At 39.0% G+C, this 143211-nt stretch overlaps 11 protein-coding genes and 1 long non-coding RNA gene across 12 annotated transcripts in view; 4 read left to right on the top strand and 8 right to left on the bottom strand.

The window, feature by feature from the left end:
- Nucleotides 1-3148, bottom strand: part of stra6 (signaling receptor and transporter of retinol STRA6) — an 11993-nt gene extending 8845 nt beyond the window's left edge. The window contains exons 1-3 of the mRNA XM_053319897.1: nt 3078-3148; nt 1608-1674; nt 638-720 (exon numbers count right to left, since the gene is read on the bottom strand). Of these exons, the coding sequence (XP_053175872.1) occupies nt 638-720; nt 1608-1674; nt 3078-3148 (221 nt within the window). The remainder of the gene's footprint in view (nt 1-637; nt 721-1607; nt 1675-3077) is intronic.
- A 31632-nt stretch (nt 3149-34780) lies between these two features.
- ccdc33 (coiled-coil domain containing 33) lies at nt 34781-49526 on the top strand. The gene is made up of 11 exons (XM_053319895.1): nt 34781-34891; nt 44244-44449; nt 44567-44630; nt 46675-46870; nt 47600-47688; nt 47776-47907; nt 48028-48121; nt 48272-48396; nt 48607-48696; nt 48790-48906; nt 49476-49526. The coding sequence occupies exons 1-11, from the start codon at nt 34781-34783 to the stop codon at nt 49524-49526; spliced, it is 1275 nt and encodes a 424-aa protein (XP_053175870.1).
- Nucleotides 49527-49545: 19 nt separating this feature from the next.
- LOC128359291 (cholesterol side-chain cleavage enzyme, mitochondrial) lies at nt 49546-52440 on the bottom strand. Its single transcript, XM_053319753.1, has 9 exons — nt 52169-52440; nt 51839-51994; nt 51502-51701; nt 51184-51387; nt 50886-51046; nt 50552-50718; nt 50072-50150; nt 49768-49959; nt 49546-49668 (listed from the first exon to the last, which is right to left on the bottom strand). The coding sequence occupies exons 1-9, from the start codon at nt 52438-52440 to the stop codon at nt 49546-49548; spliced, it is 1554 nt and encodes a 517-aa protein (XP_053175728.1).
- Nucleotides 52441-52772: 332 nt separating this feature from the next.
- Nucleotides 52773-57785, bottom strand: stoml1 (stomatin (EPB72)-like 1). Its single transcript, XM_053319759.1, has 7 exons — nt 57478-57785; nt 56282-56388; nt 56040-56189; nt 53782-53985; nt 53498-53702; nt 53207-53407; nt 52773-53067 (listed from the first exon to the last, which is right to left on the bottom strand). The coding sequence occupies exons 1-7, from the start codon at nt 57632-57634 to the stop codon at nt 52871-52873; spliced, it is 1221 nt and encodes a 406-aa protein (XP_053175734.1). The 5' UTR covers nt 57635-57785; the 3' UTR covers nt 52773-52870.
- An 878-nt stretch (nt 57786-58663) lies between these two features.
- Nucleotides 58664-61007, bottom strand: nr2e3 (nuclear receptor subfamily 2, group E, member 3). The gene is made up of 8 exons (XM_053319894.1): nt 60938-61007; nt 60487-60637; nt 60258-60361; nt 59882-60145; nt 59467-59654; nt 59140-59380; nt 58952-59057; nt 58664-58796 (listed from the first exon to the last, which is right to left on the bottom strand). The coding sequence occupies exons 1-8, from the start codon at nt 61005-61007 to the stop codon at nt 58664-58666; spliced, it is 1257 nt and encodes a 418-aa protein (XP_053175869.1).
- A 7571-nt stretch (nt 61008-68578) lies between these two features.
- On the bottom strand, nt 68579-75051 carry hexa (hexosaminidase A (alpha polypeptide)). The gene is made up of 14 exons (XM_053319893.1): nt 74769-75051; nt 74117-74221; nt 73941-74006; nt 73714-73760; nt 73439-73549; nt 73254-73355; nt 72889-73021; nt 72390-72570; nt 71911-71994; nt 71741-71813; nt 70964-71138; nt 68986-69076; nt 68778-68885; nt 68579-68642 (listed from the first exon to the last, which is right to left on the bottom strand). Exons 1-14 carry the CDS (start codon nt 75049-75051, stop codon nt 68579-68581), a joined length of 1623 nt encoding a protein of 540 aa, XP_053175868.1.
- A 650-nt stretch (nt 75052-75701) lies between these two features.
- On the top strand, nt 75702-92985 carry arih1 (ariadne ubiquitin-conjugating enzyme E2 binding protein homolog 1 (Drosophila)). The gene is made up of 14 exons (XM_053319752.1): nt 75702-76137; nt 81022-81089; nt 81223-81370; nt 83086-83178; nt 83270-83325; nt 84113-84179; nt 84346-84452; nt 85439-85481; nt 86025-86096; nt 87671-87801; nt 88181-88238; nt 88744-89004; nt 90917-91029; nt 91116-92985. Exons 1-14 carry the CDS (start codon nt 75850-75852, stop codon nt 91198-91200), a joined length of 1590 nt encoding a protein of 529 aa, XP_053175727.1. The 5' UTR covers nt 75702-75849; the 3' UTR covers nt 91201-92985.
- A 1305-nt stretch (nt 92986-94290) lies between these two features.
- c5h15orf39 (chromosome 5 C15orf39 homolog) lies at nt 94291-107623 on the bottom strand. Its single transcript, XM_053319146.1, has 3 exons — nt 107459-107623; nt 100569-103833; nt 94291-96308 (listed from the first exon to the last, which is right to left on the bottom strand). The coding sequence occupies exons 2-3, from the start codon at nt 103789-103791 to the stop codon at nt 95197-95199; spliced, it is 4335 nt and encodes a 1444-aa protein (XP_053175121.1). The 5' UTR covers nt 103792-103833; nt 107459-107623; the 3' UTR covers nt 94291-95196.
- Nucleotides 107624-114726: 7103 nt separating this feature from the next.
- Nucleotides 114727-120334, bottom strand: ppcdc (phosphopantothenoylcysteine decarboxylase). Its single transcript, XM_053319235.1, has 5 exons — nt 120131-120334; nt 118103-118198; nt 117554-117682; nt 117267-117435; nt 114727-114843 (listed from the first exon to the last, which is right to left on the bottom strand). Exons 1-5 carry the CDS (start codon nt 120272-120274, stop codon nt 114755-114757), a joined length of 627 nt encoding a protein of 208 aa, XP_053175210.1. The 5' UTR covers nt 120275-120334; the 3' UTR covers nt 114727-114754.
- Nucleotides 120335-120464: 130 nt separating this feature from the next.
- On the top strand, nt 120465-125183 carry hacd3 (3-hydroxyacyl-CoA dehydratase 3). The gene is made up of 11 exons (XM_053319259.1): nt 120465-120650; nt 121343-121385; nt 121493-121566; nt 121950-122114; nt 122257-122302; nt 122530-122640; nt 122766-122893; nt 123010-123122; nt 123966-124072; nt 124155-124286; nt 124374-125183. The coding sequence occupies exons 1-11, from the start codon at nt 120573-120575 to the stop codon at nt 124448-124450; spliced, it is 1074 nt and encodes a 357-aa protein (XP_053175234.1). The 5' UTR covers nt 120465-120572; the 3' UTR covers nt 124451-125183.
- A 145-nt stretch (nt 125184-125328) lies between these two features.
- ints14 (integrator complex subunit 14) lies at nt 125329-130943 on the bottom strand. The gene is made up of 12 exons (XM_053319257.1): nt 130880-130943; nt 129967-130255; nt 129294-129401; nt 128980-129135; nt 128392-128510; nt 128161-128303; nt 127977-128069; nt 127721-127865; nt 127458-127591; nt 126959-127077; nt 125767-125832; nt 125329-125659 (listed from the first exon to the last, which is right to left on the bottom strand). Exons 2-12 carry the CDS (start codon nt 130186-130188, stop codon nt 125426-125428), a joined length of 1539 nt encoding a protein of 512 aa, XP_053175232.1. The 5' UTR covers nt 130189-130255; nt 130880-130943; the 3' UTR covers nt 125329-125425.
- Nucleotides 130944-135382: 4439 nt separating this feature from the next.
- LOC128358892 (uncharacterized) lies at nt 135383-137436 on the top strand. Its single transcript, XR_008321420.1, has 5 exons — nt 135383-135463; nt 135665-135804; nt 136360-136459; nt 136684-136748; nt 136909-137436. It is a non-coding gene; the product is annotated as an uncharacterized LOC128358892 (long non-coding RNA).
- The last annotated feature ends 5775 nt before the right edge of the window (nt 137437-143211 follow it).

Below are 143211 nucleotides of genomic sequence, written 5' to 3'. Positions count from 1 at the left end.
TATTTTTATATCAATTTTAACTTTCTAGCAGTCTCCCTCTACCCTGCCTTGTCATGGGGCATTCATGTTTTTTTGTTTTTGTTTTTTTGTACAGAAATAAATTAAACAGGAACCGACTTGCTCTGCATAGTGCTACTAGTCATGGAAAACTCCACGTTAATGTGGCGTCATAATTCAGTTACTAGTAGGCACTGGTTTATTTTACTTACTGGTATGTTCCTGTGCTTTTTATGAAACTGTGACTTTGAGTTGAGGAATCATTCACCAAAAAGTTGCTATTTTAAAATGAAAAACTACCAAATTGACCTTGTCCTCTCGCAAAGATCCATGTGATCTTATTGTTAATGTGCTGACAATTTAGCATGTAAATGAAATGTCCAGCTGCCTCCCATGCCGCCTGTTCATTGTAATGGATTTTCCTATCTCAGCCACAGTTTTGCATGTTGATCTTCATTCCATGCTCAAATAAATGGAAACTAATGACTGCCTGGTTGACAGGAAATCAAGAAATACATCTTTGGAGAATGGCTAATAGTAATGTAAAATATATACCTAGAAGACTTGCAAAACAACCCATACGATCATTTAAGCATGGTGTATAAGACATTCAAGAAAAGATCAAATAAAATAGTCTCACCTGAGTAAACCTGGGAGCCCTTTCGGTCTGTTACCCATCTTTGTGCGTCTGGCTAAGATTGCTAGGATCAGCATGACAACAAGCTAGAGGAGGAGATACATCAGTTAGCATTATTTACAGAGAAGTGTGCACTGTGCAGCTGTGGATCCCCCCGGGTTCAGGCCTCACTGATGCCACCAAAGGCCAAAACACTGTCTCATTAGTGCTCCCCGTGGATGTGATCTGAATGAATTGTCATCAGTCAGGATCACTGACCAGTGAGAGTTCAGTGACCTGTCATGACCTGTAACACATTTAGGAAACACAAGGCTGGGAAGAATGCCTTGCTCTGAATTGGGCCAGTATGGACAGATTATCAAAAGGCATCCACACCCAGTAATCACTATGTAACATGGCAACATGTCCAAACTCAAATTTTATTTGAAACAGTGAGCAGATTGATAAATATGAACATTACTGGAGCACATATTGGCTGTACCCTAAGTGATTTGACAATTGAGCCTGAGGGTTTGTTTGTACAGTGAGTGATACATTTTCTGTACTCAATTAAACATTCATTTTGCATTTGTATTACTTGACTTGTATCTACAAACAAGTCAGAGTGCAGACAACCCCATTGTCTAAATTTTTATTGATAATTCATAATCATAATTACTCATAATCTTCCATCCAGAAGACATAATAATAGGCAATTCTGGAGTTCATGTGACACCTGGATCTACACTTTATAACTTGTTCCTTAGACCAGGACTTAACTTGAAGTCCATCAAAACATTTTCTCAAGTGAGATATTGTGCCATCAAAACATACAGTAACATCCTTGGTGTGAAATTAGATAGAGCTGCCTTTGACGTGATATAACCTTATCAAGGCAAAGTAAACCATGAAAACTCCAATGTTGCACATCATATAATGTTCTTCATGTGATATCATACACCAAAAGCATGACTGATAATGTAATGGGACTCACAGATATTGCAGTGATGCATATATGGTAGAGCCTGTCATCAGCAGTGGGGTCACATGGAGGAATTATTCTAAAAAAAGAAAAAGAAAAAAAAGAACAAAACATTCACACATGAGCAAAACAATCAATGTGAGTCTTACAACATAAGGCTTTGAGTGGGTGAGCAGTCCTGTACCTCACTAAACCCTTCACACGTCACTGTCAGGACCATTTGTGGCTGGAAACTTTGTAGCTGAAATCCCGTAACAGAGATTTGCATTTAAACGGATTGGTATCAGCGTGACTCAGGAAAAACAACAAATGCCTATGTTCACGTTCCTGCCTGTACACTGGAAGAGCAGGAATGCCTGGTCATGGGGTAGTAATTACAACTCTGATATTTAAAGAAGGGCTCATACATGAACTATTTTTAACTTCTTAAAAAAATGAAATGAAATAAAGAGCATATGGAGGTGGCAGCTTCCAGGATGAATGTCTCTTAGCTGTCCAAACAATGTGTGAATTTGTAACTCAGAGAGACTGACCATTTGTGAATTTAAGGCAATGTCAAAATTCACACTTCTACAGTAAGGGCTGGCTGAGGAGAAGTCACAGCAGGACATTTGACTGTTTACAAAAGCAGCAAAAAAGCAGTAAACTAGCAAATTAAAACTGCTATTGAGCAACATTAGTGGTCAGAGAAAAGCTTTTTTGGACCACAACTCACCACAGTCCATTAATCTACCTGACAGCAAGAATGTTTATTAGCTAAATATGTTGGCTGGGGATAAACAATATTTGTTCTATAATATTACTGTCATGTTGTTCATTTAAAGGCATTATTAAGTATAAATAATTGTTTGTATTAGTCATGCTGTGGTTAATGGAAACAGAGAAGTGAACTGGACATAAGAAAATATCCCAAAATGCACTCACTTGAAATACAACAAGCACCCTGTTGCATTGTGGGATGGGCCAGGGGCAAAGAGTATTATTACAAGACTGTAAAATATTCTGGAAATGGTTCACTACCTGCCCAACAGCCAATCTTGCATGACTAAAAATGTTATTTTGGGTTGTGCGCTTTCTTTTTGTTCATTATTTGTTCTCATACTGTGGGTTCAACAGACAAAATACACCAGATCCCCGAGCAACTTCCATTCTTGAAAGATGAAAATGATACAATCTCTATTATAATATGACACGTGAACTGTATGAAAAAGGACACACACTGACAGTGGCTCTGAAGAAGTGGGCCAAGTGTCACTTAATATCTCTGCAAGAGCTGTATCTCACTGCAAAGTTGTTGAGACTTACAAAAGTTTGAACATTTACTAATACACATTGAATAGATATAATAAATACATGTTTTTATGTTGGTGATTTTTAGACAAACTATAAAATCATACAACATTAATTTAAGTGGATGACATTCAGGACAAGAAGTAGAACCTAAAAATGTAAAATGTAAAATAACGATAATTAAGTACTTACTCAGCTTCGATTTTAGATGGTAGGGGGTCCAGGTCTGGGTATTCATAGTCCAGTAGAACATCCTTATCCATTGTGCTGTCTCTTTTTCAAACAGATCCAAAGTCTGAGCTTGAGAAGATGGAGTACTTTTAAGCCCAAACTACTTTTACTCAAGAGGAATAAAGTTTCTGAAGTTGTAGTTTTAGTAAGATGGACCCTGTTGCTGCTGCAGAGGCGTCTTCGTTTCCTTGTGTCTGGTCTTCTCTAACTCTGTTACCCTCCTTCACAGCTTCTATTCAGGTGCCCCGATCCCACTATGGAGCTCAGAGTAATGTGACAGATCCTGGCTGCAGCGTGCTGCCTCCACCCTGCAAAGGCCCTATTTCAACTGAGGGTTGCCACCACACTGGGAGCCTGGAGAGAGAGCAAGAGGGGGGCAGTGTGTGAAAGGAGGGAAAAATGTGGGAGATCTGGGCAGCCAATGTGGAAGGCCACCTGCGGCTTACTGGGATTACATCTACTTTTGGAGTTGTGTTATTGGACCTGCAGTCAGTGTTTGAAGGGGTCAGGTGTGCAGTTTTATAAAACTCCAGCTAGGATTGTGTGGGTAGCTGGGAGCAATGAGGCATACCTATCAGAGCGGAGTTCCATGTTGATAACAGGGAAATTCTCCAGTTGTTCCCTTCAGTCATGGTTCAGTTATACTTATGAAAGGTTACCAACTAAATGAGTCTTTGTTAATAACATCCTGTAATCACATAAAACAGGATGACACAAACTACACCATACTTTACTACATAACTCTGCACCTACAGCTTGATAATGATCAAGGAAGGGTTCATTCAACCCAGTACTTTGTCTTCAGCAGATAAATTAAGATAAAGGTTTCCAAGGGCATGTTCATGTGAAAACTGTTTTATAAACCAGATAACTGTATCTTTACTCTGCCACACTGGTGTAAAGTTAACACGTTGAACTTATAAAAAAAAACATTTATTAGAAATATGACAACAGGTAATTTCCAAACAGTAATAAAAGTCATCCTGTAAACTTGATCAGACAACTATAATGAGAAAGGGAATATTACACATTTAATATGATATTTGAAATGAAATGGAATGGGTACAGTCATACTGCCAGGAGGGAAGTAATTTAATCTAAGCTTTTAGAGGATTTTCTTCTTCTTTTATCTTCTTTGTCAAGTACAAATACTGTACAATAATAAACTTCATGTACTAAATATTTTATGAGTCTCAGTTGTATTTATTGATGGACAGAAAATTAATATCAGACTATTTTGACAATTAGATATATGGATAGCTGCAACCCTAAATTTCATAATATAAGTTTATTTATGAGACTTATATGATGGCCCATCTCGCAACAAACAAAATACTTGATTTTGAGGTTTATTATCTCTGTCCCATAGGTTTAACTATCAAATATTTTAGCATCCTGCTTTTCCTGTTCTCTTTATCTCAGTTTGCTGGAGATGTAAGCAGCAGACTTTTCTTGTTCCTTTGCGTAATACAAAAAACTGAACTGAAGTCAGTTAATGTCTGCAACAGCAGTATTAAGAAAGGAAAAATGATCAAAAAGAGCTTGAGACTCAAGAAAAATGTAAGCTTGTGAGTGCGACAAGGACAAGCTGAGGTCAAAGGTCATGGCAACACCTTAGCTCCAATTATTTTCTTTCTGCAACAAGTGGAATAAAGTCACAGTAAATACACTTGTCCACATTTAACTGCACAACTACATACACATAAGGTTGATATCTTGCGCAATACGTCAGTAGAAATCTGTCCCTGCATTCAGCTGCAGCTGGCTGAGACTAAATCAGTTTTGCAACACTGCCTCCATGTCAGCATATGCTCATTATGCCGGGATTACAGTCACAAAACTTTAAAAAGCAACAAAACTTCCCTTCTAACACTCCTGAGAAAACACGGTTTCTCAAGCATAGTAAGCCACCAAATCAAATGTGCTCCAAAGAAAAGGCAGCCCAGAAAATAAAGGGGTCACTGAACAAAGAATGCTTTGAACAGTTATAATTACATCACAGAGAAGCACTTTGATTGAACCAGACAGTTCACTTGTATCAGGTTTAAGAGGTCGGTCCAAAAGGTATTTTTTTGTAGGAAATATATCAAATATAAGCCTCACAAAAACAAACAGAATTTAATTACTGATGGACCTCTTACACCAATTTAATCTTTAACCATCCCAACAGCAACCATCCCCACAGGGAACAAGTCAAGTATCCACAACTAATTAGATGTGAAACAGACTTGGTAAATAAATACCTCCAAAAATCAAAGATAATGCATGAATTAAACTTTTTTTAATATCCACTTTATAATCTGCTACACTATCTTGAGAAGCTGATGGCTGGCAATAATTCCAAACCAGATCAATCACTGTCCATTTAAGGAGGGTGCTTTTCATAACTCCTAATGATTTTGATATCAATAATAACACCAGTCAGGGACTCGGAGGAGCCCAAGGTTTTTCCAAGCTGCTTCAACAGTTCAGAGGAAGTCAATCTTTTGTGTTACACTGTTACACTCTTCTGTGTATTTATTCTCTACATGACCAATCACGCTTTATTTCATATTTTACACAGTTTACAGGCTGCAGCAGTGAAGCCAGCATATTCTGTTTGTCCTGCTTCCCACAGCTGAGCATGCTGGTCTCATTTCATGTGGACAGCAGCAGGCAGCCCAGCCTCTCTGGATTCAGTTTCACACAGACATTAGGTACAAATTTCATGCCTTTGAAGCTGAGCTTGATCTTCTGACTAACAAAGAGACTCTCAGCCTGGGAGCTACAACAGGTAACTTTGTAAGTTAGTCACCTGTGCTGGACCGTCTGCAGCATGAGGATTTTTTAATGTTGTAAGCTATTTCATGAGAGTATATTGTTCAACCATACGTCTCTCAAGGGCAACATTAATCATGAACAGGCACGTTTCGCAACAGAAGTTTGCTTTGTTATGATTGCACTCTAAATCAGCTACATTGGCTAATAGGTTTTATAAACATTGAGATGCTAAGCTACTTACCGACCGCCTGCAGGTGTGCTGCAGCGCCAGGTAGGCGTGGAAAATCAATTAATGTCAAAGCAGGACTACTGACACCAACTGCAAATTTGATCAACATGTACTTTTAATAAGACACATGCGTTACTTGATATTATTTGGCACCTTAACCTTGCCAATAATAAACCTCCTAGCCTACAAAATGCGCAGTAGCTAATTCAGTTTGACATCATGATCTTACCTCAGTGACGTCTCGTGCTGTCTTCCTCTTGGTTCAGGGAACTTTAAATCGTTGCAACTCCCCTCCACATAGACCCACTTTGAAGCGGTTCAATAATTGCACAAACATAAAAACAATCTCAAGAGCAACTTTCTGGACACTTCATGTACGCTCTAGTGGGGACTTTGACCTGTCTCTATCTTTATGTGACAGGACCATCATAAAAATGTTGCTGTAGGCCTATACAAACTGACAAAAATGTGTTGTGAAACATATAGAGGTCAAATATAGTCATGTTCAAGTGAAGACTCTGATATTGTATTCATGAAATTAAACTCAAACTAATTCTATAGCCCTTACTCTGTGGTTTCTTAAAGCTTTCTTAACTTTCTGAAAGCTTTTACCCAATATTTGATGTATTTTAGTGATATCAGGAAACTAGTCGTATAGTATACTCAATGACCTTAGTCCCTGACCTTGGTTTTTTTTTTTTTTTTGCCCTGTTGACATTTCCTGCTATAGCTGAATCAACCTGATAGTTGCTCTATATTGTGACACATTTCATTTATCAGATTTGCAACAGATGTGTCAGAATGTGGAGGAGCTCCATCAAGATTGATGAGAAGGGTGGATGACATTAAGTTTGAGGAAGTAAATGTGAAGTTCATCCGACTGGGACATCCATTTCTGATAATCACTGTAAGGATCAGGAGAAGAGATACCTGGTGAGAGAAACAACAGTAATGATGTCATCAGTAAGGATGGACCAGCATGGGTATGGTTTGCACCTTTACAAAAAACAAACAAAACAACAACAAAAAAACAGATATACCCTCACTTTAACCTTATGCAGCCTATAGTGTGCATCAGTCATAAATGCTGAACATTGGTTAGAGCAGTAGACTAAATGACTGAAAGACTGATCATGTGTTACTTTCTTTTGTAGTGAGGTTTTTGAACACCAGGAACGCCTTGAGGGTGAGCCACTGCTTTTGAGAGACTCAGATTAAGAGGATGGTGCCAAAACTGACTAGAGACTTAATGAATTAAATTTAGTAGCATTATAGTCTTGCTGTTATGGTAAGACTTTTTGATGCATCTCAATATCACTAACTCCCTTTTTGTTGAGGAGAGTGCATGGTAACTCCTAAGGGAAATGAGTCAGGCTCTCTCCAAGTACTTACTGACAACAGCCATACTATCTAACTCACTCAGGAGTTACAAATTATGGAGAACTATAGTGACCCAAATGCCATCCACTCAAAGCTAGCCCTACATAAAACTGGAACTTTCACCAAAGTTACTCTTGTATGGTTTTGATGTCAATAAATCAGAATTATGTGCACAAAGAAGTGCACAACTGTCTTTACTCACTGTGCTATCATTGACTCATCAGTGATAGTAGATCAGCTCCAAGGAGAAAGTCCCCAAATCTAATTTCTGAGGTCAGAAATTAGATTGTGGCCATTATAGAGGCTTGATCATGTTCATGGGAATACCATGCATTGTGTTTTAGGGTGTTTTTTACTTTTAGGGCCTGTGCAGTTTATTAATGCATGTTTGAATTGAAGAGCTGTTTTTTCTCCTGTCTAGCTTCTTGCAACTGTCACTGAAGGGGGAGGGGATCTAAAGTGCAAGCTTTTAATGCACCCCAAAGAGTCCAGACATGCGCCTCCACACACCAGGCAAGGATGACCTTCTTATGACCTTAAAAGAAAGTAAGTGTGTTGTCCTCTTTCCCAGTTTCCAAGTAGCTCAGTCTATTTTTTAAAAATTGAACAAACTGAATCCACATAATACTTGAAGCAAAGTCATGCCCAACATCATAATTATTAACTAGCTGACTCTAGTTGTTCTTTTTAAAAACATGTGACTGAATTGGTGTCCTCATCTCACAGCCATCCTCTTTAGAAAAATACAAGTCTGACAATTTCGACCTGTCAGCATTAGCATTAAATTATATTATGTTTAATTGAATTTTTGTTAGTGATTGTATTGAAGTTAATATGAAACTCACCAGACTAGTTTTGATTTAAGATGCCAAGTTATTCTTTTTCTCTTATTTTGTGCTCCATGAATATTACTGTAATATCCTGGCAACGTCAATTCAGATCGAGTTATATTGAGAAATATTGCCTCGATTTTAAATCATGCCACCTGAAGGGCTCCTGGGTGCTGGGGCTAATTACCGGGGATATTTTTCTTCAGCTCAGTCTGCTGCACTGAGCTCTGTCATAATCAATGAGCCCTGTAACACTCAATTAGAACATAATTGGATTTGTGTGTGTTCGCTGTGGAAAAACATGTACATTTGAGCAGACATGAAAGAACAGCTTATCTCTGTTGACAGCTGTAATGAAGCTGAATTGGGTCGGGCAATTGTAAATTTCAGAAAAATTCAGTCAGTATAAGCATAATATCCCCCCTCCCCTCTTTCTCTACCCCCCAGATGCCTCCCTCACATTTGGCTTCAGAAATGTCCAGTTAATAATTTACTCTTGGGTACATAGCCTTAACTAAATAATAATGAGTTATTATAAAGAGTTGGTTGACACTGTTGGCAAATCATGCTGTTGTTTGAAAGTCTGACATTTAAATTCTCTTCAATTTGTGTGTAAGGAAATATAATGTTGTGCAGTTATATTATGCAGAATACAGGATAGAACAGTTTTCTGGCGTATTTGTAGAAACAGCATCAAGCCTAGGTGTTTTCCATGGTGAGCTGGCATACAAGACATTATTTCCCCCTTTTTTTTCTTACAAGCTTCCATAGCATATTTGGAGTTCCTGTCATGCTATTAAGTTGTATTGGCTAGCTACTGTGAGTCCTGACTCACATTCAGTGTTTTTCATTCACATTGTTTCTACACCTGCTGAGTCATTGGCAGTCCCACATTAGAGATAGGGAAATGGAAAATGATCTAGCACTTTCATGGGTCCAGTTATGATGATGGTTAATAACCCCACTGTGCAAACTTATGGCAGCAGGCAGTCCTGTAAGCACTCTGTAAGTTAACTTATGATTCAAATCACAACAAGGAGCAGTTAACATACAGACAGCTACTGTAGGAAATGCTCAAATAATAGAGGGGACTAAGCAATGTCTACTTAATTGTGTCTATTGCAACTAAAGATATATATTGGACTATTGTTAGCCTATACTGTGGATAAATTAATCCAATAGACCAATGCATGAGGTATAGACGAGATTATATTGTCAGTTGAAATAAAAAAAATCACGCTTGCACTGGCAGATTATTTTTGGAAATTAATTTGACAAAGTAAGTACACAAATAAAAAACAACAATGATATGTATACTAATTTCTTAGCAAAAATAAATTTTGATTTCAGCTGGATTTTAACGAAGGTCATTAGTAAGATTTAATATTGCCTGAAAAGCTGATTTTGAACACTTTCCGGCCCTGAAATGGATTTTAATAATCTGCTTTTGTGGTAGCTGAGCTTTGCTGCTGTATTTTGACATCTAAGGTTGATTGGCCCTAAATGGCCTCTAGGAAAAAATAGGGGGGAAAAAATCAATTTCCATCCTACAGATCGTTTCTGTTCTGATATATCACTGTTTTTGTAGTAGGCCTAGCGTGAGAGATTTATTTCCCCGTTTATGAGAACTGAGAATGAGATGTTATATCTAAGGAGCCTGTGACAAGTACAAATCTTCCTGATAGTTATTAAAATGGTCATGATCACTTTGCTGCCGACATGCCGGTGTGCAGCGCCCCGTCTGTCACGTTCCTGCTGCGTTTGCCTGACAGACGCTTTGAATTTATGGCGACGAGACAGGGTCGTGTCTGAGCCACTGTGTAATAATCCTCTTTATATAACCGTTTGGAGAACACCTTGGCAAACACATGGCACATACTCAAGAATTTGATTTGATTTTCCAGTCTGTTTATCTTAAATGACAGTTTACACTCAATGTTTTACTGAAGGAACACTTTCCAGACATCATATAGCACTCATCCTTGCCAGTTTATTAGGTATGCCTGCTTTATGTGCCTGCTATGAGTTTAAGCGAGGATGGACAAAATAATAGAAACATATTTTAGTATAATGCACTGCAAGTAAATTATCAATCAGTCAACACCTCTGTGAACTGGACATTTTAAGCTTCACAAAGGTTGGATTTATTGCAGGGCTGTTGTTTTGGATTACACTAGATTGTGCAGGGTAAATTGTGTTGGAGGGAACTAACAGTTTTGGTAATGCAAACAGAGAAAAGATTAGCAGTTATTGATATCGGATGTTTATGGCTTTCTGAGATAGTAGATTGTGTGTGTGTGTGTGTGTTTTGTGTTATACGTGTCAGTGTGATAGATGATGTCCTTGCCATGGCCTCTATTCGGTCATTCTGTGTATGGGTTTTTGTCATCTGTGCAAGCATACATTTAAAGGCATGCCTGTGTATCTGTATCCATGTGCTGATGTAGCCCATGTTGTACTCCTGATTATTGGTTTGTTGTTGAGTTTGGGATGTTACAGTCTTATCTCATGACCTATAAAACTGGAGGATAGCAAGTGCAATTATATTGATATGTTTTCATGACCTTTCATTGTTTTCCTAGAATCAAGAGCATGCTTTGCTTTGGTTTACTGTGTACTTAAGAATGATATTTCATTACATACTGTACGTGTAAGGACAAGGCCAGTCCAGCTTATATACTTGATTTTTATATCAGGAAAACACAACAAACACCTCTTATCAGAAGAAGACAATGAATTGTTCTGTCATCAGTTTGCTCCAAAATGATGCACACACTCACAAAATTTATCCCAGAAGACGTGCTATGAATATGGATTTCCTCGTCAAAGTAACATGTCCCTTCTGAGTCTGGTGGGGGATTTGCATTTCTCACATCTTAGAGTTTTTAATCATGAAATGAATTTTCAACCCAGCATGCATCACATAATTGCTATCAAAATTAGATTATTTTTCCAAAACGTCCCAAAAGTGCTAATTGAGGGCAGCAAATACCGATTACCTTTGTTTGTTTGATAATATGAACACATAGCATTTTGTGATTTAGAGTGTGTGTGTGTGTGTGTGTGTGTGTGTGTGTGTGTGTGTGTGTGTGTGTGTGTGTGTGTGTGGTATTTGATGATATATATTACATTTTTTGTTTGTTGTTTTTGTTAAATGATTATACCTCAGCCTAAATACAATACAGCTTCTGTCAGGGTCTAACTTACTGACCTACAATTTATACTGTGTGCAGTATAGATAATAACAGATATTTCAGTTTGTTTCCTTTGGTTAGGACTGTGAGCCAAAGCTAAAATGACATTCAGTGTTTGTAAATGTTGCATCTGACTTTCAGCAGAGCATCATTCGTGTGACAGGGCAGAGGGAGAGTTTGACCAGCTTTCATTGAGAGAAGACGTCTCCCAGTCCGTAAGCGTTAGATTTTTCTGATGAATAATGTATTCATAGTCTGAAACTGCAGACGTGTCTCACTGTGTGTTCAGAGATGCTTGACTTTCACACATCTCTGCTGGAATGAGGCTGAATCAAGAGCTTGTCTCAGTTATTAACAGCTGTGGGGAATATCCTGCATGGCACAAAAGGAAGAGAAAGAAAATCCCTGTTGTGTTAGGATATATCTCAGCCTTCATGCTTGCTCAAGAGGCTTTATAATTGAACATGAACATCCATTTAGTGGCTGTATAGGTGGAACTCTGGCTGATTGCTTGTTTTGGGTTTTTTAAGTGTGAACACTTTTTAAAAAATGTCACATCTATTATTGGTAGCATGCATATAAGTTGAGATGACTAGTAAATTGTAAATAGATACATTTAGCACCTTTCTAGTCTTCCGACCACTCAAAGTGCTTTACATTACAAGCCACATTAACTCTTTCATACACACATTCATACACTGATGACAGAGGCTGCCATACAAGGTGCCAACCTTCTCATCAGGAGGAGTTTCTTGTCATCCCGATGGCACAGCAATTTTGTGTTCAGTATCTTACCCAAGAACACTTCGACTGGGGGAGCTGGGAATCAAACTGTCAATCTTCTTACGGCCTGTTCAACCTCCTGAGCGACAGCCAACAAAAGTAGACCTAATTATAGTAGATTGTCAACTATCTTGTTAACTGATAAATTGTTGAGTCATTTTTGTAAGTAAACAATGTCCAAATTCCAGCCTCTCCTATGTGGATATTTTTCTGGTTTACTTAGTCTACTATGATAGGGATGCGGACTGTTGGTAGGGACAAAAGAAGACTTTTATGTGGATTTTGATACATTTCATAGACCAAACGATTCATTGATTACTTGAGAAGAGAAAATAATCGACAGATTAATGGATAATGGAAATAATAATTTGTTGCAGCCATAATAGTACATTAGTGTTGCAATATGTCGTGCGCTGCGATAGACAAATTTTGATTTATCTCTGTAGTGATTTTTAGGCCTTGATAATTAAGCCTGATTATACTGTAAGGTGCTAATTGAATTCAGTCCTTCACATGCACTGAATATGCATGAGTCTTAACAATAAGGACATAAACATCACAAGTATGATAGTGTTCTTCAGTCAGGCGATAAATGAACTTGGGGTGTTAATATATGTCTGCTCGTCATTGCACTTACAGTATGTGTGAAACTAAGGCAGAGAAAGAGTTTATCATTAAAGCAATTATTATGAAATCTGAGAATACTGTGCTATTGCTAAACTAGATCAATATTAAGTATCACATTGCTTCAATCGGGTACACAGGCAAACAGACCTGCTTTCCTTTCATAACCAAAGTAGCTAACGGAAGATGGCTTCTTATTAACAAACATTTCTACCTGGTCTCCATTCTGCTGAAGGATTTTGACCTGCAATCATAAAGCCATTTTGAGGTTGTCTGAAGATAGATAAACGTATGGTTAGTATAGGGAATGTAACACTGCTGATAAAAGTGCTTCACCTCCTTATATAAGTTGTAAACAGCTCCATAGTGCAGAAAGGTTTAGATTTTACAATGGTATGTGCTGTGTAGAGTTATGTTCTCATTTGGAGTTAATAGAATGTATGTAATCACTTGTGTCAGGGTAAATGGATTGCGTTGGTTGCTTTGAAGACAGGGAGGTGGTCAGTGGGATAATTTGTAAAAGTCAGTTGAGCACAAATGGCCAGACGACTGGGATTCTGGGTGTTCTCTGAAGCTCACGGTAAATCCCATTGAGACTGTAGTGCCATCACACCGCGTAGGTCCCCTGCAAAGATCACTCATGCCAGACTCCATTAGCAAAAGGCTGCTCTCCACATGTCATCGTGTGAACAAAGACTTGTGTATTCTTCCGACACTAAAGGAGGAATGCGAACAGCCATAAATAAGGTTTTGGTAAACGTAGTCTGACACAAGAGAAAGCTTTCGTAATTTATGAATTACAATGTTGAGTAAAGTGCAGCAGTTGCTGCATTTTCTGATTGAACTGCTAGACTTGAAACACATTTGTAAGGAAATTACTCTTATGATAATCTGAACTGATGTGTTTCAGAGTCATGATCCGATGATAAAAGAGAGCTGTGACTCTTAAAGACAGGAGTCGATTATGACATTTGAGGTACCTCCTGCTACTGTGTTTGTACTGTGTGTGCTGTTTGTTCAAAGAAACCTCTTCTGTGATTCATGTTATGGAGCACACTAGTGAATTCTCTGTATAAAAGAAAAGAATATTGCAATTATTAAGCAATTGTTATATATAATTTACACCTTTTCAGGGAACATCTGCCTTGTAGTATTCCACTGCCTTTGTGGCTGCCCAATGGATTCCCTGATGTATTATCAGTATTGGTTTTCATATCCACCTGCTGTCACAGTGACATCATGGCATTGATTCATCCAATGACTGAGTCATGTTTCCCGGAGAGGTTTCACGATAAGCCAGTAAAGGAAACCCCTGTGGGCATATGGGCAGGGCAGAATACACCATGTTGTGTCTGATTTTTCCTTTTTTTTTTTTTGTTCATCATTTCGAGGTTCTGAAACGCTGCTTCAAATTTGATTTCTGACACTCTTTTCAATAACATCACAGTCCTTACCTTTGTCAATAGGCTGCTCAGTCTGTGATTGGATCATTAAAGACATCTCTTTGAGCTCTTTCACGTGACCTCAACCTTAATTAGTATGGCAACAGATTTTCATTTGCATGTACGTGCTGCAGTGAGGAGATGGGAGGTGGCATACATATGGGGGAGGATAGTGGCACTTCAGGGCCAGTTTGCTTAACAGACCTCGAAGGTACAATCACTTCAGAAGTGTTGTTATTGTAGCTAATTATATATATATATATATATATATATATATATATGTACAATTATATATTTGTGTCTAATGTGCATTCAAAATGGGCTATGTGGAATACAAGTCCAGTAATACAATTTAATTTAATTTAATAAGACAATAATTTAATTGAACACCTGTTTTGAAGGTTAGAAATCTTTTAGTACAACATTATTATGTCAGATTGTCTTGTGAATTAATTCTAATTTGTATACTCCATTACCTAAATTTGCTTTATTCTTCAGGATGACTTTAAGAGATCATAATTTGTCTTAACAATATTCACCCTGTTCACATTCACAGTGCTACATGTGTAGCCATTTGATATGCAGCTAAAGACACTCTACAGAGTGTCATTATTTTGCGAAAGAGTGTACCCGGATCGTGACAAAAGATCTGCCTTTTACAGTACCTGCTGGGAATTTCTGTCTCTGGGGAACAGAGCTGCACAGCACTGCAAGACTCCTCCTTTTATTTAGCAGGCAGCACATTTAGATGTTACAAGCCTTTGGCTGTTTGCTTTAAAGTGAAAAAACCTTGTCTGCCATAGAGACAGTGCTTTGTTCTAACATTGATATAACATCTATTCAGTGGTATCACATTGTGATTTTATACATTATTGAACTGAGTCATGAAACGTGTCTTTGTGGTGGGTTTTGGCAAAGAATTTGACAGTGATATTAGTAAAGCTGCAAAGATTGATTAGTCAAGTGACAGAAAATTAATCAAGACATTTGAGGATGTCACTTTGGTCACTGGAAACAGTGATCAACATTTTCTGACATTTTATAGTACAAAAAAACAAGTAATTGATGAATCGGGAAAATAATCAACAGTTATTATATAATGAAAATAATTGTTAGTTGTAACCCTAGAAAATAAACCCTAGAAATACTGGATCAGTGTGACTGAAAACATCATTTACAGTAAGCAAGCTTTGAATTCAGTTGAAATGGCTGTTAAACGGTTAAATTAAATTATACAGTTCAGTTATTTATTAACCAGGCTTGGGTTGCTTCATCTTTAGCACACAGGATTGTTCTTCTTCTGCTGCTACTTTTCTATGAACAAGAACAAATTAAGATATGGGTCTTGAGCAACATTAATTTCCTGTGGTTTTAGCCCTCCACTTGGGGAAAAAAAGCGTTTTCTTGTCATGTGTATTGATTTAGTTCAGTAGTTAATTATATGTATCATTTGTCAAGGTGGTTGTCTTATGTACACACACTACTGGCCAGTTTAATATCACATATTCATCACTCATACTGTTATTAAGCTGCTGACTGTGACTCATGCAAATGTTCTCTGCAGTGATTTGCATCTACACTGCAGACACTGATGCTCCACTGCTCTATTGTCTCCACTAGTGTCTGCTGTTCATAACTGTAGCAAAAATATTCCTTCCAAATAAAATAGAGGAAAATGATTTTATTCCTGTACTCTATACTGACCGTTCCCCTGTGCTGAGCATACAATTGATTGACAGGTAGAATCCCTGAAAGCCTCGGCTGACATGTTATTGCTCTGGGTCAGAAGCTGGCAAACAGGAGTAAGCCTCCACACTCCCCCATATCTACTCTATGCTCTTCATTCCTCCTTTTTTTTTTTAACTGTCCACTATCTTTTTGCTTCCTTATAGAATTTCTTGCACTGCTCTGAATTATTGACTAGCCTTGAGTCCCGTGAGACTGAGCTAGTGGTGTGTTTTTGTCCATCAGCAGCAGCACACAGAGCTTTTCTGTTCAATCCCCAAACCAAAATGAAAACATGTGGGGGTTTATCATGGTCAGAGTCTAAGGGAATGGCAAAGATAGCGTTTCACTGCCCGCCATCTTATAGGAGCAACATATTGTAGTGTATGAATAACAGTGACAGTGTATGAATAACAGTGACAGAACACTATATGCTACATGCAGTATAATAATTGTTTCCGCAAAATGTTTTTACTCAAACAGTGTTATCAGTAGAGCCAGTCACAGGTGTAACTAATCACATTAATGATGGCTGCAAGTCACGGACAATACACCTTCATAAACTGGAGCCTTTATTAATGTAATTAGTTACACCTGTGTTTTTGCTCCGAAGTCAACATGTTTGTCATGAAAACAGCCTATACTGGGTCATTTCTATCTGTTTCTTGGTATGTATTGATTGGCCTGTTTACGTGTTAAAATTTACACTTTGTCAAGGTCAGTCTATTGGATTTTCAATATTATCAGTGAGTTCTGACAGATAAAATGAGAAATACAACAGCACAATGTCACTGTTTTTGAAGCTGAACAGTGGAGAAGCTAGTACAACCACTACACTATAATCCTTATTAGTATGGACGACATTTAAAGGATGAAGCTGGCTATATTTTATACTGTAAATTTTTTTAAAAATTCTCAACAAATACCATGAAAAACCCAAATCAACAATAAGTTTGTCCCTCCCTCAACATATATCTACTTTCCTACCCTGAGTGTGACAGTCAGGCCCAAGCCTGTAGCTTGTAAACCTTTAAAAATGGGCCACAGATGGGCCACAGGTATCTCTTTTCATATTTTATAAGGGCTCAGTAATTTCCTGTAACAGCTGAGCATTGTAGCTTTCAGTAAATGCTACTCATACAGTGGGATATTGTGTATTATTGGAGACTTATTGGCACTCTAGTAGGTTTAATGGTAACGGGACTATTGCGTTCCAGACAACTCAAAACTTAAAAAAATTTCAGATCTCCTAATTGAAAAAGTAAGATGGACCAGTTGTCATATTCAGAGTTTTTCATGCTAATTTCATGCACCGCCACTTCATAGAGAAGCAGATGCTCTGACTTTTTTTTTTTTGACTTGCAACTTGAAAGGAACGATATATGTGTATATTGGACTGACTCTAAATAAATGCCTATGTCCATTGTACAGAAGTGGAATAAGATAATGATAACATAATAACATTAACAAAATAATAACATTTCAGTGTTGGTGTTGGTCTTTTCATTGGACTTGTTGACAAGAAATGTATAGAATACCAACAGCGTAGTTATGGATATCTCATGCATTGTATCACATGCAGCAAATGGAATAGTAACTTAAACCTGAGAATGTACCTTGAAACCCTTTACAGTTACTTTAATAATTCTAAAAACTGATGGGAGGGTTTTTGGAAGCTGCCTTTTGATTAGTTGGTTTTCATCATAAACGCTTAAGCTTAGCAACCTGAGCTCATGCCTGGAAACTGCAGGTTGTGCAGGGGAATGTTGATGTATGTGGCGCTGGAGAAGACCTTGTGCTGAAGATGAATGCTGCTTCATTGTCCTCAACTAATTATTCGTGTGACAAGTGTGACATCTCCCCCTATGCTTTGAACAGAGCTTTGAACAGTATTGAGTAGCTCAAGGTTGCCATTTGATGTGACTTAAATTGGCTTGAATCCCCACTATGAAAAGCTGCTGCATGTATATGGCATCGTGTGTTGTGAAATTACCTGTTGCTTAGGAACCGGTGTGACTTGATGCATGAGAGCAGGTTTTGCCAAGGTCTTTGAACAGAAGAATTCTTCCACAATCTTCTGTGAAGTCAAATCTAAATCATTGTATTTAATATGCTGTATATGCTGGATACTTTTCAGTCAAATTAGAAGCAAACTAAACATGTATAGCTTCTTCTCATCCTGCTGCAGAGTCTCTATTATAAAAAGACCAGAACATTTGGAATGGCCTCTTTAGTTCTTAAACCAATATTCATCTGATGTTTTGCTAATAAAAAAATGTTTTTGAATGATACTGCCACAATGTTGTTCATGATTCATATTTAATCCTCAGTGTTTTAATAAGCATATTGTTTTTTATTGTTTCCTTTATTTGCACATTTCAAAACCATCCAAACGGATGTGTGAAAACCTCTTTTTCAGGTTGCTGAGAATCTGAAGGATGGAGAGGCGTTGGGAGACAACGCCCACCTGTTTAGCCCTGGAATAGAGGTTGTCATTGTCACTCTGCATGGTGATTAAATCCTCCCCCACTGAATGAAAGATATTCACAGACATTTCAAATAGTGTGAGTATCATATTTGAAGTATTACACATGTAATGAATTCATGGTAATTAACAAGACACAGCTATAAAAAACAAAACCTGAACAGAACCTGAGTGTGATTTAGTTTATCAGCAGCTCCTAAAGCCTGAGCTAATGATTATAAACTAACAGAAATTAAGGGGGGTATTTGTAGGTTGATTATCTTTTTTTTTTTTACTCTTTTGGGTTTTTTGCTTTGGATTTGTTCCTTTTTCTTTAACACAAAATGCCACTTTATGATTCACTAATGGCTTTTTTTTTTAAATACATAAAAACAAATTGGAAGTTACAACTTCTTTTTGTTTTGAGGGAAAAAATAGAAGTTTAACTGGGATCTGATGGGAATTTTATTAAGTGGAGTACACTCTGTCATGGAAATACTGCTGTTATTATTGACCAGACTGTCATAGCAATATGGCAAAAATTATGTCTTATGCATATTGGTATAGTATTTCTGCAGTTATTGGCTTTTAAAATAATGTGTTACAGTGGGAAACACATGTAACTCAAGTAAAATGCCAATATTTCCCAGAAAAGGTCTTTGAGCTGTTGGTATTTTACTGCAAGTGAGCACATTAAAAGTAACGTAGTCATCTCCTCCCACTAAAATGGAAGAAGATCCTGCAAGTGAGGGTAATCTTTACAATTAAGGGAATCAGGTGGAACATCCCAGGTGTTTCCACAGTTAAAAATGAAAGAAAAAGCAAGTAAAATATATATATAAGATATTATCTTATAATAAAACCAGAGAGAACTGTGTGTGGGCAGGTTTAGAAGCAGCTAATCAATGTTTTATTATTGCACACAGGCAAGAAAAAAAAAAGAAAAAAAACATCTTTTCTTGATTAGTGAATAATAGTGAAGGACTGCAAAGCCGTGGACACTGTCCCACCCTCTCTCCCTGATTTGCACTCCCACTGTGAGGAAAAGAGCCAGTGGAATGATGAAGACGGCAGACACAGTTGCCATCAGTGGGGGCAGCATCAGAGGAACAGCAGCACTTCAAATGCAATGTGAGGTTTTCAAGGCATACAGTCATAAATTTTTCATCTGCAACCGGCTTTGAGGCAGGAGAGGGGGCAGGCCAGCCGGGCTGCAATTGAAGGCTTCTAACAACAAACCAGGGCTTTCAGAGACAAAAGGTAGACGGGGGAAGGGCACTTGAGATGAGAAACAACAAAAAATCTTTTGTTTACAATAGATGAACAAAGACCTGTAAACAAAGGCAATGTTTAGCTGTTATAGTTGAGGAAATCTGCAGGCAGAATATCACAACAGCAATCAAAAAGGTAATTGCAGAGCAACAATTGTGACTACTGTATGCCTCAAATAATGGCAATCACAACAAACCTGAATAGATTCATAAATTGCAACATGTAATTTGTTGTGCAGTTTTGTTTTGTTTTTTTTCCAAATACAATATTTTTGTATCACTAAGAAAAGCTTCTGAAACATCAAGCTATGACTAAAAGGTATACCATTATTTAGCACGTTAGTTGTTGTCATATAGACACCAGCTCATTGATTTTGTCCACAGTGCCTTTAATTTTAAAATGCACCTCCTCACTGACAATGGAAAAAAATAATAATAAATATATATATATATATTTTAATTTTTTAATTTATATATGAGCAAGCATATTAACTACAGGGAATGTGTATTTTTAGCACAGTCTTTTCTGGTAACCGGTACCTTATTAGTATGCTGTAAATATTGAATGGGCACTTTCAAGACCTGAAGAGCTGTTCAAAAGGTTGCACACCGTCTCTCTCTCTTCAATTCAGAAATAAAAATATATTGTACATCTTAATTGGACTCCACTCCATCAAAACCATCCGAGACCTTTGTGTCAGATGTACAGGCTACTCTTTATCTGTGAGGTGAATCAGAAATATGAACCTGGGCTGTGTGCTAAAAGCATTCTGGCTATAAAATGCTGTCCCTCATCCCATAAGCAGACGGTGGAGCACTGCAGAACGGCTGCAAATTTAATGACTGATTTTTCCGGCACTGCTGATTCCTCTGGGTGCAGAGTCTGTCTGGATGCTAATGCAGCCTGACATCTCCGTTCCTGTTTAAACAACCCATGCTATCCTAAAAGGGCTACTGCAAAGGCAAATTAAGGCAACTTACAAAGGAAACACTACTGCTCTACTTTTTCAGTGGAGTTACATGTTGGCCTCTTCTGATTTGATCCTGAAAATATTGTGTAGGCAGTTTGTGGAAGATGAGAGCACTCTTCCCTTTACAACACAAAATACCAGATTGATTTGAACTTATTCACTGTTGAACGGTACTTTTACTTATGAAGGATTCAGATACTGCAGAGAATTTAACACGTCAAATACAATTCAGTCTAGTTTGTTTCGCCATGCAATATTTATTCACTTCACACACATGTAGTCATCCTCTCAACTGAGAGCTATGACACAAGCCTGGTGGAAATTTCCCAGAAACTCAAGACTTCCTTACATGGCATCAGGGGATTTGTAACAACTTTTAAATCACATAAGACAGTGACATGTGGATGGCAGCAGTAGCAAAAAGTATGTACAATATCCTCATTGTTCCTACGTGGTGAATATTACCACTTATATTGGAAGAGAAGTTGTGTGTACAAAAACTTGTCTCACCATATATGTCTGTAGCAATTTGATTTCATGAGATCAAAACAGATCGAATTAGGAATGATATCTTTCTCACTGCTGACCATTGCATATGATGCATATATGTCATGCTGCGTGCTTGACAGAACTGATTGTCTCATAGGATAAGATGACCTGAAAAGTGTGAGCTATTCCTCAGCCTTGTGAGAAATTTAAACAGCTCATGTCTTTATTACTTTCTCCAGGATATTCTGGGTCAAAATCCCCTTAATCCCAGCCTGCAAGTCACACATGATTGTGAGTTTGGTAAGTGATGGTGGAAACATGTATGTATGCTGCTGGATCTGGTGAGATCCCACAGTGGCATCCAGATGAAGCTGTGCATTTCTTCATGAGATTAAGGGCAGCATGGTGTCACAAGGGCAGTCAGGCCTCAAGCTGTATGACTGGAAGCAGGTGGCACGTTTCTTACGTCCTCGCTAAGAGGGATTAGGCCTCTAAAGGGAGAGGGATCATATTTGATTAGCCTGTTCAAAGGTTCAGAAGGATGGAGGGCTGTTCATGTGATTAGCTAGGCATTTTGAGCTGCTCCTGATTTCTGTGGAAGTGTGTTTTATAAAATGTTGCGAAAGACAACAACCACTTGGCTCCATCTCTTGACTCCCCTGGAATGTGAAAACAAAACTGCTCAACCTCTAATAGAGTTGTCTATTAGGTAGGAAAATGCTTATTAAATCAAAGGTAGTTAGTAAGAGGAATAATTGCTTATTTTTCCTTTTTACAGTGATAGAATAACAATCAGAAGTTTGTGTTTGTAAAAATGTAAATGATGTCTGTGTGCTGTTCATTCTCCGCAACATTTCCTTGAGGTTTCTTCTCGTTGAGTTGTTCCCTGCAACTGTTGGTAAGTGTTTACTCATGGGGGAATTTTGGGGCTTTGTAAATATTATTGTAAAGAGTATGGTCTGGACAAAGGGGCAAAGGGCCCTGAGATTACTTCTGTTATAATTTGGCACTATATAAATAAAATTGAATTGACGTGATTTTTCAGAAAACATCATAACAACATCTCAATTGTGTAATTTTCAGCTTCTGCAGAAAAACTGCCTTGTTAGAGCAAAAAATCCCAGAGTTTTATCACCTCAACATATTGCATGTGTTTGCATCTCTGAATTTGTAGGCAAAGTGGAGTGAATGAGTCCTGTGGGCGGCAGAGTGAGGAGGTGACCTGTTCTCAACAACCTACAGACATTCCCTCAAGGAAGGAGAGGGTCTCCATTGAGCTCCAGGAGCTGTAGGCCTTCAGGGAGGTTGAGCAGCCAAAGACTGCAACACCAGCAAACAGGATAAAGTTATTGGGTAATGTTGCGTGGGCTCAGGTTCAGATTGTACATAACAACACAAAGCGTAAAGAATACCAGAGAGTTATATGTCATTGTGGCTCATTTTATCAATGATGTAATGGCATTTTTACTGAATCTTTGAATAGACCAGTCTTTTATTGAGTGTGGTAGAGAAGAAACAGGGAGGAGTAATGTATCAGTATTTATACACAAAGATGCATAAAACTGTTAAATACAGCATATTCCTGCGTGCCATTAATGCTGTGTACAAAGTACAGTGCAAAGTGGAGAAGATGTAACTGAATCTTTAAGTCATATTAGATATCTGATGTGGTTTATGGCCATAGCTGGTGTGCAGGCACTCAGTTCTAAAAGGAAGAAGCTTGTTTGTAGAGCTAATGCACATTATATCTGCTCGGGTATGAATATGAACCTTTTAATGCTTCAATTGTACATTTTTCATTGAGTCAAAGTGAAATTCAGAGTTGTTTCAAGATTTAATTATGCAAATTTGTCTTGACACTATTCACAGAATATTCCGAAAATGTGGGACATTCATAATTTCCCATCATTACATTCATGGATGGGTGAGCCTTTCAAGTACTGACTGAACTCCAACATCCAAGAGAAGAAAAAAATTATTGATGTGCATGTGTCTCTGAAGTCACTCTGCCACTGAAGAAGTACATTCATTTGATGGTGAAAAATTGTGTGAATGCTTCTGAGAAACTGTTGCATTTGACTGGCCACTCTCTGAATGTGACACAATGCAACACATTTCCCTCCGTGGTTTATGGAAAATATTGGCAGCAGAATGTATATCTCTGTGAAATTGCATTCCCCTGATCTGCTCACCGGTGCCAGGCAAAAAACTTCAGTGTTGATGATAATTGTCGAGCATGTGTCTGCTTATTCATGGAGCGTGGTTTCTGCCTGTTAAGTGACAGAATAATTACACACAAGACTAAATAGCGGTCTCGATGAGTGTGGAGAGTGATAGCAGTAGATGTGGAGGGAATGCTGATGGTCCAACAGAGGCGATATTTCTAAAGCCTCTTCTCTTTGTTCAAGTCCCTGCTCTATTTGCCTACGGCTGCCTCCTCCCCATTGCGGCGAAGCAAGCTCATTGGAGGACAGCATAGTCACGGGTTGACGATCAGGTCCGCAGCTTAACTGTTGCTAAGGTATTTTGAATGGTTAGTTGACCATTACACAAGTTCATTTGCCATCCATCATCACCTGCTTAATGCCAGGAGATGGTGTGGAATGTGTTGCTAGTGTGAAATCTCAGGATTACTCACTTTTTCATCAGTGGGCCAGACAGTCTACGCTATCGCCTACTGTCTGGGATGTTGATGGCTGCAGGCAACATTTGTTATTGAGATGTGGCACACAACGTGTTGGATTTCTTTATGTTGAACATCTTTTAAATCCTCTGCCAAGAGAAAAGACTCATGCTGTCTACAGATAGGCCTCTTTTTAAATGGAGTTGGAAAAAACCTCAGGTTCATCCTCAGTTCAGAGCTCATGTAGGGTGAAAGCTATTTCAATGCTGCAGACTGAGCACATCATTGAACGCAGTAGTCAGATGAGCTTCCTTTAAACACTGTTGTCTCTGAAAGTATTGCCTTAGATTTGTGTTCACTGCTGTAGTTTTACAGCAGAATGAAGCTACAGCTGAATTGCTGTATTTCTGGGAACTTTTTTCTCTTATTTCGCTTTAACTTTTTTATTTATATGTCATTAATAAGACAAAATAGTGGTTGATAGTTGATGTCTATAGACTGTGTGATATGCATGTTTTCTTTGCTGTGGTGGTTGCTTAGTGTGGCTGACAGAGCATCATTTCCTTTCTTAACAACCCTGCAGCCCTTCTACCACTGCCAATTGGAGCTAGTCCAAGTGAGCTAACCCATCCACACAAAGACATATTCAAAAGTCTCTTTCTGGATAATGGTGCAGACAGTGATGCATTACTGCCTCGTACTGACGGTGACAATGTCTGTGCGTACCTTGTGCTCCTCCACCTGTCAAACACTTATGTTCTGTCAGTGCCCTCTTTCAGATAAACTAAAATAAGCTCAGTCAAATACTGTCAGCACTTGTCTCCCAGTTTCTGTCTGCTCTACTACCTATCTCCCGATACCCTACCTATCTCCTGATACCCTAGTTTAAATTTAGGTTCACCTCAGACCACACACCATCATTATGTCTGACTGTAGAGAGGAGATGAGAGCCGCTGGCCCTGTCTCTGATTCTGGGGGAGCTCATCATCCTGGCTACGTGGAGCAGCATGAGGCTGGGCTGCCTGGGACTGTTGGTATTGAGCAGGGAGAAGCGCCTCAAGCACAATCCATCAAAAAGGAACTGTTTGCACTGTGGGAATAGACATGAATAATCCATGCTTTCTTTACCCTTTCCTGTGTAACTATGCATATCCCATTACATTTTGTGTTGCCTTTTCTTCAAATATCTAACCAGTGTATTTGTATTAAACATTTTTCTGCTTAATAATGATTTTATATGAAAAGGGCCTTATCTACAAAGTCATAACTGGGAGATTTTAGATATATTTGGCTAATTTGTTGGGCTCATTGTCTCATATGTACGTCACAACACTACAGAGATTGTTCCACCTTTTAATCATTTTGAGACTTAAATTTGTTGCACTCATTTATTTTTATTTAATTTTATCAGCATCATCACAACATGAATTTCTCAACTATGCTATTCATATTTGCTTCTATTACATACATTGTATTAGATCAATGTTTAGTCAGTCAAGTGTTTTCTTGACATATGAAACTATAGTTCCCATATATATAGTTCCAAAAATAATTTGCAGTTATTACAATGAAAGTCAGTCAAGGTGAGCAATCATCTAAGGTACAGGGTGGCAGTTAATTGAGTTGAATGCCCCTGGGGTCAGTTTTTATGATGGTTTTGTGGTGGCTGGACATATTTTACTACTTTATTCCTGGAATGCTTGATAATTCACTGTTGACTTATGATATTTCAGTTTCATTCACAAAACATTTTAATTCCTAGTAGGTCATTTCAAGCACGGCAATCAAAAAAACAGCAATCCTCATAATAGTGTCTTGACTTTTTACATTACTCCATACAGGTTTTTCCTTCTCTCCTCTGTGCACTGCTCCAAGCAGTGGTCATGAATATCTCAGTGATGCTTATTATATTTTTGTCAAATCAAGTTCAATAACATTGTTGGCAATAATGGTGGTGTTTGATTGTTCTCCATCTGTGTTTAAGGAACCAAACAGCGTTAAAGCAGAGAGTAAAAGGTGGACCAGTTTCAGGTTAAATCAGTTGAAGCTGCTTGAATATGGTGTGTAAAAAAATCTTTATGGATGAATTGGGATTTGGGGGCTCTCTAGTTTGCTGTTTTTTTATGATGGTCATAAACATTGATTTGTGCATTGTTGTTAATGGAGGACCCTCTTGAGAGCTTGGAGCCATAATCACTGTTTGTGAAGTCAGTGGTTCTTGTTTTAATTTTATATTTTTTTAAAAACCCCAACAGAGAAATGTTAGCCTTACTAACCATCAACACTATTTCATGATATGTGAAATATGCAGTATGCTGCTGAGGAGACTTCATTCTACAGTATTGTATTATAGTTTAATGGACTACTGCCCCACTGTGGCAGTAATAATGCTGTGCCCAAGTGCCACATTGTGCTATTACCTCCCTTTATTTGCACAGGCTTACTAGTCTGTTGCAGCTGAGGTCTCTTTCTATGATCACAAAAGTCAGCTTCCTTCCTCAGCAGCATCACGTCTCCCTGACTGGGTTTCAGGTCAAGCACACGCTTCCCTATCCAACATAAGCTAGTTAATATATTTATTACCATCCCAGCATTTCCTTTGGTTGATAAATGGATTAAATCCTCTGGAGATGATGAATATCCATTGAGACATGAGGGGTTTACAGGCTCTGGTTTACTGCAATTATAAAGTCTGCAAATCATTTTGCTTTAATTAGATCTAGGAATATCTGATAAGAAACCCAACCACAATTTTCCTTTTTCCCAGCTCTGTGCCAGCAAGATGAAAAAGATGCTAACTTAATCAAGCAAAGTGAGAATTTGATATTAACTGAATCTGTCCATTGATCATCTGCCCACCAGGTGGTATTGAGTAGCATGAGTTTAAATGCCTGCATGTGATCCTGCATAACTCAAACTGGTCTGTGGAGATGTGCCATGTTTACAGATTGGATAGTTTAAAGGAATAGATATGTGCATACACCATCCTTTCCTCTTTCCTCTCCTACTGAATAAATCGGGCTTGCTTTCAGCTGCTCTTGCAGACTATAGAAAGGCCGAATGAAGAACGTTCAACAGCAGCTCCCCTGCCCACTTTATTATATTTTATCAGTTTGTTTGTCAGGGACAGTGCATATTAATAAACATATCTGTAAATATGCCAGAATTAGCCCAAAGGCTAGTTTTCATCTGATGTCCCTGGCCAGGTGTGAGTTGGCAGCCTCTGGCCCATATTGTCCCTAACTAGCACTCAAACAGGTCAGTCAGAAAAAACATCCCGCCTCCTTTTTATTCTGCCTCCATGAGCAGTATAATCAATATGCTCCGGCTGTATTGTGCAGCTGGTGGGCGAGGCTGGGTACTTCTTACAGAGATGGCAAATGCACAACAGCATGGGCACATCCTGTGATGCACTAATGCACCTCAGACTGGGGATCTGACATCAATGAAGAGAGACAATGGACTGCTGTCCTGTACATTTCAGGCAGCTAAAAACATTTCTTAAAGCTAAGATATGTGATAGTGAACCACCTTTACAGATTTGTCTTCAGTTAGATCTCTGGACAAAGACTGTCCGCAAAATCCATGCTTGATAATGGATCATTTTACTGACCTTTACAGTCATTACAAAAAGGAGATATCTTGAGCAATATGAGTCCTCAGTTATTATAGAATACCATGTTCTATTAATTTATTATTTTTCTGTTTTAATCACACATTTCTGATAATAATTACAAATTAAATGTGAGTGTAGAGTCTTGGGTACCAGAGTATTGCTTTCAAACTGGGTTACATGATCCTGGCTTGTGTGGACACAGTTAGAGCTTTCCTGACTCTGTCTCTATATCAGGCTCTTCACTCCTGCACCTATTGTTCTAATAATAATAGTAAAGCTGTTGCCAAGGTGCAAATGGTGCAATTCAATGTTTTATTTATTTTTTTCACTCAAATGGATTTCAGCCTAGGGTCAGAGCCTTAATCTGTAGCAGAGACGGCAGTCGACACCCACATCATGTTTTCATTTATGCCTTTTGTGAGGGGGGAGTGGCCATTACAAATTCTTATTATTCTGGAAATCTGCAAGCAATTCTCTTTTCCCACAGAGGCCATGTTTCCATCACTCAATGTAATGTAAATGCCATATTCAGTATAGTGACAGCTGAACATTTTCTTTGAATTATGTTTCTTTCATTTTCTTCCTCTCTATTTTGTTGTATTAAAAACATTTTTGCATAGTAAAGTGAGTCTAAATAATAATGTTAAATCATAATACAGGTTAAAATAATTCGATTTTTAATGTGTCATTGGGTCATAATGCTTTCCCTCTTCAAGTAGCAGGTTTGGCTGTAACCACAAAATGCTTTCACACCCTTCTACTTCCACCCTTCACGCTTCGCTGCACAGGGCTGATTTCAGGTATGCTTGTTGTGCTCTTTTTAGCTGTTTCTTAATTGGGTTTCCCCCCTGAAGTACTTCCAAAAAGACAACAGATGTATCCAAAGCCTCCAAATCAAATCAAAAGCCCTGTGTTTCTCTTCATAGCTGCAGCTGAGTGAGGGCGAGCAGGGCATGGCTGACGTCCCAGAGCCATGTCGGGGAGCTGGAGTCTGGAGAACCAGTATGTCTTCTCTCCTCTCTCAGAGAGCTCTGTTTGTCACTCGCTATCACCGTCTGTCACGCCACAGAGTGCCGTGGCCACAAACTCCTCTCTCATGCATTTTTCCATCCTGGCCATCATGGCACAATGCTCCCTCACATACTCAGCACCTCAAAGGGGAAACATGACATCCTTCTCTCCTCACATAGCACTAAAAAGGCCCCACTCTACCCGAGGGACTTCTACTCTTCCTCTGCCTATCGATCTACTGCACCTTCGCCTTAATTCATCTACTGATCTATCCGTCTTCCTGTCTTTAAGCTTCACCATTTGTCTGTACACTCACTGAGAATATCTCAATGGCTTTTGTTAGTAATCAATATGTTGTGTCTCTCCCTTTTTAGAATATTAATAATGAATATTAGTGGTTTTAATATTGATGCAAAGAGCTGGACATCCTGCACCCACTATGTACTCATCACACACACAGTGAGTGGATTCCCTCCCACTGATGTAAATCTCTCTCACTTTGTAGTATATGCTGCCTGTTTGGATTTTTGCTTTCCCTTGCAGTTCTCTCACAACTGTTCCTTAGATTGCTTTTTCCTCTGCATTCAACCCCCACGCGAGGAGTATTGATCGTTCCGGTGCACTAATTATCCTGCTCGGCCTTGGATGTCTCTCTGAACCGCAGTCAGCCTTTGATCGACATGTCTGCATGTCTTGTGTTACCATTTAAAAAAAAAAAAAAAAAAAAAAAAAGGAGGCAAGAAATAGCTTTGATTACAGAATTAAGAGTGTGTGGGGTTTTGACTCCTGATTTCTGTAAAAACAAGTGTGACACCTTCTTAAATGACCAATCTGTCCATGGGAATGTCACTTCCCGTCCTGTAGAATGAGCAGTTGATTTGGCTGATCGGCTTATACTGTATGTGGGGGTGTGTATGTATGAGTGCAGTATTTACATATGCCTCCATGCATATGTGATGAGTCTTTATGTATGTGTGTGTGTACATGTGTGTGTGCACGCGCATGTGGGCAAAAGCACAGGTCGGTACATCCTGCTCTGCCACCATCTGTGCTCAGGCAGGCAACAGGCCACTTTACACAATTACCCTCTCCATATAGCCATTACCACATAGGTCTGTTTTTGTTTGTTTTTTTGCTTATTTAAAATGTTAAAACGTTTTCAGAGCTAAATTACAAAATGCATATTATAGTAGAAAACACAGGAACTGTGAAGGATTAGATTTCTTTGGTGCTGATGCTGACATGCGTGTAATTAGTGGAATCACAATTATTTGACATGTATACTACAATTAATGTTGTCATTTTACCTCTGCTTGTCTTACGTCATCTGAGCTTGTGCTTTGGTGGATGCTTCTTAGTGGGAGAAAACAGAATCCCAGAAAACAAATCTTTGTAACAAAAACAGAAAACATGAGGTGTTCAATATCAGGCTATGGCAGCCATTATAATTTAGCTGCACGCTGGGTTTTGGCACAGTTATACAGATGGTCAGCAGTTAATTTTTTAACCTACTTTTATTTTTCTTTATTTTTCGTTCATTGTACCCTGAATTGATTTTGAAATTCATTGGTACCAAAAATTTATTATTTTTGGTATATTAGATTTTTAATATCAATACTCTTATTAATTCAAAGCATGTTGGGGAAAATGCTCAAGTGTCCCCCAACTCACACAGGAATCCGTGACCTTAGATTGAATTATACATGTTTTTGCACTACATTACAATTCCAGATACGTCCTCATGCTGAATATATTTCTGTGATTAGAATTTCAGTTCCATCTGTGATTGTCAGGCATAATGGTGGTAAATTGCGAATCAATAAGAAGCTCTGGAGCTAGTGTCACTGATGACCTTTGTGTGTGCTCACGGGAGCCTTAGCCAATGACATTTTAAGCCCAAAGGTCCCCATGGATGAGCACTCATTGGATGGTGTGTAAATGACACTCTTGGCAATCTTTGTCTTTCTAAACAGCACTCAGCCTGGCAGAACAAATAGATACACCGAAGCGGTCTGTAATGTTTGTCCATTATGTACCGCACCTATACATAGCAACATAGAGTTTGTAAATACCTCAAGAGGGTTAGAGACAGGTTATAGAAAGATGCAGAAATTAATAATTCAGTTGGTCTGTAAAGTATGCAGATCAGTTCAAAAGCCTTAATGAGTTGAAACATCTGTCTGCCTGGGGCATATTGTGACCCTTCTAGCTCCTCTAGAGCCTAGTCCTCTGTAGTCCCTTTGCCTGAACTTTGTCTTTGGCATCGCCTGCTTTCCTCACCTGCAGACATCCTCCTTCTTTGCGTTCTTTCCCAAGGACCAAGGCTTATTTGTGCTTGGTGCATGAGGATGCATGCCCCAGCGCCAGCACCATCTGCCAGCTCCCCTCAGGACACCAGCCAGGTGCTGGGCACAGTCTCACCCCAGCTATGCCACAACAGCACTGCCTGCTGGGATCAGCCTCACTGTGCCAACTGTTGATCGTCAGACCCTCTCATTCTCACCCAGAGACTCCTTTATTAACACAGAGACATGCTATGCTTCGTACAGTTTCGCAGTGGACCAAAGATGGATGCAGAGTATGTTTTAATTTTTGATGAATCTAAATCATTTCCTGAAGCCTCAACAAGTCTTTGTTGTGTGTTGCTGTGCTCCTCCCTTGTGTTTGCTCCCAGGATGTCTCCCCTGAGATGCAGCCTTTGTGAGGGCACAGATTTCTCCTTCGTCAGTGAGTCAGTACTGCCATGTTTACTGGAACTGCTACTCTGATGTTGGAGTCGAACTTACTGGTAAAATGGGAACCAAAGTCAAACATGTAAAACTAAACAGTTCCTAAATCAGGAATGTTTACATAGCTTTGAATGTGGCCTGAATGCTTCCAGTTGTTTGTGGTTACAGTCTTGTCGGTGTGTTATAACACAACCCCTCCACTAGATGTTCGGTAGGAAAACTGATGTCAGAAACTGGGCAGAATGAGATGAAGGTGGAGAAGAGAAGGATGATTGAGAACTACTTATCCTGCTTTCTCAGCTTTATTTTGTTGTGTAGGTGATGTATCATTGAACCAAGACTGAAATATATTACCATGTTAACAGCCTTTTTTCTTTCTTTTTTTTTGCATTTTTTGCATTTTTTGTGGTGCTGTTGTCCTTTTAGTTATAAATTACAGTATATGTGTTTGCTGACTTTGTCCATGGCCATTTCAACACTTTAGCTATCAACATGTCACTGTGTCTCATTGATTCAGTGCTGAGACCTATTACCACTGGTCAAAACACTCTGATATCTTTTTGACCTGATTGTTATTTTGTTCTTTCAGAACTATCCATACGTGAGTGATGTGTTGATGAGTGTCAGTTGCAAACAGCCTCCACTAGCAATTGTGTACATCACTCAAATATACAGTAGCACTCTAGCAGATCACATACTGCTAACATCCAAAGTGAAGCCTATTTGCTTTCTCAGATTCAGCTACAATAAAATTGTATGCTTGTCTATTTTTTTCATAAGTCAATTTTTTCCCTTCAACTTGCAGCCACAGACCTCACTTCTTAGCTCACTTACTAAAAAATATGTGTGGCACTTGCCTGGAGAGGGTACTAAATATACTTTATTGCTCTTTAATAATTGCTTTTCAACATTATTATCTTAATGCAGCCTCTTTTATGGTATCTGAGAAAATGCCATTTGCTGGCTCCCGGGAAAAGAGTGGCAATCTTGAATGTGATGTGTCTCACCACCTATGTGCCCGGTCTCCCTCGCTCCTGCTGTTCGGTTCCTTTATAAGGCCTAATTCATTGGCAAGCTGTAGCCATATGATATTAATAGATCTCTGTACAGACAGGATGGCTCTCTTGTGTGTCATGCAGTTTATGTTCGTATTTGTTCCCGGACAATAATTTTGAAAAAGGTATTCCCCAGACTGTAACTTCAAAACTATATGAGAATGACTGTGAAACTGCACAGAATCTGTCACTATTTGTTGCTATAGTTCCTTTGTAGTTTGTTTTGTTTGTTTACTGTAGAAAAGATTTCTTGGTGTTAAAATCCAAACTTGGCCTTGAGCTCAAGGTCACAATGTATAGCTGCTTAGAGGGGGACTTCATACATAATGCATACAATATAGCATTCACTCATAATTAGCACTAACAGGAAAGGATGCCCCCTGATTTCTTCCTGATTTTAGTATCATTTGCATAAATATAATGGCACACAAGAGAGTGCAAAGCCCAACGTCTGTCCTCCCCTAGGGGAGGGGAGGTGTTACTAGGATCTGGGTGCACAAGTGATAATTGTCAGAGAGCTGTTATTCTGACGCCCAGACCATAAACCACTGTAGATGGTGTGAAGTGAACAAAGAGACTGTGGCTAACAAACAAATGCATCCTGAACTTGGCACTAACTTGCAATGGAAAGATAAAGCTCTCAATACGCTGAGCTGGATTTTTATGTGCAAATTAGTTTACGGCCCTGACACAATTTTCTCAGTTTGTTTTTTTTAGTTTGACAGATGGACATTTCCTTTCTGTTCTATTTAGGGAGAAGACAATGAATAACGTTTGTTTTGGAGAAATTATTGAGATCAATTTATCTTTCTATATAAATGTACAGTAGAAGGTTTTGATGGAAGACTCTTGGAACAGTTGTGTTACCTAAAATTGGGAATCATAAAAATAGGATCGAATAATGGTGGTGATTTGGGGGTGGGGGTGATGGTTTGAGGGAACAGTGAAATATTATTCACAGGGGTGGGGGCCTAAAGTGCCAAATTAATTTGTTTTTTCTTTCCAGTTGGACAGCAGAATAAATAGGGGCTGTCAGTCGTGTAGTAAAGTGCTGTGCATTCATTTAGACAAGTGTTATTGCTGCACTGGAGCAATAGGGTTTTAGTGAAGCAGACCAGCCTGGTGGGTGGAAGCTGTGTAATTATCTCTGGATCCTATGATGGCAGTGATTGCTAAAACAGCCAAGTGGTCCCAAAGCACAGCAGGTGTGACTGTCAGGCTGCAGGTTGGTGGGCTTGTTGTTGTGAGAGCACATGAGCAGTTGGGGTGGCTGTGACTGAACAGACCAGTGCCCAGGTCTGTGATGACAATAGCAAACTGGTAGTTACTTGTGGAAATGAAAATAAAAGGATTAAAAGAAAATAGATCAATTTTGATATATTGCATGATGGTTAATAAACCATGAAAACCAAAAGCCTCCCAAGGGATCAAACACCATATATCACACTGTGGTATATCGTATCACACACTTTCACTCTCATATCTGGCCTGCATTAATGGTTCAGATGAAAGCATTAACATGTTTTTTCAGCTTGCCATGTTTCACATCTCTGTATAATGATCCTGAAAATATTTTTTAACAGATTGCCGTTGACAGATATGGCGAGGCACTGATTAAAGCAGACCAAGCAGATGTTTCCATTTTTTCCCCTTTAAAATTCCACCATTGCTTCTAAGCAACTCTGACAATGTGCAAATGCCAAAACACAGACATCTGCTGTGTTTCAAAGGCCCAGCAGTACAGAAAATGAATACTAATGTCACCAGTCTGTATTTATCTGTCTGACATTTAAAAAAAACCTAAATGCTCTGCTTACTCTCTATGATACAGACAAAACTTTGGAACATTCAGGACTCTCAGTAGTGTGAGTCAGATAGTGGATATGACAGATGTTTGCCAAGAGATATGGCTTCTGTTGATGCTCACACACAGCTCTGACTGACAGAGATATTGCTACTGGCTTATTTTCTCGTTCTGAATTCCTGTGTCAGTACTGTTAGTGCTGCAGCTGGTATGGACAGACAGGCAGATAATAACTTTTACAGAAACGTAATTTAACAAGCAAACATAACTGGCATGCACATAAAAAACAAACACACATGGAATGTGCAGTATACACAAAATTCACAACACAGGGTTTTGTTTTTGTCCTCTCCAGTTCATAAGTCTCTGCAGTGCAAATACTCACCAGTGCAAAGAAAATCCAAACAATGGAACACTTTTTTATCTACAGTGTTGCCTTGTTTCTGCCAGACAGAGCGTCAGGAGAAGATCTGTCCGTCTTTATACTGTTGTGTGGTGAGGACACTGTTTGAGATGATCAACACTTACTCAGCTGACTAATGAGGTGGATTCAACAGGGGCAAAGGGTGGATTGAACGTCTTTGTTAGACAGGCCTGCAGCCGCCTTCTTTGCAGCCTGCTCCCAGGGGAGGCCTCACAGACTGCCTAATTGAATCAAGTACACATGGTGCCTCCCCCTTCACAGCTCAGCCCCTCCCCGAATGAGAGGAGCGAGGAGGAGTGCTCTGGCTTTGATGCTTTTGTTCTCCTCAGCACCATGGACAGCGCCAGGGGGGTTCGCTACAACTAGTTGCCTGCTGCTGGATGGAGAGGCACACTGCAGCACTCACGATCGTTATCTCTGCAACTGTTGACACAAGAGCCCTGTGCTGAGGAAGAAGTTCATGTGTTAGACTTTACCCCCGAAATATTTTACTTATCTCAGTTTTGAATTAAGGGAGCATGCACAAACCTGGAGATCGAAAGGTTCGATAGTCCATTTCATCTGTATTTGAACACAAAGCAACATCCCCATAGTATTATTCATGTGTCGGTGAGCAGGTGGCCCCGACCAGCAGAACAAACAAACGTTAGGACAGAGACAGGGCTGTGTGACTACGCATAGCTTAGTGCCTTGTATTGTTTTTTTCTCCCTGAAACACGCCAAGACATGGACTACATATCCTCTGTGCTCACGGAAGTTCAGCACCATCATATCAGAGAGACAGATTGGAGTTGTGCTTCAAGGAAAAGTCTGCTTATTAGATGGCCTCCAGATGCCAGGTTAATGAAAGATCCATTTGTGAGCCAACATTCAAATTACAGGAAACAGAGTCGGGATAGAGTCTGACTCTGAGACGGATGCAGCTTCATCCTGCTGCCTTTGCTGATTTCTATGAATGTCAGATAGTATGTGTATTTATATAAACATGAATCTTGTGCTCCAGTTGAACTTTTAAACTTTGATGTGGTTCTCACATTTTAAAGGGCATCTAAAATAGGGCACAATAGTTTCTTGGTTGAATTCCAGAAATAAATCTGTTATTTTTGTGTCATATTTCAGCCTCTCTACTTACCAGCTAAATATATGGTAAGAGGGTTAAAACTGCTTAAAGAATTTACATTCCTCTTGTGCAATAGGCAGAACAATTATGTGAACATGGATGTAAGGTTGTATTTGAGCTGTTACTAGTTTAAATATTTGGTCTTTGTTGTCTTGATAGATAATTTGTTTGTATAATGCTGGTAGACATGTAACAAATGTAAGGCACATTTAATTAAAATATGACAATTTGTAAAGTTAAATCAGATATTAATAAGACTCATAAGTATGTTTTACTAGACTCCTTTTTCAGCCAGTAACTCAATCATAAACTCATGGCCGGAAAGCACTATTGCAATGAACTTGGGTCAGATATGTCTAAGAGGCTAAAATGTAATTGTGGGGCACAGCTGGATTTGTCCAGGCGGTGCATATCCGCTCTTAATGATATTAGATAGGAGTCTGGAGAATACCTTCCAGCACACACCCCTCATTTTGATGAGCCACAAAGACTGAAGTGAGAACATTTGGATCTCACATGATCCAAGAGTGCCTTGCCCACCCAAGCTGCTGCTAGTATCAATGCTCTGTTGTCTAAATTGTGTTCTGATGAACATAGAATTTACAGCCACTCTGCTTATCATGTACAACCCCATGATGAAGTTGTGTAATTAAACTGAATTCAAGTATAGTTGATGTTATTCACATGCAAGCTTTTTATTCTTACCAGCATTATAACAGTAGAGTTATGATTTTTGAACTACATATTGATTGTAAATATACATGGTATTTAAAAAGTCTTTTGACTGAGTCTGATCAATATCTACACATTTCAATTCATCAGGCCTCTTTATATGATATTGATTTTGTGCAATAGCGGTGCTGAAAAGGATTACTTTCCCCCCCATCAGCCAGAACAAACAACATTGATAGCAGCAGTCAGGTAGTTCAGCTGTGCAAGGCATGACTGAAAGGTTTTGATATGAATAGAAAAGGAAAGGAGGAAAAATGGAAATATAATAAGGAGTATTGCTGTAGTTTTTGCCCTTTGTAGTAGTCAGTCAGAATTCAGTATCAGGATTGTGGTGCATTTCATTGTCAAACAAGTCTCAGAGTGTCATCCACTGCAATTATTTCAATATTAACAGTAAGCCTGTGTGAAATCTTTTATGTAAGTTTTATTGGCAGGGCTGCTGTACTCCCTACAGGCAGGACCCTGGGTTCAGATTCAGCCTATTGTATTCAGTCCTACTCCAACAGAGCTACATTATACAGTAATTTCCGAGCACCCTGCCGCCGGGCAGTGTTGTGGTTTGAGAGTATTGCAGAGAGAGTGATGGAAAGAGTGGATCTGGTCCTTAATAGTAATAGCTACAGAGATGCTTTCCAAATGAGATTGCAGCTATGTAGTTTAAACACAGCAATGTGAGCATCCCATTACAGAGGCAGTCGCTCAGCATTTCCTACACACAGAGGTTAGTGACACTCAATCAGCTGACAGGGGGTGGAGTGGGGCCATAGTGACATCTAGTGGTTTTGTATTTTCAGTGTGAAGTGTGATTATCATCTGTACTTTGTTTTGATTGATGTTGAGAGTTGCAAGCATATTTTTCAGTGAGTTACATTTTTAGAGAAATTAAGATTAAAATTAAGATGTAAAAAAAAAACAGTAAGAAAACAAAAAAAACCTGAATGGAAACCTGTTATTTTAACTCCTTTAACAGACCTATAAAAGCTTTCATGTGTATATATATATGTATGTATGTATGTATGTATGTATGTATGTATGTATGTATGTGTGTGTGTGTGTGTGTATATATGTGTGTGTAGATAGATAGATATTACAGATATATATATAATAGATATATTGCATTTTTTACTCTAACTGTGTGGCTTCTCTCTTGTCTCAAAAGCATTTTCTACCACACTGTTGAGATTTTTCCTGTCTGTGTTGTGTCTATGCTGGCATGCAGACACAGAGATTTTTTTCTCCAGTATTTAATTTCCCCACCCACTGAACACATACAGTAGATAATGTAATCAACAAGGACTTGGGCACTGTCCAGTACACGTAGGTCTTGAGCTGATATGTAGGCAAAACTGATGCAATATAAACTGGCCTTGACAGACAAAAGCATAAAGGCAGGCTGTGGAGAGTACCAGGCATGTGCTGGAGGCGGATCATGAATGTGGGCGGTTCAGTCTGACTCTAAATACAAGAGCTGAAAGCTTTAGAGACCTTGAACACTATGGGGTCATCATAAGTCAAGGTTCTGACAGCTTTTATATGGAAGAGCCCCAAGCTTGTGTTTATTATTACCACTTGGACCAAAATCCACCATACTGAAGGCATTTTGTCTAATGTATAATGAAAAAGAGAGTCATTTATGTAAATTTACAATTTAACTTATCTCACAGGCATCCTCTGAGAACTGTATTGACAACACCCTGGGTATAGCGCTCTGTGACTCTTTTAACAGACAGCAGAGTCATTAAGACAGCTCTTAACAGGCTTATTTACTGCTAATTCCTCAGTTGTTTACCCTGCTCTCCTGTTGTTCCCTGATAAGGGCGGACTGGGGATCCAGGGAGCTTCTTGACTCCTGTCTGGTGTGCAGGTTGAGCTGGGCTGCTCTGTTTGAAGTGCTATGCAGAGGCCTGTATCTATACCCTGCAGCTGGAGCAGACCGTGTAGAACAGATTTAAAGCTGTTCTGCTGTTTCCACCTCAACGTCAGCTAAATGTGTAACCCTGCAAACACCTCTGAATACAGATGTGCTACCACTGCTTCACAATGAAGCTGTTCCAGCAGTGTCAGCTATTGTCTAGCTTGTCTTGTATCAGTTCAGCTTTAGATAATGGCCTATCATCTGTCCATCTATGCAAGGCTGTCCATCATGAACCCTTGCTGAATAGCCCAGCTTGGTCATTAAAGAAAGCATTGTCCTGCACAAAAAAGGTTGTAGGGTTAACGTCTTCATTCCAGGTTCCTTATCTGATTTTAGAAATGTAAATGATGTACCCAGACTGCACAATATCCCTCCAGCCATTGCTCCCCTCGGTCGATATGAAGCTAATGTAAGTATTTAACCCTCTGATGGACCCATAGCTAATGCTATTAATTCCTCTCTACACATGATAAATGGTCTTTTCCAAGGTTGCATAGAAGCTATGACTGCTGAATGCATGCCAAGCAGCAATCTAAACAGCCATCTTCTCCACAGTAATGTACTCAATGAAATGGGAGCAATTTATGTGGTCATCATTTGGGTCCATTGACCCTTTCTTCTGTGGCAGTTGCTCTACTGACCTGCTCTCTCATACAGGGTGAATCAAGATGCAGGTCAGTGGCTTTCAGACACAAAGTGCTCTCAAGATATCCATCTTCTGACAGGGGCTGGGGTTCTCTAAGTTTTGTAATCACATCAGTTGACTGTCTGACCTCAGACCTATGTTTTCGGGAAAGGGTGGTGAGGCTGGGTGTTGACATCATTGCACCACTTGTCCGCCCTCTGATGTAAATTCAATCCCAGTGACAGTCCTGCCAAAATAGGAATGATGTATCACACAATAGGCACGCCTACCATGCCCTCATCAATCTTCATGCCCTTTTCACAGCATAAACACGAGATGTGGTGTGCTTTTAATTATAAAGCAAAGATGTTTAATTCATCTGGATTTGTGTGTTTTTACCAGCCAATCATTGTTATAGCTACCCAATACCCAGCACATGCCACAATTTGCAATACAAATGCATTAATTTTTGCAAAAATGATTTGATGAGTTCCGGATACTGTTACATTGTTCAAGTTTATCTCCATACTTTGCACTGGGGGTCCCTTTTGGGTACAAACAACATTAATGTTTTGATGTTTCTCTGAACTGTTTGAAAGCAAGCTGGCTTCGTTAAATGTCAACTGGTGTGTTAGTCATTAAGCTTTAGTTATATAGCATTTTGGAAAGGTCATGTTGAGCCAGGGGGGAAAAAGCAGTCACCGATACTTGCTGTGCTGTGGCTGACTACAGTCTGGAAACCAGGTTGCTGCGGAGGTGAGGCTTCAGGGCTGATTTAGATTGCTTCCTTGTCCCCTGAGGCTAAGTGACACTTCCTATGTCTTGTCTGACCAAGAAATCCACAGGAAACACAAGATATACAGTACAATAAACAATAGAAATTCAATTGTCTCCAATAAATGATATACTTATTTTGCTGTTTTGTTTTCCTTCAAAACTGGAAAAATCTTAAAATAAGTCCAATTTTACGCTGACAGGAGCCCATAAAATGATGATATAATTTAAAATGTTTGCCTAAACATATTCATCACAAGGAAAGAATCTTAACTTAAAATAATCTTTAAGACCTCTAAGAAGCCTTTAGTTGTCTCCATACAACATTATGTTTACTTCTTTGGAAACCCAGCAGAATATCCTGCAGATATGGTTTTATTTGGTTTTGGTTTTATAAAGTTAGACCCCTGCTCTGTTTCACACCACAATCTGAGGAATTAATCGGTTTTTAGCAGACTCAACTGAGATTGGACATGATATTAGGTAGGGCTAATAAATTAAACATGTATTAAATCAACATTTATCTTAATATAGCCTACTGCAATTTTGATATTTATATTTGTTAAAGTTGAAATGTGTGTCAACCTGCATATTCTACAGACTTAAAAAACATCTCTATTTATTACAGATCCACACAAAAAGCACATCATAATCATTTTTAATATGTTTTTCAATTAGAATGACAATAATAATGTAAATACTATTATTCCCTCTAATATTGTAAATCATATTGTGATATCAGTCAAAATAATCACAATTACATGTTTTTTCAAAATCATTCAGCCCTAATTTTAAGTGTTAAACAAAGGATGTAGCAGGCCCTACTTCTTATCTTCGATAACTGTAAATCTCTTAAAATGTTTTAGAAGTCCATTGAATTCAGATATAAATAATCTGTAATGAGAAAATTTGTGAATGCTTATCCTATACTTATATGATTGTAGGCGCTACCTGAGCTACTGCTTGTTGTTACAATTAAGCAGAGTAGTAGTAGTTATTTTGTCAGTGTATAAGGAAAGTAAATGCCATGAACATTTGATCTAGCCAAGAGTGTAGAAAATGAATAATACTCGGAAGTAATACTACTGTCAACCATTTTAATTCTGAGGTGTGTTTTGGATGCACTCGTTGACTCGTTGCTCTCACACTATTCATTATGCTCAGGGCCAATCCTGCTTTTACGCAAGTGGCTTGTTTGTTTATTGAGCACTGTGGTCTTACGGCAGCATAACCATAATGGACAGACGTTGATTTACTGATAATCCTTGGCTTTGCTCTCACTGTGGACCTCATAGGGAGTGGCATTGGCTGTCAGCCTCTCACGTCCTAGAGTCAAAGCTGCACATTGCCCTTGACACTCACCTCTCCCTCTCTCTCTCTCTCTCTCTCTCTCTCATCCCTGGTGGTCTCTATTGCCATATTTTAAAAACCTTTATACCAGTCCTTTAACAGTTCTACTATAACGACTCACTGCAGAATTTATTTTGCTGACAGGGCACAGATATGATTACATACAGAGCAAAATGTAATTTTCTCAGGGGAGCCTAGTAATTACATTTTGGGGGTCACATGACAATTTATTCACAGCTGGGTGAAATAACAATTTGTTGGAATTCATGTTGTGTTATTGCATGCAGACTAAATGCAGATTCATTGATACAAATCTGCCTGACTTTGTAGATTTTGTCTCTGATCTGATTCAGTGCTATAATGAAGCCTTTTTTTGTTTGGTGTGGCAGAATTTACCATCTGTCTTACTTGTAGAACTATAAACTGAAAAATTCTTTGTTGTTGTGCCCAAATAGAACTATGTAATAATTGTTTTTCTCTTCTAATCCTGTTATTGATTAAAGGTTTCCACTGCAGCTGCACAGACATAAAAGAGGAACCGAACAGCCTACAGTACTCGGCTGAATTCCTGTGGTGACTTACAGACCAGCTGTGTGTAAACCACTATGGCTACGGCTTTTTATTTCTGCTTCAGTGGCCTTAAATTCTCCGACACCCCTTTTACCTGTGTCCATTAGCACACTACAAGAATTTCCGCTCGCCTTGTGTTGTGTAGATAGCAGCATGGCAGGGTTGAGGGGGGATGGTGCTATTATAGGAAAGAAGGACAGCGAGTATGCGGCGGTCAAATGTGGGAAAAGAGAAAAAGTGGGAAGTCTAGGTCAGGTGGAGGGTTGAAACAAAAAAAAAAGAAAAGGTAACTGAAAGGTATGTGGAGAAAGAGAGGTAGAGAAAGCTCCTGGGAGCTGCCTTGCTCTGGCAGGCTAATTGAAGCTCTGTGTGGTAGCGACTCAGAGCTGTCACTCCAATGAAGAGGCCATTTGCTGCAGTTTGCAGGCTGTGTGCTGAATTCTGATGATGTTACCAAAAGCACCGGCCACAGACAGACCGACACTGTCTCACTGAGACACCCACTCCTGCAGAATACAAGCAGTGACTGAAAGCACAAAATATGAATATGAATTTCTTGCTCTGAGGATTTTGTAAATTTGTCGGGCAACCTCATACATGATAATGTGATATTAGACTCTGCGGAAAGTGTTTTTACTTGTGGTTTTCCCTTGTTGGATTAGAGAAGATTATATGTCTTATAGCAGAGCACATAGCTGCAAGCATCCAGTGAATTATTTATCATGAATTAGAGCAGTCAGTTATGACAATATTTATCTAAAAACTGAACACAGTATGATATGTTAAGCTGTATGAGAGATATTCATGCACATTCTGGTAGTAGAAGAATTGTTTTTAAAATTGAATTTAATTCCCTGCCAGGTTTTCTGTCATACTATTGATACAGATACTGTCCAATTTTTAGATGTACACGTTTGAGCAATTATAACACATAATTGGATTGTATTTCAGTAGTTTTTTTATTTTTATCTGTTTTTTCACAGTTTTGCTAAGGTGACTTCCTAAAGTTCAGGTTTAAGAAGTGTATTTATGTATTTATTTGGCAGCATACAAACATTATTATTTATACTGTATATTATATTGTCACCACAAGATGAAGATCAAGTATTAAGACTGTGAAAATGTTTACGATAGAACCCAGTGTTATACATCACTGACTCTCTCTCCCTGCCCCCACTTATCATTTAGTCTCAATCAGATCTTGTGCCATCAATTATTGTCGATCCCAGCCTTCACCACTAATGAGCTAACCAAGCAGGAGAGTTATTGATCCAGAGCTATTGAAGGTTTTTACAGACATTTGCATATACCTGTATATGTACATATATAAACGTATTCATATATAAAGTGTAAGCTTGAATGTTTAATGTAATTCACGCCCATAAAAACATGCAAAAAGAACACATATACAGTAAGTAATTTGTAAAAGGCTCCCACACAACGTCAGCCTTTTGCATTGGTTTTCTTCTTTTTCCAATTTATTTTGTTTTTTAAATTTAGCTAAATACTTCCTTTGCACTGTAATAGAGATTTGACATCTGACTCTCACTGAGTTGTGTGAAGCTGGGGATAAACAGTTGAGAGGCAGCTACAGGTGCTGCACAGCATATCACTCAGAAATCATTACTTGGTCCTCATTCATCTGCTTATCCAAGCTTGGAGAGAATTCATCTGGGGGCTGGTATTCACTGAGCAGGAACCTCCCTTTGATTGCATTGATTGTTACATGCTGCTTCCAGACATACATATAAGGTTTGATAGTTTTTTTCACAACACGGCTACAAAAGAGGGATTTGAAAATGCTAAGTATTGTGCATTATTATTTTGTTTTGAGCACTTTTGATTTTAAAACACGATACTACAGTATTTTGTACATAACAGGATCCTGCAGATCAGCCTGAAAGGTTGCTACGGCTTGTGTTGTGGTTACAGGTTGATTGTTCCTAACTTGATGACAGAGCTTGCACGTTCACATACAACATCGTCCACCATATATTCATTCTTCTGATAAGGACTCTGACACTTTCTGTCGGATGAAGGCCTCAAAAAAGACAAAATTCCTCTGCAACCCTGCAGCTATAAAGGTGGGCTCTCTGACAGTGTGGATGCATTTGTGGTGGAGGGAGAGTGTGTGGGATGATAATAGATTCAGTAATTACTCTATTTCATGTCATTTCTTTGAATTCCTGCTACTTAGCAACTACTATCATTGACAGTATACATTATGTATGCGAGGCTCATACTTCAAGGACTTTAGGGCTGTTGACTAAGAGCTCTCTTGTTATAGAGTGGGCGCTGTATGCATAGTTATGTAACAACATATTATTCAAGAGATGAAGAGGTATTACAGACCACACACACATACAGTGAGTATTGAGAGGTCAAAGCTACAATGTTTTTGGACAAAAGCATGGGGTTTTTGTGAAAACTTTACTTTTGTTTTAATGTTACATTTGCAGAGATCAGGTAGTTATCTCTAACTCTGATGGGAAATTGTTCCATGCTAAGTTCCTGCCTTTGCTTTCTGTTGTGTTTTATAAGCTGTTGTGTTTTATAAGACAGTTTGTAACTCAGTGTGGGGACCAATTTCATCACTGAAAACTATTTCCCTTTACAGTTTCATAAAGATAGATACAACCTGCCATCCCATGATGCCCTGGTGCAGATCCTGCCAGATTATCAATACCTCCTCAATGGAGCAAACACTGAACCCCACAGAGCAGCCCAACAACAACAGGATAGACCAACCGAGAGAGTCGAGGTTACACAGGACAACAAACCCAACATAAACCACACGTACCAAGTACATCACCCACACAAACGGTAAGAAAGACAGCTACACACAAGAAACATGGCTTTATTGAGACATTTATTAATTATACAGAGCTTTATATTTAACTAATCTGTCATTTTTCACATTTAAATGGGTTCATTTTTTAGACCCCCTTTGCATGACTTTGAGGATGATCCCCACATGGCAGAGATCAACGACCTCCAAACGAAGGTGATCAGATATAATCAATATATAAACTTGAATCAATCTGCGGCAATCCCTCCTGTCATGTTTAGTTAGTAAACAGACACAGGATCACCAGGGAGAGGAGACACCACGCTGAAGCAGAGGCTCGCAGTTCTGAGACAAAATGGCGGCTAGTAGAATAGATTAACATTTCTCAGACTGATTGCGCTCAAGGAGGAGTGAGCTGATGAGGCTGAAACTTGTTAGGGTCTGAGGGTTTTATGCATATTTTGACATTTTCTCCTGTTTCTGTGAGGCTTTCTTGATAATTTCATTTGCTGCTTATTTAAATTGATTGCTTACATCTATGGATCGAAATTATATACATGTATCTCTATATATTTTATGTTAGTTCATGTAGATTTTGATTAACTATATGAAAGAAAGGCAGAAATATGGGTATTATTGGACAATTTCATAATGACACATGTATACGTGCATATATTTAAATGCATAATACTGCTCTATGCATAATAATAATGATAATGGCTTGTAAAAATGCATATCACACCCTCATGCTTCACCACAGCCGCCTTCTGTCTGTGATACAATTGTCTTGTAGAGTGACAGTATGTATGACAGTAAGGGCCCTCTAATATCTCCAAATCATGGACAGGGTAGGGAGCCGTCAGTATTCACTCGTTTTTATTTTAGACACATGAAAGGACTTACCAGATTCATCATGGGGCGCCATCCATGCCATCATGCCTGTGGGCCCACCAGCAGAGACACCATCTCATCTACAGTCATGATTGTCACCTCGTTCTTTGCCCTTTCAATTAGATGCTCAATTTCACCATTGAGTCCCGCGGGAGACACATCCACACCATCCGAGATTGGAATCCCATAATTGTCACCCCCTTCATACGTACATGCAGCTGGACCCTCACTCTCCATTCAATTCTGTCTATTCAACTTGATAGAGGGACATGTGACAGGGCAGAGAACAATGAGCGTGCACATGCTGCCAGATGACAAATACATGCCTTACACAGAGAGATGCAATGATAGGCTTCTAGTAAAGCAGCTCCCATTGCTTTCCAAAAAGCTAAAGTTAGTTTGGTATTGCAGATTTAGAGGCATTTCAATGTAGAAAATATGAAAAGAAAAGAGAAAATATACAAGGCATTATTTTAAAAGATTTTTATAGAATTGTTTTTTGTTTTTGTTTTTTCTGTTAAATACTTTAATGAAATTTGCCCTTCATTTCAACAAATGGGCTTTTGCAGGATGACACTCAATATGTACGCATGACTAGGATTTATCCAAAATACCCAGGTAAATCTTCCATGACAAAATACCTTCACGAGGGTGGGTGTTATTGTCCCTTCGGATTCAAGGAGCTGGGGTCATGAATACTTTGTACCCCAACCTTAGACAATCAATTACAGGAACATCACATCACTTTGTGGCATAATATTCTGTTTTGGCTTCCAGTTATGTCCCATTAGTCATGTCTCATGTTTTGTGCTTTTCCAAAACCAAAAGAAATCAGTTATTCATTGAGACACTGAGCCTCGTGACAAACTGTACATGCTATTCATTTACAGCTGGGATGTTTTATATTTGGTTGGTGCACAGTCTTGGTGAAATATCCTGTGGTGTGTCCTGGAGAACTCTATTAACAGATGGGGTTAAAGAGACATCTAGTGGTGGTGATTGTGTACTGTAGAACCCCATGGCATTAAATCTGTCCCACCACGTTACTAAAGTATTTTTGATTGCTGTGTGACATTAGCCCAATTTGGTTCTTGAAATATGTAGGGGAAAAAGAGAAACACATAAAGCAAAGACAGGCAGAAAACAACCACCAATTGCTGCTTGTTGACGATTTGATGACAAATGACCTTGAGGTATTTCATTGGAGATCATTACTAATCATCTTTGTACTTAATACCAATCTTTATTGCACTTAAGAAACACAAACTACAGATTAGCCTTAAAAGGATATCAAAATGATCTTTTTTTTAATTAAATATCCCAATTTAAGCAGTTGGTGTGAGACTGACTGGCCACATCTCTCAATCAGGAGGTAGAAAACTATTGTTCAGCCATGAGTAGGATGGCAGAAGACATCATAACACTGAGGACACAGGTGGTGACATTGGAGGTGGAAAACAGCCAGCTCCGCAGCGATCTGTCTCTGCATCAGGACCTTGGCCGTCATCTGTTGGATGATATTGACATCGATGTCATGACCAAGGCTGAGATTGCTGACCGGATAGGTAAGCACTACCTATCCATTACTCAGACATATACGTATTATCCATTTATTAGCATTCTGTATATGTATGAATGTAATAATTGACATTCTCTCAGCTCAGACGTATTGAGCAGACAGAAAAATGTGCTGATTTATTAAGTATTAAGTTAACTAGTCAACTGAACCTTCACTGCATGTTGTTATGGATATAAGGGCAATTTTGTTGGCAGATGAAGTAGTGATGTGGAAGGTGGGTCACTGTGTGTTTGCTAATCCTTGTGAGTGTCTATTCCCAAGCAGGCTGTGCTGTTTTGTGATAAGGCAGCTCATTTAGGCCACGGACCCTGATAAGCTCTGTGGGTAGTACATCCCTTATCTCCTGAAGGACAGTTTGTGACCCTCAGTGAAAGGATGTTTCCTAAGGTTTCTCTGCTGGCATGAAAGCAAAGGGATTAGATTTAAGAGAAAATCCATTCTGTTTCAAAGGCTTTATTGATGGATATTTTGATCATCATTGTCAAATGACCAAACTTCAAAACTGACATGTTAATCATCCTAAAATTGAGAAGTCATTGAAACTAGTTTCAGACCTAAGAGATCAAATACTCACTCTGATCTTAGATGAAAGAAGCTGTCCTTTTCTGAAATTGCTATGTGAACGTAACCAAAAATATCTGCATGAATAACAGACACTGTATCAGTACCCAGATTTATACTTCTGTGTATGTTTTGTCCTCCTGCTCCTTTGAAGCCTCTCTGAAATTCAAGCTGGCCAGTGAGACCAGTAAAGCTGCCTTGCAAAGGGACAGGATCCAGCAGCTGCAGAATGAGCTGATCAGGGTTAGACAACACACCAAACAAACATACTTTAACAGTTCATATCAGTGAGTATGTAGTGTTTATTTAGTTTACTGTTTTGTCATGCAGAAGAATGACAGTGAGGAGGAACTATTTAAGCTCCAGAGAGTGCAGCTGCAGCAGGAGGAAGATTTGCGGCACCACCAGAGTCTCTTGGCAAAGATGGCAATTTTGGAGGCCACAGTGAAACAGCAAGAAAAGGTGAACAGTCAGCTCCACTGCTGGCACTCCTGTTTGATTTCACAGTGCTTCTTTCCATAAATAAAAGTATATGGTGTATATGTTAGGATAATACACACTTGTGGTTTACACATTTTTTAGGTCATCCAAAAGATGGAGAATGCATTGGATAGTAAACTCAAAGAGAAGAATAAACAGAGAGGAGAAAAAAGGCAGGTGGAGCAAAAGAAAAGAGGTGTGTGAACTTTGGTAGAGGAGAGAGAACAGAATGTATCAATCAATCCAATCAATCAATCAATCAATCGATTGATTGATTGAGAACAGAATGTATTCACTGTAGCCTTTAATGCAGACAGAACATCAAACTTCTCCTCATGGTGTGTAGATGAGTTTGACCACAGAAAGGGCGAGATAGAGTCTGCCCTGGCAGCAGAGAACACTCGTCTCAGAAGAGAGCTGGATCGGAATCGCCAGCAACCTGCCGTCCTCATTAAACAGCAGTCAGCACAGGTAGTCATACACCATCAAGCCATTATTTAAACAGTGATGTCAAACTTTGGTCAAGTTAAAGGACTGAGGATCAATTAAGAACTCTGAGAATCAATATTCCACATCTATTGCAATATATGAAAACTGTTATTGAGCTTTTATTGTACTGTACACTAATTTTGTCTTGCAGCTAATGAAAACTCAAACTGACATGTGTCATGTCCCCCTTAGACTAAAAAGGTGCTACCAGCCATGGAGAGACTGAGTTTACTAAATAAACTGGAGAACGCGGAGTCAAGAGTCCAAACACTGGAGGATCAGGTGAAAATAAGAAAAAATAAAAGATTACTTATTGACCAACTTTTTCATTCATTGTTGAGTGCATGTTATTTTCTTTGTTTGCGTGTATAAAAGCTGGAAGAGAACTCTAAATTATGGGGGAGACAGAAACAGGAAATGTTGACCAAACTCAATGAGCACAGACATGGCTTTATCCGGACTTCCACCACAGTCCTTCATAATGTTCCTTCGGTAGGTTAGCCATTGTTTTTGCATATTGTGCTGCATGTAATCCTTATATTTTTTGAAGTATTTGAAATGATTTTTACTGTTGATTTCTGCTTCTTACAGAGGACTGTATCACATTCCTTATATCAGCAAAACGGAAAGAGGAAGCAGAAGCCTGTAAAATGATCTGCAAATGATCAATCAACCTGTTCGGCCAGAGTCAGTTTGAATTTGACCTTTATCTAATATAATATGTATAGATAGAGATATTAAAATATTTAATAAATTACAACAAGACATTTTGTATCACTTACTTTATTCATCACTGTTGTACAAAGGTAATTTTAAAATACTTTGCTGTGTACACATATGGAATTAAGTTTCTGTACATTTTTGTTCAATCTATTGTACACATATAGGCTACATGTATCCATGATTAATATACAGTACATATAATTACTTTATTTGTTGTGGAATTACTGAGGTAATTTGTTAATTCACATTTTTGTCTATTTTTTTGCTTAATCTGTTCTTTTTCTTGTTCCCCATCAGTGTGTAATGTTTGAAGATTTTATATTGTGTTTGTACTGTAGTGCTTCGAGCCCTTGGCATATAACTGTGGGGCCGTAACAATGAGCCATTAACCACGTCACAAACTTTGTGTTACCGACTATTGTGTAAGGACTTCAAAGTCAACATTATGGGCTTATCTGGTAAGAGAATAAGCTCAAAGGTACTCTGCACTTCCACATGACGCTGTTTCTCCACTCTGAAGTTCTCAAGCATCTGCAGAGACAAAAGATAATGCACACAGTTAATATGCTGTGCAAATATGTCAGAAAACGTCAGAAAAACTCCTCCTCCTTGATTCTCAGTATATCTTACATGGATAAGGAAGATTTGCATCTCTGTCTCAGCTATTCTGCGTCCTAAACACTGACGTGGGCCAAATCCAAAGCCCAGGCTCCTGAAGTAGTGGGTCTCTGTCCTCAGCCAGCGGGAGGGCAGATATTGCTCCGGGCGGAAAAACACCTTGGGATCTCTTCCCATTGCGTACAATCCCAACTGGACCAGAGTCTAAACACAAAAAAAGATGACAATCACTTGCTCAGTTTGTAAAAAATGTTTTTTATCTCAAATACCAAAACATGTTTAGATGATTTATATTGTATTTTTAACTGCCTCTTACCCCAGCTGGAATGTGGTAGTTTTGAATAATGATATCTTCTGCTGTGTATCTTTGCAAGCTCACTGCAACTGGATGTAACCTGAGGGGTGAAAATGAAAATGATATATTAAAGGAGACATATTAATTTTGTTCCAGTGGATGGCACATTTAGAAAAATTGCAAACGCTTGTTTTCAACACAGCTATGGGTTATTATAACAAGTATTGTTACACATTTGAAAAAGGCAAAGTGTTGAATTCTATGTTAAACAAATACGGAATTTGGGAATAACTGATTAGTATGACTCTGATTATGTTATCAAAGTGGGTAGCCTGTCTTATTTCAGATTAATTCTCACTTTGAGCAAACACAAGATACATTTTGAACTGTTGGAGGGTTCAAATAGATTAGTAAGAACCCAGGAGTCTGAAGATATATGTATAACCTACTCCCCACCATCTCTGCAGTGTCATTAATGTTAACATTAACCATTTTTTTCACCTCAGGGTTTCCTTCAGAGCCCCCTTGACTAAGGGAATCCGCTTCAGCATCGCCATCATGTCTCCCTGGCTTTCAGCTCGGGCAGCAGCAACCTCCGCCCTCAGCTCCTCCTGGAGGTTGGGGTGTCTGGCCAGTTCATACAATGTCCACAGCAAAGTTATAGAAGTCTGAAACACAGACAGAATAGATTACAACAGAAATCATATTAAAGTCCCTTTGTTTGTTGAGTCCTTTAACACAGTTGCAGTCTTTAAAAAAGCTTGCAGCAAGTCATATTCTGGAAAGAAATCTCTGCATTATATGTTACATGTGTTCTGACTGTTCTGTTTTTTACCGTATCAACTCCTCCAGCCATTAGTTCAGTGACACTGGCCTTGATGTCTTCAATGGACAGCTTGTCCAGCATGAGCAGGCTGGCCAGGACTCCTGGGTATTTCTTTTGATTGTCATTCTCCTGACGTAACTGCCTGTAGATGTTCTGGATGCAGCGGTCCGCTGAAGAACCAAATTAAACAAGATACTGAAGTATTAACAATGGTAGAAGCCAGTGTTGTTCTGTTCTGAATGATGCATCTTACGAACACTGTGATGTCTTGGTTTGACAGCTAATGAACATGATTTGATTTTACTACCTTGGCTGAAGATGCCATCCCAGGCCTCAACATGGTCCCGCCACACTTTTGCTCCAATCCGCCTGAGTAGCCCAGGAGGTATGTACAGCATGGGTGAGGTAGTCTTGAACATGAGGGTGATACAGTCAATGAAATGTTGAGCTTCAGGATCAATGTAGTCCAGCATCAAACCCAGACGCTCACCGTACAGCACTGAGCTCACCGCTGTGTAAGATGGGAAAAATGAGACACAGAAAAGTAACATGAAGAAAACGAAATACACTGGCCTGCGGTGAGTGAAATAAATCTAATATCAAGAAAGATAAAAGTTACTCTTACATTCTAGTGCATATTTAAAGAGTTCTTGAGAGAGGTCTGTGGTCCATTTGTTGTGGCCATTTCGGTTTATCTTCTTGTGTATTCTGGCCACAAAATCATTGCCCACTTCATCCAGCAAAGGCACAAAGTTTTCCAGCACCTTCGGAGAGATCACCTCCTTGTTGAGAATTACCCGATTTGATCTCCAGTCTTCTCCACTTCTGTTGAAAGAATCAATGTAAACTTAGAATAGCTCTAGCTAAAAATACTGGATTAAAACCCAGAGTTTTAATAGGTACCAAGGTAAGCATTAAAGTACAAATTAAGTGATGCACTTAGAAGATGAGACAGCACATACTTTAGTAAAACTCCATATTTGCGATTCCTGTAGTCTCTGTATGATGTCCACGCTTCAACTTTCAGCCTTTTAGGATAATGTCCCTCTGCTTTGAACAGGATGGCAGCATCCTCAGGGTTGATAATATTTACACTGTCATAGTAACCTATTTTTTCTCTGACAAATGGAAATTGAAAGAAATAGAAGGGCATACAATTCCATATCAGCTGCATGTTTTTATTTGTACAAGAAAATAGTATCAAACAACTTACATCAAATGTTTTGTCTACTTAAGATAGAATGATAAAATAACACGCATAAGATTAATGCACGCTGCCTTGCCTCCTGTACCTGTAAATGGGTCCAAATGTGTTGAAGTTCTGCAACATGATACGGTGAAGATTTCTGAAGCCATCCAGTTTCCAGAAATTGTACAAGTTGGCTGCTCCATTCTTCCACAGCCCAGGAATCTCACTGAAAGGCCTGACAATGCTGCTGCTTTCCGGGTACACCTGTCTGACCACCGGCATACTGCTGTTGCAGCGAACTCCTGATGTTGTCAGCACCTCTGTCCAGGAGAGGGGCAACATCACAGGGCTACGCCACACACTCCACCTGGCCATCCTGGCAGCCAAAATGCTCGCTCTGCTCTCTACCTTAGGCAGCAACTACTCAGATTCTCCCAGGGACATGTGGTGCAATAGGAGGCTGGTCTAAATAGTTAGCCCCCCTTGCTGTGCTCCTCAAGGCTCTTCCATTGAACTTAATGGCCTGATAGAATACACAAACACACAGTACGTCTGTGTATGGCTCTGCTTAACTGTGTTACTAACTGACTATTTTATTTGGTATGATAGCATCTTGCAAGATCCTAAGGAAAAAGGAGGTTGGACACCATTAAGTCTATGTCCGCATTTGCTTTGATTTGTGAAGAAAGACAAAGTCATAAGAGAAGATGACAAATTTATGACAAATGCAATCGATACATACATGAAAAACGTGTGCTTTACAGTTAAAAAATAAGGATCCAATAAATAAGCTATACAAATATTACTATTTCCTAAGCAGCTTTATAAGTTCCTCCAGCTTCATGGCCGTCTTAATGTCTCCTTGGATTTTAAGTCTGCCACTAGTGTAAGCATCAAAGGGTTGTAGCTCGCCCTGGAACATGGCCAGAAGGTCTCTGTCACTCATACTCAGTGTTACATCTGCTTCTTGGCACAAGGACCCTGCTCCAGCAGCACCGCTTCCTACAGAAAACACACAGATAATGGAAACAATGGGTTTATTTCTATTTATGTCAGGGTTAGGGTCATTTTAGCATCATTCAACAGATTAAGGTCATATCCTCTGTTAAAAACATATTTTCAACAATGTATGAACCATCACCTTTGCTCAAATCCACATAGTAACTGCGATTTTGTCCATCTTCTGAGTGGATGTTAAACTGGAAGTTGGCCCTGACCTGGTTCACCAAAGTTTCAGAGAGGAGAAGCTTGACCCCACCAATCAGCTCTTCAACAGAACCTGGTGTGACCACAACAGCCTGAGGGACACTGCTAAACTCATCTGCAAAAATTACACTATCCTCTGTGGAGAAAAAGGGAAAGCTGTATTACACAAGTTTATCGTTACTTTAAAGGGCATTGCACAAAAGTCGCTTTGAGTGTGTGGTCATACCTTTTTGTGAACTGCTACTGTGGCCCAGAAAGTGCATGGCCAGCTGTTGAATGGGCCCAGTCAGGCCCTCTAGTCCAGGTACAGCTGGAGGCATGATGAGCGAACCAGAAGGGCCTTCCTCTGGGGCTTGCAGTAAAGAGCCTAGGGTCAGCTCTACCCTGTCTACCTCCAGACCCCAAGGACGAGTCATCTCATTAATGTCCATCTGTTGAGAGAAATATAGAACGTAAGTTGAAAGTGACACAGTAAAAAGGCAGTAGAGGGTAACCGCAACGTAGTCTTACTCCGAGATAGTCTCCCAGTTTCAGTCTCTCAGTTTGGATCTCTCTGACAGTCTTCTTCGCCAGGCTGTGAGTCAAAGCATTTTGTGCCGTCATTCTGGTCGAGGCGTTCAGGTCCTGGACTGATACCACTGACATGACGGGGTTCCAGATCCTGAACTGGATGTCTGCTCCCACCAACAATACACCTCCATCCCGAGTAGTCACCTACAGGAGCATGATAAAATTTCATATTTTACTTCAAATTTGTCATATATTTAAAGTGCCCGGAGACATCCCCTCCTCATTTTTAAAGCTGTTATTGACTAAGCAATATTTCACGGTGTGTTGTCCGAATATACTGTTGATAAATTCTGATTAGACCATAGAGTCTTGAAACCATTAAGAAACAAGACACATGAGCTTGACTTCTTGGCTCTGTTTTAAATGCAGTGAAACATGGAGACGAGGCTTGTTTATTAAAGAGGAAGGCTTTTTAAGGTATTTTGATATCCAAACAGCTGAACATGTAGAATTTTGCCATCAACCAGGCAAGTATCAGATTATTCTCTCCAGCTTCACATCGATCAACAGTGCACCAAGGCTGCCACCTGTAGGACAAAGACTGCAAGTACAATATCTGAATGTTATAGGTTCTGTATGTGGAATTGTGAAGCAATTTACATTTATTTATTGTTTTGTTTTTTTATTGCCAACGAGTGAACGGGTTGTAACAGAACTTCCAGAAACAGAAGACCTTCCTTGACTTACTTGGTTATCTGTAACAGCCTATGGACTGATTTCTATGTGAAAGACCTGGGCTGGATTTTCCGTGAAAATCCAAAGGATGTGACATTTTAGCATGTTTCAGAGTGCCTTGCATCTCTCCCGCTAACATCAACAAACTGGCATAATGACACAACAAAAACGGTGCTATCCAAGTACAAACACCCTGCAGATAGAAGCTCTCCAGCTAACTGAGATGGCTAGCTGCCTTCATCAACCACAACACATTTTACAACAATTTCACCTTTGCAATCACAAGGCACACACTGTCAAGCCCACACACCTAAAACATTATTTCTTCAACAAAGGAGCAGAAAACAAGCTCCACAGTGACAGCAGAACATAGCTTACCACTTGTGTTTTTTTGTTTTTCTAAGAATGTCGCTGTTTGCTTGTTGACTCAGGTTTGGGTGGTTGACTAACCCGTATTTTTGTGAGTTGGGTGTTGCAGATTGGCTCTCACCAGCCAGTGCCCACAACACAGTAGGATCCTCTGTTAAGTGTTTGTGTGTGAGTGAGCATGCACACGTACATACAGCTGAAACACGGTGCAAAACACAACATTAGAAATCTTTTACATCATTATGAGAAGTTTAAGCAAGGAAAAACTCATCAATTGCATAGTCTCGTGCTGCCGGCACATACAACCCCACCAGTGAACATGTGCAGAAGGATGTTGACTTCAGCTCACTTAACAGCCACCAGTGTGACAAATGAGAAGGAATTTCTGATTCTTATAAGTGGAGCCTTTAGTGACACAAGACAATGTGCTTGTAATGAAGATGAAAATACATTAGATGATAAAGTGCGTAGCGTCCAACTTTAAATGCAAACAAAGACAAATGGATCAAAATGTGAATAATATCTTTAATAATAAACTATCCTAAAACAATCCTGTATATAATCCTGAAATAAACATTTGATTATGACTAATCAAATGCCTGTAGTGACATGTATTTCATTATTAATATCTAATCATTTAAATACAATTTCCTACACCACTGTGTTTTCATAACTTTGTCAATGTTGTTGCCTACATAAGCTGTCTGTAGGTCCTACCAAAACCCATTATCAATTTGTATTTGTATGAACTGCACACTGCTTATGCACACTGTATAAATGAGTTACATTGCCAATCATCTATGTGCAGGTTACCTCATGAATTAAATTAAAAGATCCATATTTACTAGTTAAATCAGTAAACCCACTGCTCCAGCAAACATCTATGAAGGAAATTGAATCAATTTTCCGCAAATACTCGAGAAGCTTGTTCTTTTACAAGAAAATCCCCAGTCCACAAGAAGAAATGACAAGGAAGAAAATCTTCAATCAAAAATGTTTTTTTCAGTAAACTTGTTTAGTGGTCAAGAATATTGCTTGATTTTTTAATTTAAAAACCTTGTAGGATATTACTCCTGACCAGAGCTGTGCCCTGAGTCTTAAGTGTTTAAAGACTTCACAGCAGCTGACTATAAATGGTATTTATGGTCGTTTACCTGGCATGGAGGGATGTTGAAAGCACGGGTGCGCAGGTCTACTCTTTGCCACTTGTCAATGAGGGGCAGGACGAGGACAATACCAGGACCCTTTGGGGGACAAATTCGACCCAGGCGAAACACAACTATCCTCTCATAGTTAGGCACAGTCTACGGACAAGATTAGAATTGGTTATGATTATTCTCAAAAACAGAGTGGACATGTCATAAGAATGAGTGAAGAGGAGAAGATGTTGGCTTACTTTTAGCACAAACCATCCTGTTACAGGAAAGGTTATGAAGGTGACAATGTAGACAAGGAGGATGACAATCAGATTGCAAATCCAGGACAGCCAGCCTTGGGTGGTGTCTTAAAGAAAAGGAAAAAGAAAACAAATATTAATGGGGAACTTTAGCAATTATACACAACAAAATCAGTTACTCATCACAAGGAGTGTTACTCAGCCTATGAAGAGAGTTGTATAATATATTTTCTTTTCTTTTCTTCTTTTCTCTTTTTTTACAGAAAGTTACTTCAGGGTGGTGGTGTTTGTATAAGTCTACCATACAGGCATGGTCACACAAAACATAATGGTCTGGACTAGACTATAGGAATTATTTGGGTCCATTGTTTTTGGAGCTCTATATTAAATACACAAGACATTCTACAAAATAAATGTTCTCTTTTTAATTTGTTTCATGCAACTCTCCATACAGGCTAAGTGCAACATTAGCCTGTATGGTAGGTTTAAGAATCTGTTTTACATATTTCAATGTATAACATATTGAAGTATGCTGTGTTTCACTTGGCTGCACAACTAATTTCCCCTTAACGATAAAGTATATGTTGAAAACAAACACCCTAGACCAAGGGTGTAAAACATATGACCCACAGGCCAAAACTGGCCCACCAATGGTTCTAATCCAGCAAAGTATGGTGTCAGGTTTCAGGAGCAAGTTAAACTGTGAGGAGCCCAGTCATATAAAATACTGCTTTAGAGTTTTTTCCACCCTGACCAGAATACAATTCACACAATGAATACTGCGGTCATATTTAACATCAATCAGCAGTTCCTGTGCAAAATAATCAGAGAAAAAAAAGGAAATATAATATTACATTGATTTTTCTCAAGATATCTCAGGCTGTTTAACTGTTTTGTAAATAGATGGTTTATGACAGTAAAGTGATATTATATTTTTTATACAGATCATTATGCAGTGGTTTAGTCGTCTGGTCAATTTGAGATCAATTTAAGCTGTATGTGAATTAAAATGAGTTTGACACTCCTGGATTAGATAGACGTAGCGTTGATCATGCCCAGTGAACAACAGCACTATTAATATCATAGTGGTGAACATTTGACAGTGTCATTTGAGCCTGTTTTTTAGCCTAGTAAAATTACCAATTACAATGACCCTTGAACTCATTATGTACCAACAAGCAAGCTAGGCTACCTACCACTGAAATCGTTTACAGACACATTGGGGATGTAGTCAAATGAAAGTCCTTTGTGGTAGCCGGACTGTGTGAAGCTGTCAGCGGACACAAATAACCCAGGAGTCCTCGGTGTGGTAGAGTCCCTCTGAGGAAGCAGCTGATACGATTTGTTAAACATGTTTCTAATTTAAAGCAACTTCACAACTTCAACACATCTCCACTGCAGTCATCGACCAAGGTCTGTGTGCCTATTGAAGTAAATACCGTCGTAGTAATTACTAAAACGCAAGCTCCGTCATCTCATTATTTTAGGTGGTTATAGCAATGCGCTTCTTCCGTGTTTACATGTTCTATCATTTCTTCTTCTTCTTCTTCTTCTTATGTTTTACTGGCGGACTACAAACCAACATTAAAGGTGCATGCCGCCACCTCGTGCATCAAGTTTGTAACAACATGACTTTACACAACAAACACAAACACATTTTTAAAAAAAACCGTTTATTATGGATATTAAACCTGTTCACCAAGGATGCCATCTAACTTGGAGTCCTGTATGGAAGGAAAACATTTCATCTAGTAGGCGCTTCAATACCCTATGTTTATTAGATCCAGATTTCCTGGATGTGTTAGGCCAATATTGTAATTTGAGAGTTTAGAAACATTACCCTGTTACTGCTTGTTTGATCCTGGTCGTCAAACTAATGGTGATACTGTTCCTAAATTGCCTCAAGCATATGTCAATTGTATTGTTACATATTGGCTGACACACACACTCTCTCTCTCTCTCTCTCACACACACACACACACACACAGTTATATTCAGTTTCTGTTGAAAAAATTGTGATTGATTAATCTGCCAAATTAGACAAATACACAACTTCCATGTTTATTTAGAACAAACAATTCAATTCAAAATACATATCTTAGTTTTCCTATAATCAAACATGCATTTCCTTGCATCTTAGTACCTATGTAAAACCATTGTGTGCTTTATAACATATTTGTAATATTTACCAAGCAAATGTTGTTATCTTCACAGAACAAAAGCTGTATGTTTATTGTAGGCCTATTACATGGCCATAGACCTTATAGTCTTTTTCACATTTTGACTTCTTAAATATACAATGAGAAAATGTGTTGCTTGAGGGCTGGTTTGTTGTGCTTTCCTGGCAGGGAAAGCTTCTGTCCAGTTTCCCTTTATGTTTGTTTAGTTTTTGAACATGTCACATAGTAGCTTCTCCATGGGTGTGCTGCCAATGGTCCTCTGAAAAAACAGCTGCTCTATTTTCTCAGAGCTCACAAAGTGTAGGGACGGCAGCAGAAGTAAGAGTCTCCCAAACCTTGATAGACAGGAACAAAAAAAGAGTAATCTTAACGTTCCTAAATTGCATTAACAAAAGGATGAGAATGATGAAAAAGATATGATAAATGTCAGAATGTTGTCATGTTTGATGATCTTTGTATTTGGTTGGAGAAGGAGTTGCAGTATTGTTACCTAGCACTTTGACTGGTATGCATTGAATGGATGTGATGACCCAGCAACACCTGTGACTGGTCTTGCAGATTCTCCACCTGCTCTGGGTCTTTAAGGTTGCGTGTCTCTGCAAGTCAAACAGCAGAAATTGTTTACACTTTCCAGTCATTCACCAATGAACACCTATTGCTGGAGAAATAACTCCTTACCTGGCTTGAACAGTATGATGGCCTTCAGGCAGGCAAACTCAGTAGGGTCAACAGCCAGAGCCTTGAAACGATTAAAGACTTCCTCCAGTATGCGCAGGTCAGCTGTTGGGAATCCGACTTTGGCTTGCTGTGTGGCAGAAAGATCTGGCAGAGACAGCAGAGGACAGCTGTCCATGGGCAGGGACCACTGGATGGCACAAAGGAGGAACATCTCACTCCAAGCCTCTTCAAGGAGGATCACCTGAGGACAGGAAAGTCTCATCAGCAGTCCATGTATGTGTAAATCGGTTTTGTAAATCTACAAAAACACACATCAATCAGTCTCACCTGGTCTCGAAATGGCAAGTGAGAAAAAACAGGCAAATTTTTTGCCCACTTGACTGACATGAAGAGGAGTCGTGCTGATGTCTCATATATACTCTCTGAACAGCTGGAGGTGAATGGGGACATGGAACAGTTTGATGGAGTCCGATCTCTGTCTGAATCATTGGTTGTCACATCAATATTCTCCTCCACTGTACATTGGAGAAAGACAAATTATCAGTTCAATGTTGTTAAGTTTAAAGGCTGACTTCAGAAAAGACAATTCCAAATTTCTGTGACCCAGAGGCAAACCCAATCATCCATCACCTAAGTAGGGAAAATCACATTATAAAAACCTTTTTCTAAATAATTTGTCCTAAGTCTGACTACATATTGTGCCCAAGTCCATCTTAATTTAGCACCGTTCATATTATCTCACCATCCTCTGGCTCCAGTTTTGCACAGGTCTCTGCTGTCAGCAGGCTGACCATAAAGCGATGGTTGTTACTCGGGTTGCTGCAGGACTGTATGGTGGTGGAAGTCATGACAGAGGAAGAGACTAGAGGTCTGCAGATGACTGATGAAATTGTGGCAGAGGGGGTGAGCTCCCGCGTGGTCGCCAGGTGTTCTTTTTTAGTGTCCACATTTATAGAGTCTAGATTGACATGTGCTGTGCTTCTAGGCTGTCGCTCATTCTGCACGGCTGCCAAAAAGAAAAGTTCACAATATGTCATCTTGGTATAGCTAACAATGTACAGGATTTGTGAACTAATATCTCTCTATACAGTGAAGTTATTGGGAGTTTGTTTTCTCACCATCTTTGTTCATGCCCGCCTGGAGACATTTCTTCAGTCGACAAGCTTGACACTGGTTACGATGAGCCTTGTCAACGGGGCACCTGCCATTTCCAGCTTGACACCTGTGAGAATGACACAAATAATTTTCAGAATTAAGACAAGCAGAATATTAAAAGGTATAGAATCGTATCCATATTATTAAAGTTATCCATTATCTCTTAACTGTTTTTGTCTGTCTCTTGCTCACCTGTAGATGAGTCTTCGCCTCACGCTGCGCTTGAAGAAGCCACTACAGCCATTACAGGCATAGATACCATAGTGTTTACCGCTGCTTGAATCAGAACACACTTTACAAAGCAGACCATGGCCAAGTGCTTTACCGGGAACCTCACTTTTTTCTGCAGAGGATAGAGAGCAGAAATGAATACTTAGCATTATTTTAAACTCTTTGAAGGAACAATTTAGATGATTTATTTATTTTTAATTCTGTCTATTATTGGATGGATTATATTACATTTATTTCTCTCTATGTATACACTGTGTGTCAGTCTTGAAAGGTATTGTATGAATAAATTCACAATATTAAGGACATCATTATTTTGACAACGGAATCTGCTGTATACAGCAAAATAATTAGTATGTTTCCTTTTTAATAATAATTTCAACCCATTTGCATAATACAGCAATTAATGGCTCACCTGCTTGTGTTGCATCTGTGAAATCCTTACAGTTGTCTGATGAAAACATTTTGGTCATGTGATCGTCCATTTTGATGTGTTCTAATATTTGAACAAATATAAGATAACTCCCAAAAGTTTCCTTGTCTGTGTGAGTTCTAGTTGTCTGGCTGGATCAAATATTTTTTGTCATGTGAAGTGCTGGCACATGGCAACAAAAAAAAAATCTTATACTTCAGATATAATTTCTCCAAAGGTCCTAAAAGACTAACTCCAGGAATTCTCGATGGTCTTGATCCAGTGCTGACATCCTTTTCCTGGTGGTTTTCTGATGTAATATGGGGTCAATGGTCTTACTACTTGTCTCTCCACTCTGCCAGAGTGAGTGTGTGAGCCTGTCTGGGAGCTTTCTGAAGGTAGACAAGGAGATTAGCACCAGGCGCTGTGTAAGCAAATGCTGATTTGTCATCCTCTTAATCTTTACTGTCTTTAAGTAAATCAATCAGTCACACCACTTACAGCCATAAACATGTTAAACAAATGTGTACACTGGAAAGGAAAAGGATCCATATGACACCATACTCATACTGCTGTCAGATAACTTTTCACGAACTAGCCACAAGTGTCTCCTAATTTTTTAAATGATTCCCGGGTTATGCCTTTCCCAGATCAGCTTATTCATTCTTATTTTCCATGTGTTTTACATAGAGTGGTCTCACTCCTGCCCGTCAAGTACACATTATTGCATTATATTTTTACTTCTCATTAGCCATCTCATTGGCCTAAGATACTTTGTTTAGTATTGATTTGTTATAATTTTCTGCACAACCTGTCTTAGTTCTTTTAAATAATGAAGAAATCAGATTCACCTTACAATTCAAACTCAAATTTAAAGTTATATTAGTGAATTATAAAATTATATCAAGCTGTGGTGTTATATATGATATTATAATAATATCCAGTACAATTATAGTGTTATTATGAACAGAATTCATCATGACACTTTACCACAAATGTAGGAGACATATCACTGCATGTATTTAAAAAGTAAATTTTACTTATCATTAAGTTTTGCAAAACATGCATTGTAAATTTGTTAGTGCCCAAATTATGAAAAAAGAACAAAAGAAAAGAAATGAATCTCCCCTCACTGATACAAATGGGATGGACGACATTAGAATTCAAAATGACTACAAAGTTGAATCACTGAAACAATACCTGTCTAGTTTCAACAATACCTGAGAATTACTGTATAACTTTCATGAAGGTAATTTGTATTGCAAGGCTATCGTTTTAGACTGCATTTGTATTACCAATGTCGATGATAAATGGCGACATTGTGAAATATCTGGCAAATTTTAAATCTGGTGATGCTGGCTAAAATGATCCCCATGTGCTTGACAATAACCATCAAGCATCAATTTAGGAGTACTGAACCATTTGACGGGTATTACCTGATAACTTGTTTTGTCCCATTACATTGCATTCTTGTTAGTGGGGTAAGTCAAAGCTAGTTCAATTAAGACATTCCCTCTGTGCCATATTGGCCTGTCAATGACACTAATAGCTTTTGGAAAAAACAACCAACCCAAAGTAGCTTAACCTTCCATGAAACGTGGTTCCCCTCTTGGAGGGGGATCACGAAAGGGGGCTATGAGAAGAAAAACAATTAGCACAGAGATTGAAAGAGCAACAACAAGTTGACCCTTAATTCTATTCTTCTGCCATATGGTGGCTGCTCTTTGGGGCCTCCATCTGCCTAATTAGTGACCTGCGTGTAATTTACTGTTAATAAGAGTTTTAGAATGATGTTCTGCTTTTCTCTTCACCTTAAGGTTTTACATAGAGGATGGCCACAAAGAATTATCGGAGTTATTTTCTATACTGATCAAGCAAAATTATGTATAAAGTCATAAAGTTTGATCAGATCAAAAGTAGCACAACACTAAACACACTGAAGCAACTGTCTGCTATGTCCCCAGATTGATTTGTTTCATGTCTGTAATCCTTATTAAGTCACTCTTGATTTTTGAATAAATTAGTATTGAAAACAGAGCTTCTTCTGTTGGCCTAAACTGGTGTATAAAGGGATTACAAACTAGGGGCAGTCTGAGGGGGTTGTGTCCACAGAGCCATTTGAACTCAGAACCTGTTGTCTGATTCAGGACGGTGGGCAACACAGTTTAGATTTGTGATCTAAAAGGCCCAAATTGTTGCAATTAAGTTGTGTTTGACACTACTGTTAGCCCTAAGTATGTCTATATTTGTATGTAGCTGATTAAAAAATATTGTAGGCCTATGTTATCAGCTCTGGAACAATTGATGGCAGGTACAGTAGATTACAGTCAATAAATCTTTAATCTTAAATCTTTAGCCTCCCCTTAAAGTGTAGCTGCTCTTAATGTATACATACATTTTTATATGCTTGAAGAACAGTCAGTTGCTTACAACAAACAAGTCCATATAGTCTGTGACTAAACTGCAAATAGGCAACATTTTGCTTCAATGTTATGCTGGCTGAATTAAGCTTGCCTTCAGAAAATGGTTTATAATGTATCAGGCAAGCTGCAAAATTGTTAATACTGAACATTGAGGCATCCACTCCAACCATGTCAAAATGTATACAAATATACACAACATACACTTCCCCAAGGCCAACAAGCCTAGTATCCTGATCTATTTGATTGAGACGTTTATTCATCCAAACTAGACTAGAATCTTTCAATGTGGTCACCATCTAAACCTATTGTGTGGATAAGACTAAAATATATATTTATACTGACCTAAGCCGTACTGAGCGTGGTAATCTGGAGGCCCATATCAGATTACATAACACAGGTGTTACTCATATGTCAGGTGGAGCTGATTATCTCGTTCTTCATACTGGTAGACACAAATGTACAAGTGCATGCCCAAAGATCATCTTGGAGGAAAAGTATTGATTGAATGATGCAAAGCATTTCAAGTTTGTGAAGTTTGGGATCACTGATAATATCTTTATACATGATAATTTGATATTATGTGCATGCATGAATTACATACACTGTGTTCCAAACATGATGCAAATGACATATCAGCAGGATTTCATTTCAATTCGTTTTTGGTTTTTCAGTGGAAGTTTTTCCCTGTGTTATTCGACCTGTCTTTTTAGATAACTAGTATAATTCTCAGGTATATTAATTAATATGCCAGGTGATCTTAATCAAAGGGAAACCTACTTTTAAGACACTGTTTTTCATTGCACATTTTTTATGAAATAAGGTGAGTTCCTTGCAAAACACTTATGATAATAATTTTTAATATAATAATACTGAATCTATTAAAAGATTTGTGTGTGATTCAGACCACAGATGAGTTTGATCCCCTGAGCCTATCCATGCAGAAACCTCCAGGATTTTTCAGTTGTGCATAAAGCTGTATTTCAGCATACTCAAAGAGAAATGTTTGCAGTGGACTCAAAAATACATGAAGACTAATTAAACTTAAAAATTTAATGACATAGATAGATGATAGATAGAGTTGTGGATGTTGTGGTTCTAACTAATTAACAAATGAAATACAGGCAGAAACTGTACATGGACTTACAAGTTCAATGGATGAGAGCATTGTTAAAGTGACCCCAACAAAGGGCTCATATATTAATATCTTGATTTGTAGGTGTGTTTTTTTAATTTTAACTATTATATTATTTTATACTGTATAACTGTTAAAGATTTTTAAAAAACTTAATTGTATTGAATGTTCAGGAAAAACATTGTAAGCAAAGTGTAATGTTACATATTTCTATCACAGTAAAATGTGTGACTGCTGTCTTTTCTTAGATACCAGAATCTCCAGTTGTCGGCATGAGTGAAATGCTGCTGCCATCAGCAGAGTGCTGCTTTGAGGTTTTGTCTGCCAGGGATAACTGTCACGTTTCCTCACTCCTCAGCCCTGTGATTGTTGTGCAGGTGCAACCAATCTTTAGTAGCCTGCTGCCACGAGCCAACCGGATGATTATGATGCACTAATGTATTTAAAGGAATCATTTATGATGACAGAGCCCTGCAGGTGATCAAACATACGTCACGAGTAAAATCCTCAGTTGCTGGGCAGATCAGCTGTCCAAAAGTTTAAGAGTACAGTTATCATTCTACATAATACAGATATCAAATACTTGTTAGTTGCATTGCAGTACACAATGGTACTTGTACTGCAACAGTGTGACATCATTTTATTGTCCTTCAAAAGGATGCCCTTGAATGCTAGTTCATAAACTTGTGCACCAGTCTAAGCAGCTTTTTGATATAATCTCCTTGAATGTCAGCTATTGTCAAAGAGTGAGATTAACTTTTAAAGTTGTCAGTGCCCTCTTTATGAACAGTGAGGATGTGCCTCAAACTACTAAGGTATGAAATATGTCATAATTGATCATATATTATTTTATTTGTCTTTCATTTACTTCAATTTTAAAATCATAATTCTAAAGCAGTATAGTTTTAGGGCTATTATACAACAATAGTTTATCCATTTTTGGCATTTATTAAAAAAACATACAACATAAAAATTGACAAAATTATCATTAAAACAGACAGTTTTTGTACAAACTGAAAATATGAATTTAAGAATTCCAAATTAATAAAGGCAGTAAATATCCTGGCAGGATAATCCTGCCCTACTATAATGGCATAAGCTTCTGTTACGCCTTGCTCAGCACTTGATTCCAAGTAGCAACAGAGGGTGGTTGACCACGCTTGCATGGTTAAGCTTTGTTAGGATCAGTTCAGCGTTTCCTGTGGTTACCCACCACCACCCCCACCTCCCCAAGTCAGATGAAGTAGAAGGATTGAAGTGTCAGCACTATGGACACCAGGGATTGTCCCACCTTGCCATCTGCTGCCACTACTGTAATACACACAATGAGAAATTAGTTGTCTCACTATGAAGTCGAATCGAATTCGTATTGAAAAACAAAACATGTGTGGTCATTTGATTTTTGTTTTAAAATACAAAAAATTAAATTGAAATACAGGCTGTTTTTCTTTTTCCTGGTCAAAAAGGGATGAGCAGACAATTAAAAAAATTTGATTTTCTTTTCATATTTGGAATAATAAAAAATAAAATCACTGGCATTTTCTCATATTCGGAAGCCAGATTTGGCTTCTTAGGCAAGAACGCAACAAAAGTCAATAATAATAATGATTTAAAAAAATCTCAATAATAGCAATACTCAACAAAAATGTTTGCTCTGCCTAAATCTTTGTCATTAATGCAAGCAAAGAGACGGACAAAAAAAATTAAAATATTACACTCTGATTATGTGGTCTCCAGTTGTAGTTTTTCACAAGTCGCCATAGACACTAGAAGCTTGCTAAACATTGGGGGATGGGAAGTAGTTCCACGTGAGGCATTATAGATTGTCGGTACTTTAAAAAAAATGCCAAAAAGTACCAGATGCTGAGCTGCAGTCACATTTTGAACCTCACAGGTCATATTGAAATACTCACTTTTGGCGCATTATAGCCTATTTAAATTTGTCCATCCCACATTTGTCTCTAGAAGGAAACAGACACAGTTTGACTGAATAAAGACTAGTCAGTTGATGGAGCAAACCCACAGGCCATGAGGCAGACATGGTATAATAAGTATAATAAGGTACATGTATTTATTACATTACGATTATACAAATGTGATTTTCTAAATCATGGCCACCACAATTTAGACCTTGTTTGATTTCTCTAACATGCGCTAAAACAAAAGAGTAGAAGTATAGGCAATGTCTCGCTTGTCTGTCTTACTGCCGCCCCATCAAGTCCTCCCCTAAATGCACCAATGATAATGTCAGACACTAAATAACAGGGCAGTGTACATATCAGTGAAGGAAATGTTACAGGTAATAATCATCCAAAAAAGTGACTAAATGCACTAAAACATGGATTGAACATGACCTGCTGTCCACAATGAAAACAAAACCCTCTAAAATCAAGTGGCATATATGCAGTTTCACCATCTCAACCACCCATATTTTAACTAATGAGGATTTCTTTTGTCTACTGCTGAAATCAAAATTAAAGTGGAAAAAAGTTACATTTCCTGTTGATACTGGATGGACATGTGAGCTATGATATGAATTGTGTAATCCAGTGAGATTATTTTATAGGACAGAAGGATTATGAAGAAATAAATGTGACTATTAATTGTGCAAGTTGTTTAGGCACAGATATGGCAACATTTGAAGGTTATTATGTGACTAGAAGTTTGTTACAACAAATATGTTTTTTTTAATTTCAAAACAATTGGAGCTCTCCTGAGTGTGATAAAGAAAATAGGAAAAAGAGGGTGAATTGTAGGTTTTAGGTGCACTAGCTATACATGTTAGTTGCTAATTGGAAGTTAAACTATGGGGATATTGTGAAAAGCAGTAAATAAAGGGAGGGAGTACAATATTCTCTCTAAAATGTAATATATACATTTCACATGCAGTGAGTAAAAAACAAGTACAAAGGCCTGTACAAAATAGTCTGTCACTCAAAAATGCATTAAATATTTGTGAATATAAAATACTACTTTAGTAGAACTGGCTTCTACACATATTGGAGCAAGCAGAGGTTGACAGGCAGTGGATCAGGATTGACTGGAGACACAACTCAGAGTTCTTCCTCATCAGTTAATGTTCTCTCAACTGTCTAGCACCCTGAGCTAATCGAAACACAGTGGAAATATTTTTTCATTTGAGGAACCATTTGTGTTTTGTGTGTCGTTTTATGCAGGTAGAACAGTTGTTTTTTGAAAAAGCCTACCTGTTTTGTTCTTTTCCTGACATTCTCTAATTTATTGTACATACTGAGATTGTTATTGTTATTGTTGTTTTCCCATTTCAATTATTTTACTGAACATTTTGGTTATACACATGGCACCTGTCTGATATGTAAAACAAATATTTTATTATTTATTTACTTTATTTCATTATTGGTGTAATTTTGTTCGACATTTACATGTATTGTATTGTACAAGCATTGTATGCTTTGGTTTCCTTTAGGTGTGCGTTTCCTTGAAGACTGGACAACTGCCAATACATGTGAATATGTCAATGTGTTTTCTTTAGATTAGATTGGCAACCTGTCTAATGACAGTGAGTGTAAATGGAATTTTCAACAAAGTATGGACAATTTAATGTCAAAGTATTATAGTAAAAGCTGTTTAGAAGAATACAAAATCAGAGTGACAATGTTTACACAGCAACATATTTTATTACATTTGTAATAAGTGCAAAACTACAAACGTCAGAATAATGGTTGTTAATATTTAGACTGAAAATCTCCATTTTATATTTTGCATTCTTTTTGGCCTGTCATATACTCATAGTATAATTCAACAGGGCATCACAGTGCAGCACTTTTCTGTTAACATTTCTACATCATCATGACTAGTAAATATTCAAAAATGAAAACAAAAAATAGCATTACTCAAATAGCGCTTACAAAAAAATAATAGTAAAGAGAAATAATAGGTGATAAGATGAGTCCCTGAGAAAGCATTTCAGTGCATACATACTTTGCTAAAAGGTTACACCAATCTAAATGCCCAACATATTTTTTTTTTCAAAATCAGAAAGCAACTGTGAACTTAATTAGTTCAAACATTCTCCAAAAACAAAGTGTAATATTAACCCATCCAACATCTTCAAACACCCTGGTACTCATGTCTGCAGTATCCAATATAGAGAGGCTCTGCCTGGATGCCACGCCTTGAGCAGAGACAGAAGCAGAAACATCAGTATGTAATGAAGCGTATGTGATGAGGAACTACAAAAGCCAAATGTCTTGTGGAGATATGGCAGCATTTGGGTCTTTAAAGGTCTTGGATAGAAAAAGTGACGTACCTCAGCAGTTTGCAACGAAAATCCTGCAAACGAGGCAATGCGTTTGCCACATTAGAGGTCTCTTTCTCATCACTCCAAAGTCTCTCTGCAGCAGCACTTGCCCTTGGCCTGTGATTTTGCACACACATGATTATTTAGGATGATTTCAATTGTTGATGCAATTATTTTTACTGCTTCTTCGATTTTAGGGTTCTTTTTAATCTCATACCATAGACGTTGATTGAGATTGGTGGAATCAACATATTCCCCCCACATGCAGACCTCACCCCCTATCACCAACTTCTTTTGTTCCTCAGTACCTGTGACATTGAAAGACTTTAGTGGGTTCAAGCAATAATAGGCATGTAAGAAGTTTAGGAACATATGTTTTCTAGCATTTTTTATTCAAATGTCTTACTCTTTGTATGAATTTATGTATCAAGTCAAATCACTGCAAGTCTATTTTAAACTGGACCTCTGTACATGTCAATTCCCACTGGCAGCTCCAATCACCAAACAAGTACAAACACCAGCAATAATTAAGCCAGGTTATAATATCAATATGTTGTGTTACGTTTCACACACCAGAAAAGTTCTGTGGCTGCACAGTGTAGTAGTTGCACCAGTTCTGGCCATAGGAAATGTGGCTGATGTACCAAGGGGCTGCCCGCAGGACCCCCAACCCAGCTTTGGTGATCCTGCTGAACCTTATAACTAGCTGAGGTGCCCTTCCAGATGTGCAGCATTGTGTCCTTAGGAATCTGAGTGGAGTGACAACCAACATTGCTATTTGGTTACTGGTCTGTGTACTGTCCACTGTATCTCTGTATTAATCAGTTTACATTAGTGTTTTACATTAGGAAATACACTTTTAATAGTCCTTTATCAGCCTTTATCAACAAGGAAAACCTTTTTACTGAGACTTTGCTAACAGTATTTGTACACATTCTATCAGGAAAGAGACTGAACTCCAGGTGGATTATGAATTTTGTTCTGGACTGCAAGATCATGCTCCTCACCAGAATAAGGCTGTTCATAAAGTAAACCTTGTCAGAATATACTTTCTCCAAAATATCATTATGTTGGAGCATGTTGTGAATAGTAAACAATGGTATTCTAAGAAGAGTACAATATTTACTGACTTGTATATGTTTGTAACCATGTTTTCTATACCATAATGTGGAAACATATTTTCTCCTGATAGAAATGTTACAGCTTTTAAAATTCCTTACTGCTTAGAGATCAAATTAATGTGAAAATATGTAACTGGGAAGCAGACAGCCTCCAAGCCTGAAGGACTACCTGCCCTATCTTAAAGACTGCAGGGTAGTCCCATCAATAACTTGCTAGTTCCTTCCTCTAAATGGAGAGACAACAAACACCTGAATAATAAAGAAATGTCTGCACTTAATGTGAATCTGATTGTTTTGCAAAGTACAAAGTACTTGCCTAATATTAATCCCATAATGTACTATATGTTCACCAACTTATATTGAGTGTTTATAGTTACAGCTCTCTTGAGCACCCCGCCTGGGAAGTAAGCATGAAAGATACATTTGTTTCGCTGCTACCTAGAGATTTTTCTGGCTTGTCTGAGTTGGGCAGCAGTGGAAATGTCTCACTGTATGAGACAACTTGTGGGTTAAGCCAGAAGCAAAGATGAAAGAAGCAGACAGGCTTATCTTTGTGCGTTTGTCATTAGACGACATAAGGGGCACAAACAATCTTTGAGGATATACCACAAAAATCACACTTCTCTGTGTCCCAATTCCATATTACAGAGACTAAGGTGAATATTGTATGTAGTGTGCTACATACTTACCTGTGTGCATACTTTAAAACTTCCTGATTATTGAGTGTGCTATTAATGCACAGTACTATCCCACAATGGAATAAACAGAGGAAATGGATGAGTTACACACAGCTGTAGAATTGTACATACAGCATGTCTTGTATATAAGTAATATATTATATGGAATAGGGTCACAGAACGTGTCTCAGTAACAGTGATGTATAGACAAATGTCTTCACTGCCACCTAGTGGTACGGATACAAACTACATTCTGTCCATTATCAGTCAGAAGGTTTTGGTCATGCATAGCACATATTTTAAGGAAAACCAACTTTAATCTGTAACTCATTATAAGAAACAAACAGCACACCAGTTAGTACTTGAACTAGCCACAGCACACAGGTTCTGTTCTGACCCGTGAAGGCGAGGGGCCACACATTGTAGTAGCGGGACCAGTTGTGTGTGGGTCCTGGCTTGTCCAGATACCATGGAGAGGCCAGAATCACCCTGAGCCCTGCTTTAACCACCCTGCGCACTTCACACAGGTAACAGCCATCTCTCCATACCTCCACCACTGATAGAGAACTGCGCTGAAACACAATGCTGTAGAGTATGAGACATACATATGTGAACTGTTAAAACAAAGACAGCAAGATCATCCATATTTTTTAAGTATCCCAATGCCTCAGGAATGGCAGTCATTCAAAACCAGAATGTTTGTAGTCAAACTTGTAAGATATTCAACATATTGGATAGAGTATATGATTGTGTGTTTTTTTCATTCATAATAGTTTTTTGCCAGTTTAAATGTTACAGTTACTAGCCTATGTTGAATCATAGAACTGAAAAGAACAGATCTGTCTCTTTAATCATTTACAATAACTCTTGATTGGGCCAACAGTGTGACAGTAAGTCAGGGGAAGCTTTCAGTGCTCTGCTTTTGCCTGAAAATTTCAGAAATAAAGTTGTTTAAATACATTATATTAATGTGTGCTTATCTCCCTCCATAAAAGCAGACACTTAAACACAATATAAAATAGATGCAGTACCATTCTCATATGTCTGCATCTAAACCAAGCATTACAGTGTCATAATATGGTAATATAGGTATTTGTGAGAATGTAAATTTCCTATTACCCATAAAAAAATGTGTTTTACACTGCAGAGGTGTTATTTGTTGGGGCCTACTTACTCGTTCATGGTAGTCAAATACATCCTGCCACACAATGGATGTCTTTCTGAGAGCTTTAGTGATATTCACAATGCTGGAAATAAAGAGATGAACAACATGTGTAATATTAATGAGTTGATTGGTGTATTTTCCTGAGCCTTCTACATTTTGTGGTTCCTACTATCACCTACTTCTCAATGTAGAATGCTTCCAGTTTGGTGAAGTCTCCAAACCCCATCTTCTTCATGAATGCCCGGATATCTGGGTTGGATCTCCTATGGGAAACAAGCAGTATTTGGGAATAATTTAACTTTATATAATTATTTTAATAATTACACTACATTTTAGCTTTTTGTCATTTAGGGAGATAAAACTACAGCAAAACCCTAATTTGGTTCTTTCTAAAACATGTACTGTATCTGTTTCTGATGAAAGGCAATACAAAGATACTGAAGAATGCACAAAGGCTTAGTATTTGGGTGTACAACACACTGCAGTATGGCACAGTGTCAAAACAGCAGGAATAGACTTGGCATAAAGAATGAAGTCAACATTCCTTGTAGTGTTTTCCTGCCAAATTTCACTAACAATGTGGATGAAACCAGGAAATCCAGGTTTTAATTACAGACAGTCAGCTGGCATTTAAATGATATGTCACATTGCAGCTTACCAACAGGAGAAGTCAACCTCATCTCCTCCTAAGTGGATATAGGAATCAGGAAACACTGATGACACTTCCTTAAATAGTTCTGCCATGAACCGGTAGGTGGAGGGTAACACTGGATTAACAGGACCAAAAGTACCCGATGGGATCCCCCCTTTGTAGCAGGGAGTCAACAGGTCAGGCTGTCCTGGGGAATAAATGATAATACATCAAGTTTAATTTCAGATTTTGTTTAAATTCGCACAGACTTGAATTGTCTGTTGAGTTCAGACAATTGTTGCCCCTGATATAATTATGATGTGTTCTGATAGATGTGAGCCGAGGTCAAGAAGTGCATACTCTGTTACAATGTACATTCTTGACTGGGAGATTAGACAGAAAAGATTCCTGTTGAACAAAATCTGGCATAATGCCCAGTACTTTGTATGAAGATCAATGAGCAAAAATAATCTTCATAAAGTAGCAGTTTTTGAGTGAAGGTGGCTATTTGGTGTTTGAGTTTTACCTTTTCCCCAAGATTTGGTATGGCCGGGTGTATCAAACTCAGGAAGGACCCTTATTCCCCGCAGCCTGGCATATGAGATCACCCTTCTCACATCTGACTGTGTGTAGACATGAGTCATCGGATGGAAAGCCCCCTGAATAAGAGCCAGAAGCTTTGTTCAGGGAGGATGTAACTTTTCAGAATTTTCTTACCTCTTGAATCCACATGTGGTGGGCTTTGTTAAAAATCTAAGCTATTATAAAATAATCATCTCATTAAATGCAGCGATTTAGGCAATTACTAATTAATGTGCAGAATCATGAAACACGTGACATAAGGTAGCTTATTCTCTCTTATTAACAGCTCACATCATCCACATGACATACCTTACTGCTGAGGTCTGGAAAGGTACGGCTTTGGTAAGGGAAGGAGGGGTCATCAACAATGTGCCAATGAAACACATTGAATTTACTGTAGGTCATTGCATCCTAACAAGAAACATCATGTTATTACATGTTTTATTAGGTGTAATCAATGGCTGAAGTTTAGCTTATGTCAGCCTAATTATTACCAGAGTTTTTAGGATGGCTTGCACTGGTATATAGTGACGTGAAGTGTCCAACAAAATTCCCCTAAACTGAAACCTGGGGAAGTCTTCAATCTCAGTCCTGTTAATAAAATACTGGAAAAAACAAACAACCAGAACAAAACAGTATAATATTTAATTTCTCCATTCCAAATATTGATGAATGCTCTATGACAAGATACGATTGTACAATCAAGAAGTAGTGTCTTTAAACACATTATACAATAAGTTTGAGCAGATGGAAAATTGGATGGACTTACTGCACCAAAATCATCTTGGTATACCAGCTGACTGAAGGTTTCCAGACCTATGTATGAAATCAGAAGAGTTATTAAATGAGAAACATGAGAAATCCAGTGCGACAAGCTTTGATGGAATCTACAATAAAAGCATTTCCTTTGTTTACTGTCGCTGTTTGTTAACATTTTTATTCATTTTAGCAATTCTGTTGATACAAGTTCTTAAAACATAGATTTGCTGCAATCACCTCTTAAAACACCCCACACAGTTGCTGCATGCAGGGATGCATGTCTTGCAGAGACATTCAGATTGTCTGGAATATAAATAGGAGCAAGTCAGATAATAAATCAGATCCTACCAGTTGGGACAGTAATGCCACCATGGCTGTGTCACTCTGGCTCAGATATATGTGTTAATACTTACATTTCTCAGAAGAGTCTTCATTTGGGTAACTGTCACAATCATTATGGTCCACAGTGATCTCCAACGTAAATACTTTATCCTCATTGAATCGAAGAACAAGACTTGCTGTTGGTCATAAAATTGTTGCTGTTACTAGTTTCTGGTTTAAGGTTTTGGAGCGGTGTATAGCTTGCACTCTAATTTGACAACGTTAGGATTAAACTGGCATTTTTTAAAGCTACTTTGTGGGCACATGTATGAATCTGCCCTACTCTAGTCCATTGTCATTGTGGGTTTTAGAGTAGGTGGACCTATACTGGCTGACTGATGAACTGCTGTCTCTACAAAGCCCATTGATCTACTTTAAAAGCCAACATGACAAACACGGCATTCAAAACAAAACCACAGTGAGCACTTTGCTCAACATTTTTGTACATTCATAATGCAGTCCTAAACTTGTGTCACCACATATTCTATTCTGGCATTCAGTGCTGTCACAGTAAATTACATCTATCACAGAAAAACTGTGCCTTTGTGATATCTAATACTGCTTTTACTTTTGTCCAGTAATAATAATAATAATGATAATAATAATAATAATAATAATATTAACAATAATAACTAACTTAACTAAGTTATTTTCATTTACCATACTTCTTACTTTATGACCTACCAGAAATGTAGTCTGGAAAAATAAGAGAAAAATATCTCTTGAATGCAGCATCCAGAACAGAGCAGCCCTGCTGTGCAGCTGATTGACCTCCATAACCAAAGTAGAAAGTTTGTGGGTTCAGAGGGTATCGCTCCGTTGATGAAGTGAAAGTCTGCGGTAATGGCCACACTCCCCCAACTGTGTATAATTTAAGGCCAAGCTGGAGGAGAATTAATAGCAGCAAATTAAAATTTGGACGATAATTTCCAGAGCTAACCATGTTTATGACTTCCATATCAGCCATCCACTAACACTGCCCGTTCAAACTGTGCCAGTGAGGTACTTAAAAAGCCTGCAGTCACGTGATTGGGGCCACAAGGTGTGGGTGTTTCGTTTTCATCAACAGTTGCAATAAATTTTTCAAGCTGTTCGTATATCCTTATTTTAAGGGAGGTCAGCAGTCTTATTGCAGCTCTTAATAATAATTAATAATAATTCAGTTTGCGGTAACGTATTATTCAGCTGAAGAAACAGCATAATTGATTACTGCTATAAATAAATTAATAGTACTAAACTGTGGTGAACAAAAATGTTACCATGACAATAAAAGGCTTTGGAGCAGAGAACATTTTACAGTCAAAATATCTGTCTAGCTCGCCAGTTGACTGTCTTTTTTTTTTTTTTTTTTTTTAAACCTTTGGCCTTGCCTACATTTTATGAGGGGGACGTGTTTTAGCTGATAACTTCGTTTAAATGAGACGCATAATAATTAATTTTGTGTATTTTTTTATTTAAATAATCGTTTTGAAATACACTCGCGTAAAAGCAAAAGTTTTTCATTTAAATAAGTTGGAATTAATTTTCTTTCTTTCTTTCTTTTTTTTTGCATTTTCTTGTTCAGTCCATCTGACGTAAGGCCGTCGTCAGTGGGTGACGCTGTGTCTCTTTGTTGGCTTAGCAGCGGCGACGTTTTGTTGTTATTTTCGCTGCAGCTGAAAAACAGGCTCGGATAATTTTGGTGCTCGTATTGTTCCCGCAATCAACATTCCGCACACTGTAGACCTTTAGGTGTGCTTGTCACAAGTTGATAACCACCCTAGGAATGGACTCAGACGAGGGTTATAACTATGAATACGACGACGAAGAAGAGGAATGTAGCGAGGACAGCGCCGAAGAGGAGCCCGAGGACGACACCCTGGAGCTCGGAGAGGTGGAGTTGGTCGATCCCGTGGTGGCCGGTGGGGAGCGAGATGAGTGCGGCGAGACCGGCGGAGGTGGCCACGGTCCTGGCGAAGAAGAGGAGGAGGACTACCGTTTCGAGGTTTTGACCGCCGAGCAGATCCTCCAGCATATGGTGGAGTGCATCAGGGAGGTCAACGAGGTCATCCAGGTAGGTATTTTGGTATGTCAAAGTCAGGAAAGACCGGGGTCCGGGCTCGGATCAAGCGTAAACAGGCCGTGAACGTTAGCTTAGCCGTTAGCTTCATAGGAGTGGTTTACTTGCTGGAAGTTGACAGTTTCAGGAGGGAACAAGAGGGGAAAAGATTAACACAAACATTTATTCTCGTGTTTTCTCGACTTTGCCGTGTGCGTTGCAGTAACTTAGATATAAAGATAAGGACAACGTAGTTTTTTTTAATATACCAAAGTGCCAATTTCCATACTGATTTTGTTCCAGGAAGTAGTCTAATCCCCATTGAGAAGTTGGCAGCAACGGTTGCTAAGCTAACGTTAGCTTGCAAGTTAGCCAGCTCGCTAACTAGCAAACTGTAACCGTTACCCTAACGTTAGCACCGTGCTGGTGTAACGTCTGTTGTTCAATAATCAGCAAACTGTCAACTTTTACACGACAGGAAGTGTTTCAACTCAGTAGTTTAAACTTAACCTCACACAATTTATAAAATAACATTAGCGATAACGTTATCTCAGTGTTGGACGAAAGGCTTGGTCATCGACTTGGATAACAAGTTACATGCTAGGTTACTTAATTGGATAACGTTAACAAGCTATCTTATCATGACTTTTTTTTTAAATAGTTTGATGGGATCACACGAAGACATTTTTTAAAATCTGGCTACAGCTATGAATTTCAGGGGGAAACTCAGTGAAGCCTTTTCGGCTTAACTTGGGCCTCCATTTCCTTTCACTTAACGCTAGCTACTCTTGGGTACAGAATAAAATGGAAAGTGGCCATCTACGTTTTTATGGCATAGTGGTAAACCACTGTATATTCTGAATCGTTTTTGATTGTTACTATAATCAAACATAAAACCTTAAATGGTTATGTGGCATATTAGCAGTGTGTTTAAAGTAACGTATAGCCGCATGGCAGAAGCAACTTACATGGTGCCCCCATTAAAGATATTCATGCATCTGTGTTCTTGATTTTTTTTTTTTTTTTTAGGTTTTAAATGTGGACTGTGTATAGTTCACTTTAATTTATTTTTCTTGTAAGTATCTCTAGTGACTGTGCCTTCAAATGTCAAGAGTGACTGGTTTTGCCTGGCCCCTGAAGACGCTTTAGGGGTAAAGTTACCAGTGACTGATGGATTTTCTTTCATTTGTTGGGACTTTTTAAAGAATGTTGAAAATTGCACAGCAAACCTCAGAGAGACATGACAAGCAAAACTTGCATGATCATTGTCCTCCATGAATACACTTATAGGTGTCATTGATATATAGTTCATCCCATTTGTGAGGGTAGAACAAATCTCAGTAACACCCCTCACTATAACTCTTTGTAGTTCTACAGCTCCACAGAATACAGCCTTTGATTAGCGTACACTTTAATCAATACCTATCTAAAACAATAGAAACTGAACATGACGATCTCCATGAAGGTAGGAGTTATTGCATGACAGTTGTTTTAGACTGCATTAGTTTTAGATAAGGTAGGCGTGCCTAATGAACCAGCACCTGCGTGTATGGTCATACTTTTTCATCATACCACACCAACACATTGTTACCATTATCACAGTTTGTTCTCTTGAGGTGTGCCCCACTTTAATTGCAGATGTTTTATTCAGGAACTGTTAGGCTTTGTGGTAGCTCGGCTTTTTTGCCTGCTAATGTCTGTTTAACATTTTGGTGACAGCATAAATGTGAATGCAGCTATATGAATCTCACATGAGCATGAATGTCCATTTCAGAGAAAAAGTTTCCCTCCAGTTAAAGACATAATGTAACATACTTTCTTGTTGTATAACATTATGAAGTCTCTTGTATTGTGATACGCTGACTTGAATACCATATTGTAATGTTACTGTATCATGAATTACGCTGTGATTCAAACCCCTTATTACATCAGGAAGAAGTGAAATCACTATTGTGTGTATGAACAGGTACATGGAGACAAATCCCTTATCTAATCTTGTAATAGCAGAAAACAATTCCCAAAGGCTTTCCTGAAACAGAAGAACAACTGCAATGTACCATAATGTACTAAACGTGCACCATCATTCTCATTTTACATCCCATGTTATGTAAAATGTTTATTTTCATGCAGTTTAGCATATAATGTACAAACTGTGTTTGTATTACACTTCTTTGTGCTTGTCTTGCATCATATATCCAGGTATTCTAGGGAGACCATTCAATGCCTGTAACCATAGTGACATTTGGTGCACATCAGTGTGGTAGCCTCTCTCAGTAGCCTCAGAAAGTGATTTTATTTTTTTTATTTTTTTAGAACAATGTACCGTTCAGACAGCAAAAGATGAACATTTTTTTCAGACTTCATGAACCAACTGCATCTTTTGGTGTTTGCATTATGGAGATTAGTTTATTACTGCAGAGTAGGAGTGGATAGGTGAGTAGAGTTAGGTGACTTTTGAAAATTGTTTGATTTCATCATACCAGTCAAAGCACAGACTTTAAATTTTAACCGGAAGTACAGTTCTTTTCCTGTCAAATCCTCTTATCCCTTATTGAAAAGGAATCATTTAGTTTCATTGTAGTTAACCACGAATGTTTTTCTCCTGAAACATTATCAACTCGTCCAGACACACCAATAATCAGACTAAATCAGTTTTAATCTTAACGTCTAATTTGCATCTAATTTCGCTTCACAATGTCTAATGTAACCATTGGACAGCACAAACATAGCAAATCGTGACACTGAGCGGGTTTTCTCTCGGCATGACAAAGAACAGCTAACATAAAGTGTCTCAAGTTATTATTGTAAGCAGCTGTTCCTCTTGGTTTGTGTACTCGCATGCCACGTTTAAGTCAAGTGTGTAGAATAGAGCGCAGTATTTGTGTTGCTCCACGAGCCCAGAACTTACAGAAAAAACATTGTCAGTTCAGTCTGTGGGCGTCACTATATTGACTCGTGAAGTTTGTACACTGAAACTGTTCTGGCGGCCCTTGGTGACCCCACACTTTAATAAAACCTTTTTTTTGATGAGGAGGATGAAGACTGTGTTGTGTTCTTTCACATCATGCATCATGCTGCATCAGTAGTCGATTATTAAACTTATTTTGTTGTTGAAGCCTTAATTAATGGCCATCGTAAACACGAAGGACCCCCGACTCTCAAAGTGAATCTGCTGATGCATTTTTTCATCAATATCAAAGTTAATTATTCAAGAGCGAATAGCTTAATGAAGTCTGACAGTACACAAATATTAAAGGAAACTTTACTGATTTTCAACCAGCGTTGTTTCATTACAGTGTGGGTAGTACATGCAAATTAACAATGTTTAACTTCCCTCTCCATTGCCTGCACCCAGAGCTCCTCGCTCATTTGCCAGCAAAAGTTTGGAGACCTGCCTCAGACTACAAACTACTTCTGCATTTTCTGTAGTGGTGCCTACCAGCATGGTAAAATGTACGTCTCCTAAAACACTCCCATCTACCATGTTACACTGGCGAGGCAAGGTAAAAGCAGACACTAAAATAAATCCTTTAAAATATTGGTATATGGAAGAAAATCCGGCCATGAGACAGTCAGTAGAGACAGTCGGTTTGATTATACATGATGTGCTCAGTGCTGTGTGGTTGTTGTAGGATTCCCTCTTAGCAGGGGTATGGGGAGTCTACACTAGTAGGGCACAAATTTCCAAAATAATTGCACACCTCAGGTGACCTAGTTTTAAGAAATCATTCATAGCAGGTTTTTCCTTTTTAAATTTTTCCTTCATTCAGTGAGGACCACGTTTCACTGGATATTCATCTGTGTTCGTCTGTGTAGCCAGTTGGCATGAATGAAAATTGAGACCATGTAGAGTGTGCTGGTCAGATTATTGTTGTGGTTGTACAGGTTTTTTTAACTGAGGGAAAGTTTTTTTCCCCCTAATGGAAGAAATCTAATACAATGGTTGTTGATGAAATATCACCGGATCTGATCTAGTAAGACTGGCGTCATGACTTTGAGGTAAATGTGACCTTGACACTCAACTGTCATGTTAAATAGCCACCAGGTTAACATATAGGGGTGCGTGTCAGAAAGGGTTTAAGACTTTTTGTTGGTTTTACTTTGATTTGTCGCACATCTGTATTTCAGACATTTGTCACAGTTGGTGACTTCAGCTGCTTCAGATCATTAATTCAACTTTCACTATTATGGATTTTAATTGAAATGGTAATGGCGACTACAAAAATATTTATCTTCCTGTTTCTGCTTAAGATCAAGTTTAAGTCAGAAAGGACATAAAGAATAGTGTACATAAGTGTCTTATGACCTACCTGTGTTCACCATGCCATCACCGATATGGCAGTGTTGTATAGTAAGGAGCAGCGTCCAGTCACATTAACATTGTCGGATGCATGTTGCACATAAACATGCAAAATCAAATTGACAAAAAAGGATTTAATGGAAAACTTCCATTTGGTTTTGTTTCCATTTTAAGCAGAATTCAGGATTGACAAACCTTTAATTAATGAGGTGAGAGTATGGTGTCTGATGGTGTCAGAGAGGGTTAGGGTTCACTTAACTTAATGATAATTAATAAGTAGTTTGTGGTGATGTTGTATTTATCTGCCAGTAAAGGTTTCATATATGTTTAGCCACTAACAGACATAGGTTGGCTTTAAATAGGAATATAAGTGAGAAATATTGAATCTGGGACTATTTTGATTAGAATACTTGACCATAAAGCTGTCTGGCAGTCCACCAAAGAGATTGTAACTTGTAATTGGATTGTTAAAATTAGTTATTAAGAGCCTTTCCGTCAATAATAGGCCTAATTATACGTTGCTATAGTGAAGACTTTAAAAAAGTAGTTAAATGTAAAATCTGGGATATCTCTGACCAACCATTTTCTCGTTTCTCTAGAATCCTGCAACAATAACACGCATCCTTCTCAGTCACTTCAACTGGGATAAAGAAAAACTAATGGAGAGGTGAGTATCTCTGAAGCACAGTGTTCCTTTGCCACCATTAGCATGTGCCAGATAACAATAAGTACCTTAATTGAGTTTCTGGAAGAGCTCATGACTGTTCTGACTCCTTTTTTCTGTCTCAATTTATACACAGGTATTTTGATGGTAACCTGGACAAGCTTTTCTCTGAGTGTCATGTCATTAATCCCAGTAAGAAACCTCGGATCCGTCCACCAATCAACACACGATCATCTGCACAGGACATGCCGTGTCAGATCTGCTATCTGAACTTCCCCAACTCTGTGAGTGACATAAACCAGCTGACTGTGTGCTCAGGTCAAAGTTGTTGTCTTATGATAGAGAGAGGCTCATTTTGACTTGTGGATTGTAAAGGGATCTCTAACTGAAGCTTTGTCACAGATTTTTATCAGGTTTGGCAAAAAGTGTGTAAACCCAGATTTTTCTCTCAGACCTGGTTAACAGTCCTGGCCAACACAATAGTTAGAGATTGGATAAGTATGGCTAACTTGACGTCACAAAATTTGATCATTATAGTAATCATCTGTTGGAAGGTACCCACTATAAGGATGTGTATAAATATTTGTATGCAAATCCACACCGTGTGTTGGTTAAGTCAGTTCAATAGTCTAAATTTATTAATTAATTTTTTAGGCTTAAAGTGATAAAGTTTATAAATCTGAGTTCTCCAGCAGTCATGATATTGATGTAGGAGACTTTGTGCCCTGTAAACGGACATCCTCCAACCAGATTGTGGCTTTTCTAGTTGCTGTTATGCTACAATAGAGTGAGGGCATGGCAGGTAAAGAAATAAGAAATATGTGTAACGTAAAAATTGAATACAACTAAATACAATTGTTTTGGAATTGTTACGTAACTTTGATATAAGCCTTACTGCTTATTTATTATTTTGTCTTGGAAAAATTTGTATAATTCAGAAAATAGTAACAGTTTAGTACCAATATTGTTCTATTTAAAAAGGAGATTGAAAACAACAGAGTGTGTCTCAAAATGGTTTGGTCATGGTCAAACTTTTTGCTCCAGACTTTCTCTAGCAAGTCCAACTTAATGCTACATATCTCACTTCCACTCAACTGTTGTTGTCGTACTAAAATCATTTTGAAAAGTCATTCATTCATTCTAAACATAGGCTGAATATAAAGATGGACAACGTGTCTCCACTTCCTGCTTCTATGCAAAAGTGAAGCCAAAACCTCTTGTTTCTGGGAGCTGCCCTCTTGCTTGTGTCACATCATTTGCAGACAGTCTATATAGTAGAGTTGGGTGGCAGGATGACGGCCCGCACGACACGCCCCCCTAAAATGAGATAAAACATATTTGGTTTTCATTTAACATGAACTTTGATTTTCTTTGTCAGGGGCACTTTTGACCTGTACTGTAACAAGCTCCCAGGGGTTGATTGAGGTATTTTAGCTTCACTTTTGGGGAGCTGGTGTTGGGGCGTTATGTTTCCTTTCACACACACTGAAACTAGGTTCCTTTTTTCATGACAGACTTGATAGGGATGGATTTTACACTTTCTATTTTCAGTATCAAGCATGGTAGATTAGGGGTTCTATACATGGATCAACAGAACAAACGTAATGCCGTGGTAAAAACTGATCCCTACAAAATGATCTAGATTAAAGGCACACAGCAGTGCCCCATCCTGATGAAACAGTATATTGTCTCAACAAAGGATTAAGGATTATACAGATGATGAAGGCAAGGTGGTTTAGTGTTCAGATATGATGTTCAGTTGTTGTTTTCCCAGGTCAGAAAGACCTGAATATGAGTTTGTAGCACACAAAATTATCCATCAGTTATTTTAATCAGTTGACACAAAAATGGTTTTGTCCAATCTGGGCGACGTTATCGATGAATGGCCTCTAACATGAGGGCTTTGACTTGTCGGGTTACCAGAAGTGCACATACTTCCATGTGACGGTGTGATGTTCTTTGTTGTATTTGAAGTCAAATTGGATGCCTCTCTTTACAGTATTTTACCGGTTTGGAGTGTGGACACAAGTTCTGCATGCAGTGTTGGGGAGATTACCTGACCACCAAAATCATAGAAGAAGGAATGGGACAGGTAAGCATGATCCTCTTAGAATAGTCACTGATCAGCGTTAAGTATTTTAATAGCTGACTGACTGATGATTTGCCTTGTGTGTTCTCCTCAGACCATTTCTTGTCCTGCTCATAGTTGTGACATTTTGGTTGATGACAACACAGTCATGTGAGTATAAACATGTGCTTATATTTGTTTTGATGTCATTGATATAGATGTGACTGATTCACTGAGAACATGAAACCAAAAATTATCCCACATGATTTTGCCAGTTTCTTGCCAAACTATTTGAAGTGTCATTTCATATACTTGGCCATAATTCAGAAACTGAGATGAATCAGACATGCTTACTTCATTTACGCCTTTTGTTTTTTGTGCATTTGCAGAAACAGAAACTGTAAAAAGACTTGTAAAGTGTAGGATTTTCTAGTTAGCCCATTGGACTTCTTTAGCTTCTTTACAATGTTGGCGTTTGGCCTGTAGTGAAAGAAATATACCTCTGTGTTTCAGAGTATGGACACTAATCCCTTGCACCAGCTCTTAAGCTGACAGTAATTGTCTTAACCTACATTCTGATCTCACCTGCTAGCGAGAGACCTGATAGTATTTTCAGTGAGTTCAGAGTGTAACACTCTCAGAAATATATGCTCCCCGTGTCAATTTTTAAGTTCATGAGATGTATTTGCTCCCCCTAAGATAGCAGTCTGCACTTAAGCTCTTAGTTTTGTAATTATGAAGTTGGTTGTTTCTAATACATTTTCAGCAGAGAAATAAACACCCTCTTTGTAATGTCTCCTCAGTTTTACTGCATTGATCTATAAAAAAGTAATTTGAAATTATTTTTTTCTCCTGCTAGTTATACAGAATAAAACTAAAATATAAAGGAAGGAAGCTTTTAGCAAAGTCACCCATTTTATGAAGTGAAGACTGATAAATGATTTGATTTCTCCTACAGGCGCCTCATAACAGATTCAAAAGTGAAGTTGAAGTACCAGCATTTAATTACGAATAGTTTTGTAGAGGTAAGCATTAGAATTTTGTTTCTCCTTAAGTCTGTTGAAATGGAAAATACCTTGATTTATCATATTTAGGTTATAAGTTGTACACTTTACTACTAGTGGCAAGTGTCTTCTTTGTCCATCCATGAAACTATGAGTTGTAATTTTACCTCTCATCACTCCTTTTAAGTGCAATCGACTGTTAAAGTGGTGCCCTGCACCAGACTGCCATCACGTTGTCAAAGTCCAGTACCCAGATGCCAAGCCGGTGAGGTGCAAGTGTGGCCGTCAGTTCTGGTAAGAGAACTTTGTTATAAAATACAAGTGAAATGACCAAAAACAGTATTTAAATGTAGGGCTGCAACTAACGACTATTTTGATAGTCAACTAGTCATCGATTGTTGAAACAATTAATCAACTAATCAGATCAGTGGTGGTTCTAGCTTGTAAGGCGCCCTGGATGAATTCCCCTTCACCCACCATATATATAGGTCGATAGGTAGAAATAACAACCATAAATACCAAAATGATATACAGTCATGAATACGAAAAATGAAATACAAGGAATAGAAACAATTTTTGTATATACATGTTTTTTTAATTATTATGAATTATAACATTGCTAATAAAAGTAAACTGCACAAATCCTATATCACACACAAATAGAACAACACATTTATAAATCAATATTACCATCCTCCAGCAGTGTCAACCAAGAGTCAAGACTAAACCATTTCACCTTGGTGGTGTGAAGACTTAAATTAGATTAATGAATTAATTACTTGTACACTGTAGTGTACTACAGCACACTACAGTTTTATATCACGATTTTCCAAGGATTTTTGAGACAAAAGTGACAAAATCTGGAGAACATGTGGTGTGTGGTGTCCACAGTCTCCCACAGGGAGAGCAGCCTCCAGTTAGCTCCAGGAAGGTAATCACTGTACAACACACTAAGAAGGCACAGCGTTGTTGAGGTGAGAGAGACTGAGCACAAGTTATTTTCTTCACCTCAGAGTTGGGTTAAATTGTTTAATGCTGCAGTGTGTGTTGTTCAGCTGCTTTTGTTTGTTACTGATGGAGTTCACCGCTACGCAAAGCACCAAAAAACACGTCTGATGACGTAACCGACAATTAAATTAGTCTGCGACTAATTTAGTCATCAATTTTTTTCGACAACGTCGACTTATCGTTGCTCCCCGACTTGAATGTTGACTCTGTAAATTTGATAGTAATGTCTAGAGATTATATGAATGACCTCGTTATACCTCCTGTTGTTGCAGCTTCAACTGCGGAGAGAACTGGCATGATCCCGTCAAGTGTAAGGTAAGTCAATGGATAATTATTTTATTATTTTAACTTACTTTATTAAAAGTATACTAAGCAGGATTTTATTAAAAAAACTAAACTCATACAAAAGTAATCCCTCACAGTCATCACTTATGACCCACTTTTGTATGTGGCAGTGTGTGTATCTGAAGAGACCCCACCCTCGGCCTGTTATTTATTTTCTTATTATTTTGCTGTGAGGACGTCGGCCTTTGGGCGGTGGGTGTGTAGCCCCTAGCCAATAACAGCGCAGGGTGTGAGGTTGGGTCTCATTCACTCTCCAGCTCGCTCAACCACAATGTTCACTTTCTCTCTTTCCCTTTCTCTTGCTCTCTCTCTCTCTATCGCTCTCTCCCTTGCTCTCTGTCATTGGGCCAACTTTGAATGCAGTGTGTTTACAAACACCAACTGACAATTTCTGCATAGTATACCTTTAAAAAATATTGACCTATTTCTCCAGCATTTTAAGTGAACTTCTGTTACGATCAGCATTCATTGTCAACACCATTATTTCTTACCCTTGTTTTAATTATTTTATAGTGGCTGAGAAAATGGATCAAGAAATGCGATGATGACAGTGAAACCTCGAACTGGATTGCTGCAAATACTAAGGTAAAGAATGAAAGTGGTCCGTTAGCCTGGTTCCTGTTGGCAGGCCACAAAGAATGATCAACTGTGGAAACGCTGATCATACAGAAATTTTAACAGGGACTGTGCAGCCACTTGGGAAGTTTCTCCTAAATTTGATAACGTATTTGTTCCAATTTGCTTTTTTCCTTTTAAGAATTTTGCTACAACCAAGTTAATGGGCATATTGATCTTTGAAAAAAGACATGTGATGCAGCTTTGCTCTCACTAGGTTGAAACTGAGTAACTGCACACTAAAATTCTGCTAGTTCCCTCCATCACAGGATATTTAAAAAATGCAACAGGACAACGACTGTGGGGGGCATGGCCTTATAGCTACGTTGTGTGTGACGTGGGAGGTAAGGGGACACCGGCCAGGGTGGATTAAGACTGACCCCCCACTTAGTGTAGCAGGAATACCCACGTAGACCTGGTGGTCAGGGCTGACCAGCCATGGGCAGCTGCTGTCAGACTCACCGTGTCCACACTGGAAAACATAGAGTGCGCTGGAGCTTTGACAGTCACTAAAGGCTCATTCACGAGGGACTCTCCATTGTGTATGTGTGTGCGTCCTGCTATTTATCGCAGCTAATGTTACCGTTGTCATCCCTGAATATCTTGTTAAGCTCTCGATATAGGTCAGTTATACACAGGCCAGTTTGTTGTGTTTACTGCCACAGAAAAGCAGTAAATATTTGGCTTATTTGCATAACCACAGTTCTCTGAGTAGCACACATTCTTATCAGACGTGCTAACGCTACTGGCAGCTGTGTGTGAGAGAGACAAACTGAAGCTACAATTTGCCAGTGTTCAGCTATTTATATTTGGCGCGGCAGCTGATATATGAAATAGACCTCGGAGTCATGCCTATTACATCACAAGCAGGGATGTCAGCTGAACTAAATTTTCAAATCCTAGCAGACAGAAATTCGCTTATTTTGAGCAGAAAAAAGCTGTTTTATGTAAAATGGTGGAAAAATGACCTGTATTAACATCATATGCCAACATAGACCTATGTGATGTGATTATGTATACAGTTTAACATAACAATGTAGCGTCTAGTTATCCTACAAAATGCAGTTTCACTTCTGCCCGATCAGTAATGTCACAACAGTTGTTTTTAGTCAGCTGTAGAAGGTTTACAAAAACAATCTGCAGATACAGCAGCACACAGCTTGAGGTATATAGTCATTGTACTTGTCTGAACTATGAGTTATGAAAGTTTATGTGCTATGTAGCACCCTCAAATTTTCACAGTGGAACAAAAAACAGTGTCTGTGACATATTCATGACTTCCTGGTAACAATTAGTGTTTTATGTAGGAAGGAAAAGTGAAGGAGTGAATTTGGACACAGTTGTAGACTTATGAAAGACCTACCTAAAAACATGCTGGCCAGATTCTGACAATTGTAATATCTTCATGCTTTTATGTTTTTCTGTTTTTAATTTGCTTCCTCTCTGTTTTTACTGTTGTTTCAATTTGGTTTGTCTTATGTTTTTTGAGAAACATTGTCTAAGCCGTAACATAAGCAGTAATGATTATTCTACACCACTGACAGGAGTGTCCAAAATGCCATGTGACCATTGAGAAAGATGGTGGCTGCAATCACATGGTTTGTCGGAACCAGAACTGCAAAGCTGAGTTCTGCTGGGTCTGCCTGGGACCATGGGAACCTCATGGCTCAGCCTGGTAAGAACTAAAGGCTTTTAGTGTGAATGAAGAATGACCTTTTTGTATATTGCCATATGGGAATATATGCCATACCAGGTTTTTTTTTTTTTTTTTAAATTGTAATATATTCACTTTAGTAAAAGAGTTTAAGCTTTTAAATATGTGGACATGTTTAGTTAGTAAATTCACATAGAAGTATCACATTGTGTATCCTTATCTTGTCAGAAATATATCCTTGTAACAGCAAATGCAAACTGTCATTCAATTTAATGTCTAAATGTCTACATCTGAAATGTTAAATATTTTATTTGAGAAAGCTAAAAAAACTAGTATTGAGCTGTGTTATGTTATTCTTGAAAGCATTATTGATGTTTCTACCCTGGTTGTAATGTTTCAGGTACAACTGCAATCGCTACAATGAAGATGATGCCAAGGCAGCCAGAGATGCTCAAGAGGTAATAAATGAGCATCAAATTGATATATTAGATTTAAAACACGGCATAAAATCTCCAAAGTTTTTGGTCAAGACTCTCTTCAGTGTGCAACATTTAGCCATGTTTATCACAGGTGTATCTGGCATTAATAATAATGCTGAGGCAGCAGCATACCAGTTATTGCCTCTGTCCCACTGCACTGGGTGGCACATTCACAGACAAGAATATCCTGAAAGCTGTCGACGATTCACTAAAATACCACAGCAGTCATATAATCCACAAGGAAAACATCTACTAATAATATTATGAAAATGTCATCTACTCTAACTAATCAAAGAGCAGTTGCTGCTGCGTCAACCAGATAGTAAATGTCCATTAAACCTCAGACAAACACAGTTGATTGTTTCACACTGAGGAGGGCGTTTTGCCAGAAACACCTGCAGAATAAAACCTTGACATTTCAGTATCTGCTGAGTTGACTGTGCCAGTTGAAGCCAGTAGCATGCTAATTCTATGCTGTCTGCAGCGCTCCAGGGCAGCCTTGCAGAGGTACCTGTTCTACTGCAACCGCTACATGAACCACATGCAGAGCCTGCGCTTTGAGCACAAGCTCTATGCTCAGGTCAAGCAGAAGATGGAGGAGATGCAGCAGCACAACATGTCCTGGATTGAGGTGCAGTTCCTGAAGAAGGCTGTGGATGTGCTGTGCCAGTGCCGCTCCACACTCATGTTCACTTACGTCTTTGCCTTCTACCTCAAGAAGAACAACCAGTCCATTATTTTTGAGGTATGATAAAAGAGAAATTGTTGGCTCATATGTTATAAATGTGATCAGATGGTGCAGGACATAAATAACTAGAGCTATTTTAGTATTCTTTTTAGATATAAATATGCTTTCAGTGTCTGTCAGTGTTATGTGTTAAATTTTATAAATTGCTGTTAAATGATAAATTAATTACTGTGTAACTTTTAACTAGGACTGCCATATCAAAAAAATCTCCTTACACGGTTATTATGGCATGAAATATTTAACTAACTCTAATAACAAAATGTCAATCAGATTCTATCAAGTCAGACTCTGTAGTTTAGCCTGTTTTTTGTCCAGTCTTTTGGTTTTACAGCCTATAGAGTTACTGTAGGATTCAGCATCATCAACCTCGTCCACATATTCCCCTGTAAGAATTATGTTACGTCTGTCTGCCATACTGGTGGCAAAAAGCCAGGTGCATGTGTGAGTTGAGTTACTCTCAGAGCCTCTAAAGGTTTCTCTGATTTCAAGTTCCTTTTTGGCGTTTCCAGAACGTGAGTAAAAAACACACCCAGTTTCAGTGAGAGAGGAGCAGTGTGAGGGGGAAATATTTATCAGAAAAACAAAGCATAGATACAAGTAAAGCAAGTGGCTTTATTTAACTTTATCTTCCTAAATTACAAAATTTTTCTGATTAGTTAGAAAAATAATGAACATATCTGAATTTTTTTTACATATTTGGTGTGTATGTACACACACTGGTATATTGCGACACCCCTTTTTCTAACTGCACTGGAGATGGCAACTTCACAGTTGTGTCAAAGTTGAATCATGTTTCCTCAGGCTGGATTCAGATTACATGTTTTGAAATTCGTACTAATTTTGAAACTACAAAAGGAAACATTTTTTGCCATGAACACACTGGTGTGAGATTAGAAGTGGTCATACTACAAATATCTTATTTTGTCAGAGGGAGCTACACACCGCACAAATGTCTCTCCCACTCCTCCTTTCATTTACGCACACATTCTTTCTCCTCCTCCTCCTCCTCCTATCTTCTCCCCTATTTCTCACTCATTAACTCACTCCAGCACTTTTGAACCATAAACTGTATATAAAGATGGACGATGCGTCTCCACTTGTTGCCACTTTGCAAAAGTGAAGCCAAAATATATAGCCATAATATTGCTTATGGGAGCTGCCATGTTGGTTGTTTGGTTATGATTTGCAGCCAGAGTCTGCACAGCAGGGTCAGGCAGTAGGATGATGGCTCGCAGGACACGCTCCCTCAGCCGTCCTGCTGCCTCTTTGAAGTTTTTAGAGCAGCTGTCACAGACGTCAATCATGACGTCAAACTCCCTTTTTATAACGTCAGATAGCATTTTAGAAAAACAAACGTGAACAAACATCAGCATGATAAGAACTGCCTAAAATGACAAACCATCTTTGGGAAAATTTGACTTGGTGTCTATATTGATTTTTAAATTTTTAAATTTTGGTTCATGTCTCATTCGCTAACATGGAACTTCCATGTTATGATGGAAGGGATTGGATTTATTATATATAAGTGCAGCCAGCCATTAGGGGGCGATCAAGATATTTTGGCTTCACTTTTGTGGCGCTGACACATCTTTATATGCGGTCTATGTTTTGCACAACCACGATTTTCCTTGGAAGATGGATTATCCCTTGCAGTTCTGGCCACATTTTCATTTGAGTTTCTCCTCTCTGGCAACAGAAGTACTCTACTGACAAAGGCCTGAGACTGAATTAGTCACGTGATTGTTGGGACGGTGAATGTGAGGAAACTGGCCCAAACTTCCTGTAGCCTGAGCAGGGCCTTAGACAGGAAGCTCCAAAGTCTGTGGGATGTCATAAATAATAATGTGTGTCTTTTAATCTACACCATGGCATAGAATAATATGAGCAAATTGGATTTTTGGTCCATCAGAACAACCAGGCAGACCTGGAAAATGCCACTGAGGTGCTGTCTGGCTACCTAGAGCGGGACATCTCCCAGGATTCCTTGCAGGACATCAAGCAGAAAGTACAAGATAAGTACAGGTCAGAGAAAAAAAAATTGTCCTCACTGTCTTCTACTGTTTAGTTTGACAATTTTCCGACTCTTAACAAATGTATCTTGTCTACAGATACTGTGAGAGCAGGCGAAGAGTTCTGCTACAGCACGTGCATGAAGGCTATGAGAAGGACCTGTGGGAGTACATTGAGGATTGAGGACACGTCCCAATGCAACGGACTCTTGAGTATCTTGACAAACTAGAGCGCTGATGCAATTTAACAGGGCAGCACGGGCCTTCTGCCGCCTCTCCTTTGGCAAACCAACCACTTTTGCATCATTTTTCCTGGATTTGTTTAACAAAATCTTCAAAGTAAATTATATTTAAATAAAAAGGTAGAGTAATAAAAAGAAAGTGTACTACAGTATTGTTAGCAACAGAGTGGAGTCTTGAGAAAGCAGAAAATCCATCTTAAACAAATACATCCTTTTGGCTTGTATTGTAACACTTCCCCTGAACTATCTTATTTTCCTGTTTTTTGCTTGTGAATCTTTTCTGTTTTGATTTTGACTTTTGTTTTCCCATTAGTGTGAAAATGTTTTCAACACAGCTTTAATTGTCCTGGCCATGTCTGCAATATGTGGTGAGATCCTTGTCTGGGTGGCTGAATGTTGATAGGCTGATTGCAAAGGGGCAAAGACATTTCAGGGGGGGGGAAAGAAGAAAAAACAAAAGATCAAAATAGTAAGTCTGTATTTTTCAATTTGTAAATAGTCCATATGCATGGAAGTTAAAGAACAAGAGTGGCACGTGTTTGCATAATTTTGAAATTTTGAAATATTTATTCTTTACAAATATTAAAAAAGGTGTACTTTTGCCATGTAGGTTGGGTCTGTTTACTCCCTCCATAGATTGTGGGAGTGTGGAGGTCTTTGGCAATAAGGCATTCACCCTATCATCCTCAGTCTCTTCAGAGCAGTGCACAAGTTACACCTTATCAGTAACTCTAAATGAGGACTGATAGAAAGAATTTCCCCTAGTTGCCAAGCGATCAGATAAAGGACTCAGTGAAAGTGCACAGCCGAGTTTGAAAGCCAACAGAAGAAAAAGTTTTACAGTTCAAAGGTGGGTAGAATGCGCCAGCTCTGTGTCCCTCTATTCTAACCTTTTGCCGTACCCCCTTAGTTGTTTTTAGAGGTGTTTAACATTTAAAAACATTACTAATTATTTGCAAGAGCCAAACTGAGTGACATTCACTCTTTTTTTCTTTTTTTCCCTCTCTTTCCCGACGTGGCTTGAGGTAGCCCTCTTAAAGCTCAGCTTGCACCTTGGGGATTGAATGAGGGTAATAGAATGTACTGACAGCACAGCTTTGTAGTGCTGCTAATTGGGCTGGATCACTGTCAAACAGGGTCAGGCATTTGCATCACTCTTGCAGGGAATACTTGGAGGGCATGGGGCTGATAGTGTCCATGCCTCTTTGAAGAGATCTCTTGCCTTGCAGTGAGACTGAACATTGCTTTAAACCAAGCTACACAGAAGGACTTGCAGGATCCTTAGACAGATGAGGAATATAGGGCAAACTTCTAAAGGTTGTAGGACTGTTTTATAACGCTGTTATGCTTTTGCATTAAAGACTGTATTTTTCGCACATGGGTTGAGGATTCGACATTGAAATGTCAGTGCCCCTCCAGGTTTCGCATTGTTCTGTGTGGTGGTTGCTCTGGTTGTCAAGCTCTCTGCTTGTAAATGCTGGTTCGTGTCTCTGCAGTACGACAGTCTTCACAAGGTTGACTGGAGGGGACATGAATATACAGGCACTGATCCAAGTCAGAAGATGACACCGAAGTGTCAGCCATCATCAAAACACATCCTTTGCCCCAGTTTCAGATCTTTGGGGAATTCTCTCCCAAATGCTTCTTATGTGTTCAAACTTATTATTTTATCCTAGCAAAATTATAAACTGTATTGTTTATTTGAATAAATGTCATGAGAAATCTCATTTTTGGGAGTACTGTGTGAGTCATTAGAGTAGGTTTGGTCTCAATCATATTAATTACCCAAACATTCATGATGCATTTCTGCGCTATGTATTTTGCAATGTAGTGTACTACAGACCTTGGCAGAGCGTTTGTTGTCTTCCAGAATAGCATAAAAGATATTTGGTAACTTTTATTGAATCATTTTGATTTTTAGTAAAAATGTTAACTTCTTTTGCACCAGTTTCACTTGCAGATTGTATGATAAAGATGGAGTGGTTGTTTGTTTGATGTCACTTTTGAATTAATTTTGTCTCTTAAGTCAGTGGTTCTCAAACTTTTACACGTCAAGGACCCCTAAACTGACACAAATTAGAGCACAGACTCTCATCTGATAAGGTTTTTTTTTCTATTAAATGTGTCATTACAGAAAATGTATGAAGCTCACGACTAAAATATTCATACATTCTGTCATTGTGTTACTTATAGATTCAGTTATAGTGAAAATAAATCATTCCCCTTGGACCCCCTCAAGGACCCCTGGTGGTCCCTGGACCACACTTTGAGAACCACTTTTCTTAAGTCACAAAGCATTGATAACAAGTTAAAAGGATATTAACAAAAGATGGGCTATTTTCTCTGAGCTGCAGGTAACATAGCAGCTATAGCTGTGATCATTAGGCTAAAATGCTCTCCAGGGCTCACTCTGTTTTCATTGTGTCTGCTAGTAGTTCATGAACATTTCAACATTAAGTCTGAAGTAACAGAAGCAGCTTCTTGCATTAAATTGAGACATCCAAAAACTTTTAATACTTTTCTACATATCTTTTCTTTATGCTATCAAAGGTGTTTTATTTCCTATTAGTGTAAAAATGTGGGAAAAAATAGTTGTCTGTTTTGGAGAAAACATTAAAGTGCAAAATGTTGCAAACATCCTTCTGGCATGGGTGGTTGTTTGATGATGGACATCATGTTTTTGTCTTTGACGTTTGTAAACCGACTTCCTCTATGTAATTTCACCTGTGAGAGAAGAACTGGACAGCACCGTTCATAGTGAAGACGGAACGTGCAACTAAAGGTTTCGCCACAGGATGGGGACAGAGACACTGTATTTAAACTGCACTTTCTGGTTTTAGGTGCTGTTCATCTCACTGCTCATGTTTAAGAGTAATATGTTAGCAGTTATAGTGATAACTGATGTGGGGAAACCACAATTGGAGAGATCCAGTTTCACTAATTGTGGGGTGATGGGTTACGGTAATAGTTTTGATTCTGACTCAATAATTACACCATTTTAACAAAGATTTTCAATATTGCATGCTATATGAGTGCTGTTTGAAATAGATTTAATCCTTGTGTAGTGAGTTGAGAAGCTGTGGTATTCCATCAATGGAAAAACATTTTTGGGAGAAAAAAACCCTACCAAGAACATAACAAAACATGTAATTACAAACATTTATTCAGACAGTTCAACAATTAAAGCTAAGGAGGTCTACAAAAATTATACAAAATTAATATAAAATGCAATTTGAGGTGAAAGTCTTCAAGTTCACAGTGATTAAAAACATTATTAAATGGGGACATCTCAGCCAGTGTGCCATTAAAAAAGACCTCTTGAGCAGCTTGGTACATGAATGCCTGTCCAGCGTCAGTAACACAAAATGAAATAACCACAATGATCGTGTGAAAATTACTCTTTGCTCCGACATACAAGACTTGCACTTTTACTGTAAACCTATATTCATGTGGCTGATACTGTCTGACAGTATCCCCATGTTTTTTTATTTATCGGCAGAATAGAGAAAATATCTGCCAGTCACTAACTTCACTCAGAATGTATTTTAAAACATAAAAGTGTATATCAAGGACTTAAGAATCAATATAAATACCTAACTTCATCTGCTTTTTTTTTTTAAAGTAAGCACAACATGGTCATGACTTTTCTTTCAGATAACTATAATCTAACCTGTGCATTAATCAGAAATGCCACTGATTGACAAGTCCAATAAAAGAGCTTAAAAATCTACAAAATGCTTCAAATTGGCTTTACGGTCTGTCCCTACAAAAATGCACCCAGTCAATTTGTAGCTTGTTACAGAAAAAAACATCCAGTCCAGCTTCAGGAAGTCAGACAGATATTCAGGGGTAAGTAAAAACTGATAGAAGCTGTCATTGCACTCAGTAAGGTAACCAAAAACAAAAACTGACATAACATTGACATTTTTTTGAGGAAGCTAATCTTCAATTTTGAGCCAGCCTTTTTTAAAGTCTATCAGCAGCTCCAGGTAGTACTTCCACTCTGGCTCACTGTCATACCTGACCTCAAATATAGTCTTTAGGGGGTTGGTGTTGGCCTCATGAATACGCAGCACCTCTCCTCTGTACCACACTTCTGACTTGTCATCTTCCTCATACAGATGAAGAATCCTCTTTCCTACCAGGTCTGGGTAGTAGAACCTCATGGCCCTCTGAGCCCTCTGGACAGCTGAACGCAGGACCCATCGCCTCCTGTGTTCAGCGCTGTGGCAGGCAGACAAGTAGGGACAGTATTTGATCTTCAATAGAGATCTGTGTTTTCTTTTAGAAGAGCATCTGAGCGGTCTTAAGGCATAAGAGAAGCTTCCTGTTCTTTGCCACCTGTGGATTACTTTGGGCGTCATCGTGTGGAAGTCCCCCTCGCTGTTCCTCTTTCCCTCCCCATCCTCTGTCTGCGAGAGGGAAGGATCAGTAAATGAGTCTGACACTACTTTAGAGCGAGCCTTTTTTCTGTTCACAGGTTTGCTAAACATCCTCCTCAATTTGAGAATCACACCCGAACAACTTTTGGATGCAAGCTGAGGGAGCTCGGAGGGTCCTGAAGAGTGACAAACAGGAAGCAAACTGGAGGGTTCCTCCATTTCTCTGTCACTGGGAGATGGTGGGAGCTCGTCCAAGGTCAAAGGACACGTCCATGAATTCTCACAAGAGTCCTCCTCTGCAACCACACACTCATTTCCTCTATTTTCCGCCTCTTCACACTGATGACCACTCCCATTTTTCTTGCTAAATGTGTTTGGTCTGCCTCCGCTTTCAGTCTTTTCTGTGTCACCTGCTTCTTCCTTATCTGACAAACTGCTGTCCAGAAACAGACGCCGTGAACTGCTCTTTACTCTGCTTTTTGTTCTATTCCTGTTCAAGTGTGATTTTGTTTTTTCATCCTGTGGATGTCTCTGTGGGTGCGACTCTGAGGGTGAGGCGGGTGAAGTTGGTGAGGCAGTGATGTCTGAAGAGACTGAACTCCTGCAGCTGTTAGACGTTTCACAACCTTCATCTTGCTCTTTGTTAACAGAGTCACCCGTGTCTAATCCTGCAACAGAACAAGTGGGAGAGGTCAAAATAGATATAAAAACATGTCAGATATATAGAAATGAAGTTGCTGACAAAATGGAAAAGTAATAAAAGTTAAATCACATTTATTCAGTTAACAAGGAAACAGATTCGAGGGTGAAGCAAGTCAGAGGGATGTGGTAAGAATTTATATGAGTAAAAGCATTTTGTTTCCCAACAGATGATTCCTTAAGAGCAAGCAGGCAACCACCTCAGTCAAGTCCAACTCATGAAAGGTTGACAAATCAATGCTTCCATAGCACGTATTCAGCACAAAAAAGAAATGAGGATCTATTCTATAAGTAACCAGCACACATGGTGATTGGACAGCATGATCCTCCACCATGAAACACCCTTTCAGCAGTGATAGAAAAAAAGGTTGTGGGAGTAAACATGAAGGCTGGGAAAATGTCAGCTGCTACGAGGGATGCTATCAGTCTGGGATAAAACAAGAGTGAGACAAGGGAAATGTTCAGACACCAAAGTCAAGTGCCCTGAACCATGTGAACGGTTAATAATATCAGCAGTGAACGGAAATTTGATTAGGCCCAATTCAGTTAGAAAATGCATGTGCCACGTAAAATAATCGCTGTCGAAGGAAACAAAGTAAACAAACCTATTTAAAAAGGATAAGTCTGGTGACAACAAATCCCATGAAAAGAGCAAAACCAACAACTGATTGATTCTACTCACAAGTATTCACGGTGTAGCCAAAGGCTCATATATCATATACGCAGTGTCACAGAGCTCCATTGTTGTCCAAAAACTACAACACAAATGAATCACGGTTGCACTTAGTGACATGTTCCTGAGGTTTCTATTAATAGGTAGATTCCTGATGTGTTGATGAAGAAGGAAACCACTGCTGACACGTCTCACTTGTATATTTGGAAGGTTTTATTACAAAAGAGAACAGTGTCAAACATCCAATCTTGAGAGAGTCCTGGTCCCAATCTGAAGCTCTCTGCCTTCTTCAGCTATAGCTCCCCCTTATATAGTTCCTTCTTTCTAAAACAAAGACCTTCTAACTTACTGGTCAGTTTAGAAAACGATAACCCCTGACTTGACTTTTCACCTTTGACCTAAGCACCACATCTGTTTCAGATTCATCAGGGCATCAAGAGATGCCCCCCAGGTTTCACCTAACAAAGGACAAAGACAGAGTAGATACTACATTTTAACACATGGTCAGTCTAAGGAAATAGTCTTTGTCCCGTCCTTTATGGCTAGCTGTAAACTTTAACTTAAGTAAACGTATGTTCAAGTGACCCAGGATGTCTCAAAATGTCACAGAACCGACGACCAAGCAGAACAGACACCTCATTCCTTTATGTTCCTTTATGTTCCTCTGTTACAATGAATAATGTTTGAGTGAGTCCTATGTACCTGCTGTAAAAACTAGCTAGAGCACAAAATATGTAGCTGAAAATAGCCATCAAATGCACTATTTACTCCTGTAACATCAGTATAGTTTGCTAAAAACTACAGTGGCCAGATGTTTTAGGAAATTAGAGCTTTCTTTCATTATGAAAGTATATATTCTTGACCAGAAAATAAAATAAAAATAATAATGATGATTAAAAAAAAAAAGAAAAAAGAAGCATCTCCAGTCTTGTCGTGTAAACCCACATAGACATTAAACTGTTTTCTCTCCACACAAATTATTAAGTCCCCCCATATGAGTTTGTGGGAACTGGTCAGTTAAAAGATGATGATCATCTTATGAAATCATAAATTTCTCTCCAACCCAAAGGGCTGAAAATATGGTACAGTTTAATCCCCCTGTGTGCTGCCGGCTGTCACTTCCTTCCTCTGGTAATGTGATCCCACAGCCTGCTTCAAACTGTTTAGACATGGGTTCACCATCTAACAAAATCACCAAGACGTCCATTTGTCCAGAAACAGCACAGCTCAGCACGCCTCCACCCATCTTTAACAAGTATAAAGTAATCATGCAACTTTTTGTGATAAGACTGAAAGTTAGCTGAGAGGTTTCCTGCTGTCTAATCAGGAAAAGCAAAGAGTAGTGAGATTGAGGGACAACATAAAATGATAAATATACCTGGGCTCTCTTTTGGACATCAGGTGAGGTTGAGTCTGTAAAAAATAAATGGATTTTATTTTGAATATGTATTGCTTATTGTGATTAGTTCTTTACAAAAAGGGCCAAAAATGCAGAAAATATGATCCCTTAACAACTGGTTGAGGGAAAACCATGATACAGTTAACCAAAATATGATTTATGATAATAAATCCAGAAGAATCAGTAAAATCACAAAATCACACGGTCTACCCAGAGGGGATTTCCAGAAATCTGCAAGGAAAGGCAGGAAGTGTTGCTTGGTAGTCATGTTGCACTTATCATATGGTCAAATCAACAAGCTGGGAGGTGTTATCTTTCAAAGTTTTTATAAAGAAACTAAACTTTTCAATAGATGATACCAAAATTCTGCTGAACCTTATCTGACACACTATCGTATAAACAGTATCTTAGGAAACATTTCAGTGAATCTTGCAATCTATTATAAATAACAGGAAGAAGCCGATTCACAGCTTTCACTCATGACTGAGGGGAAAAAGTTACATTTTTATAGCTGCCTGACAAATTGTACAATACTGACAAATGAATCTTAGTTCTACAGTTCATGTTTTCATGTGTATGCACACTCTTGCCAACCCCTCCTGAAATAAATGTGTTACCCACTCATTTCTTGTTTCCTTTGCATGTATGCATGCCAGTGCTGGGCAAAGGAGTTGTGTTCAGCTTTGCCTCACAAAAATGATCATCAAGACACCTGTTGCTTACTGTAACTGGTCTAATGTGTCAAGTTAGACTTGACAATACCAAAAAAGACCCTGAGAGCTCAACTCACTGCAACATCAGAAAACACAAATAGCCAAAACACAAGCATGTGAGGAAGACATCTTCAACAGTAAACATGCAGCATTCAGATAACGTATGCAAATACAGAAAACACAACCAAATACAGATAATTATTTCTTGACCAAGAGACAAGGTTCTGGACACAGTCCACAAGTCAAGTTTCAATTAGGCTGGTTTAATAATCGGCTGATTAGAAGAGTATACAGAAGCTGTTCTCATCAAACACAAGGACTTAAATACTCTTCTGACCAACATCTGGAATGTCATCTTTAGCCTTTCCATTCTTGGAGCCCCTTTCTCTACCCTGTTATTACCTTCATTAAAGAGTGTCCCCTATCAGTCATAAATCTCTTACAATCAGATGTGGCATCTATCCCGTAGGTAGATAAGTAGAAAGGGATAAAAACCACCTTAACTAAGGTCTATGTTAGTATGTTTTTTCATATCTACTGTCCTTATTGGATACCCGGTATGGTCAGTGGATCATGTTCTGGTGACAGAGTTTCTAAAATTACAAGAAACCGACACATTGGATAAAAGTACTTGACAGGGCCTCAGATGCTTGGATCATATTCTGTTTAGGTTGCCTCTTGGGAAATACCTGACATGCCAGCACTACTATATATATGCTGTTCACTCTCAGTCGCTGAGTATCATCATCAAAATTGTACCATGAATGCTGCTAATGATCCAGACCTGTATTAAACGTGCATTAAGAAAGAACTCCTGATAGGCCTCATCTTTGCATCTTCAAGATCTTCACAAAAACATCTACTCTCAGTCAACATGCATACATAGTTCCCAGGATTGACTGATTATAACTTCCTTACCATACATATGTGCTGTAAATAGAGAAATCAAACTTTGTGAGCCACAAACCAAAGCATCAGCTATCATGCAGCAGGTAGATGACATAAAGCAGCATGTGTCAGACATGTCAGCCTTTAGGTGTCCCATGGAACATCTTGTTGTTTTGTGAATCATTTCCATTGTGCTGCATTCAATTTGTAGTGTCTCTGGTTTTGGTTGTGTTTTCTCTCTTTCCAGAGATTTTCTGAATGCTGAGCATGTGTCGTCCAACAAGTGAAGAGGTTTCATATGCTTTTGTTTTGTCTATTTCCATGGATTTTCTGAAATTGCAGTGCGTTTTGCTGTCAGAGCTACTGTATAAAATACCATAATTCAATTCCAAATCAAAATGATTTTGGAAAACAGCCAGAAATACATAAGGGCTAAAATAATGTGTTCATTATCAACATCACAACTCGACAATATACATATCCTTTTTTACTAAACCACTATTCACTATACACACATAGTACACACATATGTAATCTGAAGTGAACGTGCACTAACCTAGGTGTTTGCAGACGCAGGCATAGTACAAAAGGTTGAGCACATCAGCGTAGATGTCAGGCAGGTGTTTGAGGGACATCAGTCTCCTGAGCCTGGAGGAGCAGGCTCGTTTATGAAGCTGGATGAGGATCTTCTCTTCAGAGAGTGTGGTGGGCCGCAGTTCCACTTTGTGCTCCTGCAAGACCTGGTCAATGAAGCTGCCCTGGACCATCGGAAAAAGCAGTTCTTTCACCACCAACATAGGGAGAAACACTGCCCCTGTCCGCATGACATGTGGAAATGGACAGCGTTCCTGGGCAGTGTATTCTCGCAACCTCTCAAGAACCTTATGGAGTGCTGACTTCATCTCCTCATTAAGCCACACCTCCCTGGCTTTTATCCCCAAAAAACAGGACACTTTCTGGACTTTGTTTGATGGAGATGCAGGTTCAGTCAGTTCCAGCTGAGACAACCAAGTTCTGAGCTCCTGCTCTGAAGAGGCTGACACAGATTTAGATACTAGCTTGCAGAGAGACTGGTGCAGCTCAATGAAGTGCTTCCGGACCGGCATTTGGGAATCTAGTTTTGGTATGAATTCAGCCACCGGTTGTACAGGTGGCTTCTCTTGGGCTGGAACAGGGCAAGAATGCTTCCTATCAGGAAGAATTATTTTGTAGGTAGAAAGTTTAAGACACTGAGGAGGAATGTTTTTGAAACTAAGTTTGTTCTCAGGTGGTTGAGGTTTGGTAATAGGTTTGGTAATAGGTTTGGGGTAAGGAGTGACCACCTGATCACGATGTATGCTTGTATCATCCTGACAAGGTGAGGTAATCTGTGTAGTCACCTTCGCATGTTTGGGCTCATATGAAGTCTTGTTGTTATCTCCAAATGAGGGGTTACTTTCAAGTTCATCAGGATCATATTTCTTAATAACCAAAATGAGCCTGTTGTCAGGAAAATCTGTGTCTTCAGGCTCTTTTTTGATTGTTACTTTGCTGCAGTCCTTCTGACCAACATTAATCTCTATAGAGTTGTCTGTGTCTTGTGAATCGACTTCTTCCACTTTAATATTTTTGGGTTCAACAATTTCTACGACAGACTTTGGGGAGACATTTTTATAAACTGGATGGAAAACAGACTTCTGCTGATCTTGATCTGGCCTCTTTTCTTTGATGCATTGTTTGGGTTTGACTTTGTGAGGTTCAGAAGATGGGACAGTTCTCTGAGGTACTCTGAGACCTGCATAGTGCAGGTATGCTTGGTAAGGTGCCAGACTGAAGACACTGTCAATGACCGGCATAGGAGGAGAGTCAGTTTTATTCTCTACTTCTACATTCTCCACTTCCATCTTTTGTCGTTTCTTAATTAAGTCCACTTCACATAAATACCTATCCTCTTCTTTTATTTTCATGGGTGAAGATGAGTGAGAAACACTTCTCTTCAAGCTCCCTTTAAGAACAGAGGCAGCTGAACTGGATGTAGGGCCATTGTGTTTATTTCCTGTTGCAACAGCAGGGGAATAAATAATTTTTCGGACATTTGTGCTATTAGTTACAGCTGTGTGTGTGTGATCTGAACTGTGATTAGGTGACCGGGGCAGCCACGTCACTGGGGAAACAGGAAGGTCTTTTGGCTGTTTCGGGCACGTGACTTGGGCTTCACAAGACGAATAGTCCAGGAGCCGGTCCATGTTCAAGCCAGCTGGCGAAAGGATGGGACGATCTATGTGCAGGCTGGTGAGTGGGGGAAAAAATCTGTTAATTTGTATGCTGGAGGGTGAAACTCCAGGTTGGCCTACACGTCTGTTAGGACTGGATTGGTCAACAAGCAGGAAAGGTGAGGAGGTATGCGGCTGGTCAACATGCAAGCTGGTGTTGGGTTTGCTCTTATGCAGGTTAGCTACAGAGGCCATGGTGAGATCCATGTGTGGGCTGGATGGGGAAACATTTATGCAATTAGAGTGCCAGCTAGGCAGTGCATGCTGCCTTTTTAGGGGGGCTCTGATTTGGCTTGCATTTAAATGAAATCTAGGGACTGCATAACATGGATAGTCAAAGCCCCGTATAAAGGAATGATTTGGCATTGTTTCATTGCTAGGCAAAGGAATCTCACCATGAAGTTGCTGAGGCACTATGTAATGGTCCCGGGGGGCTGAGAGAGTGTGTTTAAGAATAACAGGGACATCTTCTCTCTGCTTACTGCCAATATCTTTACACTGTGCCCTGTTTTCTACCTCCACATTTGCCTGAGGGTAGTAAAACACTGGGTGCTGTGTTAGCTGGCCATATTTGGACATGTGAGAACGTTCCTGATAAACCTCTGAGGTCATATGCTCATATGTAGGATGGGAGGGGTATAGGCTAGGGTAGCCTCTGGGAGATGTCTGTAAATGCTGGCTCTGCTCACTTAAAGAACCAAACAGTGTGCGAGTTGGTGTGCAAGGGTAACTGCTGTAGTTTGGCTCAATCAACACAGGCAGAGTCCTTGCTCTACTTGGGCTGTATGTGTCCACAGTCACCCTCTTGATTGATTCTGCACCAGACTCGAACTGTAAACCTTTCTGTTGCAGTCGTGCATCTTGTGCTTTCCTCTGAATGGGCAGTCTGTCACTGTAGTGAGCATCAGTTTGCATCCAATCATGCTCATAGACAGTGTTTGGGATCCTGTGAGATCCATGTTCCACACTGAATTGTTGTCCTATCACACAACCCAGTTCATTACAGCAGGGGTTATGTCCATAAACCGGCTTTGGGATTGCTAAGTAAACTGAATTTTCAGATGACGGAGATAAATTCTCACCTCCAGTTTTTTGTTTTCTAACAGCCCCTGATGCTGCAGTAGGACTGCTAATGCCAGAACTTTTAGTGTATGGTGCAAAGCCCTGTTTCACTGGGGTATGACGCATTGAGGAAGAATGAGAATGACCTTCGTCTGAGGAGTTGCTGTCTTGCCTGTAAATTATGTGGTTTTGTCCCTCTATGCCAGAGAGGTGACTCACAGGACTTCTGCCATCAAGGAGAGAGGTCTTTGAGTTGCTCCAAGGAGGAGCAAATCCTGTTCCATCCTTTCCTCTCGGGTCATACGCAAAGTAGGCCCCACTGTACTGCAGAGTCGGCTTACCAAGGAAACCAGACATGTTTTGTGGCGTTGGCAGTCCTGTTGATGCTATGGTCCCATCAAATAATGGCATCTTGCTTCGAAACACTGGGTCAATGACGGTCTGCATCGATTGACTGCTCATCATGTAGTAACTTTACAATGATGGGACAGTAATTTGGCTCCAAACCTAAGTAGATAAAAAGCAAATATTGGTTTAGTCTTTCCATATTCTTAAATAGGTTGAGCAAACTTCCTCATCAGATATGAGATAGGACAGCAGGATACACAGCAGAAAAAAATAAACACTTTGCACACATAAAGCAGTCATCATTGGATAACTAGCTCAAGGCATTTTCTCAACCTTGACGAATCTTGTGGTTTATCACATGTATGTCACATAAACCCTTATTAGCCAGTACACATCAGGGGAAGTAAAATGCAGCATCTGGCAAGGAAGTTACAATCTGAGGAATGTGTGAGGAAGATTCATAACTTCTTGATTATGCAAGGAATACCAGTGGACAAGAACGTCTAAGAGTGAGAAAAATGTATTTCAGACAACCAATGACAACACTGTTGCAATAAACAAACCAGCTCTCATGGTTGAGCCTCAGATCACTTCAGTGCCACGTCTACAATATGATATCACAATGTGACTTAATGAATTTAGTACTGTACTTGAGTCATATCTGGTCTCACTATAGCTCATTTTCTCAGCTGTCTGTTTATGGCACATATGTCAGAATGTGTCATCACCTTCACATTAAAACATTTCAGCCTTGCTTGTCTCAAACAAGAACTTATCACTTGATATATCAAGCAGCTCTCAACTTGGCCTGATGACGTGACACCCAACACTGCAGATCGCTGTTTCTATTCTGCATTTTATTACCACAACCTCTCAGTCAGACTATAGTTCCCTTTTCAAGAATCTCTTCAGGGTAGTGTGGCAACTACTTTCTATATTAATCTGTTTATCACTTTGGCCAAAAAATATTAGAAAATAGTGACAATGATTAATTAAGTAATTTCCCAATGCACAAGGTAATGACTTCAAATGTCTTGTCTCAAATGTTTTGTTTAACTCTTCACTATCATTCATGACAAAATCAGCAGCAAACCCTCATATTTGAGTAGCTTTTTGCTAGTGATGAATAAATTATTACAATAGTTGTAATAATTTTCTATCGACTGTGCGATGAATCACTTAATCATTTCTGCTCTACTTTAATAATATGCTGGACAATATTCCAAATTGTGATGGTCATTTTTCTGTCTTCTTATGTTTTATAGACCCAAAATATTCATCAAGAAAATAATCAGCAGATTAATCAACAATGGTAATCATTCATTTCTACTCTAATTTTATGTAATATTTGACAGTTGGAAAAGGGTCAAAATGTAACTTTTCCAAACCTTGATATAAAAATGTTCCTATTCACTGTATTGTGTTACATTTGAAACTCCTGTTCTGCCCCTAGAGCTGTTTCAGATAATGCAGGATGAGTCACATCCCTGAGAGCTCATGACCAAGAAACAGATTTGTGATTTGATACAAAAATGTCATTCTTTACAATGTATATTAGAGCCTAGCCTGTCACATCCTATTTGCAAATACTTCACTGCTTTGCTTCTCATAATATGGACATGTTTACTGTAAAATGTCATACGAATCTACACAGTGCAACACATTTTCATTAACACAATTAGCTACATTGCAGATATAGTAGCTATAGTATACTTCTTAGGAGTAGTATAGTATACTTCTTAGGAGTTAGGATTTTATGAACGCTAAAGTCTTACTTCTGGCTTTTCCTATAGGCACCTGAAGGAAGCATAATGAGCTCAATCTGTCAGTCACTGTCAGTTTTGTGTAGGAGGGAAAAGAATGATGACCTGCCATACCAGCATCTGCACGAACTGAAGTGCAAAGTGAGCGAGATGTAGGAAACATTTTTTTATCTAATCTTTTTGTGTGTGTGTGTTGTTCAGCTAGGGAACAGATCGTCCCCAACTCCCCACTGACAGATCACAGTGCAAAACATGGTTAAACCAGAAAGACTGAGTGCATAAATTCCAATATAGGTTGAAACAGATCTACCTACATACATCTAGCAGTTCTATAAGAACTGAAATAATCACATCTGTGACATAGGCTATTTGCAGCCCGTTTGGGCAGAGTGAAATAAAACAAATACAGCCTCATTGAGACCAAATCCAGACTCATGAAAGCTCACAGCCCCAGTCCTAACAGATCTCATCAGTTCATCCTGTTGACACCTTTTAGAAGCGTACAGAGTGATGACTTATCTGCAAAAAGCGCGGAGAAATGTGGTTTAAGCGCATGGAGGAAACTGAGCAGGGCTGCTTTCAACGGACTAAAAGCCACACTCTGTGGTATGTGTGTTTGTGTGTGTTGGTGTGAGTGTGGGTTGTGTGGGTCTAACTTAGCGTACTTTCAGGGACACATTTCGGTCTCAAAACGTGTTAATTGTTGACACAATTGAGGACATGTGTGGTGGGGATGACTACAGTCACTTTAAGGGACATGCACCTGTCTTAAATCCAGTTGATTGGGGACAGGACCTTTGTGAGGACAAAAGCTCTGTCCACAGCTGGTAAAACACTGATTTTTGGGTTAGTAATTAAGTTAAGTAAGGGTTAGGTTTTGGCAACAGTGGTTATGGTTAGGAATATAGTAAATCTCCTCGAAATTAACATAAGTAATGTGTAAATAGTCTATCCCAAAAATGACTTAAGTAAACATTTGTGTGTCATCTGACAAAATTTGGGGACAAATAACAGAAAAGTTAATTGAAAAACCTTGTCCCCAATTAGGAAAAAGCTTTATTATTAATAATGAATTAATTGATTAATTAATTAATTACAATTACTACAATAATAATAATAATAATAATAATAATAATAATAATAACAATAATAATAAATGTATTCATTTATTTATTTATTTATTTTTTGGGGGGGGGGTTCAAAGGTAAAGGTTAGGGTGATGATGGTTGGTATAAGGATCCAGGAAATGAATGTAAGGCTATGTAAAGTCCCCAAAAGTGACCATCTGTCAGAAGTGAGTGTGTGTGTGCGTGTGTGTGTGTGTGTCCTCACTCCCGGCTCTGTCTGGGTGATGGACTTCCGAAAGCAAACCGTCCAAATTGACAGACTGAGCCTCAAACCACGTGGAGACAGAGTGAGTATACAAAAATGCAGTTCTCTCCAGTCTGTCTCTAAGTTATTAATTATTTATCCGATAAGCTGTCAGGTCAAGAAAAAAAAAGTTCACGTGACATGAAAAAAAATGTTTATTTCCGCAAACTGAACTCAAAGCAACCAATAAAAAAGCCTCACGATAGATAGAAGTTTAAACTCTGAAAAAAAAAAGTTTCTTTGCAGCTTCTTTTGACAAGTAGATAATTTGTAACCTATTAAGTGCATTTGCTTATCAGAGACTAAATGAAAACACAGGAGCTTGTTGTCCTGCCTGAAGGAACAGCCTACTCAGATAAATAGGACGCAAATAAAATAATAAACTCCGCTGCCGATCAGTGTGAGCAATTTCCACACAGACTGCGAAAGCGTCGTAAACCAAGGCAAACTAAAACCACACCGTAGGTCGAATAACTTCAAATGTTTTGCTTTGGCTACATGACATAGTTTCACAATGTTTCATACTTTCTCAGAAGTCTCACTCGTGTTTGCAAAGCAGATGTTTCCCTTCCTTATTCTGCAATCATCATAAACACTCCTCTGTGGTTAAAGACATTTGAAGATTGAGCGGAAAAAGATTGTTTTCTTACCTCGCCGTTGTGATGACAATAAATGATTTCCACAAAGACTCCATGAAACACAACTTCCCTCAATGACGAGGAAAAAGTTATTTCCCAGCTCGTTGGTGGATTCGGTCCGCCAGCCCGATGCGCCAAAATCCCACGACAGAAAAAAAAACCCCGACAACTCGCAACTCGCCCGTCCACGCTGCTTTTAGAGAAGTTACCAAACTGAAGGAAAGACAAAAGGGAGGAGGATGTTCTTTGATCAATAGGCGGAGTCACACCCTCTGTCTATCCACGGCTTGTTTTCTACACATGTGATGTTTTCTCGTTGGTGGTTTTCTCCCTTTTATTGGCTACATCCTGATGTCCGGCTGCCAGCCTGCTGCTGATGTCACCTAAAATGAACTTGGAGTCATGCTTTTTTTTTTGCACTCATCGACAGATAACATGAGTGTGTGTACTATTGATTTTTCTTGGAATTTTCAGGGAAGGGAGTCACAAAAATTGAGAACCAGACATCAAAGATAAGTTGACACCAGACCTTATGTGTTATGTCTTTTTTTCTTTTTTCAACTTTCTTGTGCTTATTCACAAAGGCCTATAAAAACTACACTGAGTGAATGACACAACTTCATACTACAGACTCACGGCTCTCGGTGAAGATTAAGGCATAGAACCTGCACCCTATGACATAGCAAAAAGACAACATTTATTGATTTCCTGGAAAGATGCAAATCCAAGTTTTTCCCCTTTAAAACACCACAATTATATATGCTTTATGACTACTACAGTCCAATGCATCTACAATGCAATATGCAGACCTTTTTACAGGTGCATGCATTCTCCTCAGAAAAGTAAAAACCAATAAACTGCAGAGCAAAAAGAGTGAAGGACCAGACATTGGATGACTATAAGGGGGTATGTTATGTATGAAGATTGGTTCTTCAGATTCTCCACAACATACTTCAAAGTCAATGAAACACACTGAAACAAGCAGAGTTCAATGCAATTATAGATTTACTGTATACTAAGCAAACATACATGTAAATCAGGGCTTGTACATGGAGCCGGCACTAACTTCAAGGTTTATATATGCAAATGAAGTCCTTTTATTGGAGAGCTCAGCTTCCAGGTGTCACGCCTATTTTCAAAATCCCCAAAACTCCCACCATATGTTTTCATTCCTAGTCAGTCATTGTCAATGAATTGGGTTATATTACTGTTCCTTCAAAACTAATAGTGTTTCTCACCCCTCAGCAGGCAGCATTTTCATGGAGCAGCAGTATCAGCAGTAGTATCAGCACATACCGGTATCATCTAGCTCTGTACACCATTATTTTCAATCCAGATAAGGTTTCCTCATTTGCTCAGTGCCAGGCTTCCCATCTTGCCTTCCTAGACAAAATATATAAACAATAAATGACTCAAGGCCTTTAATTATTTAATATCTTATAGCTTGTGAACACAGAATAATATAAAGTATGATCTACACATTAATACCATGTTGATAATGTCTCAGTCAAATAAAAATATCCCCACTGTCTATTCTGATATGTATGTGTGCCTGATTGTATAGAAGAACTGTAACTTGAATAGTGCTACAAAGAAAGGTCCTAGTCCAGAATCACCGTCCATTAACCTCATCCTAATGTAGTTAATGGTTGACTTTAGTTGAGCCATTACCTCAGTCAGTCTGGGTTTTTTTATTGTTGTTTTTTTTTAATCCTTTTATCATTGATCATGTTTCATATCTGTCACTGGGACTGGACCAAAGCCTTAACATACACATGAACAACACGTCTACTTTACACAGTAAACATGTGATTGAATAACAACCTTCACGCTATGCCATGGAGCAGCAAATCTGGTACTTTGCCAAGATAATCAAACAGATAATCCAACATTTAAGTATATACCTTAAGCATGCATTCTTCCAGTCTTGGATGATTTAGTCTGAATGAGTTAATTTCTTGTTGCGTTTGCATCATATCAGTCCCTCTGCAGCTGTGAGTTGGAGTCTAATTTATGTGTCTCGAGGGACTGCCGCAGTTTAGTCTAGACAAGTTGGTGGCTTCCATCAGTCCCTGTGGCCTCACAGGTAAAGAGATGCATGTCAAGGGGTTTGACCAAGGAGAGAAGCAGGGACTTTTCCCCAAGGAGCGTTTTCGCATCTCCCTGATTTCCAGTTACCATGACATTACACCTTAAGGCTAACCAACACATGGCATCAAGGGACAACAGTGTGCCATATGGATACAGCAACACAATTCTTCAAATATACAAGGAAAATGATGCATTAAAGGTGGTGATTATTGTACTCAGTTGTTAAAAAACACAGGCCTCTAAGCCTTGTTAGTCAGAGAGCAGTAGTCAGGGGCAAGTTCTCTCAAAAAGGGTCAGAAATCCTCAAAAACCTTGAATCTCCCTCTGTTGGCCTGTTGGCAGTTAAGTCATTTAATGATTACACATAATGAAAAGATTATTTGATTTTCTTTTTTTATTGACGTGATTTATTGCCTGTTATTTCCTTATACTTTTGACAAATATTTACTGCCAGCCTACACACATAGTTGTCAAGATGACATTGTTTAAGGTTATTTCCCTGTTGTGAAACTTCCTTCAGTTAAATATCTTGTAAACACAAACATATTGTACTTGCAATCAGAAAAGTTGAACAGTTTTTAAGGTAAACAAATTATTTCAAGATGGGTTTTTCTTGCTATCAATATGGGTAGCATGCAGTTCAAATGTTTCACAAACAGTACAATATAAGCAAAAAAGTTCTACATTCATCATAATTAAGGAAGTCTATTACTTGGGGATGGATCTAAAAATGACCCTTTTCACAGGTAGATGTTACACTTGACATGATATATTCTGATTTCTGATGACAATAGACACCGTTTTGTGATTGCAATATATATATAAAGTACTTTTAATGTAACACAATCACACATTGCGCAGGACGGAATTTTAAGAGTCATATCTGTTTGCATTAGACTGAATCCACAAGGTGTTAACCACATTTAAACATCTGAGAGTCAATAAAGTGAGTTGCGGTGACGCAGGGAATAGAGCAGGTGATCTCTCAGGATGAACTATCTGATGAAACACTGCTGAACATTCCCAGAGGCCAGAAACTACATATTGAGCCTAGAGACTGCTGGAGTTGCATCAGACACACAAGATACGCATGTATGATCGCGCACACATATTGACACAGAAGCAAGATATCATATAGCCATGATGCATATTTGTTGTTCTATGTTTACACACAGTTTGAACTAAAAACACAATGTGAAGTATTTATATTGTGCAATGTAGAGGGCTGACAATCTGGTCTTTCCCCTTTTTTCATTCACTGCTCAGGCACTGCATATTTTTTTTCACAGTCACTCCACAGCAGCTTTCCAAATCCACTAATACTACACTCCATGGCTCGACCATTAAACTTAATCTACAGAAACTTCACTTAAAATGGTATATCCTAGCACATTGAAGTTGTAACACCAAAAATCATCTTCTCTATCTTTCTTTTTGTTGCTGAATATTTAATTTCTATGTATATTCTGGTTCATGATTAGAAATAAACTACTGAGTTAAAAAAAAAAAAAAAAAACTTCGGAAATTCACTATCATTGACAGCTGTAATATAATGCTGGGCTTGGCTTTTAAATGAGGATTGTGTCCATTTCTTTAAACTCTTGATGGAACATTAGAGCTGCATGTTCAGTATGAAAGATATGCGACTACTGTTAAAGCTGCCACATTAATAATAATAATAATAATAATGCATTTTATTTAAAGGCGCCTTTCAAAGCACTCAAGGTCACCTTACAAGGCACATATAACAAAACAACAGTACACCAAACAATACAAATCAGGTGACATTTAGTGCAAAGATAAAGAATAAAGAAGAATAAATATGAACGTGACTTCAAAGTGCATTAGTATAATAAATAAACAAGACATTACCTCACATCATTTACATATTGTAACTATGGTACATCATTAGTGCTGGAGAACTTCAGTCCACGGGCCTCTGTATGTACACAGTGTGCAGATGTTTTTTCTATCATATATATAATCTGTCTACTCTACAGGCTGGATTCTGATATTTCTTATGACTCATGTTGGTTTTCATTCACAGCTATTTTTGGTTGCTCCATTGTCGTTCCCTGATGTTCATATATCAGGTCTTTCCTGAAAAATAATTATTGGTTGTTCATGATACCGCATGAAGAAATCTGCAGGAGGCAAGTTTAAAGTACTCATGGAAAACTTCAAACGCTCCCTTTTTTAATAAGATAATTAATAAGCGTTATGTAATTCAGCTAATCATTTTTATTTGATTGAGTGACAGATAAACTGGTGATTAGTCATTATTCACACATGACAGTGTTCTCATTATTATGCAATGAGTTGGTATGTTGCAGGGTCAGTTCCCTGCAGACTTAGTGCTTTTTGCTGCAGACTTGGTGCTTTAAGCTTATCATTTATTCATGACTGTTTATGTTAGAAAGTGTGGGATTCAGGATTTTTCCTGCATTACATAACAAAGAGTTGTGATACAGCTGAGAGTGTGATATTATTATTTGGGAGACTGCTCAGTAACATCTTTAAGTAAACATCTTCTAATAAACTGAAGTGGCAGAGTGGTGTTTTGTCTGGAAACGCACACCTTCAACTGTTTAGCATTGCCTCTAAATACAGCCTATCTGGAGTTTTGATGATTTGACTGTAACTGTGAGAACATGGTGCTTATTCCTATTAGACGCACCTGCAGTCTCTTCCACAGTGCTGTCAAGGCCACGATTACACCCTGTGCGTCGGTTTGGCTGATGTAATGTTTCACTGGCCTCATCAACAGAATCATACGGCAGCCAATAGCAGCAGGACAAGTTATGGCTCAGGGAAGGATGCTTTAGGTTTAGAGAGCCATTCACAAGACTCCATGTGCTGCAACCTCGACAGCTCAACAGTAAAAATGCCCCAGGCTATTTGCAAACCAAATTTCCTCCCGCCCTCACAGGATTTCAAATAGGGGCAGCAGTCAAGATAAAATATAACTACCTGGATCGAACAGAGAGAAAAAAATGAAGCAACCTGTGTCTACATGTTAATTATAAAAATTGGGATCTTTCTCTTTGGCTTTTGATTAAGTACAAGGAAGAGAAAAATCAGTGTTTTGACATTAGGATGTTTACAGTTTACTGACCAGGAAATAAAATTAATCATTCACCAGTGATACATGCCATCAGGTTGCCCTATTTGTGTGAGTGCTGTAAAACAATAAACTTTGTAACTGTAATAAAGAATAATTTCAATTCTAAACTTTCCATCAACAGTGCTGTTTAGATGTTTTTGTGTCTGCAAAGCTTGAAAGACTTATATTATTAGTATATTATTGTCAACCTTCAACTTGTTAACATACTAATATTTTAGTATGTTAACCTCTAATGAAGCAGGTAGCCTAAAGTGCTGTGGAGCACTACATGTCTGACATACAGTAATAACATTGCAGAGACATGCCACCAAGATTGCCACCTACAACGTTCAGTTCCTTTCAGTTTAGTACAAATAAGACAGTTGTTACTGTCTGCTTCTACTCACTAACATAAACAAATCTGTGCCTGGTTTGGTTCGACATTCTCTCGTTTGTCTCTCTTGACAGGATAGAAGACACAGTCCAGACTAGCACCTTTCACTTTGTTAGGAGATGGAGGGTTTTCACAAAGATAAACATGTCTAACATTAATGTGAACCATGGGTTTCATCATTTCTGACCTTTGGTACTTGGAGTCACGGTAAAAAGCACTTGGTGAAATACATTTATCTCTGTTTGGAATCTCTTTTGAAACATTTAAGTCATTTTTACAGACATTCAAAAATAAAAAAAACATATTGCATGATCTTTTTATGCACAAAAAACTAAAATTGTTTACTGAAATAAGGCACCTAATGGTCACTGAGTCTGAGAGATCCATACCTCAGCTGACAGGTACATGTTATATGTCTCTGCAGTAAAGCCAGTCTGTCAAAATGCCCTGTGGGAAAAGAGTTTCCGCTGCTTTGTCTCACATAATTAACCCCATAGGCACCCTGACAGCTTCTATGAACTCAAACAAGAAGAATGTTGTTCACTCTAAAAATGGGCGGCTTAATAAGCACATGCATTCAATGTCTTTTCACTGCAGGGCGAGCACTTTGAAGGAGTACACCTAAGCTGCTTTAAGCACAAGTGTTTTTTTTCTTAGCTTTTACAGTTATAGAATGAATTAATTTCCTCAAATTGAGTCAGTTGTTGCTGATGAAACCTTATCTTGTACAACAAACAATACAGCACTCCCAACATAGTGAGGCATTTTACTTATCAGAGACAAATTCAGGAAAAATTAAACATTCACAAAGATGGTTGAAACCAATTGAAAACAGTGTTATTAATCCAGATTTATTGATTTATTTTTGATTTTATTATTTTAACCTTTGATAGTGACAGTATGTATTCAATTCTGGGTGGAATATTTCGAACCTCAGTCCAGTTACTATTTTATACTTATACTGTAATTTGAAAAAAGAAGAATATACAATATATGACATATTGTTATTCATATGACCACAACCATATAGTTTGCACAGCCATATTAATTCTCTCTTCAGTCATTCAGTGTGGAGGATAGATGTTTAGAGAACAATTTGAAAACGATAAGTCTGCATAGAAAACTGTTATTGCATGAACTGCATTTTTCAGCTCCACTTTAGCTCAATGACATGTCACTAATAAAATGCTCCTTTGTAAACAACAGAAACATTCAATCACAAGTATCAGTGTTATTTTGGGATTGATACAGTCATTGTATAAAAGGGGAGGAACTTAAACAACAGAATCAGCTGATGGAAATTCTGTCTCCAACAAGCCATCAATCATGTCAACATGTTTTCATCATAAATATTTGACAAATAGAAAACCAGCACCAAACTGTTTAAATTTCTTTCTCTAATAGCTGCTGTCAACATCTAAAAATGAATGTGTCGTACCCTGACACAGGTGTTTTTAGTTATTCTAAAGTTCAGGAATATGCCAAGAATAATAGTAAGAGCAGTATAGATGTGTGGTGCCTTGCCATAACAGGTACAACAACAATAACAGGAAAGGTCTGGGAAATGTCAGTGAATAGCTGTTGGTACACTACACCCATGCAATCCCAAGATCTTCTATCAGATAGGATGAGAGAGAATACCTGTCAGTTTACCATGGGTGTTTTCAAGGTAATGCATACAAAGTCATAACATGGACTATGGTGCCAGGTGATGTGATGTTCATGTTGTCTCAGATGACTCATCTGGTTTCTGAACATACTGTTCAACAAAACCGATGATAGTTGCTACCTCTGCCATGGCTCCTTTACCTGCAAAGAGAAAGGGATTGCTGGTTACATAAACACACACCCTAATAAATTACCAGTCGGTGGCCTAGAGGCAATGATACTAATAAAATTCAAACACACTTAACACAAGACTCCTTGTGCACATCCTTTGTACACACAAATATACTGTGTTGCATGCATTTTTATACATTCACAAGGTTTTCTTTTTTAAATCAGAGTGTTTTGTTCTAACACTCACCAGTACTTCTGGGCGAAACAGCTCTATCACAGCTTGTGCTGACACTAATCTTGTTAAGATGTTAGTACAAACCTAAAATTTCCTGCTGCAACTGTTTATAGTACATTTCTGGAACAGATCATTTATCAGGTGATGGCTGTGACAGTAAAGCTACTGAAGAAAGTGTTGAATTTTACAGCCACTGAAGATAAAGATGGACAAAACCCACACTAAATGTCTTTGTAAGGCGTTGGGTCACCACATGCCACCAAAATAGCTTCAGTGCGCCTTGGCATTGATTCTACAGTCCCTGAACTCTAATGGAGGGATGAACACCATTCATTTGAAAGAGATTCCATCATTTGGTGTTTTGATGATGGTGACTAACTAGGGCTAACTAACATATGATTCACATCATTTACATACTCATCAAACCATTCAGTGAACCCTCCATGATAGAAATGTGTCATCATAGGATAAATGTGATCACTCAGAACAAATGTGTACTGATTTGCAGTGACCCTTCCCTCTAAAGGGGACAAGTGAACACAAACCATGCCAGCAAAATGCTCCTCTCAGCAGAACGAGTCACCAGATCCTCTCATTGGCTCAGGGGTCAAGCATTCAAAAACTGTACTGGTTTTTCCTTAAATTTGTCACCCATCTTTAGTATTTATCTGAGCTTCTTATATCCTTGAAAAATCACTTGAGGAGTAACATTCACCTGAGAGCAAGATTCTTGACACCAATTTGTCTCCTGCCGTAAATCCTTTGCACACTAGTAATCACTTGACTGAGTTGTTAACCCTTGTTAGTACTTTAAGTGCACTGGTCATCATTATTGAGAATGGAAGTAAGTTAAGGACAGTAGTATCTGTGCAAGGAGGCCACAGTATACAAACGTCTTGGTGTGAATACATCTATGACCAGAAATATACTGGACCATACTGCAGACCCTGACCCTGCTGCACGCACTGTCACAGAAAACCTTGTCTAATTGTTCTCAGTGGTGGGTTTTCTAGTGTCCACTGTAGTTCTAATTTGACAGAAGGGTGGTTTGTTCAGGACAATCATCTTCAGGGAAGATACACTGAGAGCCAGTTTACAGGAACACGCTGACACAGTGCACAGTCACACACATATACACACATTTACAAATGGGAGCTGCACAGAAAAACCACAGTCTGAGCTACTGGCTACACAGCTGCTTCAATGGAGAAGTTGGGTTGAAGGCATATCAGTGGCAGTAGTGAGTAACATGCATTTTCCCCACCCAGATGTATTCCAGTCACATGTCTGGTTCTCTAACCTTTGGCCCACCACTGTCTGTGGGGCCCACAGTCTTAAGTATAATATCTACTATCTGGTTTTCATGATGCAGGGAGACTTATACCCCTTTCACCAAGACGTTGCCACTATTCTGGTCTCTCTAAGCATAAGGTCCTATGAAGACTGCTAAGAAGACGTATGTCTATTGTAAGTGGCCTACTTTCTTCAAAGATTATTTGAAGATAAAAAACATAGTTTTGGTTTATAAGACTTTCTCAGAGTGTACTGAGCAGTGAATGTGACCTCCCACACTGCCGGCTGTTGCTGTCTCCTTAGATTCATGTTTTGTTTTTGAGCAGTGGTGAAGTTTGCTCTGAAGTTCACACCATCTACTCAGGAAGTGCTATTTTTTATTATAGAATGGACAGTAAGTCTTGAATTTGCTCTTTTGTTTCACCAATCTCTGTGGTTGAGTAGTTCATGTCTCTTTTTTTTAACACTTTGTGGTTTCCCTGTGCTATTTTCCTCTTATCGAGTCTGAGGCGTGCATTGGTCTTTGGGGCCTTTGTCTTCACCATCTCCTCATACCTTTGACTTTAACACTGATGGTTTTCTGCATTCCAACTAAAGTTATAACCTGCAGTTAGTCTCAACAGGAAACACATGGGTCATCCTGTTTGCATCCGCTTTGTCGTTTCTCATTGTATTTAGTTCAAATGACCTCTGTGTCATTTCAGGTAAGAATGGTTTTAATTGACCTGCATGATTAAGCACTCAATAATATTAAGGGTGCGGTAAAATATACATTTAAAAGATTGTAATACTGCTAGAAAGTCCGGCAAAAAAATGATCTTCACTTACAATATCTGACCCTGCATCAGAAAACCGCAGTAAAGCTGACTTAAAGGCAATTTACAGATATCAGTGAATCTTTAGTTTTTCTTGTAATTATACACACCTTCATCTCCACACACAAGTTTCTTAGCAATGCAGGGGATTTCCACATATCCAAACTCTTTCAGCTTGGATACCTGCTGGGCTGTAATCGGATGTTGCCACATAGCTGTATTCATTGCAGGACAGAAGAGGAGAGGGCGACTCAGATCCCAGGCTCTAACCACACATGTCTGCCAATGACAAACACTAATTAACTTGGAATTAATTTCACATAATTTATGTAAGAAATCATTGATGAGTGTGCTGTAACATTTTGCAAATAATCAGTAAATGCACTTTTATTCTCACCAGCAGATTGTCACAAATGCCGTTAGAAATCTTTCCAAGAGTGTTTGCATCTAAGGGAGCAATGACAAGTAGGTCTGCCCAGCGCCTTAGCTCAATGTGCAGCACAGGGTCAGATCTCTGAGTCCACATCTAGAACAGAAACATGGCATTAGGCATTCAACCAGTGAGACACTCACTTCCTTCCTGGAATGCATGACACTTTAGACTAGAGTTTCTCAATCTTTTCAGCCCTTGTCCATGTTTTTAAGTTTCAACATTCTCATGACCTCAGCAGTTAGAAAGATGTGAAGTGACAACACATGCAGTACTTTTACATTTTTAAATAAAGGATTCTTTTGTATTCTCTTCAAAAGAACAGGAAGGGAGATTCAAAAGGGTTGTATAAAAAATTATATTCTTCATTTAACTATTTATTAAAATATACAAAACAAAATATAATTTGTAGAAACATCCAGCATCAGCTTATCGGTGGCCACAAGTTTGAGAAACTCTGCTTTGGACAGTCATTTAATAACAGCTTATAATGACATTTCACAAGCTCATTGTTACCTCCCACTCATCCTTATCACTGTAGATTTTGACTGAAACCTCTTCAGGATTGTAGAAGTGTGTGGCATGCTCCGTTGTAACCACTCTTACATCCACCTAAAGCATAAAGTAAAATAAAAAAAACTAAGAAGAGACATCTAGAAATGCCAAGCTTTGTTACAAGAGTCTTAACTTTCTCACTCATACTGGTTTGACCCTTTTTATCTTTGAGTTCATTTTATCTGGTTTACTCTTGTGCATACTGTAGCAACTCTCAGAAAAAATTGTGCTTAGATGTGCAGAATTTCTTAATTTTACATGATAACACTGGACTGGGAAATGGTCTTGGCTCCTATATGAAACAATTTTTAATATTTTTGGGCAGTGACAATGTGACCTGTATCCAATGGTAGTTTTTTCTAGAAACACCTTTATCACCAAATCCATGACCTCTGTACTGTCACACTTGGATACATTAATATAACATATATGATTACTTTACAGTGACTAATGTATTTTAAAAAACTACCTTTTTTTCAACTTTGTATAACCTAGCCATATATAGCCTGGAATTAAAAATCTGTCCTCCCATGTTTGCTTCTCATCTGATGTTGTCTGATATGGACTAATTAGTTACTTGTCCTTGAACACACAGAGATGTTCCTCCTTAACAAGTTACACCTTTCTTCCCCAACAGGTGGACAGCTTCTGATAGCACCCAGTGCATATACACACATCCTGACTCTGTGTCCTTTGTTTCTTTCCCATATGATCATTCATATATCATTCTACAATTGCACTCTGTCATGACTGTACACTGATCCTTTGCAAAGTACTTATTAAAAAAGCGACAAAGACAACTTGGCCATTGTGTCATCTCTTAATTTTTCAGATTTCCACCACACTAATTACCAGAGTTTCTTCACTGTCAGACTGTAGTAAGAAAAACTGCCACTCTCTCTCAGCCTGAGTTATTCTTGTAAATACAAAGCATTGTCAGAGCAAAATACTGAGTCTCTTTTGGCCACCAAACTAATTAGAACTATGGATGATGTTTGCTATATCCCAGATTTCTCTCCTCACAAAAATAATAATAATTTGATCAATTTAAATAAGAACAGTTCCTACAGAAGGTCTCAAAATTGTAAATGGTCTATCTGACGTTATAACTGCCTGTGCCATTGCTGATCACAACATAACAACAGGCATTTTGTGGAGACAACAATGACATTATATTGCCCTGCTTCTGGACCATTGTATTAATTTAAATGTAGCTGCAGAGTACCTTGCTTAGGTTATCATTATACATCCAGTTTTGATATTTATGCACAATGTCACCTCAAGTGGAACATATCATTTTAGTCAGACATGTCTAAACTCTTGACACCAATTATTTTTCTGGGCGTATGCAGGGTAAGGTGTTAATCATTACAAACACAATTCAGACTTTATTTGTATAAAAGAAAGTATTTGCATCATGATGCAAATTAGACACAGCTGTTTCTTCCTGTTAGTACAACAACAGTCCGAACACTGTCCTCATGTTGTGTCTGATAACATTTCCAGCAACAATCCAGACATTTTTGGAGTCACACTGGGTCTGCACTTTCACTAATATCTTCACTTCTCTTTAATTTACAACTACCACCACTACTACAACTTACAACCTATTAAGAAGTTTTCAAAATTGTATGCAGTTTGTGTACAATCTGGTCTGGTCTGTATAAAGACTGTACTTTAACCCTAAATAAAACAGCTATATTGGATAGTAAAATCACACTACCGTAGTAATAATAGTAGTAGGCTGTTAATTAATCAGGTTTAACTGCCGTGTAGTTGTTGCTGTGTAGTTGTTGCTGTGGTGTTTATTGCGGCCTAAGAGCTGCAACATCTCCATCTTGTGGTAAATATGAGGAGATGTTGTGCAGTAATAACGTGACCAGCTGCATGGGAATGTACTTGGACTATATGTAACATAAAGAGACAATATAAGCTTTGGTTGAATGGACGCTCTGAATAAAACTAAATAAATAGGTGAAAGCAGCTCACCCCGGGGAGCTGAAGAAGCTGTGTGACCAAAAGAGGCAGCTTCAAGGCTGCCACACTTCCCGTCACGCCAACAAGAACACGAAAAGTGCCGCAACATCTCAACAAATCACTTTTTGCACAAGAAACAAGCTCGTCTGTCTGCATGGCAGTTCATCAACGAGAGGACGACAACGAACTCACGGTCGTGCTCCTGTTGAGCCAGCGGCTTCCACTTCCGTCAATAGTCACCAACAGCCAATCAGGGCGATCAACCGCTCTGTCTCCTGAACGCGCACAAGTCATGCCGACTACGTTGACAGCTGTGGAGCGCGCACGTTCGCAGAATATTCTGGGTATTTGAAGCTTTCCAGATCAGCTAGCATGCTGAGGCTTCAGTCATTGTCCGCCCAACGCAATATTTGGTTAAAACAAAGCTGTACAAAAAAAAGAAAAGAAAGCAACAATGACACTCACACCGCTCGTTTACTGGGCTCAACGCCATGAAGACATTTACCTGCGAGTAGAGCTGACAGACGCTCAGGTGAGTTAGCACAGGACAGTATCGTCTCGCTTCATGACACAAACAGCCCCCACTCACTTTTCATTGGGAAATGCTTGCAGGGTAGCATTATCTGACCGACTATTGCACTATTTGGCGCCTCTAAGGCTGCATGTTAAATCATGCAAATGAAAACAGAAGGTTTTTGTTGGTTTGGGGCACGATTTGCATATTTGATGCTAAAATTTAGAGATCGTGTGAAGTGATAGTTGATCTTATCAAAGCGCTCCCACTTTATTTATCAGGTTTGAACCCGCAATACCAGCTCAGATATGCGTTGAAGTAATGAGGAGTGAATGTGTGAAGAGTCAGGCACACTAGTTATTAATCCACAAAAAATACCCCTCAGTGCAACTCGGTCCAGGTCACCTCGCCCCAAAATGAGGTTAGTCAGGGTTCTGTTTGGGTTAGATACAAAGATACAAAGATGTCACTTTGCCCTAAACTCCAGCCTGGGGGGAGAGTTCCTTCAGACAAGAAGATTACTTGGGTTGGTAATGAAATTGCACCATCGTTGTTGGATTGTACCCAAAGGGTGTTTGTAAAACTTTGCATGTTCGCCTCTGCTCAGCAGTACACACACAGTACAGTACACAGGATGTAACATGATGCTTGAATTAGCACCATATAGGAGGAAATAAGATCATCATCTGCTTCTCTTTTTCTCTTCGCAGAATATTGACGTCTGTGTACATGAAAACGTCCTTCAGTTTAGAGGTGGGATACATATCTGTGGTACATGTGTTGATGCTTATTAAGCTATGAAACTAATATTTTAAAAAGTCAATAACTTTGTGACACTTTGTACTGTGTTTTGCATGCAGCCCAGGGTCATGGTGCTAAAGGACAAAATGAGTATGAGTTCAGCCTGGAGTTTGTTTTGCCAGTAAAGCCAGAGGTATAAATCCATTAAAATTCTTGACATTTACTGTATGGGCTGAAATATGTGCCACCAGAAACTGAATCTGAATCACATAATTTGAATTTGTATTGTTCAATTTGAATTCTGAATCACATAATTTGAATTTGTATTGTTCAATTTGAATCATTACATTGAAAAACTGGATCTGAATTGTATCATTTGAAATTGAATGTATTAGTTTGGAACTGAACATTCAGTTCTGACAATTCAAATTCAGTTCTGATGGACAGAGCTGGATGAGCTAACCCATTCAGATTCAGTTTCTGGTGGCACATATTTCAGCCCATATTACTGTTTCTTCCTTATTTATGCCTTCAAGTTCAGCTGATTATGAAAATCAAATGAATCCATGTACCCAGGTGAGCCACAGGTCCACACAACGACAGGTGAATATTACAGTGCGGAAAGAACAGCGTGGCTGGTGGGAAAGACTGACCAAACAGGAGCGCAAGCCAGTCTTCCTGGCACCTGACTTTGATCGCTGGCTGGACGAGTCAGACGCAGAGATGGAAATCCGGGAAAAGGTGAGATTAAAGCTACTGTAGGACAATGCACCTCCTGTATCATATTACATACTCGTAGAAAACAAGATTGTAAAATGTCAATTTCACACTACCTAATGGGCAGAACACGTATACATGTTTTCTTTTGTTTTACTTTGAAAAGGAGGAGAAAAGGAACAGACTGAAGGCTTCAAGGCATACAGAGGATGGTGAGTACAAATTTAGACAAAATGAAAACATCCTTTTAGTGAGTGGTTTCATTGTGAATTGCAAATCCAAATATTTATAATCTACAAATTGAAACTAATGACTTAATTGTATATACCTACTTCTCTACAGTCTAAGGCTCATCCACTACAAATAGACTTGTCATGTCTTTTTTATGGGAAGATGTGTGCATCAATTGCCTTAATGTATTCTCCTCTTTTTGTTTCAGACTTTGTCAGCCTAAAAACTGGATTTTTATTTATATATAACCTGGTGCAGTTTCTTGGCTTCTCGTGGATCTTTGTCAACATGACTGTGCGGCTCTATATCTTTGGCCAAGGTGAGGATCTGTGTAATAACTTGTTAAGTTACCTACCTACCTACCGTCCTTCCTTCCTTGATGAATCACTTCACAACAATCTAATTAAAGCTACAATTTTCATCACTTAAAAACTCTAATTTCAGATTCCCTCTATGACACATTTCACACCATATCGGATGTGATGTTCTTTTGCCAGATCCTGGCAACAGTAGAGGTCCTCAATGCTGCTTTTGGTGTTGTCAAGACAGGTGTTTTCCCAACTCTTATACAGGTATGAGATGCTCATTTGTCAGTTTGAATAATGTGCAGTGATGACTTCATTGCTAAATGAAATGTCACAGATGCAGTGATGATACATTTTAAGTGTACTATTTGTTCTTTTACTAGGTGGTTGGAAGGAATTTTATCCTCTTCATCATTTTCGGTAGCTTGGAGGAAATGCATAACAGGCCTGTTGTGTTCTTCGTTTTCTATTTGTGGAGCGCCATCGAGATATTTAGGTAAGCATGTCACTGTCATGCCATTGTTCACAATTAAGAGTCATGGTGATGGTAAAGATAAATGGTCCCAGTCTCAGCATAATTGCCTGTGAACAGAGAATTGTTGTTGACCTTTCACCAGTTTTCCAAATGGACAAACTTCTACTGAATTGTGTTTTTTTGTTTAACTCAATGTTGTTGTCACTAAGGTTTAAAAGTATAAAGAATATTGTAAATCAAAGGTTTTTAAAGTGGGAGTTTGGTCTCCCCAGGTAGGCTCCAAACAGTTTAATGGAGAAAATATTACATTACTCCCCCGCAATCCTCTAGAGAGGATAAGCAGTTTGGTAAATGAATGAAATATTACATTAGTTATTACATAAGTTATCAAAAGGGGTTCTATGTAAAGAGTCCAGTAATTTTACTGTTTTTCCCACTTTCCCAGAGACAGAATGGTGTAGTCTGAAGTATGTCAAACAGCAATATCAGAGCAATATGAGGCTATCTTGGCTCAATTGTTGAGTGTCTACAGGATCAAATAACATAAGCCAACAATCTCAGACTTTGAAAACCTCTGTTGTAAATTGTATTATATCTTACTTTTAGTTTGATTTGGCTCACTTGAAATCTCTTAAATATTAAAATAATTTTAGCAACAAATGGCATAACAGTTATAGTATGTTCAACAGTGTTGCATAAGATGCAGAGCCAGTAGTGCACTGACACTCAGGGGGCATTTAGTTTGAGGATTATGTTTAGCAAGCAGCTGATTGGCGCAACATTTTTTTTTTTCAAGAGTCATCCTCACAGCATGTCACTGTTATTTGTCTGTGTGTGTTGAATAACATGATGCTCCAATTTCAGGTATCCATTTTACATGCTGGGCTGTTTTAATACAGAGTGGAAAACTCTCACGTGGCTGCGATACACAATCTGGATACCACTGTACCCATTAGGTGTTTTAGCTGAAGGTGAGCTTGTGCTTACTTCTCTTAATTTCTAATATTTGACACACAAATACTAAAGATCATCTAATTTCTCAATCCCATGTAGCTGTTGCTGTGATACAATCCATTCCCATCTTTGATGAGACCAAACTCTTCACCATCCGTCTGCCGAAAGCCATTGGCACTTCTGTCAGCTTCTCTTATGTCCTGTTCGTGTATCTTGTTCTCATGATTCTGGGTAAGTCTCCAGATAAAACATTTATCTGTCATAAATCTCTGAGCACTTGTTCGAATGACTGCATTTTTTCCTTCCACCCCTCTTCAGGCCTTTTTATCAACTTTCGTCATCTCTACAAGCAAAGGAAGAGGCGTTTCCGCACCAAGAAGAGGAAAGCAAATTGAGTTTCAGCATCAACAACAGCTCAACTCCTCAAACACCTTTACTGCCTGCTCATTCCTGGGGAAACATTTTTGAAATGATCCTCATAATCAACCATGCTCCACTTAAACAGTTCTCATTAAGAAGTTTTCTTTTCTGCTGCCTATTTGCTCTCAATAAAATGGTTTCCTTAATGGTAAACAACAACATCCTACAGATGGTGCAAGATTTCATTGCTGCACTGACAGTTTAACTCTTAAGATGATCTGATTTCTCTTTCCTGTCATCATAAGCATTTTGTTAATTGGTAATGAAATAAGCCATAGAACATGATTTTTCGTTTCCTTTTCAATCTTAACTTGTTTTGGGTGTACTTGTTTTAAGCTGTAAAAAAAACCTTGTATTTTCTGCTAAATGAATTGCAACAAGCACTGAATCCCCTGCTGGTGTCAGTTGCAATTGTGCGAATGAAGAAAGTGACAATATTCTCAACAAATACTGTATTTGTGATCATTCCAGATTTCTTAACTGTCCCACAAGCCTCAGGGAAAATTATACTAGTGACTGCTGAAGGGAGAGCACTTTTTTGTCCCTTATGCTCAGTAACAACCTGTTATGAATTAATTCATTTGTGTCACTTCCTCACTGCTTTTTTTCATCATTTTGACCTGAAATGCCAACATTTACAGTCATATCCCATGTTTGATGTATATGTAGCAGTTATTTGATAATTAATAAAAAACAACTTTAAACCTGGTCAATTTATGAAAAAGATTCTATAAAGAAACACGTATAAAAATATGTACATGTTAACATTTTCCAACACTTCACTATATACGTTTCGCCATGTTTAGGCAGCATCGCAGAGGAGTGTAAATTATCAGTCTGACTCCACATTTAGGTTTGTGAAGCTGCTCCTTTGAGTTTTTTAAACTGCATACACCAACTGATCCACACAGGCTGCAACATTTCAGTCCGTTTTAACAAACTGATACGGCTCAGCTTGAGAAGTCAGTGTGCATGGGAACGATGTTGTGATCGAAGGCGGCGTACTGGGAGTCTCCGGTGCTGGCCAGCTTGAGTTGTTGTGCAGCATGCGAAAGCTGGAAAGCAGCGTCAGGATGAGCCGAGTCTGGCAGAAGCGTGCACTCTCTCTCCAGCAGGTCGGCCACTCCTTTCAGGAGCTCCCAGAAACCAAAAGCCAAAGCAGCCTTCCGGAGACGATTCAGCTCCTGATAGATTAAAATTTCATAACAGTTATTTAAATTATGACACCTCCCCCCAAAAAACATAGTTTAAACAGCATTTTCAAGCTTGAATTGTATTAAACTAAATTCACCTTATAGAAGGTTTGAGTCTTATCAGGCAATTTCCTTGCATTCCTCAGGATCTTCTGCACATCCGTCTGTACAATGACAATAAATTACAGAGTTAATAACTGAGTCACTGGTTAATGACCACCACATTTAACAACCATTACCCTCACAATCTATTTACATATGGTTGTCACAGTCATTAACAAATCCTTATCAATCCATCAAGATGTCCTTCAAGCTAAACACAGGGTTAAGGTTGTAAATCTTAATCCCAGCACAGTCTCAGCGTGGAGGAAAAGTAAACTAATGCATCTGCTCAATGTATTGCATGCACTCTTCCTGTACTCCTACATGGACATTACTCATAATAGTTTATTAGGCCTGCACCAATCATTAAATAGACAGAGTTGCTCTTCTGACATTATGTATCTTGTCCTAGTGCCAAGAAAGGTGATAAGATAGCAGCCTTGGATTGCCAACAACTGCGTCCTGATTACGGTACTGACCTACATTTGTTGACACCCAAATTGTCATGAGTTTTCATTAAGAAGTGTATATAACTTTCTTTACTTTTTTAAAAGGTTTTTCTGGTGTTTTTGTGTCCATGCAGACACAAGGTTTCTCTAAAGCATCAGATACTTGTGTGCTGAATAAACTTCATATATTCAAGTATTCTTCTTCACTCAGTAAGCAATAGCCAAGTCCCATAGTCATGCCTATTAGTATCTAACCCCCGGGGAGAATACAGAGCACTGCACTGCAATTTAACCAATTCCTGCAAATAAAACTGTCCTTCTCATGGGAAAGGAAGATTTATTTAAGAAGCTGCTTTGGTTTTTACTCCACCCTAGAGGCCTTTAGTAGCAATTAGTCACAAGTTCATTTTAAACAAGATCAGCTTAAGTAAACACTGCACGCAGTACGTCTCTGTCTTTAATTTCTAGACTTGCTTCTGTGACGTACCATGGCATGTACACTTTGGAAACACAAAGTTTCAATTCACCTTGTCAAAGTGACCCCTACTAACTGAAAACATGCTGCACACTGCAGTGACATTTTAATACTTTAAGAAGATAGTTTGGAAAGATCTTCTGGTGGGATTAAAAGCTTTAAACGTGTCTCCACTTAAAGCTCCTCATTTTCGCTCTTTCTCTCATTTCTCCAGATACTGCTTTACATATACAGTGACCTCATAACAAACAATCAGCACAGTACCTGCAGCCCACTGGCCTTAATCCACACAGTGACATTCTGGGCATAGCTTCGTTTGACCTGGGGCTGCAAGGGGAAAGGACTTTTACTGTCATCTTCTCCATAGGGATTTTCAGCAGCCTCTGAAACACCAGAAAAGTCACAAAAGACATTAGAGTGAAGCCAGTTAATCTAGAGCATCATGATCAAAGCTGTCCAACTACGCAATAAAACAGTAAATTATTAACTGCTGGATTATGTACACATACAGAAAGGCCTTTGCTCACAAGGCATAAACAGTAGTTTACTTGTACATGGGTCAGTGTGTCATAAGTGACATTAAAAGTGTAGTTTCACAATATCTCAGAACACTCGTACTTTACAACCATGCCTTCAGAATAAGGCAAAGAGAGATTATGAACAGTATGCTAAACAGTACTTTTTAAAGGTTGCTGAATACGTAGAAAACTAATATTTGTTTGTCTGCAGAAGACACTGACACTGTGGAAGGGTGAGGGGTTACCTGAGATTGGTCCCAAATGTGAAATCTTGCCCAGCCAAGGCAGAGGGTCTGGACCAGGCTCAAACAACGACATCATCAGATTCGATTTCTTCTTGCTGTCTGCTTGGGAGTACAGCATGCCGTACCACTCTGGCCTGGGAAAGGAAATTAATTTAAGGGCATTTGTTCATAACATATTTCACCTGTTTGCTCTGCAGGTGTTTTGTCAAGTACACGCATTGAATTCAGTAATGTTAAATATCAACTGCTGGGTCACATCTTACCCCAGCTGGACCAGTGCCACCATGCCCTCAACTTTCAGACTGCCATGAAGAAGTACACAGAAATTTGGACTCTTTCCTGCCATTTGACTGGCAGAGGCTTCCTCCTCAGGCTCATCTGTGGCTCCTGTGCCAACATCATCCACCTCTAAAATAAAGCACAAATGAAAAATGTTGATAATACCATAAATCTGAAGTGAATGAATATGTTTAGTATTCATTTTAATCAATACTACAAAAAATATAACATAACACAAACCTTTGTTTACAGCAATAGGTAGTACCAGGTGTCTGGATATAACAGGAGGGCTGGAGATATCAGCAATTTCAATGAAGCCCATAATTTCCAAATCTGAAACATGAATGACAAAATGAATATTTGTTTAAAAAAAAAAAAGAAAAAAGTCTAAACTCAACAATGAAATTTGAAGCCAGCTAGGTACCTGTGTTGACTGTTAGAGGCATGGGCTCCACCTCTTCATCCACCACGAACGGCTCGGGTCGAGGGAACACCTGAACGTCAGAGGACAAGTTCCCACAGTGTAGGACAGCGTGGAAGGGAGAGTACGCCCGATCGATCAGCTTACTGGAGAGATACAAAGATGTGTTGATAACAACATAAAGCAGGAAAAATTTCAATTTTGTCTGGATTATGTCTCAAGCAACAGGCATACCCAAACATGGCCTGTACACTCTGCATGCAAAGTAGTCCCTCCATAGTGAAGATTTGTCCGTCCCCTCCACTGAGTCGAAGTAACTCCTCCAAGTTGTCCATGGCGCCAGTCATCTGTAACTGCAAACAGGGCATAGCTGGGATGTCTATTTTAAGTACTGCAAGTGCAAAATTGCAAAAGGATGCAATGTCAAATGGATGCATGAGTAATTTCTGAGGCAAATCTCAAACTGCTACAGCATTAAAAACATACAACACACAACATAAAGAATAAAAGGTATCTATGCTATCCATTTTAGTTTTAGGATTCAGTTATATTCCAGTCATTTGCATTACATTATTGTATTAATGACTCTTCATCACCATTACTCTACATTCTGAGTCAAATTTGCCAATAGAAACAATTTTACTCTCATCTTAAAATTTCTTAGACAATATTTTAAATATAAAAGGCCCAGTCGAGGCCATCACCTTAAAAGCTGTTTATGATCAGCTACATCCTACCATGGTTTTACCATGGTTTGTCACTGTGCACAAGAAAATAGAAATGAACTGCTGAACATCCAGCAATAAGAGTCGGTTTTAGTACCTCTTCTGCATTGGCTACACACAGGATGAACATTTTGGTTGGGAAAGGGAAAGGGAGAGGGAACTTCTTGTCATCTCCACGCTGTTTCATTGTTTGCAGAGAATGACGCAGCGAACCTTTTCCAATACCAAGAGACCCGTCAGTAACCAGCACCACCTGCAGGACATAAGAGGGAGGTACATCAACAGAATCCTGTGTAACGAAATGTGCAAGAACAGCTGAAATCACTGCGGAGAAACCATTTGACCACACATCCAATCAATCAATGATGAATCAAGTAGAGACGTTGTTTATTTTACAACGGATCAAAATACCTGACAGGGACAGGCACTGCCCCACTCCTGCTGTACCACGTTACTAACTCCATTAAGAGCTGACTCAACGCAGGTCTTGTCATAGTCTTCTAGGTTGCTCAGAGCCTCCTGCACAAAAAAAATATATATTTAGATAACTCTCCACTCTTCATGATGCTGAAGTTAGTTTCTGAGTCATAGCTTAGACCAGATCCAGATCAAAAACTACTATACTTATACCTTTCAAATATGGACTAAATTATTATCATAAATATTTGACAGGTTTAAGTATCTTATTTTTAAATAGATATGGTCTTATGTGGTCTGGATGGAGAAATATCAATGAAATCATCTATTTTTCAGTTTTCAAAAGAAAATAAAGGTTTCACAGACCTGGAAGTGGGTTTAAGCAACATTAAGGCTTGTGCTACGATGACCAACAGACTTTCATAAGCGTAAGTGTTGAAAAAATGGATAAGCAGCCACTCAATATCATTATTTATGTTCCCCTTAACTTTCATCTTAACCCCTAATCAGTGTCTAAATGCTGTGATGTCCACTCTTCTCAAAAGTCAGACTCATCTTCTCTAAAGTCAAGCTGTTCTTCTTTGAGGTCAAACCTTAGTAGGCAATGACTCCAGAGAGGTAAACAACATGCTTGACCTTTCAGATTTTTACATGAGGAACACTTTACCTGCAACGCATTGTAATCTCTGGTGAAAGGCACCAAGAGCTCCCAGAGGGAGGAGAACGCCATAAGTGCTGAGAACTCCAGGCGGTAGTTCGAGGCCATGTGTTCAAACAACATGTTGAGTCCGTGGACAGCCAGGTTCTTTCTCTGAAACTCTTCAACGCCATCCTGTGACACCGGCCGTGTCATGGACAGAGACACATCCATCAACACCACAGTAGGCATGACTCACTGATGTAATATGGTTTTATTTCAAGAAAATAGACTAAAAGCGCTCTCCAACGAATTCCCACTGAAGAAAAAGAACAAAAAGAGATTATTTAAGTGAGAACATCACAAAAGTAAGGTTTATAACTAATAGCTTCTCCTGTTTATAGAAGAACAGGATCATTCATCAGTCATTTAACATATTATTAGAGCTGCAACAATTAGTCAATTAATCAATCAGTTTCTTTAGTCTTTGATATTAGCTTTCTTTATTTAGTCTATGATTGGAAACTGAATAGGTGGTGGACTGCTGGTCAGGACAGAATTATTAATACACTGTTTGACGTTGCGTTACAACTAAACGATGAATTGTGAAAGTAATCGACAGATAAATGGATAATGAACAATGGATAATGTTACTGGTCATTATGCTACAGCGGTCGTGTTAATGTCAGCACCACTACCTCTGAGAGTATGAAGAGTTACACCGAGGTTATTTCACACGAAACAGCCACCATTAACGTCGTTACAAGTTACAGAGGAAACAACATCCTCCAGCTAATTGTGGCTAACGCCAATATCCTGTAACGTAACGTCAAGAAGCGTCAAATAAACGTTTAGTTTACTATTGGACAAATGTAAGACGATAATATCCCAGCAGTTTAACTATTCAGTGAATATTTTATATTACAAAAACTCATATACGTGCCATTCAATGTTTATCTTGCCATCCGGTACTTGTGTTGTAATGTGCCCCACTACTTCGGTCCGGGTCGAAAGCGGTGAATGCATCAAAGCATAAATAGTTCCGCATGCTAGTTCGTTCATACATCTGTGCTGAAGAAATGTGTACAAAAGTGAGCAGAGAATTAGTAATTTTAATTAATCTATCAGCATCTACTGATCTGATCATATCCCCGGATTTTGATAATTTAGCGGATACTTTCCATAGAAAGAAGCAGCCGTTTAAATTTAAGATGGCGTACACTTTGTCTACTGTGTATGAATGTACACTAGCTAAAGAAGGACTAAAAAACAGTTTTTTTTAAAAAATCCAAAATGACAAAAATAGGGTTCACACACGCAAATCAATTAGAGTTTAATTTGATTTCCTTTAAATAGTCCTTTAAATAGCATTGTAATCATCAAAAGGCGAAACCTCTGCACATTTTCCCCATGTGTTTGGGTTGGACAACTTTTAAATAATCAAATAAATAAATAAACTGTCTAATGGAATGGGTTTGCCTCTACACTATGATCTAGATTTTTTTATCTGTCTTTTCAGTCACTTATAGGAGACTGCAATCATAGCGACATAGAGTGGACTTTGCAGTATATGGCAGGCGACGAGGTATTGTATAAATAGCTGGAATGATTGCAAATATACTATTTATTAGTGGTGTTCCACAAGCTGCTTTGTATTGTTGTAATTGTGGGGGGGAGCTGGACTTGCCCACTGCAGTCAATTTATGCAGCTTGATTCCTCATATAGGCTAGCCATTGTTTCTGGTGGAAATGAAGTGTACATGAAGGCAGCGACTGCAGCTGAGATGGGTTTTGTTTCTCCTCTCTGGTGTTTTGTTGTGTACCCTCTATGAGCTGACCATCAGTGCCAGATTGTATGTGCCTTTTCCAAAGCCTCAGATTAGAGAACATTTTGGAGATGGTCTAATCGAGGGGGTTGATGAGGATACAGAGACTCAGAGGCTGGAAGAACCTCTCATTACAACTCATTAGAGAGAAAAGCATGTCTGCATTTCTGTATTTCTGTAGCTTCAATCCAGTCCTGGTTTATCCCCATAGGTGGGTGAGACCTAGCCTGGGTAAACCCATGCTCTCTTTCCAGCGACATTCCACTTCGCTCAGAAAGTTCTTCTTGTTTTTGTTTTTTAATTTTAAGCTTTATTGGTTCAATAAGCGTCATTTACAGTCAATATGTTGCAATATGTTGTATTATTGTGAAAAATACACAGACGCACAAACTTTCCTCGGGTCATGTCATGTAATGACTCACAGCTACACTCCCTCTGCTGGAGTCCTGCAGTTACTAAACAACACTACTGCTGCTGTTAGATTAACATACACATAAAACATGAGGAAACACAGAAATAACTCTTCTCACAGTGCTGCAGCTGACAAAATAACATTTAAAATACAAGATAAACTATAACCTTAGAAATGTAAAAAGCACTCAAAAGTTCATATTTCTCACGAATCCCGGGTGAATAATGTGTTTTGTTTTTTCCAAGCGGAGTTGCCGTACATAACTGTCCAACATGGCGGACCTTGGCGGACTCAACTGCGCATGTGTGACTCACATCGGGTAGCGATGTCCCTACCCGATGTGAGTCGCCACCCGATTTGAGTCTGACATGCGCAGTAGCGTCCGCCATCTTGGACAGCTACTTAGGCAAACCACTTGGACAAACTACTGTTATATGTTGGATAGATGTATTTCAAAGACGTTTCAGTAGTTGGATCCGAGTCTGCACAAAGTGTAGAAACAATAGAAGTTCAACACAAGTTTGTACATCTGTATGTAACCGGGAAAGTATTAATACACGAGCCGTTGTTCGCGCATGCGCAGTGTCGCTATGATCGCTACCCGATCTGAGTCCGACTGTCACTACCCGATGTGAGTCGCCTACCCGATGTGAGTCTGACATGCGCAGTAGCGTTCTCGATCGTCCGCCATCTTGAACGGATATCTACGGCAACACCGCTTGGACAAACTACTGCTACCATAGGTAAGACTGGTTTTTTGTGCGTTGCGTTTCTCGCGCATGCGCCATGACGCTACCTGACGTCAGTCTACCGCGCATGCGCGTTGTGTTACCCGATGTGAGTCTGGTTACCCGATGTGAGTCTGTAGCGCATGCGCTTTGTATCTATCCGCGCTGTTACCCGATGTGAGTCGCGCATGCGCCACTTTTCAATCTTGCACCGTCAATTTCAGCGCATTGATTAAAATGAGCGATTTTGAATATTTCAGTCAACTCCATGCTTACCTGCAATCGGGACAGTTTAATCCCAGTTGTGGAAAAGCTGTGAAGTGGAAGATTACTCGTTCTCAGAGTAATTACATCTTGAAAGGTAATTTGGCTAGCTAGCATGGTAATTTGATAATGATAATCATGGTAATCATTTGAATTATAATAATAAAATAATGAAAATATTTTAGCACAACATTTCCTATTTTCCAATATTTTTTTTTCATATTAATCATAAATTTTATTTTTAATCTCTTCACGAAAAAATGTTTTAAAAAGTGTTACACATGGCTCATTAGTGACAAAATATGTCTGTTTCAAGAGGTTGTCATAAATCAATACATTTTGTAATCAACATTATTTTAATGAAAAACATGAATATATATTGCAAGACAGATAGAAGACACAGACAGACACACACAGAGAGAGACAGACACACACACACACACACACACAGAGACAGACACAGAGAGAGAGACAGACAGACACACACACACACACACAGAGACAGACACACACACAGAGAGACAGACAGACACACAGAGAGAGAGACAGACAGACACACAGAGAGACATACAGACAGACACACACAGATAGACACAGACACACACAGAGACACACAGAGAGAGAGAGACACACACACAGACAGGCACACGCAGAGAGAGACAGACAGACAGAGAGACAGACAGACACACACAGAGAGAGACAGACAGACACACACAGAGACAGACACACACACAATTGTAATTAAAGAATTGTTTTCTACACAGATGGCAGACTGTTCTACACTGGCCCAAACAAACTGTACATGCGGCTGGTGGTTATGTCTGAGGAGGAAAAGAGCGCTGCTCTCAAAGAGTGCCACAACCAGCAAGGCACAGGCAACCACAATGGTGTCAGAGGCACCAGAAACCGTTTGGTGGCAGGATACTACTGGCCCACCATCACGTAGGATGTTACTGACTGGGTAAGGCAAAGTTTGTTATCTGGACGATAGAACTTCCAACTATATTTTTATTTCAAGAAAAACTAACTAACATGAGATATCTATTCAAGTACATTGACCTCTGTTTCAGGTCACGCGCTGTCACCAATGCCAGTTAAATGATCCAATAAAAACAGTGGCACCAGTGCTACACTCCATCAAGGTAGTGTTGAACACCAATATATAATGTTCTTTTCAACATGTGTCAGATGACTCTGTGATAAACTATCGACATTTATATTTGCAGGTGAAAGAAAATTGGAGTGTGCTTGGAATGGATCTAATTGGCCCATTAAAGGAGACTGCACGCAAGAACAAATACATTCTGACAATGACTGATTTATTCAGCAAGTTTGTTGTTGCTGAACCGCTACAGTCAAAGTCAGCTGTGGAGATTTCCGCTGCAGTAACTGCCAAGTTTTACATGTTTGGCATGGTCAGCAAAATCATAACTGACCAGGGGAGGGAGTTTGTGAATGAGGTATGATAAATACAATATTAGATAAACCGTGATCATCTTCATAGCTGCAGATCATTCATGTATTGTTTTTCTATTCAGTCGATGCTTACAGACTTTGTTGTATTGCTCTTGTATACATATTTACAGCTCAACAAAGAGATCTTCACACTGCTAAACATGATGATGTGGTCCTGTTGGCTTCATCAGACCGTGACCTCCTCGGTTCGCAGCCAAGTGTGAAGCGGCCGGGATGGGAATCAGCACCTCCAAATCTGAGTCCATGGTCCTCAACCAGAAAAGGGTGGAGTGCACTCTCCGGGTCGGGGATGAGATCCTGCCCCAAGTGGAGGAGTTCAAGTACCTCGGGGTCTTGTTCACAGTGAGGGAAAGATGGAGCGTGAGATCGACAGGCGGATCGGTGCGGCGTCTGCAGTAATGTGGACTCTGCACAGATCCGTCGTGGTGAAGAGAGAGCTGAGCCGAAAGGCAAAGCTCTGGATTTACCAGTCGGTCTTGGTTCCTACCCTCACCTCTGGTCATGAGCTTTGGGTAGTGACTGAAAGAACAAGATCGCAGGTACAAGCGGCTGAAATGAGCTTCCTCCGTAGGCTGGCTGGGCTCTCCCTTAGAGATAGGGTGAGAAGCTCAGTTATCCGGAGGGAGCTCGGAGTAGACCCGCTGCTCCTCTGTGTTGAGAGGAGCCAGATGAGGAGGCTCGGGCATCTAATCAGGATGCCTCCCGGACGTCCACCGGTAGGAGACCCCGAGGAAGACCCCGGACACGCTGGAGAGACTATGTCTCTCGGCTGGAACGACCTGGAAGCGAGGATGAGGACAATCACAGACCTCAATGAAAAGGTAGTGAGGCACAAAGCTCATGTATTGAAGTTGTTGTATTTTTGTGTTTCATGTTATTTACTTTATTTGTGGCTTTGGCCAATAGCTTCTTGCCAACATAGAAAAGGCCCAGGAGAAGCAAAAGAGCTGTTACGTAGCACGCAAAAGGAAGCGCTGCAAAACAGTAGAAATTAACACAGGTGATGACATTCTCCTTTTCAGGCATGGCCTGAAACATATGCATCAAGGCCCCTACAAAGTCCTTGATATGTCAGAAAATGGCGTGGCCACCATCCAAAAGAACACTGGGTCCTTGCAGAAGGTGAATATCAATCGCCTGAGGCCGTACTACAGACAGAAACGTAAGTGTTTTCAGTATACTGCTAAACTGTTGGTGTGGCCATTGTTCCATTCTCCACTCTTGGTAACAACCTGATTTGGTAGTTTGTACTTTGTCTATGGGATCAATGCCCAACTTCAATTTCTTGTCTTACTTCAGATTGACAGTCTAGAGGACTGTCTAGGAGAGAGTGATCAAATCTGAGCTGGACATCTACGCCAAATACAGTAAAGTCATCCTCATCATCCTCCTGAAGTACCTGCCTCCCCATCTACGACACCCTTTCAGTCTCCACTCTCGGTAAGAGCCTGATGTCAGTAGTTTGTACTTTGTCTGTAGGATCAACACAATACTTCACTTATTTCCATCTTCTTGTTGTCTTAATTCAGATTGACAGTCTAAAAGACTAGGAGAGAGTGATCAAGTCTGAGCTGGACATCTATGGCAAACACAATAAAGCCAATTGTGTTTAAATGACACCTGTTCTCGGTAAGAAGCTGATTAGGTAGTTTGTACTTTCTCTGTGGGATCAATGCCTAACTTATCTTATTTTCAATTTCTTGTTGTCTTATTTCAGATTAACAGTCTAAAGGACTGTGTAGGAGAGAGTGATCAAATCTGAGCTGGACATCTACGTCAATTGTGTTTAAATGACATCGTTCCAGTCTCCACTCTCGGTAAGAAGCTGATTTGGTAGTTTGTACTTTGTCTGTGGGATCAATGCCTAACTTCAATTTCTTCAAAAAACTTCTACTACTTCCAACAAATAACAACTACCCAAGTGAGAATGATACAAGAATTAACATTTGAACACAAAGCTTGAAGTAACATTTCACCTTGTATTCAACAACCATTTTTCTAACATTTCTTTTCTTTCAACACTGACGGCATCAATGACAAGAGGTGCAGTTCCAGGGAAGGAAGCTCTTGAGAGGAGAGTGCAGCATCCCAACACAAGACACTGAGGTAAAGTTAACTAGTATGAGGTAGAACTGCTGCTTAATTTGTTTTATTAACTGTAATATCTACTGAGTGTGTGGACACATGTTTAAAAGACAGTGCCATATAGTTTCAAGTTTACTATAATATCTGTTGTACTAATATCTTTATTTTTGTGCAATTTCAGGAAAAGATGAAGATGATCGGGAGACTGCACTGTTGACAATCATCCTTCTGCCTTAAGCACCTACATACCTGTATGCTCCAGATTCAGATTGCTTCAGTCTTTCTCTCTCTCTTTCTCTATCAACCCCAACCGGTCAAGGCAGATGGCCGCCCACCTAGAGCCTGGTTCTGCCTGAGGTTTCTTCCCGTTACGGAGTCGCCAAGTGCTTGCTCATGGGGGGAATGTTGGGTCTCTTTAAATTAAAGAGTACAGTCATAACTTATGTCCATCCATCCATCTTCTTCCGCTTATCCGGGGTCGGGTCGCGGGGGCAGCAGCCTAAGCAGGGAAGCCCAGACTTCCCTCTCCCCAGCCACTTCGTCCAGCTCTTCCCGGGGGATCCCGAGGTGTTCCCACGCCAGCCGAGAGACATAGTCTCTCCAGCGTGTCCTGGGTCTTCCCCGGGGTCTCCTACCGGTGGGACATGCCCTGAACGCCTCACCAGGGAGGCGTCCGGGAGGCATCCTGATTAGATGCCCGAACCACCTCATCTGGAACTTCTTATGTGATTACATAAAATTGTCTTTACTTGAATATATGCACAATCTTTCATATAGCTATGTACATACATGTGTCTTTTGTTTCTTCCATTGTTTATATTAAATTTTTAAAGCATGTGGTTAAAATTCAAGATTTAAATTCTTTGACAATACTGTTTAAGCTCTGTCTTTTGTTTTTCCATCTCTGACATCAATTTGATGGAAACACATTTTTGTATCTTTAGATTAAAATGTTTGGTTCATGTTCAAAATGGAATCCTTTGGTCCTTCAAAGTTATAAACTAAAAGTTAACAAACTTTCAGTATTGGCTTGAGCATTCATTCATTTGAAATGGTCTTGTAATAGTGTGTCAAACAGAGGCATGCATACCACAGTTTAAATATCTGTCTGCATCAAAACAACAGCTGAGGAAGTCCATCAGGTGAGTGGAGGAGCTGTGACAGAACTAGAGAGGGTGGTACCTGTGTCTATAACAAAGTATAAAAGAGTGCACATCACACATCAGATAAATCTTGGCCTCTTTTTTGTTAACAAAACTGTTCCAAAATCAAAGCTCTATGAATGTAAAATGGATGTAATGTAATGTTAAAAACTTCAGTTAGTTTATACCATTCTCAATTGAAAAAATATAAAATATATAATATGTTTATAGTACAATACATCTATATGTACATATATATAATAAAATAATATTATATAAATAAAAAGATACATAAGATAGTGTGTATATATCTATATATAATTATATATTGTATATATATACTATCTTATCTATCTATTTTATATATGTATATAATAAAATAATAATACAATATAAATATATCAATAAAAATATAGATAGATAGATAAGATAGTGGATAGATAGATATAATTATTATTACTATTACTTTGTATTATTTTATTTCCATGTCTGATTTCCAGATAGTTCCATGATATGTATACTTACTCTTAACCTCTGACAACTATTTATAAACAAACTATTTATATTCATTCATATTTATGTATTTATACTATTGATTTATTTTATTTATATTTATACATGTCTGATTTCCAGATATTTCCATGATATGTATACTTACTCTTAACCTCTGACAACTATTTACAACCAAACTATTTATATTTATTCATATTTATACATTCATACGATTGATTTATTTATATTTATATTTATATGTTTATACAACTGATTTATTTCGCGTATCGCGTTTTGAGTCTGGGGGCGTTTTTTCCAAGCGGAGTTGCCGTACATGACCGTCCAAGATGGCGGACGATCGAAAACGCTACTGCGCATGTCAGACTCACATCGGGTAGGCGACTCACATCGGGTAGTGACAACAGAGACATTATAATAAGAAGGACTTTGGTGACAAGGAGAAAAAGAAAAAGAAACGGAAACGGAAACGGATTTCATATTTCACCAGAATGGATACTTGGCGAGCTGTACAGAAAGTCCTGAGTCATAAGATGATCGTTGTGGATAAAGGGAAGACATTGAAGGTATGTAGCATTATAGCTTTTCTTACTTTAGCTGAGTGGCTAGCCGAGCTAATCGCTAATACTATTACGGCTGTGAGCAACCATATAAGTCGTGAGTGGTCTTGAATGAATCAGGGCAATCTAAGCTTTCTAACAATGTATACAACAATATATATGTTTAAGGGTTGGTGTTTAAACAATTCAGAAGAACTTGTCGCTACCTCCCAACCTCCGACCCGTCCCGTAGGCGGAACACAATGCCTTCACGGTGCTTGATTTTACACATTTTTCATTCAGGCCGCCCCTCTGGCCCCTTGTAGCAAGTTTTGGGACAATCCCCCACCCTTCCCATTTTTTACTTTTTCAACACTACCGGCCCTGTCATTTTTTTCAATTTTTGCCCGCTTTGGAAAATCCTTGACAATTTTCACACAATGCCTTCACGGTGCTTGATTTTACACATTTTTCATTCAGGCCGCCCCTCTGGCCCCTTGTAGCAAGTTTTGGGACAATCCCCCACCCTCCCCATTTTTGACTTTTTCGACACTACCGACCCTGTCATTTTTTTCAATTTTTGCCCGCTTTGGAAAATCCTTGACAATTTTCACACAATGCCTTCACGGTGCTTGATTTTACACATTTTTCATTCAGGCCGCCCCTCTGGCCCCTTGTAGCAAGTTTTGGGACAATCCCCCACCCTTCCCATTTTTGACTTTTTCGACACTACCGACCCTGTCATTTTTTTCAATTTTTGCCCGCTTTGGAAAATCCTTGACAATTTTCACACAATGCCTTCACGGTGCTTGATTTTACACATTTTTCATTCAGGCCGCCCCTCTGGCCCCTTGTAGCAAGTTTTGGGACAATCCCCCACCCTTCCCATTTTTGACTTTTTCGACACTACCGGCCCTGTCATTTTTTTCAATTTTTGCCCGCTTTGGAAAATCCTTGACAATTTTCACACAATGCCTTCACAGTGCTTGATTTTACACATCTTTAATTCAGGCTGCCCCTCTGGCCCCTTGTAGCAAGTTTTGGGACAATCCCCCACTCTTCCCATTTTTGACTTTTTCGACACTACCGACCCTGTCATTTTTTTCAATTTTTGCCCGCTTTGGAAAATCCTTCACAATTTTCACACAATGCCCTCACGGTGCTTGATTTTACACATTTTTCATTCAGGCCGCCCCTCTGGCCCCTTGTAGCAAGTTTTGGGACAATCCCCCACCCTTCCCATTTTTGACCTTTTCGACACTACCGGCCCTGTCATTTTTTTCAATTTTTGGCCGCTTTGGAAAATCCTTGACAATTTTCACACAATGCCTTCACAGTGCTTGATTTTACACATTTTTCATTCAGGCCGCCCCTCTGGCCCCTTGTAGCAAGTTTTGGGACAATCCCCCACCCTTCCCATTTTTGACGTTTTCAACACTACCGGCCCTGTCATTTTTTTCAATTTTTGCCCGCTTTGGAAAATCCTTGACAATTTTCACACAATGCCTTCACAGTGCTTGATTTTACACATCTTTAATTCAGGCCGCCCCTCTGGCCCCTTGTAGCAAGTTTTGGGACAATCCCCCACCCTTCCCATTTTTGACTTTTTCGACACTACCGACCCTGTCATTTTTTTCAATTTTTGCCCGCTTTGGAAAATCCTTGACAATTTTCACACAATGCCTTCACGGTGCTTGATTTTACACATTTTTCATTCAGGCCGCCCCTCTGGCCCCTTGTAGCAAGTTTTGGGACAATCCCCCACCCTTCCCATTTTTGACTTTTTCGACACTACCGGCCCTGTCATTTTTTTCAATTTTTGCCCGCTTTGGAAAATCCTTGACAATTTTCACACAATGCCCTCACGGTGCTTGATTTTACACATCTTTAATTCAGGCCGCCCCTCTGGCCCCTTGTAGCAAGTTTTGGGACAATCCCCCACCCTTCCCATTTTTGACTTTTTCAACACTACCGGCCCTGTCATTTTTTTCAATTTTTGCCCGCTTAGGAAAATCCTTGACAATTTTCACACAATGCCTTCACGGTGCTTGATTTTACACATTTTTCATTCAGGCCGCCCCTCTGGCCCCTTGTAGCAAGTTTTGGGACAATCCCCCACCCTTCCCATTTTTGACTTTTTCGACACTACCGGCCCTGTCATTTTTTTCAATTTTTGCCCGCTTAGGAAAATCCTTGACAATTTTCACACAATGCCTTCACGGTGCTTGATTTTACACATTTTTCATTCAGGCCGCCCCTGTGGCCCCTTGTGGCAAGTTTTGGGACAATCCCCCACCCTTCCCATTTTTGACTTTTTCGACACTACCGGCCCTGTCATTTTTTTCAATTTTTGGCCGCTTTGGAAAATCCTTCACAATTTTCACAGAATGCCCTCACGGTGCGTGATTTTACACATTTTTCATTCAGGCCGCCCCTCTGGCCCCTTGTAGCAAGTTTTGGGACAATCCCCCACCCTTCCCATTTTTTACTTTTTCGACACTACCGACCCTGTCATTTTTTTCAATTTTTGCCCGCTTAGGAAAATCCTTGACAATTTTCACACAATGCCTTCACGGTGCTTGATTTTACACATTTTTCATTCAGGCCGCCCCTGTGGCCCCTTGTAGCAAGTTTTGGGACAATCCCCCACCCTTCCCATTTTTTACTTTTTCGACACTACCGACCCTGTCATTTTTTTCAATTTTTTGCCGCTTTGGAAAATCCTTCACAATTTTCACAGAATGCCCTCACGGTGCGTGATTTTACACATTTTTCATTCAGGCCGCCCCTCTGGCCCCTTGTAGCAAGTTTTGGGACAATCCCCCACCCTTCCCATTTTTTACTTTTTCGACACTACCGACCCTGTCATTTTTTTCAATTTTTGCCCCCTATGGAAAATCCTTGACAATTTTCACACAATGCCTTCACGGTGCTTGATTTTACACATTTTTCATTCAGGCCGCCCCTGTGGCCCCTTGTAGCAAGTTTTGGGACAATCCCCCACCCTTCCCATTTTTGACTTTTTCGACACTACCGGCCCTGTCATTTTTTTCAATTTTTGGCCGCTTTGGAAAATCCTTCACAATTTTCACAGAATGCCCTCACGGTGCGTGATTTTACACATTTTTCATTCAGGCCGCCCCTCTGGCCCCTTGTAGCAAGTTTTGGGACAATCCCCCACCCTTCCCATTTTTTACTTTTTCGACACTACCGACCCTGTCATTTTTTTCAATTTTTGCCCGCTTAGGAAAATCCTTGACAATTTTCACACAATGCCTTCACGGTGCTTGATTTTACACATTTTTCATTCAGGCCGCCCCTGTGGCCCCTTGTAGCAAGTTTTGGGACAATCCCCCACCCTTCCCATTTTTGACTTTTTCGACACTACCGGCCCTGTCATTTTTTTAGATTTTTGGCCGCTTTGGAAAATCCTTCACAATTTTCACAGAATGCCCTCACGGTGCGTGATTTTACACATTTTTCATTCAGGCCGCCCCTCTGGCCCCTTGTAGCAAGTTTTGGGACAATCCCCCACCCTTCCCATTTTTTACTTTTTCGACACTACCGACCCTGTCATTTTTTTCAATTTTTGCCCGCTTTGGAAAATCCTTGACAATTTTCACACAATGCCTTCACGGTGCTTGATTTTACACATTTTTCATTCAGGCCGCCCCTCTGGCCCCTTGTAGCAAGTTTTGGGACAATCCCCCACCCTTCCCATTTTTGACTTTTTCAACACTACCGGCCCTGTCATTTTTTTCAATTTTTGCCCGCTTAGGAAAATCCTTCACAATTTTCACACAATGCCCTCACGGTGCTTGATTTTACACATTTTTCATTCAGGCCGCCCCTCTGGCCCCTTGTAGCAAGTTTTGGGACAATCCCCCACCCTTCCCATTTTTGACTTTTTCGACACTACCGGCCCTGTCATTTATTTCAATTTTTGGCCGCTTTGGAAAATCCTTGACAATTTTCACACAATGCCTTCACGGTGCTTGATTTTACACATTTTTCATTCAGGCCGCCCCTCTGGCCCCTTGTAGCAAGTTTTGGGACAATCCCCCACCCTTCCCATTTTTGACTTTTTCAACACTACCGGCCCTGTCATTTTTTTCAATTTTTGGCCGCTTAGGAAAATCCTTCACAATTTTCACACAATGCCCTCACGGTGCTTGATTTTACACATTTTTCATTCAGGCCGCCCCTCTGGCCCCTTGTAGCAAGTTTTGGGACAATCCCCCACCCTTCCCATTTTTGACTTTTTCGACACTACCGGCCCTGTCATTTTTTTCC

Source organism: Scomber japonicus, chromosome 5 (genome assembly GCF_027409825.1).
Source record: "Scomber japonicus isolate fScoJap1 chromosome 5, fScoJap1.pri, whole genome shotgun sequence".
Classification (NCBI taxonomy): Eukaryota; Metazoa; Chordata; class Actinopteri; order Scombriformes; family Scombridae; genus Scomber; species Scomber japonicus.
The sequence above is the reverse complement of the archived record's forward strand: the minus strand, read 5'-3'. Positions and strand labels throughout refer to the sequence as shown.

Bases quoted from the DNA above. Each gene is read 5' to 3' on its own strand.
- ccdc33 (XM_053319895.1), top strand. From the start codon at position 34,781: ATGGTGCCTCCCCCTTCACAGCTCAGCCCCTCCCCGAATGAGAGGAGC. The intron at 34,892-44,243 runs GTTCGCTACAAC...TTCCCTTTACAG, and splicing joins CCATGGACAGCGCCAGGGGG to TTTCATAAAGATAGATACAA. The intron at 48,122-48,271 runs GTGTGTGAACTT...CATGGTGTGTAG, and splicing joins GGTGGAGCAAAAGAAAAGAG to ATGAGTTTGACCACAGAAAG.
- LOC128359291 (XM_053319753.1), bottom strand. From the start codon at position 52,440: ATGGCCAGGTGGAGTGTGTGGCGTAGCCCTGTGATGTTGCCCCTCTCC. The intron at 51,047-51,183 runs GTAGTAAAATCA...TTGGTTCTTCAG, and splicing joins GGATGGCATCTTCAGCCAAG to CGGACCGCTGCATCCAGAAC. The intron at 49,669-49,767 runs GTAAGATATACT...TTGTCTCTGCAG, and splicing joins TGCAAATCTTCCTTATCCAT to ATGCTTGAGAACTTCAGAGT.
- stoml1 (XM_053319759.1), bottom strand. From the start codon at position 57,634: ATGTTTAACAAATCGTATCAGCTGCTTCCTCAGAGGGACTCTACCACA. The intron at 53,703-53,781 runs GTAAGACTACGT...TTCTCTCAACAG, and splicing joins AACTGGGAGACTATCTCGGA to ATGGACATTAATGAGATGAC. The intron at 53,068-53,206 runs GTGATGGTTCAT...TGTTTTCTGTAG, and splicing joins CTATGTGGATTTGAGCAAAG to GAAGCGGTGCTGCTGGAGCA.
- nr2e3 (XM_053319894.1), bottom strand. From the start codon at position 61,007: ATGGACGATCACATGACCAAAATGTTTTCATCAGACAACTGTAAGGAT. The intron at 60,638-60,937 runs GTGAGCCATTAA...TATCCTCTGCAG, and splicing joins CACAGATGCAACACAAGCAG to AAAAAAGTGAGGTTCCCGGT. The intron at 60,146-60,257 runs GTGAGAAAACAA...TCTTTTTGGCAG, and splicing joins GGCGGGCATGAACAAAGATG to CCGTGCAGAATGAGCGACAG.
- hexa (XM_053319893.1), bottom strand. From the start codon at position 75,051: ATGGCTGATATGGAAGTCATAAACATGGTTAGCTCTGGAAATTATCGT. The intron at 71,814-71,910 runs GTAGGTGATAGT...CTTTATTTCCAG, and splicing joins GAAGCATTCTACATTGAGAA to CATTGTGAATATCACTAAAG. The intron at 69,077-70,963 runs GTCAGAACAGAA...TCAATGTCACAG, and splicing joins GTGGCCCCTCGCCTTCACGG to GTACTGAGGAACAAAAGAAG.
- arih1 (XM_053319752.1), top strand. From the start codon at position 75,850: ATGGACTCAGACGAGGGTTATAACTATGAATACGACGACGAAGAAGAG. The intron at 81,371-83,085 runs GTGAGTGACATA...CTCTCTTTACAG, and splicing joins ATCTGAACTTCCCCAACTCT to TATTTTACCGGTTTGGAGTG. The intron at 86,097-87,670 runs GTAAAGAATGAA...CACCACTGACAG, and splicing joins GGATTGCTGCAAATACTAAG to GAGTGTCCAAAATGCCATGT.
- c5h15orf39 (XM_053319146.1), bottom strand. From the start codon at position 103,791: ATGATGAGCAGTCAATCGATGCAGACCGTCATTGACCCAGTGTTTCGA. The intron at 96,309-100,568 runs GTTAGTGCACGT...GTTCTGTTGCAG, and splicing joins CTGCGTCTGCAAACACCTAG to GATTAGACACGGGTGACTCT.
- ppcdc (XM_053319235.1), bottom strand. From the start codon at position 120,274: ATGCAGACAGACGAGCTTGTTTCTTGTGCAAAAAGTGATTTGTTGAGA. The intron at 117,683-118,102 runs GTAACAATGAGC...TTTCTGTTCTAG, and splicing joins GTGATAAGGATGAGTGGGAG to ATGTGGACTCAGAGATCTGA. The intron at 117,436-117,553 runs GTGAGAATAAAA...TGTCATTGGCAG, and splicing joins GCATTTGTGACAATCTGCTG to ACATGTGTGGTTAGAGCCTG.
- hacd3 (XM_053319259.1), top strand. From the start codon at position 120,573: ATGACACTCACACCGCTCGTTTACTGGGCTCAACGCCATGAAGACATT. The intron at 121,567-121,949 runs GTATAAATCCAT...CCATGTACCCAG, and splicing joins TTTTGCCAGTAAAGCCAGAG to GTGAGCCACAGGTCCACACA. The intron at 122,894-123,009 runs GTATGAGATGCT...TTCTTTTACTAG, and splicing joins TTTTCCCAACTCTTATACAG to GTGGTTGGAAGGAATTTTAT.
- ints14 (XM_053319257.1), bottom strand. From the start codon at position 130,188: ATGCCTACTGTGGTGTTGATGGATGTGTCTCTGTCCATGACACGGCCG. The intron at 127,866-127,976 runs GTTTGTGTTATG...GCTTTATTTTAG, and splicing joins ACCTATTGCTGTAAACAAAG to AGGTGGATGATGTTGGCACA. The intron at 125,833-126,958 runs GTACTGTGCTGA...GTCATTGTACAG, and splicing joins TTAAGGCCAGTGGGCTGCAG to ACGGATGTGCAGAAGATCCT.